The following is a 144,179-nucleotide window of genomic DNA, read 5'->3' on the forward strand; positions in this document are numbered from 1 at the left end:
ACCAGATTACACATTCAGAAAATTCTTGTTGAAGTACAGTTTTTCTTTAAAATGCTCATGATGTTCACCATAAATGATCACTTTTCCTAGCATTACCAGATCTAATAATATTTTAATACATATCATTAATGGTCTTAAAATGTTGATGTTCACATAACCACATGTCCATACTTTAAGTTCTTAAATAGCAAATTTCTCTTTTTCCTTTTTTAAATATATAAATATATAAATAGCTATATATAATATATTATATATAATATATATATATAAATAGCTATGAATAAGTGTATATGTATATTGGAAGCTCCTTTCTTTACCTTTATTATGAAATCTATATTTACAAGGACACATAATATGGTTCCCCAGTTACAATCTCATGGACCTATCTCTGCCCTTCATAGAAATAATTATAATCTGCTCTTTCATTGTTTACTGTTTAATGTCTGCTCCCTTTTCATAAGAAAACATGCTCTCTGTGTGCAAGACCCATGCTGGTTTTATTCAGTTTTCACCACAGCAGAGTGTCACATAATAGGAATTCCAAAAATATTTTCCACAACTTTGACTGAATGAGTAACTTGAAGAAACTTTGAACACTTTGGAACTTACCAACATTCAAAAGAAACCACAATATTTTTTGGACAATATAAAGAATATAATTAAATAGAAATGCTGAGTTTTTAATGATCTTTGAAATGCTAATGATATATAACACTACATGTATAATATATATAAAGGAAAACAAATATAATAACATTGTTAATGCTGTTGGATTACAACTATATTTTCAAAATTATTTTTAAAGGCCTGAATGCATGTGCCAAAATGGTAGGAGTGGTTTATTTTAATCTGTGGAGTAATGGGGGATTATTTTCCTATGTGTTAATACTTGTGTAAGTTCCAATAGTATTAGCATATATTATTACTCAACAGAGGAAAAATAACAGAATATAAACGCTAAATTTTATTTTGTCATTTACAGTTATTTATAAAATTGAATAGCTTCTTGCTCAGAGTTCAGGTTTAACTCAGTATAAATGCCCGGAATGGCCAGCAATCCCTGTACTGATGGATGAAAGATGACTCCAGACTTTGCTGTGAAGGAGAGAAGGCAAGGGGGTCAACACTCAGAGACAAACACCCTTTGCGCTTCTTGGTTCTCACCTTTATTCCTGCTTCAGGATAATCATAGATCTTTATTACTCTGTTTCTCAAGCAAGTGATGTGTGGCAAAGGGTCTTACAGAAAATAGAAGAGTCTGATTACGGGAAAGATACAATGTGCTGCTTAGCTTGTTCTGCTAAACACAGCTTTCGGGGACAATGCATACATCTCTCAGATCACAAGGCAGCTGTTTGGGCTAAGAAAGCTTCAGGGAAGGCCTCCCCGCGGCATTCCTAAGGCAGAGTGGTCGCCAGGCCTCCGCATTCCAAAGGCCTAGGCCCTTCTCTGAAACCTTCCATTTCCCCCAGAGGCCTCCTTGTTACATTTTAGCAAGCCAGGTATATGGATGATTTCATGCTCTACATTAACCCCAACATTAAATATGTATTTTATGGCCACTACACATAAATACATATACCCCTCAAAGGGTTAAAAATCCCTCTTACTATAAACTTTTGATGAGGGAGCAGAAGGCTCGCTGAGGACAAAGCAGAAGCTGGTACCCTACACCACCCCACCCCACCCCCAAGCTCGTTGATATGTGTGACATTCCTCAGGCACTCCTGGCTGCCCTAAAGGAAGAGCAAATGGCTAAGTGACAGAGAGCACAGTCCTGTAGGACAGGAGTCTCCCTCAGTTTGCAAATGTCCTAGAGATTTACAAGGAAAAAGCTTTCTTACCAAGAGCCTAACTTCCAGAGACCCTTGAGTTTCCTGGAGCCCTAACATCACCCTCCCCTCCAAGAAATTGAAGGAGGCTGAGGCAGAAGGAAATGTAAATAAAATCGAATTTCTTTTGGGAAACTGCAGCCCATTGACAAGGACACGTGATAGGAGGAATGTAACATTCCTCAGGGAAACTCCCAACTGTCTTCACGTTAGTGCCTCATTAGAGGGGAAAACAGCCTTGGCTTGACAGTAACCAGGCCTCCAGTATCCTGAGAGTCTTCTGTAGCGTATGACAGTCCTTCTGGACACCCCCTTTGTCCCCACCTCCCTAACTCCCAAGTATATAATCAGCCACCCCTCACAAACCCAGAGCAACAGCTCTTTCTGCCTACGGATCCTGTCCCTGGGTGGTAATAAAACCACCATTTTGCACCAAAGACATCTCAAGAATTCTTTCTTGGTCTTTGCTCCAGACCTTACCCCACCGAACCTCACCTATATTCCAAAACCTCATCACTTTGATATTCTTAGATATAATTATATATTTCCTTAGGTCATATTTGGGATACAGTTATGACAGTTTCTTTTATAATAAAACATTTGAATATTTCTATCTTAAATCAGTCATTAATTCATGCTTATTGTTATTTGACTACTATTAATTGTGTTTTACCGTTTGCTAGAGAACATCCTGGTTTCTGGGATTACCACAATGGGAAAAAACAAAGACAAAAATGTCTTACCTTCTGGAACCTATGATCTAATTGAGGGTATATATTAAACAAATGAATGGGTATGTCCATGTGTTGTATGGTGATAGGTATTGTGAAGAAAAAGCACAGTGGGGAAGATGGATAGGGTGTGTATGTATTTGTGTGTTGGAGGCAGGGTTTGAAAACTTAGTGGAAAAAAAAAACTCATCAAAAGGTGACAGAGAAATCAAAGAGGTTTTATATCATACCTCCAATTTGTTCTTCATAGAAATCCCATAGTAAACTTCCTGAAAATTACTTTTATTAATCCAACAACCCTTTAAGAGTAAAAATATAGCTTTACCTCCAATGCTTACATAATTTTGTCTATGTTATTTATTCAAGTGTGTTTCTCACATAGCCTGTCCTTTGGGTCCAGCCAAGCTTGACTCTCATGTCTTATGTTCATTCTAAATGTAGATTCTGCTCAGAAATTTCTTTATCTAACTGCATCATTATAGATTGTTTCCAATGATTGCGACACATTATTTTTATAGGAATGACATCAGGAAAACATTAAAATTCTGTCATTTCTCATAAGAATTTTGAAAATAAAATTTAAAAAATTACTCAACCATATTTTAAAAATTATGAAAGTGTTGTATGGAGTTGTGATAGGCACAATGTATGGAAACATCAAATGATGCAGAAAAGGCCATGAGAATCATAAAAGATATGAAGAAAGTTTTATGTGAGGACCAATTGAGAATATTAGGAAGTTTGGAGATAAAAAATTTTATATAGATTACAGCTTATGGGCAGAGTGATTTCAGGTCTCTTAAAATGCTAATCATTAATATATGCTCTTTATGTTGTGTGGAGTCTAAATAGACAAAAATGATATTTATGTACATAATCATGCATATAACTAATTTCAAGAAATGGAGCAAAGATTTATGTCATAGGGAATGAGTTACTTTTCATAAAATATATCTCGTGACCGTGCTGTATCATGGTCGGAGAATCCCCTTTAGTCTGACTGATAGATAGTGATACATGTCTACATAAGAATAAAATAATGTAGAGATTCATCTTCAGTATCGTTTTTTTAAAGATTACATCTTTAATAGTTCATGGGTCACAGATGGACTAAAGAACCTGCTGAAAGGCAGGGTTTCCCTAAAAGCCTAGTTGCCTTTTTTACCACTTCAAATAGCAGTAAGAAAAAAACATCTCGTTCAAGTACCTTCTATTCTTCATGGATCGGCTAGTCATTATTATATTTTAATTGCATCTAGCACACAAAATAAGACATTTGTGATTTTTAAAAAAGGACAATTATTGGGAAAACATATGAAAAATCTAGTAATTAGCAATTTATTGGATTACGGTGTGATAATTTTATTCCTAATTACAATTAGTGTTAGGTTAAAGGCTTGTGCACTTGTCAGTGCCAAGATTATATTTGTGTCATTCTTTTCATACTAAGTGAGAATCATGCAACTATTATATTTGCTAAAGTCATAAGGGCAGGAAACTAACACCTCTGCACTCTAGAGGTTTCGATGAACAAGCTTGTTCTGGCCTCTTTCTGGTAACTAAAACAGAAACCCTCAGATGGTTGGAAGGGCCGAAATCTCACTGGAAGCACCATCATTTGCTCACATCCTTGTTCAGACTCCGCAATCTATAAAATCTCAGCTGTCTTTGCTGGATCTTTGAACTAGATAGCTGATGTTACCTGAATAAGTGACAGGATTTGGAATGTTTCACTTTCAAAGAATAATAAGATTTTTGCCAAGGATGATATTTTGATAACATTTTCTAAAATCAGAGGACTAAATTCATTTTTCTAAACAGAAATTTATCAAAACCTAACACTTTCCTAAAGTTATGTGAGCAATTCATAGGTTAATTACAAAAAGTCTAGTGCTCAGACTGTAACTTGTATCTATAAAATGTGACTTTTTTAGAAATGAAAGAATTAGTCAATTTGGCTAATTCAGGGTTACAAATAGAATGACTGTTAAATATTTGATCTTATTCTGTTCTTATGATGAAAGTGGGAAGTCTGATCTAACTGCATTTACTAATAGAATTTTCTTTTCTCTTTTTGGATCATTTCTAGGTCTGACAATCTCCAACCTTTTTCACACATGTCATATACACCAGTTCAGGAGGTATATTCAGGGATGGTAACACAGGACTATTGAGAGAGCGTGACATGTTGAGACAGTTGGAGACATAATGGTGGCCAAATGACTGGCAGAAGATGTCAACTCAATGGACTGGAGAATTAGAGCAGTTGTGTGTGTCCATTGTTACTTCAAGACACTAACACGTGCTCCTTCTTGAAGAGCTTCAGTTGTTGAGACATTACCACCTGCAGAACCATCTGCGGGCTTATTGAATCTTATTTAAGATTCATATATAGATTTATTTTAAAAATCTCCTTTGGTCCCCAAATTTGGCTTGCTTGCAAACATATTATACCAACACAGCTGATATTTGTAAAACCACTCAAGAGAAACAACTTATTTTAAAAAACAGAATGCCTTCAAATGACATTTGCATATTGACCTGGAAATATTTTTTTTCTAAATAGGGAATTTTTTTTCTTATAGTTGGCCAAGGCCAACTGACACTAACTTCCTGTTTCTTGTAACCATTGTTCTCTTTATAATTTCTTAGGAACCTAAAATATGTGAGTGTGTGTGTGCACGTGTAAATGTATGTATACACATAATCTTTAAGACTAGGAACCATACAAAGAAAATATATGAAAAAGTAGGGGAGAGAGTAGGATTTGCCATCTTTGTTCACTTGGCATCAGATACCAAAACTTGACAAAAGCTACTTCTATATATAGTTTTAAGTATCCACTTATTACAATAAAATATTTTTAGAACTAAGTTTAGATGGAATACTAATGGGATAAATACTTGTATTATTTGTCTTCAATCTTAATTATAAATATTACTGAACAGAATTTTTTTATAAGAGTGACCAATGATTTACACTTAAAATTCATATAGATTTTGCATTTTGTCCTTGTAGAACAAAGATAAAAGAAATATACTGGATTTAATTTTCTTAACTCTATTACTTTAATAAGAAATTGGTGAGCATGCAACAACTGAATTTTTGTTTTTAAAAATTGGTTTCAGAGTTCTGAGATTAATTTTAAGTTTTCTAAATGCAATGACGTCAAAACACTCAGTTTTTCATTTTCCCTTTTGATCACACAGGAACTCATTTAATTAGAGTTTTCTAATATTTGAAGTTTAACCAAGGAATGAATATTGATTTTAAGATTTGCTTTCTCTTTTACACAAGCTAAACAGCCTCTAGCTTATAAGTGGGTACTCACATGGAGAATATAGAATTATTCTAATTTTCCATGAAAGTTCTTTAGTATCAGGGGCACAAATACTTTAGAAAAGATGATTTATGTGACAAAAAAATTCATATGATTTAATTTTTTAAAAAATATTTTATTTATTTATTTGAGAGAAAGTGTGAGCTAGCTGGTGGGGGTGGGGGAAGGGGCAGAGGGGGAGGGAGAGGAAGAAGGAGAGAGAATCTTGAGCTGACTCCATCAAGTGTAGAGCCGATGCAGGGCTCAGTCTCACGACTCTGAGATCATGACCTGAGCCAAAACCAAGAGTCCCATGCTTAACCCACTGAGCTATCCAGGTGCCCCAAAGATTTATTTATTTATCTGAAAGAGAGAGAGGGAAAGAGAGAGGGAGAGGGAAGTGGGGGGAGGGGCCATAAGATTTAATTTTTTTTAGAAAAAGTAAACTCTTAGAGGCACATTTTCAATAGGGATCCAGCATGCATTGCTTTAGGTTTGACAGCAATAAAATGAGTATGTTAAGGGCACCATTTGTTTTTTAATCATAACCAGGTTTTATTTATTTATTTATTTATTTATTTATTTATTTATTTATTTAATTTATAGAGAGAGATAGAACTGGTGGGGGTGCGGGGGGCAGGGGCTGAGGGAGAGAGAGAATCCCAAGCAGCTCCATGCCCAGCATGGAGCCCCACAGGGGCTTAATCCTAGGACCCTGTGATCATGACCTGAGCCGAAATCAAGAGTCAGATGCTTAACCGACTGAGCCACCCAGGTGCCCCAATCATAGCCAGGTTTTAAAGCCATAGGATATGGAGGGTCATAAAGAGGCTGAACCTTGTATTAGGTTTGAGGCCTGCAAGTTGAAGCAGCAAAAGATGAGGTAGGCAGGTTGAAGGCAGATGAGAGCCTTATAGGGGCTTACAATAAATCTTGACTATTCTTTTTTATTTTTTTTAAAGATTTTATTTATTTATTTGACACAGAGAGAGAGAGCACAAGCAGAGGGAGAAGTAGGCTCCCTGTTGAGCAGGGAGCCTGATGTGGGGCTTGATCCCAGGACCCTGGGATCATGACCTGAGCCAAAGGCAGATGTTTAACTGACCAATCCAGGAGTCTCTTATTTTTATTTTAATATGAGAACAAGAAATTTAGGTTCTCCTGAATCTAATGGCCCACTAAAAATGTAAAACAAGCAACCAAACAAACAAAAAAACCCCAGAGAATTACTTTGTGAATGACCTCATACAAAGCACCCAGTTAGATATTTTCCTGAGATGAATAGAGAAGAAAAAAATATATCCAGGAATGGATGAGTGCCACTATACTAATTTCAAGGGCCTCCTTTCATATCCCTGTTCCACCTGCACCACTGAGAAGACACAAATCAATATTATATCTATTCTGAGTTGTCAATCTGCCAAACCCATGTGATGAAAGCACTTGAGGAAATTTAGAATGAGGCTGGGTCTACATGACCGTGGTGATTGAAATGACTGCAACGTTTGCTCTTCCCAGATTGGATTGGGGAACTCATTTATATGGCTTGAACCTCAAAGTCCATACCTAGGCACTTTTATTTGGATCTCACAGTGTAAACAGACCTATTAGAACTGTGCTCTGGTCAATTCAGCGGCCAGTAATTTCACGAAAGGAAATTTATAATGAAAGGGAATTTTTAATATTTGAGAACAGGTGAAATTCGTTAGAAGGACATTTGAATTGTCAAAGGACAACTTTGAATGGCATGATCTGAAGGGACAAAAAGTTTAATAAATATGTACTTTTCTTCAGTATTTGCTAAAGGTAAACTGTCCTTTTCTCAGGAAGATTAAGCAATTAGTGCCCCACTCCCCTCTTCTCTAAATAAATTCATTCTTGGCTCAGTGTGGTCTTTTGTAGAACTTTACAGTTTGGGATTTTTTTCAATTTGTTACATTACTAAGTTGAAGTCTGAGTGTTTTAAAACTCACTAAATGAGTACACATTTCTAATTTTCTCAGCTGCTATTGAATATGCAGTTGGAACCAAAACGAATGTTTTCATTTGTGATGGTGTATTAAGAGGGAGAATGTAAATCCCAGTTGTATAGACAAGGAAAGATGTGACAGGATTTCTAAGTATGAAGTAATTAGGAAAAGTTGAGAGGCATAAAAAAAAAAAAACCCTCAAGATTCTTTAGAAGTATGTACATGCATCTTGGGATATTTTTGTTTTTGTTTTTCAGTTTTATATTTCATGTCAATTAAAAGGTGAAATGGAACTGAAAGGTTCATGGTAATGAAAATTTTTAGATTTCCTGAAGTACACATAAATATTACATTTTAAAACAAAGGAGCTAATATTAAAAGAGAAAAAGAATTGTCACATGTTCTCTGAAAGGTATAATGGCCTTATGCAATATGGGCATCTATGTTTTGTATGTGCACATATAATTTTCTGTCACTATTCATTATTTGTGCCTTTTTACTTTCAAATTTACACATCATAAGCTTTATCCAGAGGAGTTAAGCTTAATATAAAACTTTTTTTTTTTTAAAGGTTTTATTTATTTATTTGACAGAGAGAGAGAATAGCGAGAGCAGGAACACAAGCAGGGGGAGTGGGAGAGGGAGAAGCAGGTTTCCTGCCGAGCAGGGAGCCCGATGTGGGACTCGATCCCAGGACTCTGGGATCACGACCTGGCCGAAGGCAGACGCTTAACGACTGAGCCACCCAGGCGCCCTTAATATAAAACTTTTTAACAAGGAAATTACTATATAAAATCTGAAGAAGTTAATTCCACAAATTATCTTTATGAAAAGGAAAAGAATACTGAAGTAGTCTTGGAAATAAGTACTGATCCATATGCCTAAGAACCAACAAGATATCAGTGTGTGGTGAATGAAATTGGGTTGGAACATGAATGAGACTTAGCTTATAGATTTAATGAAAAATGTTCTATTCACTACCATTCATTTACATTATTATTATTTGATAATTAATGGATCTCTGGTAGAAGTTTATGAATATTTTTATATGATTTAGGCTAAATGGAAAACTCAAGGTCATTGGGATATATGTGTTGCCAATTAAAATTTTAAAGATTCCATAAAGTTAGAGATATCAGAGTCTAAAAATAGAGATAAGAAACACAAATACATGCTTATATTTCCTTCAACTGTATTTCCCTTTAAAAAAGTAAAGTAGTCATATCTCATAGTAAGAATAATATGAGTATTGCTCCTGAAGCTCAAGGCTGCCTCAGCACATAATGGTGAGTGGCCATGACAGTGGTTTGGGCTCCATGAACGCTTGTGCTGCCGCAGATACTGAGAACTTTATCCGTATTGCCAATGTGCTTATGGTGGAGGAAGATGTCAAGGAAGCAAAGTATAGCCAAAGTGAGGAACTCGAACTAACGTGGAGTTTTTAAAATAATAAATATAGGGGCGCCTGGGTGGCTCAGTCGGTTAAGCGTCTTGACTCTTGATTTCGGCTCAGGACATGATCTCAGAGTCGTGAGGTCAAGCTCCATGCAGGGCTCTGTGCTCAGTGTGGAGTCGGCTTGAGTTTCTCTCTCCCTCTCCCCCAGCCCCTGCCCCCGCTCACGCTCACTCTCTCTGAAATAAATAAATAAATATTTAAGGAAAAAAATACAGGTAAAGGAAGAAATTAAAGATTCTTTTTGTAATGGGACCAAGACTAGATAGGAAACGTGACATCACGGGGTCTGGGGAAGAGAGTATTTGGGTAAGAGTTGAGACTTGAAAGCTAGTCACGACTCTGCTAATTACCAGTGTGACCTCGAACAAATTATCAAATATTTTTGAGGCTCCTATTTTTCATTGATAAGAAAATGGGGATAACTGGATTTATCAACCTAACTTCATGGGTTTATAATATCATAATGAGGAAGATTAAATATATTTTTTTGTGACAGAGTGGTGTGATAGAAATGAACTTAGACTTTAATGCCCGGCTTCTCTATTTTATTAATTATGCAACCATGCACAAGTTGTTTTTTCACTATGATGATCAGCTTTGTTATCTGTAAAGTAGGTAAACTATAACAACTATCGTTAAGGATTGTCAACATCTTTGAAGCAGTGAATCCACAAACTCAGAAGCGCACCCTACATCATGATTTAAGTATATGTTACTTGGTATGTTTCCTTCTTGATTTGGTTTGAATTGGAGATGTTTTAATTGATCATAAATGATCTAATACTCCTCATCTAAAACTTTCCTTGCCTCAAATTTCTGTCCTGGTACATCTTTCCTTCTTAAACTGAAATATCTTTCTGAGGAATTTTATTCAGTCCCATCCATAGTATTAAATACAAGTATTTATGGATACAGATATATAACATTGGTTTCTTCAGTGCAGATCTCTCTTCAGAAATCCATCCTGTTTCTAATATACATCTACTTTTTTTGACATCTTATTTTGGATATTAAATGGCTATCTCAAAATCAATATGTTGAAAATGGAGCTCTTGATATTCCTCCAAAAATTCAGCCTCCAACCCATTTCCTCACCATTACTTAGCTACTTGCTCGATTTTAAGACCTATGGATTGATTATTCCCAATATCCCCTTTTCCCTTATTAACCACATTCAATCCATTAATATTTTTAATTTCCAATCCATCCACTTGCTTGCATGCCATACTTCAGCTTTAGTCAAAGATACCATAATATTTGATCTGAACCATTGTTCCAAGCATCCAGCAGGGCTCAGTCAATTCACTCACAGTAGCCAGCCAGATTTCTCAGCAATGTAAATTAGATTACATCAATCCTTTGAATAAAAATATTCAGTGCTTTTTTCCCATTGTTTTTGGAACAAATTCTAAATCCCTTCCCATGACTCATGAACCTGCTCTCTCCATCTCTCTGATCTTTTCTTCTAGAATTCTTCACCTTCTCACTATCATCTAGCTACCTTGTCCCCAAGCACCCTTCCCAAGCCTTTCCACTGTTTATCTCCTTTGGAGTGTATTTCTTGGCCTTTCTCATGGCCACCTCATTCTCACCTTTCCAGTCAGAGCTGCAATGCCACTCTCTCAGAAAAAGCATTTCTTGGCTGCTCTATCCAAGTTGGATTTTTTCATTACTTTTTATTTCAAAATTATTTTGCATTTTTTCTTCATAGCACTAATCTCCAGCTGCTTATTTTGCTATTGTATTTCTCCACTGATTTATTGTTTTTACTCTGCCTCTCTCACTAGAAGGTAATTTCCACAAAGGAAATGTCTCAATGTGACTTTTGTGCAGCCGTATTCCCATTGCCAAGAACAGAGGCTAGCACATAGTAGCTCCTCAATAACTATTTGTTTAATGAAGAGATGAGAAGGAGTAGACAACTATCTATGACACAGGCAAAATTCTAAAACAAGGCAAAATGTGACTGAGGAGAGAGGTGTATGTACAAGTTAGAGTGTGACACACGTGGGATGAAAACACTGGTGTGTGTGAAATAACATGGAAAAAGAGCAGAAGGAGCAGATAATTTGGGCTGGGAATGATTTGACAAAGAGGATAAGTTTACCTGAGACTTAAAAGAATAGAGAGAACTTCTCCAGGATAGCAAGGTGGAGTAAGAATATCAGAGTAATAGAAAATAGAGTTTTCATTATTTGTAAAGGTGGGCAAGCATCTGGTGGGTTGTGGGAAGTCCAAAGTGGCTAGCATCACAGGACATGGTGACAAGATGAGGAAGTTGCTTCTCAAGAACTAAAAATATTCTCAAGTATAATAATAGTCTCTTTTGATGTATCTAAACATATTTGACCAGGATTTTAAAAAAATTTCCTGATTGCCTAAGAGTTGAACTTGAGCTATAATAGATTTTATAGGAAGCATGAGAAGGGTAAGTAAAAGAGCATCTCTTCAAATAGGTATTTAAAACTTTTTTTCTTGGTACTCAAATCAGCAAATGATGACTTTGCTTTCATCATGTAAATGAGTGAAACTCACAAAAACTTTTCATAATTTTAGATAAAATGTGTTCATCAGCTGAATACATTTTGTGTGTGTGTGTTTGTTTTTGTTTTTTTTTTGGGGGGGAAGTGCAAAGGGAGAGGGAGAGTCTTAAGGAGACTCTGCACTGAGCACAGAGCCCAACACAGGGCTCAAAATCACCACCCTGAAATCATGACCTGAGCCAAAACCAAGTGGAGGACACTTAACTGACTGAGCCACCCAGGCACCCCTTGGGTGGGTGTGCTTTAATCATGTAATAAATCCGGAGGTAGATATTCCAGGGTGGGTACTGTGGCTCAGTAAGAAGTTCCGATCTTTTGCTCTACTGTTCTCAGCAAGCTGGCTCTTGTACTTAAACTTGTGTTTGTCAGGAACTGTGAAGGGTCTGATACTTTACCCACTTGCAAAATAAGTACAGTTGGCCTTTGAACATTTAAACTGGGTGGGTCCACTTACATATGGATTTTTTTCAGTTAATACAATACAGTACTGTACATGTATTTTCTGTTCCTTATGATTTTTTAATAACCTTCTTTTCTCTAGCTTGATTGTGAGAATAGAATATATAATACATATCACATACAAAATATGGGTTAATTCTGTTTATGTTATCAGTAAGGCTTTTGGTCAACAGCAGGCTCTTTGTAGTACAGTTTTGGGGTAGAGTCTAAGTTATATGTGGATTTCTGACTGCGTGGGAGTCAGCGCCCCAACCCCCTGCATTGTTCAAGGGTTAATGTAGTTACTCTGCCTCAGCCTCACAGTGCTGGCAGAAGACATTGAACTCCTGGGTTACAGACAGAGGACTTTATTAGTCTTAGCATAGGAGGTGGCGTGAACTTCATGCTCCCACCAGTTCTCTTTGTCCTGCAAACCCTCAGGGCCTCTCTGGAGCAGCTCTGATGGATGCTCCGCACACATTCAGGCTGCGTCACAGCCGAATAACCCCAAGGTAGGAAATCCCAAATCTTATAAGTAGACTGCTAGCAAACATGCCCAACCTTTGTACTGGAGGAGGGCCTTGGCTTTATTATCCTAGTCAGAAAACAAATATGCCCTCTTGTCCAAGGGAAATATTGTTTCTAAGTTTCAAAACTGTTTGCCACGCAAACATTCTTGAAAAAATAATCCAGAACAAAAGCTGTCACAGTAGGAATAGAAACACCATGGAGAAGTGCCTCCTATTGGTCTGGTGTTGCAAGGGGCTACCGTAGCTCCCAAATCCTTGTCTTCACACAGTTCTGTTCAAGACAGAAAGGATGGAGCAATGTAAAAAGAGACTTTTCTCCTGTAACTTTTTTTTTTTTTCCTATTAGTGATGCAAGTCTTTCCTGGAGAGATGGCAGGGGACTTTTTATTAAGGCTCCTTGGCCAGAACTGGATCACATATTTACTTCTAGACCAAAAACTGTCAAGTAGGAAGGGGATTCCTATGTTGGATTTAGCTCAATTGAGATGTAACCTTTAAAACTGGGTATAAGGTCTTCTTCCATTGAGAAGGTTGCTGCTGCTAAGTACATCAACTGTTTTCTTTTGGTAAGGAAGGAGCAGGAAGAAGGAGGAAGAAGGGAAGATACCTCTTAGGCAATGATAATAATAAATGGAACACAGTTATATTTACCATGAGCCAGACATCAGTCTGAGGACTTACATTACTGTAAATAATGTTATACCCATAGCATATGTTATGTTATACCCATAACAGTCTCATAAGGTAGGTTTTATTTTTATTCTCATTCTACATGTGAGGAAATTGAGACATAGTAACTTACAAAGTCATGCAGGTAGTAAGTGGTGAGGCTTGGATTTAAACCTTAGTAATCTGGCTCCAGAATCCATGGTTTTAAATATGACACTATGCAATTATCTTCTCAACTGCAATAAAATTAAATTTATAGAGAAAGCCAACATCTGTACATTGCATAAATATACACTAGTTTTGTAGATAGTCAAAAAAGCTGGTAAAAATCCTAAAGTGGAAATCAGCATAACACATTTCAGAAATGGATATAGAAGCAGTTAATGGCATGAGGTTGGAGAACTAGACAGGAGCCAAAATACACTAGGGCTTGAAAGCCTAGATAAGGAAATTTAGGTTTACTATTTTGAAGATGAGCATCTATTTGGGGAACTTTTTTGATGATAGAATGATATGATTTTTATTTATTTATTTTATTTATTTTTTTGGTACTTTATTTTAATTTTTTATTGTTATGTTAATCACCATACATTACATCATTAGTTTTTGATGTAGTGTTCCATGATTCATTGTTTGTGCATAACACCCAGTGCTCCATGCAGAACGTGCCTCTTTAATACCCATCACCAGGCTAACCCATCCTCCCACCCCTCTCCCCTCTAGAACCCTCAGTTTGTTTTTCAGAGTCCATCGTCTCTCATGGTTCTTCTCCCCCTCCGATTCCCCTCCCTTCATTCTTCCCCTCCTGCTATCTTCTTCTTCTTCTTTTTTTTTTTCTTAACATATATTGCATTATTTGTTTCAGAGGTACAGATCTCTGATTCAACAGTCTTGCACAATTCACAGCACTCACCATAGCACATACCCTCCCCAATGTCTATCACCCAGCCACCCCATCCCTCCCACCCCACTGCCAACTCCAGCAACCCTCAGTTTGTTTCCTGAGATTAAGAATTCCTCATATCAGTGAGGTCATATGATACATGTCTTTCTCTGATTGACTTATTTTGCTCAGCATAACACCCTCCAGTTCCATCCACGTCATTGCAAATGGCAAGATCTCATTCCTTTTGATGGCTGCATAATATTCCATTGTGTATATATACCACCTCTTCTTTATCCATTCATCTATTGATGGACATTTTGCCTCTTTCCGCAGTTTGGCTATTGTGGACATTGCTGCTATAAACATCGGGGTGCACGTACCCCTTCGGATCCCTACATTTGTATCTTCGGGGTAAATACCCAGTAGTGCAATTGCTGGATCGTATGGTAGCTCTATTTTCAACTTTTGAGGAATCTCCATACTGTTTTCCAGAGTGGCTGCACCAGCTTGCATTCCCACCAACAGCGTAGGAGGGTTCCCCTTTCTCCGCATCCCCGCCAACATCTGTCGTTTCCTGACTTGTTAATTTTAGCCATTCTGACTGGTGTGAGGTGGTATCTCAGTGAGGTTTTGATTTGGATTTCCCTGATGCCGAGCGATGTTGAGCACTTTTTCATGTGTCTGTTGGCCATTTGGATGTCTTCTTTGGAAAAATGTCTGTTCATGTTTTCTGCCCATTTCTTGATTGGATCATTTGTTCTTTGGGTGTTGCGTTTGATAAGTTCTTTATAGATTTTGGATACTAGCCCTTTATCTGATATGTCATTTGCAAATATCTTCTCCCATTCTGTCGGTTGTCTTTTGGTTTTGTTGACTGTTTCTTTTGCTGTGCAAAAGCTTTTTATCTTGATGAAGTCCCAATAGTTCATTTTTGCCCTTGCTTCCCTTGCCTTTGGCGATGTTTCTAGGAAGAAGTTGCTGCGGCTGAGGTCGAAGAGGTTGCTGCCCGTGTTCTCCTTTAGGATTTTGATGGACTCGTGTCTCCCATTTAGGTCTTTCAACCATTTGGAGTCTATTTTTGTGTGTGGTGTAAGGAAATGGCCCAGTTTCATTCTTCTGCATGTGGCTGTTCAATTTTCCCAACACCATTTGTTGAAGAGACTGTCTTTTTGCCATTGGACATTCTTCATGCTTTGTCAAAGATGGATTGACCATAGGGTTGAGGGTCCATTTCTGGGCTCTCTATTCTGTTCCATTGATCTATGTGTCTGTTTTTGTACCAGTACCATACTGTCTTGATGATGACAGCTTTGTAATAGAGCTGGAAGTCCGGAATTGTGATGCCGCCAGCTTTGCTTTTCTTTTCCAACATTCCTCTGGCTATTTGGGGTCTTTTCTGGTTCCATACAAATTTTAGGATTATTTGTTCCATTTCTTTGAAAAAAGTGGATGGTATTTTGATGGGGATTGCACTGAATGTGTAGATTGCTCTAGGTAGCATTGACATTTTCACAATATTTGTTCTTCCAATCCATGAGCATGGAACATTTCTCCATTTCTTTGTGTCTTCCTCAATTTCTTTCATGAGTATTTTATAGTTTTCTGAGTACAGATCCTTTGCCTCTTTGGTTAGATTTATTCCTAGGTATCTTATGGTTTTGGGTGCAATTGTAAATGGGATCGATTCCTTAATTTCTCTTTCTTCTGTCTTGTTGTTGGTGTATAGGAATGCCACTGATTTCTGTGCATTGATTTTATATCCTGTCACTTGACTGAATTCCTGGATGAGTTCTAGGAATTTGGGGTGGAGTCTTTTGGATTTTCCACATAAAGTATCATATCATCTGCAAACAGTGAGAGTTTGACTTCTTCTTTGCTGATTCAGATGCCTTTTATTCCTTTTTGTTGATTGCTGTGGCTAGGACTTCTAATACTATGTTGAATAGCAGTGGTGATACTGGACATCCCTGCTGCGTTCCTGACCTTAGGGGGAAAGCTCTCAGTTTTTCCACATTGAGAATGATATTCGCTGTAGGTTTTTCATAGATGGCTTTTATGATATTGAGGTATGTACCCTCTATGCCTATACTCTGAAGAGTTTTGATCAAGAAAGGATGCTGTACTTTGTCGAATGCTTTTTCTGCATCTATTGAGAGGATCATATGGTTCTTGTTCTTTCTTTTGTTAATGTATTGTACCACATTGATTGATTTGTGGATGTTGAACCAACCTTGCAGCCGAGGATCAATCCCACTTGGTCGTGGTGAATAATCCTTTTAATGTACTGTTGGATCCTATTGGCTAGTATTTTGGTGAGAATTTTTGCATCCATGTTCATCAAGGATATTGGTTTGTAATTCTCCTTTTGGATGGGGTCTTTGTCTGGTTTGGGGGTCAAGGTAATGGTGGCCTCATAAAACGAGTTTGGAAGTTTTCCTTCCATTTCTATTTTTTGAACACTTTCAGAAGAATAGGTATTAATTCTTCTTTAAATATTTGGTAGAATTCCCCTGGGAAGCCATCTGGCCCTGGGCTTTTGTTTTTGGGAGATTTTTGATGACTGCTTCAATTTCCTTAGTGGCTATAGGTCTGTTCAGGTTTTCTATTTCTTCCTGGTTCAGTTTTGGTAGTTGATACATCTCTAGGAATGCATCCATTTCTTCCAGATTATCTAATTTGCTGGCATAGAGTTGCTCATAATATGTTCTCATAATTGCTGGTATTTCTTTGGTGTTAGTCGTGATCTCTCCTCTTTCATTCATGATTTTGTTGATTTGGGTCATTTCTCTTTCCTTTTTGATAAGTCTGGCCAGGGGTTTATCAATCTTGTTAATTGTTTCAAAGAACCAGCTCCTAGTTTCATTGATCTGTTCTACTGGTTTTTGGTTTCTGTTTCATTGATTTCTGCTCTGATCTTTATTATATCTCTTCTCTTGCTGGGTTTAGGCTTTATTTGCTGTTCTTTCTCCAGCTCCTTTAGGTGTAGGGTTAGGTTGTGTACTTGAGACCTTTCTTGTTTCTTGAGAAAGGCTTGTAATGCTATATACTTTCCTCTTAGGACTGCCTTTGCTGTATCCCAAAGATTTTGAACAGTTGTGTTTTCATTTTCATTGGTCTCCATGAATTTTTTTAATTCTTCTTTAATTTCCTGGTTGACCCATTCATTCTTTAGTAGGATGCTCTTTAGCCTCCATGTATTTGAGTTCTCTCCGACTTTCCTCTTGTGATTGAGTTCTAGTTTCAAAGCATTGTGGTCTGAAAATAGGCAGGGAATGACCCCAATCTTTTGGTACAGGTTGAGACCTGATTTGTGACCTAGGATGTGATCTATTCTGGAGAATGTTCCATGGGCACTAGAGAAGATTGTGTATTCCGTTGCTTTGGGATGGAATGTTCTAAATATGTCTGTGAAGTCCATTTGGTCCAGTGTGTCATTTAAAGTCTTTATTTCCTTGTTGATCTTTTGCTTCGATGATCTGCCCATTTCAGTGAGGGGGGTGTTAAAGTCCCCCACTATTATTGTATTGTCTTCAATGTGTTTCTTTGCTTTCATTATTAATTGGCTTATATAATTGGCTGCTCCCATGTGAGGGGCATAGATATTTACAATTGTTAGATCTTCTTGTTGGATAGACCCTTTAAGTAGGATATAGTGTCCTTCCTCATCTCTTATTACAGTCTTTGGTTTAAAATCTATTTTGTCTGATCTAAGGATTGCCACCCCAGCTTTCTTTGGGTGTCCGTTAGCATGGTAAATGGTTTTCCACCCACTCACTTTCAATCTGGGGTGTCTTTGGGTCTAAAATGAGTCTCCTGCAGACAGCTTATCGATGGGTCTTGTTTTTTATCCAATCTGATACCCTGTGTCTTTTGATTGGGGCATTTAGCCCATTTACATTCAGGGTAACTGCTGAAAGATATGAATTTAGTGCCATTGTATTGCCTGTAAGGTGACTGTTACTGTATATTGTCTGTATTCCTTTCTGGTCTATGTTGCTTTTAGGTTCTCTCTTTGCTTAGAGGACCCCTTTCAATATTTCTGGTAGGGCTGGTTTTGTGTTTACAAATTCCTTTAGTTTGTTTGTCCTGGAAGCTTTTTATCTCTCCTTCATTTTCAGTGACAACGTAGCTGGATATAGTATTCTTGGCTGCATATTTTTCTCATTTAGTGCTCTGAATATATCATGCCAGTCCTTTCTGGCCTGCCAGGTCTCTGTTTATAGGTCTGTTGCCGATCTCATGTCTCTACCATTGTAGGTTACAGATCTCTTCTCCCGAGCTGCTTTCAGGACTTTCTCTTTGTCTCTGAGATTCTTAAGTTTTACTATTAGATGTTGGGGTGTTGACCTATTTTTATTGATTTTGAGAGGGGTTCTCTGTGCCTCCTGGATTTTGATGCCTGTTTCCTTCCCCAAATTAGGGAAGTTGTCTGCTATAATTTGTTCCAATATACTTTCTGCCCCTCTCTCTCTTTCTTCTTCTTCTGGGATCCCAATTATTCTAATGTTGTTTCGTCTTACGGTATCGCTTATCTCTCGAATTCTGCCCTTGCGATCCAGTAGTTGTTTATCTTTTTCTCAGCTTCTTTATTTTCCATCATTTGGTCTTCTATATCACTGATTCTCTCTTCTGCCTCTTTTATCCTAGCAGTTAGCACCCCCATTTTTGATTGCACCTCATTAATAGCCTTTTTGATTTCAACTTGGTTAGATTTTAGTTCTTTTATTTCTCCAGAAAGGGTTTCTCTAATAACTTCCATGCTTTTTTCAAGCCCAGCTAGTATCTTTAAAATCATGATTCTGAAGTCTAGTTTCGACATCATACTAATGTCCATATTGAGTAGGTCCCTGGCAGTCGGTACTACCTCCTGTTCTTTTTGTTGAGGTGATTTTTTCCGTCTTGTCATTTTGTCCAGAGGAGAATAGATGAATGAGAGAACAAAACGCTAACTGGGTAACAATGTCCCCAGAAAATATACTCTAAACAAATCGAAAAGGCCTGAAGCCGGGGGAAAAGAAAGGGTAAGAAAGAAAAGAGAAAAAGAAAAAAAAAGAAAAAGATAAAAACAAACAAAAACAGAACAAAACAAAACAGATTATGATTAAATATGATCAGGCTGGTGCATAGATCAGTGCCACACACTAGATTTTGGGTGTATTTTGTTCTGTTAGAGGAAAGCGCCATCCAAAATTTTAAAGAAAGAAAAACTTATATATGTACAAAAATAAGGGTTGATACAATGAAGGGATGGCATATGACTGTAAAGATGAAAATTATAACAAATTTTATAAAAGGAATTTATAAGATAAGAAGTTGTTTGAAAAAAGAAAGAAAAGGATTTTAAAAAAAAAAGAGAGAAAAAAGGGAGAGAATGTGATCAGGCAGGAGACTAGAACGAAGCCATACACTAGAGATTTAGGTTATATTTTGATCTGTTAGAAGAAAATGTATCTCAAAATTTTAAAGAGAGAACAACTTATATATATATATATATATATATATATTTTTATATATATATATATATATATATGCCAAAAATAAAGGATAACTACTATGAAGGGATAGAATATGACTCTAAAAGTGAAAAATAAAAATGTTTTTTAAAAAAGGGATTCATAAGATGTTGGTTGAAAAATGGAAAAAGAAAAATTCAAAAAAAAAAGTTAAAAAAAAATTAACTTTGAAAAACTAAAGAAGCATGGTAAAAAAGCCATGAATTCTATGTGGAGTATTCCCGTCGCACTGGAGTTCTGTCGTTCTCATTGATTGGTAAGCTTGGTCTTGGCTGGCTGTTCTCGCTGATCTTCTGGGGGAGGGGCCTGTTGCCGTGGTTCCCAAATGTCTTTGCCGGAGGTGGAATTGCCCCGCCCTTGCCTGTCCGGGCTAAGTAATCTGCTCGGGTTTGCTCTCGGGAGCTTTTGTTCCCTGCAAGCTTTCTGTACAGCTTTGGAGGCCGAGAGTGAAAATGGCGGCCTCCCAGTCTCCGCCTCGGAGGATCCGAGAACTCAGGGCCCCGCTCCTCAGTGCGCCCCCAGAGAAAAGCAGTCAGTCACTCCCGTCTCCCCGGTCTCCGGCCGCACTCCGTGCTCACCCGGCCTGTGACCGAGTGTTTCTATCTCTGGCACCCGACTCGGTGTGGAGTCTCCAAACCCAGCAGATCCCTGCGGTGCGCTCCCGCACCTCTCCTCCCAGGGGAGGAAGGGGAGTCTCCCCGGATCTGCCGCTTGTTGGGTCCCTGCTGGAGGAGCAGTGGCCCGACTGTGCCGCGGATCACGGTTTATGGCAACCCCGAGCTGAGAGCCCATGCCTCGGCTCCTTCTCTGCAGCCGGCTTCCCCGCTCCGATACCTGGGAGCTCTGCTGCACTCAGGCACCCCTGGTCTTTCTGTGACCCCGAGGGTCTTGAGACCACATTGTCCCACGAGGGTTCCAGCCCCCACTTCGCCACCAGAGTGACGTCCCTCAGCGGAGCAGACTTCTAAAAGTTCCGATTTTGTGCTCCGCGGCTCTATCACTTACCAGAAGCGGCTGACGGAGGCCCCTCCCCCGCCGTCTATCCTCCCGAATATCGCCTCGGATTCACTTCTCCGCACGTCCTACCTTCCAGAAAGTGGTCGCTTTTCTGTTCAGAGAGTTGTTGCTATTCTTTTCTTCGATCTCCTGTTGAGTTCGTAGGTGTTCAGAATGGTTTGATCCCTATCCAGCCGAATTCCTGGGACCAGACGAAATCCAGGTCTCCTATTCCTCCGCCATCTTGCTCCACGCCCCCTAGAATGATATGTTTTTTAAAAATATACTTTGAGGTTTTGTTGTCAGTTTTCTCTTTTTATAATTATGATAAAAAACACATGTGCATAACAAAAATTGTCATTTTAACAATGTTTAAGTATAAAATTCAGTGGCATTAATTAGATTCACAATGCTGTGCAAGCATTACTACTACTATAGGTCTTGCAAATTTTTATGAACCCAAACAGAAACTCTGCACCCGTTAAGTAATAACTCTCAGTTCCACCCTCCTCCCAGAATCTGGTAACCTCTAATATACTTCCTATCTCTATGAATTTGCTTTTTGTTTTTAGATATTTCATATATATATATTTTCTTATATGAATCACACTTTTTGTCTTTTTGTGTCTGGCTTAGTTCACTTAACATAATGTTTTTAAATTCATCCATGTTGTAGCATGTATCAGAACTTCATTCCTTTTTATGACAGGATAATATTCACTATCTGTATATATATTTTGTTTATCAGTTCATCTATTGATGGACACTTGGATTGTTGCCACCTTTTGACTAGAGTGAATGATGCTACAATAAATACTGGTATATAATCATCTGCTTGAGTCCCTGCTTCCAATTCTTTTAGGTATAGACCTAGGAGTTGAATTGCTGAGTCATTTGGTAATACTATGTATCCAGTTTTGAGGAACTGTCAAACTTCTTTCCACAGGACCTGCATCATTTTACATACCCATCAGCAATGAACAAGAGTTCCAATTTTTCTGAGGCACCTGGGTGGCTCAGTCAGTTGAGCGCTCGACCCTTGATTTTGGTTCAGGTCATGATCTTGGGGTCTTGGGATCCAGCCCAGTGCCAGGTGCACTTAAGGAGGAGTCTGCTTGTCCCTCTCCCTCTGCTCCTCCCCACTTCCCCTCAAATAAAATTTAAAAAAAGAGTTTCAATTTTTCCACGTTTGCCAACACTTGTTTCTTTCTCTCTTTCTCACTCCCTTTTCTCCCTTCCTTTTAAAAAATTCTAACTATTCTAGCCATCATTAGTTTTTGATATACGTTGGCTAATTGAATTAAAATAAAAAATAAAAATAAATAAAAATTCTAACCATTCTAGCAAGCACGAAGTAGTATTGAATTGTGGTTTTGATTTGCATTTTCCGAATGAGCAATGCTGTTTTTGTTGAGTATCTTTCATATGCTTATTGGCCATTTGTGCATCTTCTTTGGAGAAGTGTCTATTCATGTCCTTGGCTCATTTTTAAAATTGTGTTGTTGTTGTTGAGTTGTAGGAATTTTAATATTTTTGAATATTAAAACCTTTTCAGTAATACAATTTGTAAATAACATTTTCCCATTTTGTGGTTTGTTTTTTCACTCTTGTGTCCTTTGAGGTACAAATGTTTTTAATTTTAATGAAGTCCAATTACCTATTTGTTGTTGTTGTTTTCCCTGTACTTTAGAGTCATATTTAAGAAACTATTGCTATATCCCAGGTCATGCAGATTTGCCCCTAAGTTTTCTTCTAAGATTTTATAGTGTTCTAAAATTTAGACCTTGGATACATTTTGAGTTAATGTAAGGTAAGGGTGCAATCTCACTCTTTTGCATATGGATATACAATTTTCCAAGATTATTTGTTGAAAATAATGTTCTTTCTCCATTTAATGGTCCTGGAACCTCTGTGGAAAATCAATTGACCATAGTTGTCAGAGTTTATTTCTAGGCTCTCAATTTTATTCCATTGGTCTACTTGACTCTGCCATGCCAGTACCATACTCTTTTAATTATTGTAGCTTTATAATTCATTTTTAAATCAGGAAGTGAGAGACTTCCAACTTTGTTATTCCTTTTTAAGATTGTTTCAGCTGTTCAACTCCCTGGAGATTGCATATGAGTTTTAGGATTAGTTTTTACATTTCTGAGAACATGCTGTTGGGAATTTGGTAGGTATACATTGAATCTGTGTATTGCTGTGGGTAGTATTGTCATTTTAACAATATTAAATCTTCTAATCCAGAAACACGAGGTGTCTTTCCATTTCTTTAGGTCTTCTTTAATTTCTTTCAGCAATTTTTATACTTTTCAGCGTACAAGTCTTATGCCACCTCAGTTAAAGTAATTTCTAAGTATTTTATACTCTTTGATTTTATTGTAAATGGAATTGTTTTCTTAATATTATTTTTGGGTTGTTCATTGTCAGTGTATAGAAATACAACTGATTTTTATGTGTTGATTTTCAGTCTTGTACTTTGCTGTATTTCTTTATTAGCTTTAACAGTTTGTGTGTGTCTCTGTATTCATTAGGCTTTTTTTCCATGTAAGATCATTTCACCTACAAATAGACATAGTTTTACTTCTTCTTTTCCAGTTAGAATGCCATTTATTTCTTTTTCAGGCCTAAGTGCTCTGGCTAGAACTTCCAGTACTATTTGAAATAGAAGTGGTGAATGCAGGAGTCCTTGTCTTGTTCCCAAACTTAGGGAAAAGCTTTCAATCTTTCACCATTGAGTATTATGTTGAGTTTTTTAAATACTTACTTTTATTGCTATCTGGAAAACGGACTGCTGGGAATAGAAGCAGGTGTACTAATTAGAAAGAAATTGCAATGTTTGTTGCTATGGTGGCTTAACTGATGAAAAAAAGTGGGCCGATTAGGGATATGTTTGGATGCAGGATGACAGGACTTATATCATTACAGGGTGGTGGTGTGGCAAAGACATTAGACGTGCACTGTCCAATATATCATTAGTCACACGTAGCTACTGAAAATTATAATTAATTAAAATTAAATGAAAATCTAGTTATCTACTTGTATTAATCACTGTTTTCATTTATACCAAAAATTTAACACTTTTTTCCAGCTTTACTGAGATATGATTGATAAATAACATTGTATATGTTTAAGGTTTGCAGCTCCATGATTTGATGTACATATATATTATAAGTAATTACCACAATAAGGTTAATTAACACATGCACCACCTCACATAGTTTTTTTTTCTTTTTCTTTCTTTTTGTGTGTGTATGTGTGTGTGTGTGTGGTGAGAATATTTAAGATCTATTGTCTTAGCAACTTTCAAGTATATAGTACAGCATAGTTAACAGTCACCAGGCTGTAAATTATATCCCCAGAACTTATTCATCTTATAACTGGAGGTTTACACCCTTTGACCATTCTCACCCATTCTTCCATGTGGCTAGTGGCTATCATATCAGAGATTGGAGACAGAACAAATCTATAATTGCAGAAAATTCTACTGGCAGCACTCCCCTAAATCCTGCCTGTGTGTTGGTCTCTGCCTTTCTTCCTTTTTCATGGCTAAGAAAGAGAAAATAGAAAAGGAAATAGAAACATTAGCATTTAGAGAGAGAAAAGTATTTTTCTAATGTAACATACTTAAATCAATTAGCATTGATGCAAATTAGATGCATTTGTTTACGTCAGAAGTTCAACAAAATACATTTGTTATAAATGAATATTCATGACAGTATTTTGGGGCAGACATTATGGTCTAATGTTTAAGAAATTATGCTATCATGTCAGACTTCTTATTTGTACTCTACCTCAAAGTAGATTAAGGATTATTTGTAATCATCTGTTTCTTCATAGATATTATAGGGATATGATATTTTTAGCTACTTGTAGTTATGAGAATAAGGAAATAAAGCTTATAACACAATTTCTAGCACATCTAAAATGCTTACTGAATCAGAGAGATATTTATGACCCCAGGTTATAAGTAGATGAGCAGATAGATGATAACATGATTTCATTATACAGCTCTAATTTCGTTATGCCTGCTTCAAATTCTGAGTAGTATTCAGATTTAATAGGAATTTATTAAAGGTGCATTTCTTTGAATATTCTGAACATTCTATATTTGATGCTATTTCTACATTTCATTTAATCAAAACAACTACTGAATGAAAAAGCTGTGGAACACCCAAAGGTAAGCAGTTACTTAGCCAGTGTAGGTCTTGTTTCTCAGGGAGCTGCTAGTATATGAAAAGAAGTCATGTTCATCAAGTATTACACATATTAAACACTGCAGGGATAAGATTTGTAATCCTCTATTTCTTCACAGGTACAATGGGGTTATGATTTTTTTTAGTATTTGGATTGTTATGAAATATGAATAAAAAATTGTGTGGTTATACTTTATGGCTTGGAAAGTTTTGACTTCCTTAATATTTAAAGATGCCCACAGTCATCAGAAGGGTGTGTTTTTGGTTAAATTACAAAGATATTTTTGTCATCAAAAAAATCTATAAAAGACATCCTGCCTGAAGAAACTCTTGTTTTTATTATAATGAAGAGCACATTTTACTTAAAACTAAGAAGGCCATGAAGGGGAATTAAAATTTCTCATTAGATAAAATGAAAAAAAAAATCACTAACATACTTATTTACTTCTATGTCCTCAAAATGGCAATATTTTCAGATATCAAACACTTCAGAATCATTCTGTGATCATTGTGGAAATGAAAGTTGAGAGGATGTTTAAAGTGAGTTTTTCATACATGTATATGAACAAAAATAAATAGGTTAGCAAAAAGGTTTGTTTCTTCAGAATCCAGCTATATAAGTAATGAACTTATTGCTCAATATATATAATTGCCTATACATATGTTTTGCACATTTTCTATTGAATTGAACTTTTCCTTATTGATATATAGAGCTTTTTATAAATTAGGTATGTTAGCTTTTTCATATGTACTGTGAATTCTAATTTTGTGCAGTTTGTTATGCCTTTTGCCTTTGGTTACCACGATTGGGGAGGGGGGTGGTTAAGCACACATTCTTATTTATAGCAAGTAAAAATAAATATTTTATTTTTTGACTTTTTGATTTTGAAGTAAAAACAGTCTTTTCTTCTACACTTTTGTTGGAGATATATATATAAATCATATGTGTGAATGTATATATCTTTAACTGATTTGGATTTATTTTAGTGTGTAATGAAGTATCAACTGAACCCCATTAGTTTTCAAATAACTACCCAGTTTGTCACAACACTGTTGATTTTAAAATTCCAAGACTCCCTGATTTATTTGAAATGCTACCTCTAGGATATGGTAAATTTCTTAAAAAAAAAATATTTATTTAAGAGAGAGAGAGAGAGAGAACATGAACAGGTGGGGCAGAGGGAGAGGAAGAGAGAGAATTTCAAGCAGATCCCACACTAAGCACAGACCCTGAAGCTGGGCTCAATCTCGGGACCCAGAGATCGCCACCCCAGCCAAAACCAAGCATTGGACACTTAACCAACTGTGTCACCCAGGAGCCCCTAGGGTATAGTAAATTTCTGTACATATGTGGGTCTATTTCTGAAACTTTATTTTGTTGGTCTGTTTATCCCGAAGTCACTAACTTAATTTTTAATTTTAGTTTTGTTTTGTAATAGGCCTAATCTTATCACTCATGTCATCCTTGTCACTCTTCTTTCCAAAGTTTTCTTGGATATTTATGCCTATTTGTTTTTCCATATAGCCTGTCCATGACACCTTTATGAAGTTGAGCCTTTCTATGGTATATATTTCCATGTATTTCATTTTATGTTTGTGATTAAGAATGCTGAAAATTTTTTCTCAGGTAGATTTTTCTCAACTTTTGTGTTTTTTTCTAAGCTTTTAATTTTATTTTTGTTTAAAATATAAATAAGGTCTTTTTTTTTACCTTATATCTTCAATTGGTCATTGTGTGTATTGATGAAGGCTATTGATTTATGTATTTTAATTTCACACCCACCACCTAACTGAATTATTTTGTTGTCTGCAGAATCTTTTCACTTAAGTCTAGTGGAATTGCTGGGTTTAAATCATATCAACTGCAAATATTGATATTTTTAGTGCTCTCTTTTCCGTGTTTATACTTCTAATTTCTCTTTTTTGACCAGTTACATCAGTGAGAATATCTAGTGCTGTGTTAGACAGTAAAGCTGATTATAGTACTTTCATCTTCTTGACTTAGCAATAAAGCTTTCAGTATTAGCCCATATATACGATGCTTACTTTTCACATATATATGATACACACAGATATATAAAATATATCTAGGTGTACATATATATATGTACATATGTATTTCATATTTCTATATGTATTTTACATATGTGTTTGTAATGCACACCCATACACACACACACACTCAATTCTCTTTCTTCTTGCTAATAATGTCTAGAAAGTCACCACAAACCCTAAATTAACAAATACTGAACCATTGCTCCTAGGGGTAACATGTGTACATGTATGTTTTTTGTGTGTAGAGACATATCTCACATATATTCTTAATTCCTAAAGCAATTCATCCTGGTAGATTATATTTGCTTTACTTTACAAAAGAAAAAACCAGGTTTAGAAGTGTTAGGTGACCATTCCCACTACCAGTACTAGACTTGACCTTCAAACCCTACAGGAACCGGCCATAGAGCCAACGTCTTGTACTGCACTGTGCTGCCCCCTGCTGTCTCCATCCCATGGTCGTCTCTGTAGAACTGCTGAAAGGACAAGACAGAGCAGCACCTTGTTGGACCTCAGCAGGGAATGTGCACATTTGGACAACTCCGATTTTTCACTGCTCTGTGTGTGTACATGTCCTGGAATGATGGTGAAAAAGCCCCAGGTATTAGTATTAACTAATACTTAATATAATTAAGTATTATATTAGTACTTATATACTAAGTATATTTCTCTTATATACTAATTAACTAATTAGTTAATTAGTATTAGTTTTGGGTTACAAATAGATTTTAGCCAGTAGGTGAAATTGCAGATACAGAATTGGCAAATAATAAGGATCATGGGTGTAAGCATTTATAAGTTATGTTAGGGAATTCCTCATCAATTTCTATTTTGTTCAATGTTTTTTTAACCAGTAATTAGTGTTGAGTTTTGACAAATTTCTTTTCAGTGACCAAGAAGGAGATCATTTGAATTTTCTTCTCAGATATATTGATATCGTGAGTTATTTTAATAAACTTCTTAATATTTTATGTATCTCTCTGACTTCTTAGAATACTCCTCTTGCTCATAATAAAATATTCTTTAAGTGAGGTCCTAAAACTTATTTTCTAGTTTTTTATTTAGATTTTTAATTGATATTAAAACAGAGATTGGTCTGTGAAATCTTTGTATGGTTTTTGTGCAATACATTTTTTTGGGGTTTTTTTCTATTGAGTAATACTTGCTTCATATAAAAATATTTGAATGGAATTATATTCTCTGGAGTAGTTTAAATGGCATGTAGAATTATCTGCTCTTTACAACAGTTTGTTTGAGGGTAATTCATGTTTTAGAAACTGAAATTACCTCATAAGCAATGAGTAAATAGGGGGATTATGACAGTAAAATGCAGTAGTCACGTTAGTTCCCGCACAATCTTTTTTGTGGATCTAGAGTATACAACACTAAATAACAACAGCTGAAGGGAAATTACATTAACGCAGATGCTCTCATTCACCTCTTGTTCCAGAGACACTTACTTGTTCGCCTTCCAGCTGCTACAGATCTTGATCCTGTGACGGCCAGACCATTCCTGAACTCTGTGGGTCTGTGGCTTGAACATCACAACGCTGCCCCCTCTGTTTCTAACCAGCCCGCTGGTGTGCGCTATTCCAGTCAGGGAGCAGCCTGGGAGAGTAAGGCAGGGCTTTCTGTCAGAGAGGCTCTTGCAGAATGCAGTGGCCTTTCCCACAGCGAAAAGGCCCTCCCCTGAACAGAGGGAATGTGGGCGGAGTGCGAGACACCTGGCTGAAATGGTGTCCGACTCTCTTCATCCTCTCACGTTCAGGGATTTCTGAATGTCCTCTGGGTCTGGACTCCTGGGGTGTCCTGTCTCAGCCCCCCAGGACTGAAGTCATTCATCTCTCCCCTCTGTGCCTCAGACAAGTGCTTCTGTCACTCCAGGCTGTTCTTAACTACATTCCTGGTCACAGACCTGGGAAGAACCAGCAGTGACGGGAACAGTGGCCACATCTCCGGTCTGTGACACTTCACCCCTCTGGATGGGGACTTGAGGAAAGTAAGGGGCTGAAGTTTAAGTTGCTGCAGATCCCTGATGTGGGGAACAGGCGCACATGGCCATTATTCCAAGGTGGTGATGCTTGAGTGGCACATAACCTCTGGAAGCCTTGAGGACCTGGGCCCTGACGTCCAATCCCCCAACCCCCCCATCCCCCCACCCCCACCCTGTGCTTGATTGCTGCTCTCAAGGTCAGTGCAGCTGGGCAGGTCAGTGGCTGGTCCTGCTCGGTGCCAGAGACAGAGGCCTCACCCACTAGAGCCCCGCCCTGGCTCTGCCACGCCAGCTTTCTCACTGCCCCCCGCATCCTCTAACCTATTTCCCCATAAGCCCAGGTATTTTTAAACACAAATTTGCTTTGTGAGAGCTTTATAAAAGCACAAATGTAGAAAAGATCTGTATTTAATATTTTCCTCTGAATCCACTGTCATGTGTTTCAGAGTTATTCTCCTTCACTCCCAAATGCTCTGCTTTCTTTTTGGTTTGTTTAGAATTGTATCTCTCTCTAGAGTCAGTTTTGGTAAATTAGATTTTTCTAGAAAATTATCCATTTTATTTAGGTTTTTAAATTTATTTGTACAGAGTTGTTTAAAGGGGTCTCTTATAATTAGAAAAAAATCTGCATTTATGATTATTTCCTTCTTGCTTATGCTTTCTGTTTCTTGATTAGATTGATGGTTTATTTTCAAAGAATCACCTTAGCCAAGTGTGTGTGTGTGTGTGTGTGCGTGTGTGTGTGTGTGTGTGTGTGTGTATGTTAGTTACACTATTGTGAAAATGCTGAAGGGATGGGAACAGCTTGGAATCATTCTTGCAGTATCTCCCTTTCTTTACGACTTACTCTGTTCCAATCTATTAACCAAGATGGTCAAAGGCATGCCATGCATATTGGCAGGGTGAGGAGGATAACAGTAGAAATTAAGTAAGCCAAGGAATCTTTGGCCTTAAACTCTGGAGAGAGTTAAAAATATTTAATGAATCAGATTATTCACAAAGTTCCAAATGTCTATTTACTCAGGTTCCTTTTTAGTGACAATTAGTGAGTCAATTATGAATTCAAACACTGTCATAAAAGCATAACAAATTTAATAATGTGAAGCATTACAGTGAAAATTAGATCAGAAAATTTTTCAAATATTCAGGTAAGTTCATAATTCATGTAAAACTTGTCTTGGACTAAACTTTCAAGGAGGCTAGTTACAGAAGGTGTTAAATGCCTTTCAAAATCACAAGCACATACTTCACAAAAAATCTATGCAAGCTAATGTGGCTGATTTAAAAGCATTTTAGAAAACAAGTTGTCTTTTTATTGGGGTGTTTTTGTCAGGCAGTCAGAGAATGTATATTTAACATTAATTTGGAAAACTTAGATAATCTAAAAAATTTTAACATTGTCTTACAAAATACTTTCTGTGATCATCTTTAAAGCTTGATATTAATTCTGGTTTTCAAAAATGAAAATTTGAGCATTAATTAGACTTACTTTAAATGATGTGCTGTTGAAGGGCACCTGGGTGGCTCAGTCGGTTAAGTGTCTGCCTTTGGCTCAGGTAATGATCTCAGGATCCTGGGATCGAGTCCTGCATCGGGCTCCCTGCTCCATGGGGAAGCCTGCTTCTCCCTCTCCCTGCTGCTCCCCTTGCTTGTGCTGTCTTTGTGTGTGTCAAATAAATAAATAAAATCTTTAAAAAAAAAAGGATGTGCTGTTTTATAGTTGATAAAAACTATTCTTTCACAAATCTTTAGAGATTACCCTGTGATACTGAACTATTACCTTAGAGTTCCCAGTGCAGTAACATAACAACAAAATATATTTCAATCTCAGTATATTCAACATTTAAATGCATATTTCTTGGGCTGCCTGGCTGGCTCTGTCAGTGAAGTGTGCGACTCGATCTCTGGGTTGTAGGTTCAAGCTCCACATCGGGTGTAGAGATTACTTAAAAATAAAATCTTAAAAAATGTGTATTTCTTATTTATCAATAATATGAATATTTCTGTAAATGAGAAAGTTGACTTGGGACAAAGTACCAAGTAACAAAAAGTGTCGAATTATTTTATCTTGTCTTTTCTCATCATACCCACAGATTCTATGACAAGCTATTTTAGTGCGTAGAGTTTGCAAGATACACTGGCCATGAGCCTTCATGTGTCTTTCATTGGATAACATTTTATCCTTTTTTTTTCCTAGTTGTTTTCCTTCTGTTCTTCATAGGTCAAACCAAATTTCTTCAAAGAAACTTTCCTTCATCTCTCAAGTTTTGAATTTCTTCCCATTTCTTTCTCTTTCATAGTCCTCTTTGTGGCATGTATGATATTTTTACTAGAAATGTTAATTTTATAGTATTTGTTTAATATCCATATCCCCTGATAAAATGTAAGTTTCACGAGGGCAGGGATTCTGTCTGGTTAGTTCACCATGTATCCTCAGCACCGAGCAAAGTAAAGGCATAGAAGGCAAGCAATTAATGCATACATGAATGGACATGTAAACGAATAGGTGGATGGATGAGCACAAAGCCTTTTTCACACAATTACTCACACTTCATTCAGAGTGGTCGTGTCTGATTTTATGGGATGGGGCAGCCTCAGGTTCTGTTGTGGAGCTACTTCGTCCTCAGGAGTCAGGCAGGACTCTGGTTTGAGACTTTGTTAAAAATTAATATTCACCTAAGTTGATAATCAGCCAAATCAGAAATGATTGGATTTTGTGATTAGAATCTCCTGGTGATTTAATGTCTCATTGGGCAGCTTTGATTTTGGTGAAGTAAACAACCCATTCTCCCATGTCACCTGATTTTAACTGAAGTGAAAGTGCTTGTGGCCAAACTGATTCCAGGTCATATTCGAGTGTTATCAGCCCATAGTGCCTTCAGCCAGTTCTTTTTGGGGGATTCTATTCACCGGCAAATTAATTTTCTAGATAGTCATTCCTTCATTTCTCTCTTCTTTCAATTCTTTTTTTAACTTGGCTGGATCGGGAGCCCAATTCTAGCTTTTAAAAGTTTACTATAAAGGATATTTGCAAAGGCAGTTTTTCAAGCATTATTCAAATGATAATTTTTGTATAAATATTATATATGTATTTTTAAAGATTTTATTTATTTATTTGAGAGAAATAGAGTGAGAGAGAGAGAGAGAGAGGGAGCCTGATGTGGGACTCAACCCCAGGACCCTGGGATCATGACCTGAGCTGAAGGCAGATGCTTAACTGACTGAGCCACGCAGGCGCCCCTAAATATGGTATATTTAATATATGTTATAATTTACCATTTAACTGTTACAAAATACAATAGTTACATTTTGATCTGTGTTTTCACACAGCAAGGTTCTCATGTTTTTCTGGTTCTCAGCTTTTTGACTGTCCCATTTCTGTCTCCTTCCTGGGCCCCACTAGCTCTATCTCATCATCTGATCTTCTCCACAGTATGGAGACTGATAGAACTAACTTCTTACCAGCCAGATCATTGTCTAAAATAAAATTTTCAAAATATTGGGATAGGACCATATATGCAAGTATTATTTTAATCTTGATACAAGGGCTGATTCCTGAAACAGGCAAGTTAAGATTTATGCTTGTGCGAGACATCTAAAGGGGAGGCTGGGTGGGTTGGGGGGTGGAAGGGGGAGAGTCATAGAATATCCATACAAAATTAAAACAGGAAAAAAACACTTGGATCATTAGACTCTTTGATTGACAACTGAGTGGGAGGGGGATTCATTTCCCAGAATCAGTCTGAATACCATTAAAAGTTTATCTTGAAATTGCTTGAACATTTTATCAGAAATGCTAATTTCTTCCAAGAAGGTTATGAATTACATTTCAAGCAAAAAGGAACAACAGATTTGGGACATCACTTATTCTTCACATTTTCTTCTGTAGACACCCCAAATACAGTATTTTAAAATTTAATTCATCCTTTTGTCCCATTCACCAAGTCAAATCTACACCTCCCCCTGTGTTTCCATTAAAGGTTGTAGCTCACCATTCACCTGGACACACATAGTAGACATCTCAGAATCATTCTAGACATTTTTTTGTTCCTTTATCTTCGACATCCGTATAATTCCCATGCCTGTCATTTCACCTGTTAATTTTGTTTAATGCATTCACTTCACTCTGACCACTCTGGCTCTCCCCAGGCTCTCCTCACATATTTGCCAGGTGAGAGCTGCCTTGTACATGGGAGTGGTAACTCCCACATATCTATCCTCTAAACTGCAGTCAGAGCAACCTCGCACGAATGAAATCTGGCCCCCCACACCCTTGCTTGTAATCACTCAGAGATATCTCCACTATCCACATAAGGAAGTCCAAGTCTCCTTAAAGAGCTTCAGAAGATTCACGAAATCCTATCTACCTCTCCTATATCTAGCTTCTTTTAGTTTCATATTTTATGGTTTCTAGGAATGTAGTAGCTTCTATTGCTACCTAACAAGTTACCAAAGTCAGTTCTTTAAAACAGCGGAGACTGACTTTCTATGCGTCAGGAATCTGGGTGCTCTGCTCAACTTGTCACAAGACCGGAAATCGAGGTGTTGGTTGGGCTACGCATTTTTTCTGCAGGTCAGTGTCCTCTTTCAAGCTCACAGAGTTGCTGCCAATATTCGGTTTCTTGCAGTGGTAGGACTGAGGTCTCCATTCTCTTGCTGGCTCTTGGGCCAGGGACGGCTCTAAGCTCTTTCAGGCTCTTCTCAGCTCCCTTCCCTGGGACCTCCTCCCCAGGCCCTCTCACACTTCAATCTCTCTTTCTTCAGGAAGGCCTGGATCCTGCTAAGGGCTTCTCTGGTTAGTCAGATATGCCCAGATGAACTCAAAGTCAATTGAGTAATAACCTAATCATAGCAGTGATATCTCATCATATTTACATTTCTTTCTGGAACCAAGAGAATAAAGTAAAAATCTTAGAGAGGTCATCTTAGAATTCTGCCCATCACAAGTACCAACCAGTGTGGATTTGCTGTGAGTATTCCTGCTTATGCTATTTCTTCTGGTGAAATATTCCTTCCTAACTTTTGCTCCTGGTTGATTCTTATTCACCATTTGAGATTTTGCTTAGGTATAATATTCTACAGAACATGTACTTTCTCTGAATTCAGGACATCAGCTAAGTTTTCCTCTGATATGCTGTGATAGTAAGCTAGTTGTGTATGTCTCCTAGCATGAGTCCTATTCACTTAAGACTGTGTTTACTGGTTTGTTTCCCAAGGGTAGATTATTAGTCACTGATGCCACCATCATAGACAGTGGCTTCAACAACAGGCACTTATGTTTCAGTATTCTAGAAACCGGAAGTTTAGGTCAGGATGTCAGCATGGTCAGTTTCTGAAAAGAGGTCTCTTCCTGGCTGGTCTAGGTTACCTCCATCCTGTTGTGTGCGCATGACCTCTTCTGTGTGAGCGGCGGGCGGGGGGGGGGGGGGCGCGGAGAGGGAGAGGGAGAGAGAGAGAGAGAGCTCTTGGTGCCTCTTCTGAACAAGGGCACTGATCCCATCATGAGGACACCGACCTTCATGATCTCATCTAATCTCATCTAACCCTAATTACCTTTGTAAAGGACCTGTCCCCAAATACAGTCACATTAGAGGTTAGGGCTTCAATATATGACTTTGGGGGACACAAACATCCAGTCGATAACAGGTAGGGATGGTGACTTCTTCCCTTTTGTAATACAAATGCCTAATAGCCTTTCAATAATATTTTTAAGTGAACTAGTCTTGTAGGGCCAAACTCATCATATTTGATGTCCTTTGTCTTGATGACCTCTATTATCAAATTAGTTACCACTTCTTATGCTCTAATATTGCTTTATACCTTCTAAATAATTTAATTCCTCAACTTCCAGCTTTGACTATACCACTCCATTAACTAATTAGTATACAAAAATAAATTCAATATTCCTTAACCTGATATGGTTCCTGAGGTCCAGAGAGATATAAAAATACTGAGATAAATGTCCTTCTTTTAATTGCAACATTATAGCCTAAATCCAAAATAGAAAGACATAAATGTTCTATATAGGGGACTGGTCATGCTAATTATATGTTAACAACCGTAAATAATGTATTCACTGAAATGATATTATAGAAAATAATAGCATCAGATAATAATCATGCTGGAATATTAAGTACAAAATCAATTTAAAGAAATAATATATTTTTCTTATATTATTTGTTTTCCTATCTAATTCCCTGACCCTTCACATATACTGTATGCTCCTTGAGGAAAAGGACTGTGTTTTATTCATCATTATGTCCCTGGAACCAGATTGTTGACAGACAGTAAACACTGAAAAATGTTTATTGCTTTGACTGAGTTGTCTGAAACAAAGTGGGAGAGATATAAAATGTGAAAATATTCTTAGTAACACAAAGATACACATACTGTCTTATATTAGTGTGTAATACTAAGTGTCAAGTATGTTACATACATTTTGAAGCAAAATTAAAACTATCAATGTAATTATAAAAATAAATCCACCTTTGGAAATGGAAGGAATTAAACTATTTCCTGTGCTCCTTCTAAGGACAGGCAGCACTTTTCTCATTTTAAAACATTTCTTTACCTGGTGTGCTTATAATATTGTTCCAGTTTATTAAATGGGCTAAATGTACTGCTTTTCAAAATTCTTTGAATGTTTTCCTTACTCTATATAGTTTATACAGAACCTAAATGTATTCTGATAGACCTCTATGAGCATCTGCAGGTGAACAATTCTTTAAAGCCTGCAGCTCTAAGTCAGAAGTAGCCAGAAAAACAGTTCAGTTAGTCAGAATGAACCATTCCAGTCCTGAAATTGTCAATCATTTAGTTATGGATTATATTGCCTGTATATTTTTCCTTTTCCTAAGTAAAGGGGCTAGTTATTTTCTTGCTGTGGGCCCCCTGGATTTCCCTAAACAGCTATCTTTTGGCATGAAGAATAATTTCGTAAATTATCTCAGCAGGACCTGCAACAAGAACAAAAAAATAAGTGATTGTATGTGACTTATTTTTTCCCAAAGTTCAGGGTGTGTGTGTGTGTGTGTGTGTGTGTGTGTTTAGGATTATATAAGTGTGCATGTTTGTATTTAGTAGACAATAGTAATTTTTATAAACAGAACAAACAAGGAATAGCATATCGCTTTATTTTGAGATCAAAACAGAACTATCAGGCATAAATGTTCATTTATCTATTTAACAAACATTTGTTGAATATTCACTATTCACTATCATATTGTGTCAGGAAGTAACTTTAAAATAGTGAGTGAGAAAGACATATACCGTCTCCTCCAAAGCTTATTCTTTTTGTTTTTTGTGCTCTTCTTTGGCTGGGGGTCAGTGGTGAGAACAGGTAAATTCTACTTTCTTGGCAAATTTCAGTTACACAATATAGTGTTACCCATTATAATCACCTTGTTATCCATTAGATTTTCCAACTGTATTTATCCTATAACTGAAAGTTTGTATCCTCTGACCAAACTCTCCCTATTTCTCTCATCCCCCAGCTCCTGGCAATCACCCACACAGGCTCCCTGCCATTTACCCATGGCCCACTCTGTGCTTCTGGAAGAAGAATCTGTTTTTCTCTTTTATTTTTTTAAAGATTTTATTTATTTATTTGAGAGAGAGAGTGAGAGAGAGAGCATGAGAGGGGAGAGGGTCAGAGGGAGAAACAGACTCCCCACTGAGCGGGGAGCCCGATGTGGGACTCGATCCTGGGACTCCAGGATCACGACCTGAGCTGAAGGCAGTTGCTTAACCAACTGAGCCACCCAGGCGCCCCCTGTTTTTCTCTTTTAATCTTTACCCATAAGCTTTGGAAGTTGTCCTTTCCCACCCCCTTCCCCAGTGTCACCTAAGTCTTCCCCCAAAGGCCCAGCGGACAGGCACATACCTGTTCCCCACCAAGGCGATGGCACAGAGGTCCCCGTTCTGTACCCGCGGCAGACCAGCAGGGGGCACCACCAGGCCCGGCAGCATCAGATCTGCGGCAGACAAGACAAAAGCATCACAACGCACATTCTGCCTCTAAGCAATTCCAAGTTTTACTTCATCATTTATGCATTCACTCAACCAACAAACACTTATGAAGTATCAACTAGGTTATTTATAATGAAAATTAAGAAATGCAACCTAAGCATCAGACCTTTTCCCTTTGGGGGGGGCTAGTGGTCAAACTGAAGCACCAAGCTGACAGTCAGGTTTCATGATCTCTTATTCTGCTTTCCAAAATTTAGCTTATTGATTTAAAGTATAGCATATGGTTCACAAAGCATTTTCCGATTTAAGTGCAAAGTACGAAGCTTATTGAGGCCTTTCAACAGGGTCCTAGCGGCCCAGGGACCTTATGGAAGCAGCCAAGTGAGGGAGGAAACACACATGGGGGAAAAATTCATTTTCCAATTGTATGAATACAGGAAATGGGTGCATTTATTAAAGTAGTTGGCCCTTACTAAGTAGGTTTTGGCCAATAGCCAGAATATAGGAAAATCCTCTTACCTGCTCCCCCGACCAGTTTTTCGAGCACCAGAGGCCATGTTGTGAACGTTGGGAGAAGGTCAGGATAGGACCACAAGGTGTATACTGCCCAAAAAGAGACACAGAAAGACTTATTGCCAAAAGGTCAATCCCCTAGGGAACTGGCAAGCCAAACACTAAGGTCACTTAAATTAAGAAATAGAAAAGAAACTCAACTCAAAGCTAGAGGGGAGGCTGTGAGGCCCAAAGAGGTTTCCTTCTTAAAGCAGGCAGATACTTAAAAAACTGGATGTCACTCGAGACTGGGAGGCCCCTATGGTTCCACCTGGATGCGGCAGCAGCAATGGGCACGGTAGATAAAAGCGGGGACAGAGACCCAACGAGGATTCCATCTGTGACCTCAGAAGCAAGTAAGCGAAGAACAGGGCGCCAGCCTGTAGGAAATGTTGAAACTTCCCCATGTTTATTATTTTTATTCCCTCTGTGTTCACAGTGATTAGCAGTAAAACCTTAGATCAAAAAGGGCCTATGTTCGTAGAGCCGCCAAGTGGAGTGGGGGCACAGGGACCCAAAGGCGACCGCGTTGCGCCGCTGCAGCCAAGCTTGGGGGAGAAGAGCCCCAAGTGACAAAGTAGGCGTCAGCAGCTACGGAAAAGAGAAAAGGACACTGAATGTCTGAGATCTGTGACAAAGAGAGAAAGCAAAGGATCCTGAGAGCCGGGCAGAGCCTCAGAAAGAATCCTGTGAGGTATCTCGATTGAAGTACATCAGTAAGACAGCTGGGTATGTAGTTTAATTAACCTAGCTTCCTTCCTATCACCGTATCTCTTCAGTTTCTTAAGAAAATCCTGCTAATGAAGTTTTAAGAATATTTTTTACATGTCCTGAAATCCCACCCTTTTCAAGACCTCTGCTCCATCCCTACTTAACCCACTATGAATTATTATTCCTTCATCTCAGAACGTCCCTTGCCAACTTATCCTCTTCTTGTGTTAGCCCTGTTATTCTCCCTCCTGTAGCAGTTTTTGATCTTGAAAGACCCAATTCTAGGGACACTGGGTCCAAAAAGATCCTTAGGGATGATATTGGGAGATTTTGCACTTCACGTTTTAAGTAAGGCAGTTTAGTGAAAGAAAGAAGGAGAAACAGATGTTAGGCAAGGATAATAGTAATGGCCATCTCCATCCTATTGACATACCTGTTGGATACAGGTTTTTCTCCAGTTCAAATAGGATGGGGTTACCACCACACACGTACACAGTCACTGCATCCCCTCTGTGAGCATACAACTTCACAACGTTGAGCTCTTCCTTTCCAGGTACTAAGGCAGAGACCTGATCTGTTCCAAGAGTGGGGAAAGCAGTGGTCACATCAGCCCGAAGCTTTCTCCTGCAGAAAGCAAACCAATACCTGGCGTGAGTCCTGCCTGGACGGATTTTAATAAATAGGAAGGACTCCGAAGGACTTCCTATAAAATCACAAGGGCCAAGGAAAAGCTGGTTTATGATGCCCTATTCTCATACACTCTTCCAAAACATCCTATTCTCTTTCTCATCCAATGTCTCATCTATTTTCACATATTCCTGGGGCCAAGTCTTTCCGTTTTACAAAGAAAGAGGAAAACTGAGAACCAGTGAGTAACCAGGTTAGCCTGACTAGAAACCCAGCCCTACCTTCCAGACTCCATGCCTAGCCCTTGGACCCACCCCTTTCCTCACATCTGCCTGGCGAATCTGTCAGTTTATGGTTAAAAAGCTCTACGAGGGCACCAAGAGTGACTAGAGAACACTGGTTCCAAAATTCGCAACGTGGTATCAGCATCTGCAACACTGTGTAACAGACCCAGTTCTTAAAACATGGCCCTTAATTCTCTCCCACTTCACCCTCCATCTGTCTCTCCTGCCAGAAGTAACCACTACATCCTTTTTCTCCCGTAGTTGTAGTTCTCGGTGCCCCTCTGATTTTTCCTAAGGGACTCGAGGCTCTTTGGAGGGCGGGGAACCTGTAATCCTTCGTGTTTGAACCCTCAACACCTGATGTAGACCGCAGTCAGTAAGCGCTGGCTGAATTACGGTTTCCTTTAAACTAACTAGAATATCCAAAAGATAGCGGGGGAGACAAACCAGGCCTGCTCTCCATCTCCGCCCTCAAAATGAGTCGAACCCACCCCCGCTCCCCGGCTGGACATTCCCTCGGCCTCCACCCCAGGTCGGCTGAGCTAGCTCAGAGAGGCAGTGGGCCAGCCTCTGCACTGAGAAATGTCTGGGTGCCCCGGCGGGCGGAGCAGGCCCCTCCTCTCCCTCACCTGTCCGGCCCCTTCTCTCCCTCACCTGTCCGACCCCTTGATGGCCGTGTTGGACTTGACCCGAAAGGCCTTGGCAAACATGTCTGCTCGAGTGGCCTGGGGAGGGGAAGGAGAGCACAGGAGCCGGGACCGTCAGGGAAACGAGAACGCGGAGGCTTCCCGACCCGCAGCCCTGGGGGCAGCCATGCTGGGGCCCCGCTGGAAAAGGGGCCCGGCTGGAAACCTGGTCCGCTCGGCTTCGCGGCTACAGGCGCTGCGGGGACCGCGGCCGCCCCCTAGTGGCAATGCCGGGAACTGAAGCAGGGCGGGCGGGGCCTGGGGAAGGCGGGGCGGATTCCCTCTCGGTCGCCCTCCCTCGGCCCGGCTCTGCGCCTGCGCGAGCTGCTGGCGTTGCAGGTGTTGCCGTAGTGGCAACCTTGACTCGGTTAGTTTCCACTCGGTCGGTGTTAGGTTGTGTTCGGTCGGTACTGCGTCAGCCTCTGTGCCATTCAGTTTAGTTCAGCTCCACAAAATTAATTGAACTCTTGTGTTTTATTAGTTTTGCAGGCCTCTCGAATTATTTGAAGGGCTTTTGTTTATGAAAGTCTTTACATTTTATTGTACGCTAGAGGTCTCAGGCTTTTCTCCTTGTTTTTAAATTTACGTGAAATGATAATAACAATAACAGAGAATCCACCCTTGTCCCAGGTTTGCCCCGCATGTTATGAGGAGAAAACTACAAATGATCGTCAAAGCTACTTACGAATATTTTTGGCCACTTTTAGGTAAATTTTTCAAAGCGTTATTGATTTTTGAGTTCAGGCTTTATTTGAAGAGGGGAGGTTGTTTCCAAAACGAAAGGAATAACCTTGCTTATAAAAAAATATCTGTGAGGCAGATTAGGTTCAAATTATGGTTTGGCTTTTCCCTAGCAATGTGATCATGGGCCAACGGCTTATTTCTGAAACTCCTGCATTCTCTGAAAGATACGGATGTAACACCTACCTCATAGGGTTTCCATTAGAAAGGATTGAGGTAATGTATGTGATAACGTTACACAGTGCTTTGCAGATTTCCAGTAATATATTTAAAAAGTCTCCGACAGGGGTGAGAGATGGGTTTCCCTGAGAGGGGCTGCTGTGCGCACCTGGGGTTCGGGCACCTACTAAATTAAATTTTGCATATGAAAAGTTAAGGGCAGAGTGTCCATCCACCAAGAAAAAAAATCCTAATTGTTTGATTGGATGACACAGTTACACAAAGAAAAATTCCACACTGACTGTCCAAAGATGAGGCCTTCCACAGTGTCTGCCCACCACCACTATTCTTGGAGGGGGTCCTAATCCCACCTAGCCTCCCACCCCCTGCCCCCAGTTTGGGTTCCTCCTACACTTCTGACCCACTAGACTTTTATTCTGAAGCATCCCAGCCACCAGGCCAAAGTCAGAGGAGCCCAGAGCAGGACAATGCCACAGAACCTTCTCTCTTTGGGCCCCAGCCCCAGCAACACTTCGCGGGTGTGTGTGTGTGTGTGTTGGGGGTGGGGTGATGCCAGACTGTGTTGTTGACTAGGTCGATTGCAGCACAGCTACTGAGGTTGCTGAGGAAGGTTATTCATGGGAATATTGGAAATAGATACTAAAATTAAATAAATAAATACAAAAACACATTATAGATAAATGTGTAAAATAATCTCCCTTCTCTATAAAAAAAGGAGATTAATGAACACTGGAAGGATGTCAGAAACTAATAAAAATATAACTTTATTAAATGAGGGAACAGATTTGATGGAAGTAAGACTACTCGGCATACTTCTCATATTACTTTGACTTTTGAAGCCTGTAGGTGTTTGAACCACCTGGGTGCCTCAGTTGGTTGTGTCTGGCTCTTGGTTTTCGGCTCAGGTGATGATCTCAGGGTGGTGAGATTGAGTCCCACACTGGGATCATGCTCCGCTGGGGAGTCTGCTTGAGTTTTTCTTTCTCTCCCTCTGCTCATCCCCCCTTTCTCTCTCTCCCTGAAATAAATAAATAAATAAAATCTTTTTAAAAATGTAGGTGCTTTTCATATTTTTAAGTTTAGCTTAAAAGAGAAAAGCAAAATCTAAAATTGAAAAAAAATACTAATGCAAATAAGTGTAAAGCTCTATTAATCAGAGTTAAGAATTATTTCAAGTCATTTTTGAAGAGAGTAATTACACTCACAGTCAAACATCCTGGGACAAAATAAATGCAAAGACATTTTAACCTTCATTCAGCAGTTTAACTGCTAATAGTAATGTTTGCATTATACTCTTAATATTATTTTTAAAAATTCTGAAATATAAGAAATATAAGAATATATGAATAAAGAGAAAAGACAGAAAGTGTATTTAAAAGTTTCTTAGCCCTGTATTATTTATAACTCTGAATTGTAAGATCCAAAAGGAGCCAATGAATTTTAAATTTCATTTCTATTTCAGATTTCTGACAAGCAAAAAGACACTTAATGACATTCCCATCTAGTACCAATAACACAGTTCTTGTATTCTAAACACTATTTCCCAATAAAAAGAATCAGACCTCTTTGGAAAGCTGTATGATTATGGGTGTTGGTCAGGGAAGTATACAGCGAGCCTGGAACATTGTGTTGTGCTAAAAAGAAATGAAAACACTCAAAGACTAGTGGGTATAACAAAGCAATCAGGAGCCAGTTTCAAGAGGCACTCACTAGCCAAATTTGGGATAATTTGAGCTTCAAAGAATAATGACTATAATTGTTTGTGACAAATTGAATAAATAAAAATTCATGAATCCATGCTGATTGAACGTTAAAAAAAAAAAAAAGAAAAAATCTTTAAAGCCATCACAGGTCACTATCATCAAGTCCTTATTCCAAAAATGGAAATTAAAGAGCAAAAATAAAGATTTACTAAATCTTTTTAGGTAAAAGTTTAAGGAGTTGGCAAATTAACACTCACCTTTACATAAGACAATTAATAAGTGCAGAAAAAGAATAGAATTTGTCTTAAAAATCACTATTTTGCAGCCAACAATGAAAATGATTAGTTATAGGCTATACTGATTACAGGTTAAGTGTCCTAAATAGATTCCACAAGTATTAGGTGAAAGGTTTTGGAGAAATAGTATATACACCAATATTAACAGCAAAGATAACTTGCCAATTGTAACAATGTCCTTTAAACATGAGAAACCTGGCTGTCACTTGTGATTCAGATTTAGATAAACTGGCTCCATTATAGACAGCCAGGTTACTCATTCTAAGAATGCCACTTGATTTGATGCAAAATGAAGTAACAAGATATCACCTTAAAATATATTTACCTTAATTATATCTTTATTTTCATCTTAAAGTTTTCATGTTTTTGAGAAGTTAAAAATGTTTACAGTCAAGTGATTTTAACTAATTATGTTGTTTGAAATGTATGAACATAAAAATCATATTTCAGACTCTTGTGGTTGAATGTTTCCAAAACCAAATCATGAAGATGTCATTAGATTTGAAGATCATTACCAAAGAGGTCCCCATAATTCTCAACATATATTGCCTTACTTTTAATATATCTTTATTTTATTTTATTTTTAAAAAGATTTATTTACATATTTAAGTAATCTCTCCACCCAACGTGGGGCTCGTACTCACGACCCTGAGATCATGAGCACACTCCACTGGATAAGCCTGCCAGGCACCCCATTAAAATAACCACCTTTACTGTGGTTCAAAGCTGGTACATATTAAAGATAGAAAACATGGAAAATACAGGTGAGCCTTAAGGACTTAACCACCAACTCTTACCCCTAGCATCTCTAAATTCAACTGTAGTTATTATAAATATTTTATTGTACTTCCTGACAATCTTTGTTCTATACACATTTATGTGTGTTCAAAGCATACTATGTATTTGTGTGTGTGTGTGTGTGCATGTGTGTGTTTATACTTGATATCAGATTTTTTTGGTCACTTTTCATGTTATATTATGACAGTTAGGTATGTACCCAATTAGATTCTAATTTCTCTTTATGATTTGTTTGAATTTTTATGTGTGCTAGATAGCCATCTTGTAGAAGATCTTGCATTTCATCATTTGGTAGATAAGCAAAAGTAGATAATAACTGCTTATATCTGGTAGATAAGCAAAAGCTAATAATTACTTACATTTTATTACTCACATAGGTATGACATAGTTATGTTTTTATGTATTTTTGAAGTAAAATTATATTAAAGATGGAGAAAAGCATTTTCAACCATTTCCTCTGAAATGGAGAGTCTCAGGCAGCCCCAGAAGTTATGGAAGAAGGTATGAGAAAGAGGGAAAGATGGATGGAAGTAGGCACTGGAGTGATTGAATCTAATTTCTTGCCATAGATATTTTATGAGTAGGACACAAAGAATTTTGGTTTGCCAAGTTTTAATGAGGCGCTTTTAAGAAGTGATTTATTCATCTCTCTGATTATAATTACATCATCCACATAATATTTAATACAACTTCTGATTTATGAATATAAATGAGTTACACAATACTTGACAAAATAAACTGAGAATTGGATTGATAATGAAAAATTCTGAGTAAATGTACATATTTTAATTTTAGGACTGCATCTTCACCACTGTATTACCGAACATTCAGGATACGTCAGTTTCCCTTCCCGACAGGTGGCTCGGAATGTATGCAGCGGGGTCTTCATACGATATCCAGGGATACATTCAAATTCAATAATATCGCTCATTTTAGAATAAATTTTTTTCTTAGAAGACCATCGAAATCGTATATTATGTGTTCTCATTATGTCTTCTGATGCTGTACAGGCCTCTGAAGATAAAAAAAAAAGATAAAACATTGAAAACAGAATTTCAGACGTTTTTTTAAAGATTTTTTTTGAATTTTTTTATTGAAAAAAATTTTTTAAATTTTATTATGTTATGTTAATCACCATACATTACATCATTAGTTTTTGATGTAGTGTTCCATGATTCATTGTTTGCATATAACACCCAGTGCTCCATTCAATATGTGCCCTCTTTAATACCCATCACCAGGCTAATCCATCTCCCCACCCTCCTCCCCTCTAGAACCCTCAGTTTGTTTCTCAGAGTCCATAGTCTCTCATGGTTCATCTCCCCCTCTGATTCCCCCCCTTCATTTTTCCCTTCCTACTATCTTCTTCTTTTTTTTTTTAACATATAATGTATTATTTGTTTCAGAGGTACGGGTCTGTGATTCAACAGTCTTACACAATTCACAGTACTCACCATAGCACATACCCTCTGCAATGTCTATCAACCAGCCATCCCATCCTTTCCACCCCCCACCACTCCAGCAACCCTCAGTTGGTTTCCTGAGATTAAGAATTCCTCAGATCAGTGAGATCATATGATACATGTCTTTCTCTGATTGACTTATTTTGCTCAGCATAATACCCTCCAGTTCCATCCACGTCGTTGCAAATGGCAAGATTTCATTCCTTTTTATGGCTGCATAATATTCCATTGTATATATATATACCACCTCTTCTTTATCCATTCATCTGTCGATGGACATCTTGGCTCTTTCCATAGTTTGGCTATTGTGGACATTGCTGCTATAAACATTGGAGTACACGTACCCCTTCGGATCCCTACATTTGTATCTTTGGGGTAAATACCCAGTAGTGCAATTGCTGGATCACATGGTAGCTCTATTTTCAACTTTTTGAGGAACCCACCTACTGTTTTCCAGAGTGGCTGAACCAGCTTGCATTCCCACCAACAGTGTAGGAGGGTTCCCCTTTCTCTGCATCCTTGCCAACATCTGTCGTTTCCTGACTTGTTAATTTTAGCCATTCTGACTGGTGTGAGGTGGTATCTCAGTGAGGTTTTGATGTGGATTTCCCTGATGCCGAGCAATGTTGAGCACTTTTTCATGTGTCTGTTGGCCATTTGGATGTCTTCTTTGGAAAAATGTCTGTTCGTGTCTTCTGCCCATTTCTTGATTGGATCATTTGTTCTTTGGGTGTTGAGTTTGATAAGTTCTTTATAGATTTTGGATACTAGCCCTTTATCTGATATGTCATTTGCAAATGTCTTCTCCCATTCTGTCGGTTGTCTTTTGGTTTTGTTGACTGTTTCTTTTGCTGTGCAAAAGCTTTTTATCCTGATGAGGTCCCAATAGTTCATTTTTGCCCTTGCTTCCCTTGCCCTTGGCCATGTTTCTAGGAAGAAGTTGCTGAGGCTGAAGTCGAAGAGATTGCTGCCTGTGTTCTCCTTTAGGATTTTGATGGACTCCTGTCTCACATTGAGGTCTTTCAACCATTTGGAGTCTATTTTTGTGTGTGTGTAAGGAAATGGTCCAGTTTCATTCTTCTGCATGTGGCTGTCCAATTTTCCCAACACCATTTGTTGAAGAGACTGTCTTTTTGCCATTGGACATTCTTCCATGCTTTGTAAAAGATTAGTTGACCATAGAGTTGAGGGTCCATTTCTGGGCTCTCTATTCTGTTCCATTGATCTATGTGTCTGTTTTTGTGCCAGAACCATACTGTCTTGATGATGACAGCTTTGTAATAGAGTTTGAAGTCCGGAATTGTGAGGCCGCCAGCTTTGCTTTTCTTTTTCAACATTCCTCTGGCTATTTGAGGTCTTTTCTGGTTCCATACAAATTTTAGGATTATTTGTTCCATTTCTTTGAAAAAAGTGAATGGTATTTTGATGGGGATTGCATTGAATGTGTAGATTGCTCTAGGTAGCATTGACATCTTCACAATATTTGTTCTTCCAATCCATGCGCTTGGAACGTTTTTCCATTTCTTTGTGTCTTCCTCAATTTCTTTCATGAGTATTTTATAGTTCTCTGAGTACAGATCCTTTGCCAATTTGGTTAGATTTATGCCTAGGTATCTTATGGTTTTGGGTGCAATTGTAAATGGGATCGACTCCTTAATTTCTCTTTCTTCTGTCTTGTTGTTGGTGTATAGGAATGCCACTGATTTCTGTGCATTGATTTTATATCCTGCCACTTGACTGAATTCCTGTATGAGTTCTAGCGGTTTTGGGGTGGAGTCTTTTGGGTTTTCCACATAAAGTATCATATCATCTGCAAAGAGTGAGAGTTTGACTTCTTCTTTGCCGATTTGGATGCCTTTGATTTCTTTTTGTTTTCTGATTGCTGTGGCTAGGACTTCTAGTACTATGTTGAATAGCAGTGGTGATAGTGGACATCCCTGCCGCGTTCCTGACCTTAGGGGGAAAGCTCTCAGTTTTTCCACATTGAGAATGATATTCACTGTAGGTTTTTCATAGGTGGCTTTTATGATATTGAGGTATGTACCCTCTATGCCTATACTCTGAAGAGTTTTGATCAAGAAAGGATGCTGTACTTTGTCAAATGCTTTTTCTGCATCTATTGAGAGGATCATATGATTCTTGTTCTTTCTTTTATTAATGTATTGTATCACATTGATTGATTTGCAGATGTTGAACCAACCTTGCAGCCCAGGGATCAATCCCACTTGGTTGTGGTGAGTAATCCTTTTAATGTACTGTTGGATCCTATTGGCTAGTATTTTGGTGAGAATTTTTGCATCCATGTTCCTCAGGGATATTGGTCTGTAATTCTCCTTTTTGATGGGGTCTTTGTCTGGTTTGGGAGTCAAGGTCATGGTGGCCTCCTAAAATGAGTTTGGAAGTTTTCCTTCCATTTCTATTTTTTGGCACAGTTTCAGAAGAATAGGTATTAATTCTTCTTTAAATGTTTGGTAGAATTCCACTGGGAAGCCATCTGGCCCTGGGCTTTTGTTTGTTGGGAGATTTTTGATGACTGCTTCAATTTCCTTAGTGGTTATAGGTCTGTTCAGGTTTTCTATTTCTTCCTGGTTCAGTTTTGGTAGTTGATACATCTCTAGGAATGCATCCATTTCTTCCAGATTATCTAATTTGCTGGCATAGAGTTGCTCATAATATGTTCTTATAATTGTTTGTATTTCTTTGGTGTTGGTTGTGATATCTCCTCTTTCATTCAAGATTTTGTTGATTTGGGTCATTTCTCTTTTCTTTTTGATAAGTCTGGCCAGGAGTTTATCAATGTTATTCTTTCAAAGAACCAGCTCCTAGTTTCATTGATCTATTCTACTGTTCTTGTGGTTTCTATTTCATTGATTTCTGCTCTGATCTTTATTATTTCTCTTCTCCTGCTGGGTTTAGACTTTATTTGCTGTTCTTTCTCCAGCTCCTTTAGGTGTAGGGTGGGGTTGTGTGTTTGAGACTTTTCTTGTTTCTTGAGAAAGGCTTGTATTGCTATATACTTTCCTCGTAGGACCACCTTTGCTGCATCCCAGAGATTCTGAACAGTTGTATTTTCATTTTCATTTGTTTCCATGATTTAAAAAAAAATTCTTTAATATCCTGGTTGACCCATCCATTCTTTATTAGAATGCTCTTTAGCCTCCATGTATTTGAGTTCTTTCCAACTTTCCTCTTGTGATTCAGTTCTAGTTTCAAAGCATTGTGGTCCGAAAATACGCAGGGAATGATCCCAATCTTTTGGTACTGGTTAAGACCTGATTTGTGACCTAGGATGTGATCTATTCTGGAGAATGTTCCATGGGCACTAGAGAAGAATGTGTATTCTGTTGCTTTGGGATGGAATGTTCTGACTATATCTGTGAAGTCCATTTGGTCCAGTGTGTCATATAAAGTCTTCATTTCCTTGTTGATCTTTTGCTTAGATGATCTGTCCATTTCAGTGAGGGGGGGTGTTAAAGTCCCCCACTCTTATTGTATTGTTCTCAATGTGTTTCTTTACTTTTGTTATTAATTGGCTTACATAATTGGCTGCTCCCATGTTAGGGGCATAGATATTTACCATTGTTAGATCTTCTTGTTGGATAGACCCTTTAAGTAGGATATAGTGTCCTTCCTCATCTCTTATTACAGTCTTTGCTTTAAAATCTAATTTGTCTGATCTAAGGATTGCCACGCCAGCTTTCTTTGGGTGTCCATTAGCATCGTAAATGGTTATCCACCCCCTCACTTTCAATCTGGGGGTGTCTTTGGGTCTAAAATGAGTCTCTGGCAGACAGCATATCGATGGGTCTTGTTTTTTAATCCAATCTGATAGCCTGTGTCTTTTGATTGGGGCATTTAGCCCATTTACATTCAGGGTAACTATTGAAAGATATGAATTTAGTGCCATTGTATTGCCTGTAAGGTGACTGTTACTGTATATTGTCTGTGTTCCTTTCTGGTCTATGTTGCTTTTAGGCTCTCTCTTTGCTTAGAGGACCCCTTTCAAGATTTCTTGTAGGGCTGGTTTCGTGTTTGCAAATTCCTTTAGTTTTTGTTTGTCCTGGAAGCTTTTTATCTCTCCTTCTATTTTCAATGACAGCCTAGCTGGATATAGTATTCTTGGCTGCATGTTTTTCTCATTTAGTGCTCTGAATATATCATGCCAGTCCTTTCTGGCCTGCCAGTCTCTGTGGATAGGTCTGTTGCCAATCTAATGTTTCTACCATTGTATCTTACAGGTCTCTTGTCCTGAGCTGCTTTCAGGATTTTCTCTTTGTGTCTGAGACTCGTAAGTTTTACTATTAGATGTTGGGCTGTTGACCTATTCTTATTGATTTTGAGGGGGGTTCTCTGTGCCTCCTGGATTTTGATGCCTGTTTCCTTCCCCAAATTAGGGAAGTTCTCTGCTATAATTTGCTCCAATATACCTTCTGCCCCTCTCTCTCTTCCTTCTTCTTCTGGGATCCCAATTATTCTAATATTGTTTCGTCTTATGGTATCACTTATCTCTGGAATTCTGCCCTCGTGATCCAGTAGTTGTTTATCTCTCTTTTTCTCAGCTTCTTGATTTTCCATCATTTGGTCTTCTATATCACTAATTCTCTCTTCTGCCTCTTTTATGCTAGCAATTAGAGCCTCCATTTTTTATTGCACCTCATTAATAGCCTTTTTGATTTCAACTTGGTTAGATTTTAGTTCTTTTATTTCTCCAGAAAGGGTTTCTCTAATATCTTCCATACTTTTTCCAAGCCCAGCTAGTATCTTTATAATTGTCATTCTGAACTCTAGTTCCAACATCTTACTAATGTCCGAATCGATTAGGTCCCCGGCAGTCGGTACTGACTCTTGTTTTTTTTTTTTTTGGTGAGGTGATTTTTCCCATCTTGTCATTTTGTCCAGAGGCGAACAGATGAATGAGAGGACAACATGCTAACAGGGTAAGAACGACACCAGAAAAATATACACTAAACAAAAGAGACCTGAAACAGGCGGAAAAGGAAGGGAAAGAAAGAAAAAAGGAAAAAAAAAAAGGAAAAGAAAAAGATAAAAAAAAAAAGAATATGATCAAACATGATCAGGCTGGTGAATAGATCAGTGCCAAACACTAGATTTTGGGCATATTTTGGTCTCTTAGAAGAAACTGCCTCCCAAAATTTTAAAGAAAGAAAAGCTTATATATGTACAAAAATAAGGGTAAATACGATGAAGAGATGGAATATGACTGTAAAGATGAAAATTATAAAAGATTTTATAAAAGGAATTGATAAGGTAAGAAGTTGGTTGAAAAAAGAAAGAAGGAAATTTAAAAAAAAAAGGGGGGGGAGAGAATGTGATCGGGCAGGAGACTAGAACAAAGGCATACAGTAGAGATTTAGGGTATATTTTGGTCTGTTAGAGGAAACTGTATCCCAAAATTTTATTTTATTTTATTTTATTTTATTTTTTAAAAAGATTTTATTTATTTATTTGACATAGTGAGAGCGAGAGCACAAGCAGGAAGAGCAGCAGAGGGAGAAGCAGGCTCCCTGCTGAGCAAGGAGCCTGATACGGGACTCGATCCCAGGATGCTGGGATCATGACCTGAGCTGAAGGCAGATGTTTAACCAACTGAGCCACCCAGGCATCCCCTGTATCCCAAAATTTTAAAGAGAAAACAACTTATATGTATAGCAAAAATAAGGTTAACTACTATGAAGGGATAAAATATGACTCTAAAAATGAAAAATAAAAAAGATTCTTAAAAAAGGGACTGATAAGATGTTGGTTGAAAAAGGGAAAAAGAAAAATTAAAAAAAAAAAAGAAAAAGAAAATTAAAAAAATTTGAAAGACTAAAGAATCATGGGAAAAAAGCCATTAATTCTATGCGCAGTATTCCCCTAGCGCTGGAGTTCTGCCGTTCTCATTGATCGGTAAACTTGGTCTTGGCTGGCTGTTCTTGCTGATCTTCTGGGGGAGGGGCCTGTTGCCGTGGTTCCCAAATGTCTTTGCCGGAGGTGGAATTTCCCTGCCCTTGCCGGGTCCGGGCTAAGTAATCAGCTCGGGTTTGCTCTCGGGAGCTTTTGTTCCCTGCAAGCTTTCCATACAGCTTTGGAGGCCAAGAGTGAAAATGGCGGCCTCCAAATCTCCACCCCAGAGGAGCCGAGAACTCAGGGCCCCTCTCCTCAGTGAGCTCCCAGAGCCGCACTCCGTGCTGATCCGGCCTTGACCAGGTGTTTCTATCTCTGGTACCTGACCCCGTGTGGAGTCTCCAAACCCAGCAGATCCCTGCGGTGCACTCCTGTGCCGCTTCTTCTGGGGGAGGAAGGGGAGTCTCCCCAGATCTGCCACTTGTTGGGTCCCTGCTGGAGGAGCAGTGGCCCGGCTGTGCCTTGGAACACAGTTTATGGCAACCCCGAGCTGAGAGCCCGTGCCTCTGCTCTGTTTCTGCAGCCAGCTTCCCTGCTCCAATACCTGGGAGCTCTGCCGCACTCAGGCACCCCTGGTCTTTCTGTGACCCCGAGGGTCCTGAGACCACACTGTCCCAGTGAGGGTTCCACCCCCCGCTTAGCCACTGGAGCAACGTCCCTCAGCGGAGCAGACTTCTACAAGTTCCGATTTTGTGCTCCGCTGTGCTATCACTTGCCAGAAGCGGCTGATGGAGGCCCTCTCCCCCGCCATCTATCCTCCTGAATATCGCCTCGGATTCACTTCTCTGCACGTCCTACCTTCCAGAAAGTGGTCACTTTTCTGTTCAGAGAGTTGCTGCTATTCTTTTCTTTGATCTCCTGTTGAGTTCATAGGAGTTCAGAATGGTTTGATCCCTATCTAGCTGAACTCCTGGGACCAGACCAAATTTAGGTCTCCTACTCCTCCGTCATCTTGCTCCTCCCCCCGAAACTTTTTAAAAGATTTTATTTATTTATTTGACACTTACAGAGAGAGAGAATGAGCACACAAGCACGGGGAGAAGCAGAGGGAGAGAAGCAGACTCTCTGCTGAGCAGGGAGCCTGCTGTGCTGCTCCATCCCAGGACCCTGGGATCATGAACTGAGCTGAAAGCACACGCTTAACCACCCAGGCGCCCCAGAATTTCAGACTTTCAAGTAGAATCTTCTACACTGGCCCAGGGCTTCATTTTCAAAACCTTTTCCAAACCAATTCACTGAAAACCCATCATGTTGATTTAAATCACTTTAAATGATTAATGATGTAAAATGAGGTACTATGTTTAAGGTGTGATAATTAAATGTTATAATCAAAGATTCACAATGTCAATTTTAACATGAAGAAATCGAGTCCTTTCACTTAAGGATATTTTGCTAGAACAAGAGTTTTTTTTTCCAACTTTTTCTTCTTCACACATTAGTATTTGGTAGTCAGCATTCAACAAATGTTTGTTAATCCATGAACATTATATTAATAACAGCAAAACATCTATTATACTGATTTTCCCAGGACCCATGAGAATATTGAAATATTTACCTAAGCATTTTGGTGGTGGTGACCACTGTCCATTTCTACATCTTATGGTCCTGTGTCCCTGAAGTACATAGAAGGCCTGGCATCTGTACTCTACTGATGATCCTGGAGCATATGTTGATGATGGGAATGAGGTAATGTCTCCATTGTCAATAGGTGGAGGAGGCCCACATTTTCCTTTAGAATCTAAAAAAAAAAATATTTATTTGATTTATTGAAAAACCAAAGAAAAACAGGTTAAAATAAATCAAATAAAAATATAGCACAATATTCAATATCAAGACTTGTGATTTCTGTTGACAGAAAGGATTCACTGAAGAAATTTTATTTTATTTTATTTTTTAAAGATTTTATTTGGGACGCCTGGGTGGCTTAGTCGGTTAAGCATCTGCTTTCAGCTTGGGTCATGATCCCGGGGTCCTGGGATCGAGTCCCACATTGTGCTCCTTGCTCAGCAGGGAGCCTGCTTCTCCCTCTGCCTGATGCTTCCCCTGCTTGTGCTCTCCCTCTCTCTCTCTGACAAATAAATAAATATTTATTTATTTGAGAGAGAGTCAGCGAGAGAGAGAGAGAGCACAAGCCCAGAGGGAGAGGCAAAGGGAGAAGCAGATTCCCCGCTGAGCAGAGAGCCCTGGGATCATGACCTGAGCCAAAGGCAGACGCTTAACCAACTGAGCCACCCACGCGCCCCCATTGAAGAAATTTTAATCACTTAAACTGAGAATTACAATTCTAAGGCTTTCCTTTTATCCCACATGAAAGCACACATGAAGCATTAACAAATATATCTGCTTTACGTATTCTGGTGTTAAAAAATGTTTTTCTTACTGAATAAATACTGGACAGATGGATAGCTAATGGAAACAAAGAAACTTTCTTGTTACATACAACATACTGCAGTGTCTATTGGATCTCTAGTAATTGTTTATTGATTTTCATTTATTTTACAAAAGGAACATCAACTTCTTTAATTAAAGTCAAAGAATTACACATTTGTATAATGGGAAAGAGAATTGCTGGCTTCCTGTTCTGGACATGATGAGGTAGAGACCTTTCAGCTTATTCCTTCTGCTCAGTATCACTAAAAATCCTGAACATATTATAAAAACCAACAAAAGAGATGGTGAAGGATGTAGAGAAGACGTCGATCTGATCAAAGGCCTTGGTATCCAAGGAATTATACTGCAGTGAGTTGTTTGGGTTTTCATGTTGCCTCCTATGGATCCTTGACTGGGCACTGAAGAAGACTGGAACCCAGAAATGATATCAAGTTCAGGGAAAAAAAACAGTTCCAAGAATTGTCTGCTCTCTTTAGCCAAAGGCTCAGGAAAGGAATATTCTAGCAAGATAGAAATATTTTTTTTTACAATACTTGAATTACTCCTGAAAAACGTAGAAGAAACCTTGATCAACTCTCTCCTCATGTTGATCAGAGACCAACAGTGATCAACAGAGGTCAAGGGTGGAACCTAGACTTCTATCCACAGTCAGGGAACAAGACACCTCTCCCCTTTCCATGGTGTCAGTGGAGGCCAAGTGGGAAGCCTGGACTTGCACTCTGCAGTAGTGGAGGCCTGGTAAATAAGAGATTTCAATAAAATCCAGAATCTTAAAACACAACACCCGAAATGTCTAGAATACAATTGAAAATCACTCATCATACCAAAGACCAGGAAAGTCTCAAAAGAGAAAAGATAATCAACAGATGACAACACTGCAATGACACAGATATTGGAATTATTTGACGATGGTTTTTAAAATTCCAGTGGGAATTATGGAACTGAAAAATATAATAATGGAATTTAAAAAAACCCAACCTTACTGGATGGGCTCAATCATTGATTACAGATGACAGAAGGATAAATAAATCTGAATATAGAATACAAATTATTCACTTTGAAAATAGACTGAAAACAAAACCAAAAAATCTTCCAGAAATACTGACTGAAAATTTCCCAAATTGGGCACAAGGCATAAACATTCATATTGAAAAAGCCAAACAGGACAAACCCAAAGAAATTCATGCCAAGATACATCACAGTCAAACTGAGGAAAACTAAAGAAAAAGAAAAAAAAATCTCAAAAGCAGCTACATATAAATTATGCAAACCTATAAGGAAAAAAGGATTCAAATGTCAGTGGGGTTCTCATCTGTGACCATCAAGCCAGAAAGAAGTGACAACATTTTTCAAGTGCTAGAAGAAAAGAACTGTCAGCCCTGAATGCTACATCCCATGATTCTATCCTTTAGGGTTTAAGGGAGAAAAGAAGATATTTTGGGACAAAGGAAAACAGAACATTTATCTCCAGCAGATCTATCTTTAAAGAATTGCTAAAGGAATTCTTCAAATATCAAGGAAAAGATAATAGAGAGAGGATTGAGACTTCATGAAGGAAGAAAAACAATGGACTGAAAAACTAAGGGTAAATATAATGGACTCTTTTTCCTAAGGAGTTTGTTAGGTTTGATGTTTGTGAAACATTATATCATTTGATATGGTGTTCAGTATATGTAGAAGAAATACTTAAGAAACATATGTTTGAAATGTGGGGAAAGTAGGGGTGCCTGGGGGGCTCAGTCAGTTGGTTAAGCATCCACTCTTGACTTTAGCTCAGATCATGATCTCAGGGTTGTGAGATTGAGCCCTGTGTCAGGCTCCGAGCTGGGTGTGGAGTCTGCTTAAGATTTTCTCTCTTCCTCTCCTTCTGCCACTCCACTCATTCACTCTCTCTCTCTTTCTCTCTCTACCAATAAATAAATAATAAATAAAATAAAATGTGGGGAGGGTGAATGGACCTAAGTGGAAGTAAGGTTTCCTCATTTCATTTGAAGTGGTAACATGTCAAAACCAGGGGGAGGGAGTGACAAGCATTATGTGCATCTTAATACCTTGAGCAACCACGGATAAAGCTATACAAAGAGATATGCTCCAAAACAACAAAGACATATCAAAATAAAATTATTTTAAAATGTTCCAAAAGTCCGCAGGCACGGCCAAAAAAGGAATGGGAGTGAGAAACAGAGGAAAGAAACGGAAGACAAATAATAAAATGGCTGACACAGCCCCTAATCTATCAATAATTATTTTAAGTGTAAATGGCTTAAATATTTCAGTTAAAAGACTGAAAATGGCAGAATGGATACATAAACAAGAGCCGACTATATGGCAACTGAAAGAAACTAACTTCAACATGAAAACATAGGTGGGCTCAAAGTAAAAGATTGGAAAATATATATGCCAGGCAAAAGCTGATTTGAAAAACAAGCAGCTATAATATCTCCTTTGTTGGGTCCTCTTATTTCCTAAACTCTAATTACTGGAGTGTCCTATGACCAAGTTCTCAGACTTTTTTTCTATATACACTAATTCTCTGGTTGAGCTCAGCTAGTAACCTACCTTTATATAATCCACATGCTGAAGAAGCCCAAATTTATATCAGATTCTATGAACATGCCCCAGTTGTTGATTGTGTGTCTCAAAGTGAAATTTCATAGAGCTGTCAAATGTCCTCAGCATATCATTTTTTAAAAAAGATTTTATTTATTTGTCAGAGAGAAAGAGAGAGAGCACAAGCAGGGGGAGCAGCAGACAGAGAGGGAAGCAGGTTCTGCTCTGACTGAGCCACTCAGTGCCCCCTCCCATATCTTTAATACATTTATTCCTCAGGAAATAACTAAGTATCTTAATGCTTAAGATAGAGAATTTTCTGGGTGCCTGGTGGCTCAGTTGATTAAATGTCTGACTCTTGATTTCTGCTCAGGTCATGATCTCAGGGTTGTGAGATCGAGCCCCACATCCGGCTCCGTGCTCAGTGTGGTGTCTGCTAAAGATTCTCTCTCTCCTTCCCCTCTGCCCCTCCCCCCACTGCTCGCACTCATGCTCACACTCTCTGTCTCTAAAAATAAAAATTAAAAAAAAAGAATTTTCCATGATTCCAACTGTCCTAATCTGGCCAAATCTTTCATAAAATAAATAGATAATATGACTATGCAGTCCACAAAAAGAAAAAATTGGATTTTAAGCACCATCATTTTATTTGAGATAAAAAAAGATTCCATAAGAACTATGTCATTATATATTTATATTGACATATCCAGTCCTTAATATATTCTCTAAAATTTGAGGGGAAATAAGATACTTTACCTGCACACTGAGGGGGTTGTGTCCAGGTCCCATTTAAACATATCACTTCTACTTCCCCAAACAGGTCAAAAGGTTTAATGCATTCATAACGGACGCTCTGACCAGGTAGATAACTAGGCTTCTCATTTAGTATAATAGCATTTTTCACTTTGGGTGGATTCTCACAGGAAATATCTGAATAGAAAGAAAAAAGTAGCATCTCTAACGTAATGATCATTTTGAGTAGCAAATCAATGAACAGGATTTCAAATATATCTGAAGGAGGATTTAAAATCAACAGTTTATCTGTCATGAAAGAGAGCCAATTTTAAGAAATTTACATATAAGATTGAAGAAAAAGAGATAAAGCAGTATCTTTTGATAAGATTTAAGCTTCTATGAAAATGAGAGTTTTTCTGGACATTTCCCATTTTTAGTAAAATCAATATTACAAATTACATAAATTCAATATAAACTTATAAACCACAAGACAATAATAATAAAAAGATTATTTGATGTCAGATTTTGGCTTACAATCATCCTGTTTATGAACGTAATTTTAGGACCTTAGAAAAATAAACACAGTAGGCACTTTCTTAGAGAATAAATGAAGAATTAACATACTTTGAAGAATACTATAGTTGAAGGAAAGATGATTAACTGAGGATCCAAACAGGAGATGTGGAAAAATAACAGAAAAATAAATGTATAATTTATAAGAACACTCTAATAATTTTTTTTTGCAAATTCTTTTTTTTAAAGATTTTATTTATTTATTTAATTGACAGAGAGAGAGAGAGAGAGAGAGACAGCGAGAGAGGGAACACAAGCAGGGGGAGCGGGAGAGGGAGAAGCAGGCTTCCCACTGAGCAGGGAGCCCGATGTGGGGCTCGATCCCAGGACCCTGGGATCATGACCTGAGCCGAAGGCAGTCGCTTAACCAACTGAGCCACCCAGGTGCCCCTTTTTTTCGCAAATTCTTAAAGACATTTCAATGAGTAATGTATAATTCACCAGTGAGATTCAGGTGGATGTAAAGGTAATAGCCTCTGGCTATGGTTCCTAAACTGGAGTATACATCGAATCCCTTGGAAATTGTTAAGACACTTCCAGGGTCGCAGTCTCAGAGTTTTTGACTCAACAGGTCTGAGTGAGCCGGTGAATTACATTTGCATTTCCAACAATCTCCCAGAAGATGCTGATGCTGCTATTCCAGAGACCATAGTTTGAGAACCGTTGGGCTTTAAGATTAACGACTGAGTACACAATTTCATCCCTTTATGTTAAAGTATAAACCTTCTTTGACCTGGCCTAAAAAATAATCTATGTCCATTGTTTAAATGATGTTAGAGGGAATTCTATATTCTATTACTTAAGGCATTTTGATAAATAGATTCTAAAATTTTATTGGAGTACCTTTGCATGTTGGCTTTCCTATCCATTGGCTCTTAATACACTGTACAAAATTGGGTCCATCCAATTGGTAATATTTTGGACATTCATAAGTCACTTTTTCTTTTTTTTTTTTAAAGATTTTATTTATTTATTTATTTATTTCACAGAGAGAGACAGTGAGAGAGGGAACACAAGCAGGGGGAGTGGGAGAGGGAGAAGCAGGCCCCCCGCCGAGCAGGGAGCCCGATGCGGGGCTCGATCCCAGGACCCTGGGATCATGACCTGAGCCGAAGGCAGACGCTTAACGACTGAGCCACCCAGGGGCCCCATAAGTCACTTTTTCTCCTGACTTATATGATTCCTTCATTAGGCCTATGGGTATGGCATTACCAAAATCGGGTAAGCCAAAACAGTCTGTTTCTGAAAGAAAAGAATATGTACTTGTTCAGTAAATCTTTTAAAATACATAATGACCAATAACTATAATGTAGAGTAATAGGTACACATCAAACCAATGAACACTGTTATAAGTTGAAAAAATGTGTTAGAAGTCTTCTGATTTAATTATATTGAGTAGTCCTATGTTTATCAAAAGTAAAACATGGGGATGATGATGTTGGAAGCCTGAAAAGATAGGGATACATGTAATGCTTGATATCACACTTCTTCCATTCAAATTCTTTTTTGCCCATACAAGCCACCTACATTATGTATGTATTTGTATTTTTTGTTTCTTCAAAATCTGTTACTTTTAATTATGTCAAATCTTAGAAAATTATATACTTATAAAGAGATAACTGATAAACTAACAGTAAATTGAATAATGATGAGATCACTGAGCAGGGACCAGCTGTGGTCCAGGAACGGAGATGAGGAGTCTGAGGACGTTTATCAGAGGATGTTGAATGTGCACACAAAGCAACGTGAAAGTGAAATAATTTGGGCTCATGCTGTCACACTTTTATTATTCCTAGGGTTATTAGTTCTCTACCAGACTCCACAACTTTCCAGAGATACCTTGTTAAATTCTAGAACTACTGCCTGGTTTCATATTTGTACCATTTATGTTCTGAATTAAGAATATTGATCAACCTTAGAGTAAAATTAAATGCACTATACTTATGCATTTTGGTGGATGGGACCATTTTCCTCCTAAACATTTTATAGATGCAGATCCATTAGTTCCAAAACCTTCGACACATTCATACACTATTTCTTCTCCATACTGGTAAGTGTCTGATTTGTGAAGTGGAATACTATGTAGAACCACATATTCTGGTGGTGCACAAGGAAGCCCTAAAAAAAAAAAGAAAGAAAGAAAGAAAGAAAGAAAGAAAGAAAGAAAGAAAGAAAGAATGACTCCATGTTTTATTAACTCTGAAATTTATTTTTATGTACTGGTTGCCATATTTGGCAATATTATTTGAAAAGGAATGATAACACAGGAGCTACAGTCATAACACAAAGAAGGTGCACAAATGCTTCCTAATAGCACCATTCTTATGTGTCCAGCTGGCAACCAGAGCAAGAGCTTGAAACTAAAAATGTCAATATATTATCAGCTGTAGCAAATTCTCTCTAGATATGTCTCCGGAGGCAAGGGAAATAAAAGCAAAAATAAACTACTGGGACTACATCAAAATAAAAAGCTTCTGAACAGGAGCAAGATGGCAGAGGAGTAGGAGACCTGGATTTCCTCTGGTCTCAGGAATTCAGCTGGATAGGGATCAAACCATTCTGAACACCTACGAACTCAATAGGAGATCGAAGAAAGGAATAGCAACAACTCTCTGAACAGAAAAGTGACCACTTTCTGGAAGGTAGGACGTGCAGAGAAGTGAATCCGAGGCGATATTCGGGAGGATAGACGGCGGGGGAGGGGGCCTCCGTCAGCCTTTTCTGGCAAGTGATAGAGCAGCGGAGCACAAAATCGGAACTTTTAGAAGTCTGCTCCGCTGAGGGACGTCGCTCCAGTGGCTAAGCGGGGGGTGGAACCCTCGTGGGACAGTGTGGTCTCAGGACCCTCGGGGTCACAGAAAGACCAGGGGTCCCTGAGTGCGGCAGAGCTCCCAGGTATTGGAGAGGGGAAGCTGGCTGCAGGGACGGAGCTGAGGAGCGGGCTCTCACCTCGGGGTTGCCATAAACCATGATCTGGGGTATAATCAGGCCACTGCTCCTCCAGCAGGGACCCAACAAGTGGCAGATCCGGGGAGACTCCCCTTCCTCCCCCAGGAGGAGTGGTGCAAGAGCACACTACAGGGATCTGCTGGGTTTGGAGACTCCCACAGGGTCGGGTGCCAGAGATAGAAATGCTCAGTCACAGGCCAGGTGAGCACGGAGTGCAGCCGGGTACCAGGGAGACGGGAGTGACTGACTGCTTTTCTCTGACGGGTCACTGAGGAGCGGGGCCCCGAGTTCTCGGCTCCTCTGGGGTGGAGATTGGGAGGCCACCATTTTCACTCTCGGCCTCCAAAGCTGTACGGAAAGCTTGCAGGGAACAAAAGCTCCCGAGAGCAAACCCGAGCAGATTACTTAGCCAGACTGGGCAAGGGCAGGGCAATTCCACCTCCAGCAAAGACATTTGGGAACCATGGCAACAGGCCCCTCCTCCAGAAGATCAGCAAGGACAGCCAGCCAAGACCAAGTTTACCAATCAATGAGAACAGCAGAACTCGAGAGCTAGGGGAATACTGCACATAGAATTCATGGCTTTTTTACCATGATTCTTTAGTCTTTCAAAGTTAATTTTTTTTAACTGTCTTTTTTTTTAAAATTTTTCTTTTTCCCTTTTTTGGCCAACATCTTATCAATCCCTTTTTTAAAAAATTTTTATTTTTCATTTTTAGAGTCATATTCTATCCCTTCATAGTAGTTACCCTTATTTTTGGCATATATATATGTTGCTCTCTCTTTTAAACTTTTGAGATATAGTTTCTTCTAACAGATCAAAATATACCCTAAATCTTTAGTGTATGGCTTTGTTCTTGTATCCTGCCTGATGACATTCTCTCCCCCAGCTTTTTTTTAAATGCTCTTCTTTCTTTTTTCAAAGAACTTCTTATCTTATCAATTCCTTCTATAAAATTTTTTATAACTTTCATCTTTACAGTCATATTCCATCCCTTCATCATATCAACCCTTATTTTTGTACATATATAAGTTTTTCTTTCTTTAAAATTTTGGGAGGCACTTTCATCTAACAGACCAAAATACACCCAAAATCTAGTGTGTGGCGCTGATCTATGCACCAGGCTGATCATATTTTATCATATTCTGTTTTTTTTGTTTTGTTCTGTTTTTGTTTGTTTTTATCTTCTTCTTTTTCTTTTTTTTTCTTTTCTTTTCTCTTTCTTTCCCTTTCTTTTCCCTTGGTTTCAGGTCTTTTCTGATTTGTTTAGAGTATATTTTCCAGGGACATTGTTACCTGTTAGCATTTTGTTCTCTCACTCGTCTATTCTCCTCTGGACAAAATGACAAGATGGAAAAAAATCCAGGAGGCACAGAGAACCCCTCTCAAAATCAATAAAAATAGGTCAACACCCCGACATCTAATAGTAAAACTTACGAGTCTCAGACACAAAGAGAAAATCCTGAAAGCAGCTCGGGAGAAGAGATCTGTAACCTACAATGGTAGAAACATTAGATTGGCAACAGACCTATCCACAGAGACCTGGCAGGCCAGAAAGGACTGGCATGATATATTCAGAGCACTAAATGAGAAAAACATGCAGCCAAGAATACTATATCCAGCTAGGCTGTCATTGAAAATAGAAGGAGAGATAAAAAGCTTCCAGGACAAACAAAAACTAAAGGAATTTGCAAACACGAAACCAGCCCTACAAGAAATCTTGAAAGGGGTCCTCTAAGCAAAGAGAGAGCCTAAAAGCAACATAGACCAGAAAGGAACACAGACAATATACAGTAACAGTCACCTTACAGGCAATACAATGGCACTAAATTCCTATCTTTCAATAGTTACCCTGAATGTAAATGGGCTAAATGCCCCAATCAAAAGACACAGGCTATCAGATTGGATTAAAAAACAAGACCCATCGATTTGCTGTCTGCCAGAGACTCATTTTAGACCCAAAGACACTCCCAGATTGAAAGTGAGTGGGTGGAAAACCATTTACCATGCTAATGGACACCCAAAGAAAGCTGGGGTGGCAATCCTTAGATCAGACAAATTAGATTTTAAACCAAAGACTGTAATAAGAGATGAGGAAGGACACTATATCCTACTTAAAGGGTCTATCCAACAAGAAGATCTAACAATTGTAAATATCTATGCCCCTAACATGGGAGCAGCCAATTATATAAGCCAATTAATAACAAAAAGGAACACACTGACAACAGTACAATAATAGTGGGGGACTTTAACACCCCCGTCACTGAAATGGACAGATCATCTATGCAAAAGATCAACAAGGAAATAAAGACTTTAAGTGACACACTGGACCAAATGGACTTCACAGACATATTCAGAACATTCCATCCCAAAGCAACGGAATACACATTCTTCTCTAGTGCCCATGGAACATTCTCCAGAACAGATCACATCCTAGGTCACAAATCAGGTCTCAACCAGTACCAAAAGATTGGGATCATTCCCTGCCTATTTTTGGACCACAATGCTTTGAAACTAGAACTCAATCACAAGAGGAAAGTCAGAAAGAACTCAAATACATGGAGATTAAAGAGCATCCTACTGAAGAATGAATGGGTCAACTAGGAAATTAAAGAAGAATTAAAAAAATTCATGGAAACCAATGAAAATGAAAACACAACTATTCAAAATCTTTGGGATGCAGCAAAGGCAGTCCTAAGAGGAAAATATATAGCATACAAGCCTTTCTCAAGAAACAAGAAAGGTCTCAAATACACAAGGTAACCCTACCCCTAAAGGAGCTAGAGAAAAAACAGCAAATAAAGCCTAAACCAAGCAGGAGAAGAGAAATAATAAAGGTCAGAGGAGAAATCAATGAAATAGAAACCAAAAGAACAGTAGAACTGATCAATGAAACTAGGAGCTGGTTCTTTGAAAGAATTAACAAGATTGATAAACCCCTGGCCAGACTTATCAAAAAGAATATAGAAATGACCCAATCAACAAAATCATGAATGAAAGAGGAGAGATCACAACGAACACCAAAGAAATACAAACAATTATAAGAACATATTATGAGCAACTCTATGCCAGCAAATTAGGTAACCTGGAAGAAATGGATGCATTCCTAGAGATGTATCAACTACCAAAGCTTAAGCAGGAAGAAACAGAAAACCTGAACAGACCTATAACCACTAAGGAAATTGAAGCAGTCATCAAAAATCTCCCAACAAACAAAGGCCCAGGTCCAGATGGCTTCCCAGGGGAATTCTACCAAACATTTAAAGAAGAATTAATATCTATTCTTCTGAAACTGTTCCAAAAACTAGAAATGGAAGGAAAACTTCCAAACTCGTTTTATGAGGCCACCATTACCTTGATCCCCAAACCAGACAAAGACCCCATCCAAAAGGAGAATTACAGACCAATATCCTTGATGAACATGGATGCAAAAATTCTCACCAAAATACTAGCCAATAGGATCCAACAGTACATTAAAAGGATTATTCACCACGACCAAGTGGGATTGATCCCTGGGCTGCAAGGTTGGTTCAACATCCACAAATCAATCAATGTGATACAATACATTAACAAAAGAAAGAACAAGAATCATATGATCCTCTTAATAGATGCAGAAAAAGCATTTGACAAAGTACAGCATCCTTTCTTGATCAAAACTCTTCAGAGTATAGGCATAGAGGGTACATACCTTAATATCATAAAAGCCATCTATGAAAAACCCACAGCCAATGTCATTCTCAATGGGGAAAAACAGAGCTTTCCCCCTAAGGTCAGGAATGTGGCAGGGATGTCCACTATCACCACTGCTATTCAACATAGTATTAGAAGTCCTAGCCACAGCAATCAGAAAACAAAAAGAAATAAAAAGCAACCAAATGGCAAAGAATAAGTCAAACTCTCACTGTTTGCAGATGATATGATACTTTATGTGGAAAACCCAAAAGACTCCACCCCAAATTGCTAGAACTCATCCAGGAATTCAGTAAAGTGGCAGGATATAAAATCAATGCACAGAAATCAGTGGCATTCCTATACACCAACAACAAGACAGAAGAAAGAGAAATGAAGGAGTCGATCCCATTTACAATTGCACCCAAAACCCTAAGATACCTAGGAATAAATCTAACCAAAGAGGCAAAGGATCTATACTCAGAAAACTATAAAATACTCATGAAAGAAATTGAGGAGGACACAAAGAAATGGAAAAACGTTCCATGCTCATGGATTGGAAGAACAAATATTGTGAAGATGTCAATGCTACCTAGAGCAATCTACACATTCAATGCAATCCCCATCAAAATACCATTCACTTTTTTCAAAGAAATGGAACAAATAATCCTAAAATTTGTATGGAACCAGAAAAGACCCCGCATAGCCAGAGGAATGTTCAAAAAGAAAAGCAAAGCTGGCGGCATCACAATTCCGGACTTCCAGCTCTATTACAAAGCTGTCATCATCAAGACTGTATGGTACTGGCACAAAAACAGACACATAGATCAATGGAACAGAATAGAGAGCCCAGAAATGGACCCTCAACTCTATGGTCAACCCATCTTTGACAAAGCAGGAAAGAATGTCCAATGGAAAAAAGAGAGTCTCTTCAACAAATGGTGTTGGGAAAGTTGACAGCCACATGCAGAAGAATGAAACTGGGCCATTTCCTTACACCACACACAAAAATAGACTCCAAATGGTTGAAAGACCTAAATGTGAGACACGAGTCCATCAAAATCCTAACGGAGAACACAGGCAGCAACCTCTTTGACCTCAGCCGCAGCAACTTCTTCCTAGAAACATCGCCAAAGGCAAGGGAAGCAAGGGCAAAAATGAACTATTGGGACTTCATCAAGATAAAAAGCTTTTGCACAGCAAAAGAAAAAGTCAACAAAACCAAAAGACAACTGATAGAATGGGAGAAGATATTTGCAAATGACATATCAGATAAAGGGCTAGTATCCAAAATCTATAAAGAACTTATCAAACTCAACACCCAAAGAACAAAGAATCCAATCAAGAAATGGGCAGAAGACATGAACAGACATTTTTCCAAAGAAGACATCCAAATGGCCAACAGACACATGAAAAAGTGTTCAATATCGCTCGGCATCAAGGAAATCCAAATCAAAACCTCAATGAGATACCACCTCACACCAGTCAGAATGGCTAAAATTAACAAGTCAGGAAATGACAGATGTTGGCGGGGATGCGGAGAAAGGGGAACCCTCCTCCACTGTTGGTGGGAATGCAAGCTGGTGCAGCCACTCTGGAAAACAGTATGGAGGTTCCTCAAAAAGTTGAAAATAGAGCTACCATATGATCCAGCAATTGCACTACTGGGTATTTACCCCAAAGATACAAAAGTAGGGACCCGAAAGGGTACGTGCACCCCGATGTTTATAGCAGCAATGTCCACAATAGCCAAACTGTGGAAAGAGCCAAGATGTCCATCGACAGATGAATGGATAAAGAAGAGGTGGTATATATATACAATGGAATATTATGCAGCTATCAAAAGGAATAAGATCTTGCCATTTGCAACGACGTGGATGGAACTGGAGGGTATTATGCTGAGCGAAATAAGTCAAACAGAGAAAGACATGTATCCTATGACCTCACTGATATGAGGAATTCTTAATCTCAGGAAACAAACTGAGGGTTGCTGGAGTGGGGGGTGGGGTGGGAGGGATGGGGTGACTGGGTGATGGACACTGGGGAGGGTATGTGTTCTGGTAAGCGCTGTGAATTGTGCAAGACTGTTGAATCTCAGATCTGTACCTCTGAAACAAATAATGCAATATATGTTAAGAAAGAAAAAAAGAAGAAGAAGAATGTAGCAGGAGGGGAAGAATGAAGGGGGGGAAATCGGAGGGGGAGAAGAACCATGAGAGACGATGGACTCTGAAAAACAAACTGAGGGTTCTAGAGGGGAGGGGGTTGGGAGGATGGGTTAGCCTGGTGATGGGTATTGAGGAGGGCACGTTCTGCATGGAGCACTGGGTGTTATGCACAAACAATGAATCATGGAACACTAAATCTAAAACTAATGATGTAATGTATGGGGATTAACATAACAATAAAAAAATTAAAAAAAAAAGAAGAAAATAATGTACTGAAATAAAAAAAAAGTCTCAATTTTTGCTAACACTATACTAGAATGATGTTAATAAAGGTTTAAATAATTCATCTCAAATGTTATACTGTGTTATGTAGCCAGCTACCTTAAAGCTTTAAAAAAGAAAACAAAACTAACTAGTGAAAAAAGAGACAGACATGTTCTCTTCTATAATAAGAGTGTTTTAATGGGTAACTGATTACAATTTAGTATAAAATGAGTTCGATATGGGAACAACTTTTATCATTTTTTTCCTGTGGCTGGTGCCCATAGTAAGCATGGAAATTGAAAAAAATAAGGAAGTGAAAACGGTAGAAATGGATATTCAAATATCCACTTTACTTAAAGTGATGCTAAATATCAGTTCAAAATATCAGTGTGTAGCTTTGGAGTATAAGATAAACTGAGCAAACTGTTCTTAGAAAATCTTCATAAATACCTAGGGACAGGGAAATCTTTCAACACAGCTGCATTTGGTACCGCCTAGAAGCATTTCTGTCTCCATTAATTAGATGTTTATGAAGATTTCCTAAGGCAGAGGATTTGTTAGAAGTGGACCTACCCTGGATTATCAAACATGTAAATTCTACAGGTTAAATTAAAATTATGCGCTATGGACCCAGATCTTGACTTAAAAACATAACTTTTATGTCTAGGAAAAAAGGCTGACATAAAAGTTTAATCACCTAAAAACAGGTACATAGGCACAAAGATGTCAGCCAAAAATAAATGAGTTTATAGGAGAATACACATAAGTCTCCCTATCTAGTTTCCAAATCACAAAATGTTTTATTTTATTTAATTAATTAATTAAATCACAGGATGTTTTAAAGTGGAAGAAAACTTGAACTGAAAGATAGACTGATATTCCACCCTACAAGTGATTAATCTTAAGAGTAAAAAAAATTATATATTTTTTCATTTATCTTTTCAAATGGGAACCACCTCAGCCCCTCCCCCCAGAAAAGATTTAAGTTAAAATAAACTTTTGCACAACGATCATGAGGAAAATGAATATGAACATAAAATTACTCACTAATACATGAGGGTTGAGGTGACCATCCACTTTGCAGACATGTAATTGATCCTGAAGTTTTACCATCTGGTGTTACATATCCTGGTTTACACTGATATTGTGTTTCTTTATTCAAGGGATATGCAAATTCAGATTCAGAAAAAAATCCATTTTCGATTGTTATATCTGATTTTAAACATCTTTCTGAAAGGGAGACAGTATAAGGAAAAGATAAGCGTGTAAATAAGCATTTTTATAAAGACTCAAATAATATAACAATATAAAAAATAAGGAGTCATTTATAAATGAAAACCCAGAAAATCCAAGTCACCCAAATTCTTGTGACAGAGAAAATAAGCTATGAGTTTCCAAAGATATTAAGTCAGGATAGTTCATTAAAATTTTTTTTTTGGAATGAAGAAGCAAAATTTAGAATGCTCAGAATCCCTTCTAGGAAATTATTAGAAATTTGTTTGTCTAATGGATCTGGAATCCTACAGCATGCCAGAACGATACTGGCAATGGATCCTTTCCAGGCACTTGTTTTAAATATTGGGTACTCAGGATCTCTTTAGCAACCCCAGCATTCAGTTAACTAATTGGGTTATCTCAGATCAGGTGATGATGTCAGAGAGTTTGCTACCATAGCTACCACAGCTCTGAGAATTTGACATGTCTGTCATCATAACTGGGTGTTTAAAACCATATGGATACATGGAGTTCGATGGATCTGACACAGATCAACACATTACATTCATTTATCTTCTAAGACCAAAATGATGATCCTCAAATTATGTATAACTTAACTTGAAACAATAAAGAAGACTCTGTCAGTTACCAGGTCTCTTCACAAAATTCAGCTTTATTTATTGACTAGCCCATGGATAAAGAAGAAATCAAAGGAGAAAACATGAAATATATATTTTTTCATAATTGGTAATTTTATTCCTTCACTTGGGGCACCTAGTAGACTGCACATGGGATACTTGGAGTATTAAACACTCAGGATATGGAATTAAAGTATATAATCTTTAAAAGAAAAAAAAGACATTAAAGCAGCGCCTGGGTGGCTCAGTCGGTTGAGCATCTGACTTTTGTTCTCAGCTCAGGTCTCGATCTCAGGGCTGCGAGTTCAAGCCTGGTGTTGGGCTCCACACTGGGTATGGAGCTTACTTAAAAAATAAAAAAAAAAATAAATAAAAAGATATTAAGTCTTTTGAATTAAATGATAAAAAACATTTTAAATAAAATTTTGTGAGATGATACTAAAGTAGTGCTGAGAGGGAAATTTTACCATTATATAGATATAATAGAAAAGAATACGGGCGCCTGGGTGGCTCAGTCGTTAAGTGTCTGCCTTTAGCTCAGGTCATGATCCCGGGGTCCTGGGATCGAGCCCCGCATCGGGCTCCCTGCTCCACGGGAAGCCTGCTTCTCCCTCTCCCATTCTCCCTGCTTGTGTTCCTGCTCTCGATGTCTCTCTCTCTCAAATAAATAAATAAAACCTTAAAAAAAAAAAAAAGAAAGAATAGACTATATATCACCTCACTGTTTTGCTTTAAGAAATTAGAAAAAGAAAACCCAACATGGGCATAAACTTGAAAAATAGACTGTTGTTAGTGAGATGGTGGAATAGGATGTTTTATTATTCTCTATTTGATTTATTTCTGTTCTAATCTTTATTATTTCCTCCCTTCTAACTTCGGGCTTGGTCTGTTTTTCTAGTTCCTTGAGGTAAAAAGTTAGGTTGTTTATATAAGATCTTCTATTTTAATGTAGGCATTTGTCACTGAAAACTTCCCTCTTCCCACTGCTTTTGCAGCTTCTATAAATTTTGTTACATTGTGTTTTTGTTTTCATTTGTCTCAAGATATTTTTAAAAATTCTCTTGCGCTTTCTTCTTTGACCCAATTGTTTGAGAGTGTGCTGTTCTCTTTCCATGTATTTGTGAATTTTCCCATTCTTTTTGCTGTTACTGATTTCTAGTTTTACTCCATTGTGGTTGAGAAAGATACTGTATAGAATCTTTCATGTGCAGTCGAGGAGAATGTACACTGTTGGGTGGAAAATTCTGTATATATCTATTAGGTCCATTTTGTTTATATTGTTGTTCAAATCTAGAGCTTCTTTCCTGAATTTCTGTCTGGGTGTTCTATCCATTATTCAAAGTGGGGTAATGAAGTCTCCTAATATTATTGTATTGCTGTCAATTTCTCCTCTTTAGATCTGTCAATATTTGCTTTATATATTTAGGAGTTCCAATGTTGGATCCACGTATGTTGAAAATTGCTACATCTTCCTGTTGAATTGACTCTTTTATTATTATATAATGACCTTCTTTGTCTCCAGAGACAGTTTTAGACATAAAGTCCATTTCTTTTTCTGATAGAAGTATAGCCACTCCAACATTCTTTGGTTGCCATTCACATGGAATATCTTTTTCCATTCCTTCACTTTTAGCCTATTGTGTCTTTAAACCTAAAGTGAGTTCTTGTTTTTTACCTATTCAGGTACTGTATTCCTTTTAATAGACTTAATCCATCTACATTTAAAGGGATTATTGATAGGTGAACACTCACTATTCACATTTGGCTAATTGTCTTCTGTTTTGCAATTGTTTTTCAATCTCTTCCACTTTTGATGACTTTCTTTGCTATTTGATTATGTTTTACAGTTACTTATTTTGATTTTTATCTCATCTTTTGTATGTCTATTATAGGTTTTCCTTCCTACTTTATTGAAGTATAATTGATAAAATTGTATATATAAAGTGTACAATGAGATGACTTGGTACACATATACATTTGGAAATGATTTTCAAAATCGCATTAATCACCTCACATACTTTTTTTTTTTGTAGCTGGAATGCTTATGATCCACTCTCTCCGCAAACTTGAGCTATACAATACATTATTACTAACTGCAGTCATCATGCTGTACATTAGATCTTCAGAATTATTCATCTTATAGCCTTGGACCAGCATCTCCTCATTCCCCCCATCTGCAAGCCCCTGATAATTACCATTCTACTCTCTGCTTCTATGAATTTGACCTTTTCTTTTTTTCTTTTTTGACTTTATATACAAGTTTAATCATGAAGTGTTTGTCTAACTCTGGCTTATTATGTTTAACATAATGTCCTCTAGGTTCGACAATGTTGTAAATAGCAAGATTTTCTTTTTTCTCATGGTTGGATAATATTCCATTATATATAGATATAATCTCACATCTTCCTTATCCATTAATGGACACTTAGGTTGTTTCTATATGTTGGTTATTGGGAATAAAGCTACAATGAACAGGAGGGTGCAGATATTTCTTCAAGATACTGATTTCATTTCCTTCAGATATATACCCAGAAATGGGATTGCTGTATAATATGGTAGTTCTATTAAATTTTTGAGGAACTTGCATATTGTTTTCCATAGGCCTATAACAAATTACATTCCCACCCTAAGCATACAAGAGTTTCCTTTTTCCACATTCTCACCAACACTTGTTATCTCTTGTCTTTTTGATAAAGGCCATTTTAACAGGTATGAGGTGATAGTTCATTGTGGTTTTGATTTGCATATGCCTGATGATTAGTGATTTTGAGTACCAATTGGCCATTTGCATGTATTCTTCAGAAAAATGTCTATTCAGATCTTTGCCCATTTTTAATTGGATTGGATTTTTTTTGCTATTGAGTTGTATAAGTTGTGATATATATCACAACTTATAGTGCATCAGATCTATGGTTTGCAAATATTTTCTCCCATTCCATAGGTTGCCTTTTCATTTTGTTGATTTGAGTAGAAGCTTTTTCATTTGATATAGTTTTGTTTACTTCAGCTTTTGCTGTCTGTGTTTTGATGTCATATCCAAAAAATATCATCGCCAAGACCAATGTCAAGAAGATATTTTCCTATGTATCTTCTAGGACTTCTAGAGTTTAAAGTCATATTTAAGTCATCTAGAGTTAATTTTCATCAGTGGTTTAATATTGTGGTTTCATTTTTTTTGCTTGTGCTGAAGACGCTACTTTCTTCATGTGTATACTTGGCACCATTATCTAATTTTAATTAAGGATATATGTGTGACTTTATTTCTGGCTCCCAATTTTATTCCATTGATCTGCCAATATGATATTATTTTCATTTTAATCACTTTATAATATAGTTTGAAATCAGAAAGCATGATGCCTTCAGCTTTGCTCTTCTTTCTCAAGATTGCTTTGGCTCTTTGGGAGTCTTTGTGGTTCCATGTAAATTTTAGGATTGTTTATTCTACTTCTGTGAAAAATGCCAGTGCTATCTTGACAGGAATTGTATCTATTGATCGCTTTGGGTAGTATGCACATTTTAACAATATTAATTCTTCCAATCCATGTATATACATTATCTTTCCATTTATTTATATCTTCTTCAATTTATTTTATCATTGTCTTACTGTTTTTAGGATACAAGCCTTTCATCTCCTTAGATAGATTTATTCCTAGGTATCTTATTATTTTTGATGCTATTGTAAATGGTATTGTTTTTTAAATTTCTCTTTCTGATAGTTCATTATTCATTACACAACAGATTTTTGTGTATTGATATTGTATCCTGCAACTTTACTGACCTCATTTATTAATTCTAACAGGTTTGTGTGTGTGTGTGTGTGTGTGTGTGTGGAGTCTTAGGGTTTTCTCTATATATGTCATCTACAAACAGAGATAATTTTACTTCTTCATTTGGGTACCTTTTATTTCCTTTTGTTCAACAGTGGTGAAAGTGTGTATCCTTGTCTTTTTCCTGACCTTGAGGAAAAGCTTTCAGCTTTTCACAATTATATATGATGTTAGTTATAGGCTTCTTATTTATGGCCTTTATTATGTTGAGGTATATTTCTTCAACACCTAACTGTTGAGAGTTTTTATCATAAATGGATTGTGAATTGTGTCAAATGCTTTTTCTCTATCTATTGGGATGATTATATGATTTTTAACCTTTGTATTGCTAATGGAGTTTATCACATTACTGATTTGCATCTGTTGAACCATCCTTGAGGCCCATGGATAAACCCAACTTCATTATGGTGTATGAATCTTTTAATATGCTGTTGAATTCAGTTTGCTAATATTTTGTTAAGCATTTCTGATCTATCATTTATCAGTGATACTGGCCTATAAATTTTTTTTTCTTGTAGTGTCCTTGTCTAGCTTTGATCTAATCATGCTGATCTTGTAAAGTGGTATTGGAAGTGTCCCCTGCCCTCAAATTTTTGGAATGGTTTGAGAAGAATTGGTATTAATTCTTCTTTAAATTACAATGAAAACTTCTGGTCCCAGGCTTTTCTTTGTAGAGATATTTTAAATTAATGATTCAGTCTTGTTGCTTGTTATTGATTTGTTCAGATTTTCTAGTTCTTAATGATTTTGTTTTGGCAAGTTTTGTATTTCTAGGAATTTATCCATTTCTTCTAGGTTATCCAATTTGTTGGTGTGTAATTGTTTATGCTTGTCTCTTATGAACATTTGTATTTCTGTGGCATCAGTTGAAAGTCTCCACTTTCATTTCTCATTTTGTTTATTTTATCTTCTCTTTTTTCTTAGTTTGTAAGCATTAGGTTTGTCAATTTTGTTTATCTTTCCAAAAAGGTAGGTATTAATTTTGTTGATTTTTTTTGGGTCTTTATTTCACATATTTCTTCTCTGATTTCTGTTATTTCCTTGCTTCTGCTAATTTTAGGCTTAGTTTATTCTTCTTTTTCTAGTTTTTTTGATGTCTAAAGTTGGTTGTATATTTGAAATCATTTCTTTTTCTTAGTGTAGGCATTTATCACTATAAACATCTCTCATAGAACTGCTTTTGTATGTGAGGCATTTTTTTTCTCTCTTGCTGTTTTCAAAATTCTCTCTTTGTCTTTGGTTTTAGCTAGTTTTATTGTAAGGTGTCTTAGAGAAGATTTCTTTGGGTTGAATCTGTTTGGGGACTTATGAGCTTCTTGATTTTGATAGTCCATATTTCTTCCTAGTTTGATAAATTCTCAGCCATTATTTCTTTAAGTAACTTTCTGCCCCTTTCTCCATCTCCTCTCCTTTTGGGACTTACACAATGCCTAAAATGTTTCCTCTGATAGTCTATAATTCATATGGGCTCTCTCTACTCCTTAAGTCTTATCCTTTGTTCTCCTCTGACTAGAAAATTTCAAATGACCTCTCTACTTCACAGATTCTTTCTTCTGTTTCATAAATCTGCTGTTGATGCTCTTTGTTGTATTTTTCGTTTCATCCATTGTATTCTTCAGTTCCAGAATTTCTGTTTGGTTCCTTTTATGATTTCTATCTCATTGTTTTCCTGATTTCTTTGAATTCTCTTTCTGTGTTTTCTTATAGCTCACGGAGCTTCCTTAAAACTACTGTTTGAATTCTTTATCAGGAAAATCATAGATCTTCATTATTTGGGGGTAAGTTACTGGAATAATATTGTGTTCTTTCGGTGGTGTCATGTTTCCTTGATTTTTCATGTCCCTTAAAGTCTTGCATTGCTGCCTTCGCCTTTGAAGAAGCTCTCACTTCCTCTAGTCTTTTCTGACTGCTTTGGGAGAGAAATACTTTCTGTCACACCTGTTAGGGATTTTGAGGCTTTTTAAAAGAACTTTTTAATGGATATATCTGCTCCCTATGTTTTGCTACCACTTGGGATGGAATTCTTAGATTGTGTGCCTTCTTTCAATCCTGCAAAGATAGTCAGGGTCCTGACAGCTTCCTGTTTGCTGGACACAATGCTGAATGCTCAGGTATGTGCTTTCTACCATTCCTATGGAGTCAGTTTGGCTTTCTAGGTATGCTCATTAGCCATTTAAAAATTGCTGCATTCACCACCTTTGGGGCATACACAAGGAGCTGACCAATGGATAGCAGGTGTGCGGAATGTTGGGGATGCCATTAGGTGAGGAGGATCTGCAGGCAAGTCATCCCCAGTGGTTAGCGGGTACATCAGGGTACTCCCTGATGTAGTCTGCAAAGTGGTTAATAGGATCTTTGTCCCTTGATGAATTGAGCCCTGATTGCTGTGCTCCAAGCTTTCCTCAATCCCTTCAGTCATGAAGATCACCTCAGAATTCTGGATGTGGTGAGAAAGAAATGGGCCTTTTGGTCAGAGACCCACACAGCTGAGGAAGCCAGATGCTAACTCACACCCTCTTTCCCCCAGTGGAGAAGTTGCAGGCTGAATGGGTCTCTCTTGGCACTGAACTGTGCCACTTTGTGGAAGGAGTGACTCAGATAATTGAAACTGTTCCTCTCACCCACTTCAATGCACCCACTGTTGGATCTTTTTGCTCTAATGGTGTGCTGAAACTTCTGCTAGATTCCCAGACTCCCAGAAAGATGCTCTTGTCTGTGGGTGATTGTCAAAATTGGTGTTCTTTGACAGGAAGAATAGAAACTTGTATTCTGCCATCTTGCTGGTGTCACTATTTTTTTCTTAGATTGAATGTATGTATGTATGTGTGCATTTAAGTTTTTATTTTAATACCAGTTGGTTAACATACTCATCATGACAAGTGCAATCCTTAATCCCCATCACCTATTTCACCCAACCCCTTTGCCCCCTGCCACCTTTCTCCCCTCTGATAACTATCACATTGTTCTTTACAGTTAGAGTCATTTTTTGCTTCTTGTTTTTTGTTTTTGGTTTGTATCTCTCTCTCTCACTTTCCCCCCTTTACTCATTTGTTTTGTTTCTTAAATTCCACATATGAGTGAGATCTTATGGTATTTGTCTTTCTCTGACTTATTTCACTTAACATTATACTCTCTAGCTTCACCCATGTTGTTACAAATGGTAAGATTTCATTCTTTTTTATGGCTGAGTAATATTCCATTTTATACATATACCACCTCTTCTTTATCCATTTGTCAATCAATAGACAGACTGCTTCCGTATCTTGGCTATTCTATATAATGCTTCTATAAACATAGGGGTGCATGGATCCCTTTGAATTAGTGTTTTTGTTCTTTGAGTAAATACCCAGTAGTGTGATTGATGGGTCATACAGAAATTCTATTTTTAACTTTTTGAGGAACCTCCATACTATTCTCCAGAGTGGTTGCACCAGTTTGCATTCCCACCAACAGTGCAAGAGGGTTCTCCTTTCTCCACATCCTTGTCAACGCCTGTTGTTTCCTGTGTTGTTGATTTTAGCCATTCTGACAGGTGTGAGGTGATATCGCACTGTAGTTTTGATTTGCATTTCCCTGATGATAAGTGATAATGAGTATCTTTTCTTATGTCTGTGGGCCATCTGTCTGTCTTCTTTGGAGAAATGTCTGTTCATGTCTTCTGCCCATTTTTAAACTGGATACTTTGGTTTTTGAGTGTTGAGTTTTATAAGTTCTTTATATATTTTGGATACTAACCCCTTACCAGGCATGTCATTTGCAAATGTCTTCTCCCATTCCAAAAGTTGCCTTTTAGTTTTGTTGATTGTTTCCTTTGCTGCCCAGAAGCGTTTTATTTTGATGTAGTCCCAATAGTTTTTGTTTTGTTTTGTTTTTGCTTTTGTTTCCTTTGTCTCAGGGATCTATCTAGAAAGTTGCTGTGGCTGATGTCAGAGAAGTTACTGCTTGTGCTCTCTTCTAGGATTTTTATGGTTTCAGGTCTCACATTTAGGTCTTTCATCCATTTTGAATATTTTTTGTATATGGTATAAGAACGTGGTCCAGTGTCATTCTTTTGCATGTTGCTGTCCAGTTTCCCCAACACCATTTGTTGAAGAGACTGTCTTTTTCCTAATGGATTTTCTTTCCTGCTTTGCCAAAGATTATTTGACCATATAATTGTGGGTTTATTTCTGGGTTTTCTATTCTGTTCTATCAATCTATGTGTCTATTTTTGTGCCAGTATCATATTGCCTTGATCACTATAGCTTTGTAATATAAGTTGAAGTCTGGAATTGTGATGCCTCCAGCTTTGTTTTTCTTTTTCAAGCTTGCTTTGGCTATTCAGGGTCTTTTTGTGGATCCATATAAATTTTAGGATTGCTTATTGTAGTTCTGTGAAAAATGCTCTTGGTATTTTGATAGGGATTTCATTGAATGTGTAGATTGCTTTGAGTGGTGTAGACATTTTAACAATATTTGTTCTTCCAATCCATGAGCATGGAATGTCTTCCATTTCTTTGTGTCATCTTTAATTTCTTTCATCAGTATTTTATAGTTTTCAGAGTACAGATCCTTTACTTCTTTGGTTAGGTTTATTCTTAGGTATTTTATTATTTTTGGTGCAATTGTAAACGGGACAGTTTTCTTAATTTTTCTTTCTGCTGCTTCATTATTGCTGTATAGAAAGGCAATAGATTTCTGTACTGTGATTTTGTAACCTACAACTTTACTGAATTCGTTGATCAGTTCTAGCAGGTTTTTTTTTTTTTTTTATTTAATTTTTTTTATTGTTATGTTAATCCCCATACATTACATCATTAGTTTTAGATATAGTGTTCCATGATTCATTGTTTGTGCATAACACCCAGTGCTCCATGCAGAACGTGCCCTCCTCAATACCCATCACCAGGCTAACCCATCCTCCCAACCCCCTCCCCTCTAGAACCCCCAGTTTGTTTTTCAGAGTCCATCGTCTCTCATGGTTCTTCTCTAGCAGGTTTTGATGGAGTCTTTTGGATTTTCTATATAGAATATAATGTCATCTCAAATAGTGACAATTTTACTTCTTCTTTACTGATTTGAATGCATTTTATTCCTTTTTGTTGTCTATATGCTGTGGCTAGGACTTCCAGTACTATGTTGAATAAAAGTGGTGAGACATCCTTGTCTTGTTCCTGACCTTAGGGGAAAAGCACTGTTTTTCCCCATAATGGATGATGTCAGTTGTGGCTTTTTCATATGTGGCCTTTATTATGTTGAGGTATGTTCCCTCTAAACCTACTTTGTTGAGGGCTTTTATCATGAATGATTGTTGTACTTTGTCAAATGCTTTTTTGGCATCTGTTGAAATGATCATATAGTTCTTATCCTTTCTTTTACTGATGTGATGTATCATGTTGATTGATCTGTGAATATTGAACCACTCTTGAAACCCAGGAATAAATTCCACTTGATTGTGGTGAATATTTTTTTTAAACGTATTGTTGAATTCAGTTTGTTAGTATTTTATTATGGATTTTTGTGTCATCAGAAATATTGACCTGTAGTTCTCTTTTTTGTGGTGTCTTTATTTGGTTTTGGTATCAGGGTAGTGCCGGGCCTCATGAAATGGATTTGGAAGCTTTCCTTCCTTTTCTATCTTTTGGAATAGTTTGAGAATAGGTATTAAATCTTCCTTAAGTGTTTGGTAGAGGGGTGCCTGGGTGGCTAGGTCAGTTAAGAATCCGACTCTTGATTTCAGCTCAGGTTGTGATCTCAGGGTCATGAGATCCAGCCCTATGTCAGGCTCTGCGCTCAGCAGGGAGTCTGCTTGGATTCTCCCTCTGTCCCTCCCTCTGCCCCTCCATCCCCACTCTCTCTCAAAATAAATAAATAAATCTTAAAAAAATGTTTGGTAGAGTTCATCTATGAAGCCATCTGATCTTGGACTTTGATTATTTGGTTTTTTTGATTACTGATTCTTTTTTTTTTTTTTTTTTTTTTTTGCTTGTAATTGGTCTGTTCAAATTTTCTGTTTTTTCCTGTTTCGGTTTTGGTAGGTTTATGTTTCTAGGAATTTAACCTTTCTTCTGGTTGTCCAATTTGTGGGCATGCAGTTTTTCATGTTTGTGAACATATAATTGTTTACAATTATATGATGGTCAATTAAGTTTGAACCCATTCTTATTCCTCTCTTCCCCAGGTATATGGTGTCAAATTTTACATCCTTTTATTTTGTGAATTCCTTGACTGAATTTTTTTACAGAAATATTCATTTTTACTGTTTTGTGTTTCCTACATTCATACTGTCACTTTTGGTCTCTTCTTTTCACTCAGAGTCCCCTTTAATATTTCTTGCAGGGCTGGTTTAGTGGTCATGAACTCCATTAATTTTTGTTTGTCTGGGGAACTCTTTATCATTTCTTCTATTTTGAATAATAGGCTTTCTGGATAGAATATTCTTGGCTGCAGATTTTTCCCATTCAGCACTTTGAAGTTATCATGCCACTTCCTTCTGACTTGGATAATTTCTGCTGAAAATTCCCTGGTAGCCTTATGGGTTTTCCCTTATATTTTACTGTCTTTTTGTTTGCTTTATTTTGTTTTTGTCTTGCTTCTTTAAAAATTTTTTTCTATATCACTATGTTTTGCCAATTTAATTATAATATGTCTTGGTTTGGGTCTGCTTTTGTTGATTTTGGGGGGTTCTCTATGCTTCCTGGATCTGGATATCTGTTTCCTCCCCCAGATTAGGGAAGTTTTCTGCTATTATTTCTTCAAATAAATTTTCTGCCCCCTCTTTTTTTCTTTTTCTTCTGGGACTCCTATAATAGGAATGTTGTTATGTTTGATGGAGTCACTGAGTTCCTTATGTCTATTCTCATTTTGCATAATTCTTTTTTCTCTCTTTTGTTCAGCATGATTACTGTTACTTTGTCTTCTAGGTCATTAATTCCCATTCCTCTGCTTCTTCCAGCCTGCTGTTCACTCCATCAGGTGTGTTTCTCATTTTGTTTATTGAGCCCTTGATCTCTGCTATGTTATTCTTTATCTCTGTGTTAAAGGTCTCACTCATGTCTTTGACTTTTTTTCTCAAGTCCAGTGAGTATCTTTGTAATATTATCTATCAGGCATATTGCTAATATATATTTTACTTACATCTCTGGCTGTGGCCCTGTATTCTTTCATTTGGGACAAATTCTTCTGTTTTCTCATTTTATCTAAATTTCTATGCCTGCATCTTTGTTCAGAAAGTCAGCTACTTCTCCTGTTCTTGAGGGTAATGGCCTTATGAAGAAGAGGTTCTATAGTGCTCTGCAGTGTTGTAACCACTGTCCCCCAGGGCCTGACACTTCAGGGAGTGTCTCCAATGTGTGCTGTATGCACACTGCTGTTGTGTCCTGACTGCTTTATCCTTCAGGCCAGTCATCTGCAGAGGCCCTCTTTGACTGTTGTGGTCAGTATTTGGTCCCTGGCCTGACTGTGTTGAGTTTTAACTTTAGGTGTGCTATGGTCCGCTTGTGAAATGAGACCTCTTCTCACCACTGCTGGAATCAAGGCTTCCCAAAACTCCCAGGTTGGGAGATGTGGTGGGGGCAGGGGTTTGGCTTGGTCTTCTGGGGGAGGAGGCTGGCTGTTCAGGGACTGAGGCAAGCATGACCAGGAAGGGTGGTTCCACTGGAGCACAGGGAGGTGGGACTTGGTGCAAGCAAGTTAGGTGGTGAGTGTTGGCCCTGTGCTGGTTCTCACAGGTGGCTCTGTGTTTATGCTGAAGGGTGGGGGAGGGAAATGGCACCTGCCAGTTCCTTTGTTTCCAAAACTGCCTTTCTGCAACACGCTCCTCACTGTGTGCCCTGTGTGCTCTTCAGATTGCTCTTTCCGGCTGTATGTTGACAGGCTGCTTGGTTGCCTTTTCTCCAAGCCCCAATGTTGTTTGAGCTGTCCCAGAGCCAAGCACACTGACACTTGAAAACCCCAGGCTTTAAACACCACTGGTTATAAGAATTATGAAGAATTATGAAATTTGGCCTCTCTCACTTTCTAAGACAATTGTTATGGTAATTCATTTTTCCCATGTGTTCCCTTGTGTGTTAATCTGTCCCTTGCCTTTCTCTGTGACCATGGCTCTCTCCCCGCCTCAGTGGCCACAGTCCGTTTCTCTCAAACTGTGTACATCTTACTTCTTCAATGTGGCCTCTTCCTGACCTTTAGTTGTGGAATTTGTTCTGCCGGTCTTCAGGTTGATTTCTGGGGTATTTAGGATGATTTGATGGTTATGTAGGTGTATTCATGGGGCAAGGCAAGCCTAGGTTCCTCCTACTCCACTGCCATCTTCTTCCCTCCACTGCTGGTATCACTCTATTATTACAGGTTTCTTCTTTGTGTTTCTTTTACTGTTTCTTGACTAATACCTATCAGTAGACATTTATTTTGCTGCATATGTATCAAGAAATGTGTATATCCACTCATACATACTTGGAAAAAATAAAGCTAAGTATATCCATTGGCAGAAATAAGAAAGTTGATATAAAATTTTGCTACAGTTAATAAAGATGTGGGTTAGAAAACTATAAATATACTGGGATCTCAGACCATTTACTTACTGAGAGGAATGCATTCTGGAGGAGGGAACCAGTCACTCTCTGTACATGTCATTATAGTCTGCTCATTTGGAAGACTGTAACCAGAATTACATTTAACTCTCACAGATTCATCTTGGAGAAATGCTTGTCCATACGTTGGATAATCTCCATTTTTCAAATAATTGAAAATACATCGTCCTAAAAATCATAAAAATGAACAAAAATTTTTAAAAACCCATAAATTCAGTCAAAATAGTAAGTTAAAAACTGTTTGTACACTATTAAAACTATAATGCATAAGTATCCAAAAACTTAAGAAAAACTAAAGCTACTACCAAATGTGTAGGAAGAAAAAAATCAATATTCAATATTATTTATCTTCAGTTTTTATAATTAAAATATGTATGAATGATATAGGTGTTTTTGAGAAGCTTCTATCTTTATCTGTTATGTGATTTTTATGAAAAGCTCCTCATTAAAGGAAAAACCTATATTGGTCTTTGCTCATAAAACTTATCCCTTGGCCTCATTTTTGTCATACAAGGCTTAATTGTACTCACTTATGTGTTTTTCCCCCTCTACTATTTGAAATATGTACACATATACAATTATAAAAAGGTTTACTTACTGCGGCATGGTACTGCTGGTTCCCATCCTTTGTGTGTGCAAGTAATGTATTCCCACGCATTTTGTGAAGGAGTCACAAAATTGGAATCACAGGAATAGTAAAAAGATTTTCCTATAGCTGCTGGAAATTGTGATCTATATCTATTTTCCTGGTATAAACTTCCATGTTTTATTTCTGGAAAATCACAGGGCTTCACTTGCAATACAAACAAAAGAAACAAAAACAGTATAAATAATGTTTTACCTTAATAAAAAAATCAAATTAGAAATGAATTGTTTCATTGGTGAATTACATCCTTTTATTATCATAATTTCGCTCATTGCAACAGGGTTTCTAGGACAAGAAAAGTTATAAAATTCAGATGAAGTGTGATGAAGTTATTGCTAATGAAGTTAAAATTATATCTTGTGGGTCATATGATATATATGATATATATGTATGAAAACTCTTGTGGAATAAGACTGTACAGACCTAGGGGCGCCTGGGTGGCTCAGTTGGTTAAGCGACTGCCTTCGGCTCAGGTCATGATCCTGGAGTCCTGGGATCGAGTCCCGCATCGGGCTCCTTGCTCAGCGAGGAGTCTGCTTCTCCTTCTGACCCTCCCCCCCTCATGCTCTCTCTCTCTCTCTCATTCTCTCTCTCTCAAATAAATAAATAAAATCTTTAAAAAAAAAAAAGACTGTACAGACCTACTTGAGTATGTATATCCTAGCCCTGGATGATTAAATGAGCATCTTGGTTGGGAGATGAAAGTACTGATTTTATTGCTCAGATCATCTATCTTCTTTTCCTTTCTTTACTGTTCTCAACAGAAATCAGAGCCCTGCCTTTTCTTCTCAAACCAACTCAATGTAGGGAGATAGTGGGATTTTTCTGTAGATTAACATTCATTAATTTATTTTTCTACTTACCGTAAATAGTGTAAGAAATATAGAGAAACACAAAAATTTTCCATCTGCCACATTATACAGAAAAATAATATTCTTATTAATGCCTGAAACCAATCATTGAGGCAAGTTTTCCTCTTTTTATTTAATCAAAGAAATGGACTAAGAATATTTCTTAATATCTAAATAGTTAATTAAGATTATGGCAAACATTTGATTGTTATTACTAATTTTAATTGGAGAATGAGGTATTTTAAAATATGTCATACATACATAATAATATATATGACATATATTTCATACATAATATGTCATACTATATATGGTATATTTGACACATATATAACATATATATCACATACAATGTGACATATGTCATAATATGTATATATCATGTACATGAGGTGTTTAAAAATATGTCACATTTACATAATATGTCATATATACCATATATAGGAGATGCTTTCAAATATGTCATATAAGTCATAATATGTATATTTTAGAATAAAAGTGAATATTTGGTGCCATTATAGTTTGATTCTTTTTAAACACTAAAATGTCTTATTTTTATTGAGGTATAATATAATTGTATTTTATTGAGTTATTCTTATAAATTGAATTTTTTTGACATATATGTTCAAGTGTTCTGTTGTTTATAACACATTTATATATAGTATTTTCTAGAAAAAGTTTCCCTTTTTGTTGGATGATTTAGAGATAATCTAGTACTTTTAATGCCAGACTGTTAGTTTTATTTCCATTAAATGATTCGATTGCAAGGAATCTTGTGCAACACATGAACAACAGTTCCAGCACACACATACACACACACATACACACACACAAGTATTCATTATCATCTTCATCTTACTTAAGTTCACTGATCCATTTTCTTTTTTGTTTGATTAGAGAAATTTTCTAGTAGTTTTGCAGACGTGTTATGTGGATTATACACTTTGAATCCTTGCATATACTGTTTTTCTTTAATAAAGATTTTTTAAAAGATTTTACTTATTTATTTGAGAGAGAGAGAGAGTGTGTGCACCAGGGGTGGGGAGGGACAGAGAGAGAAGCAGACTCCCCACTGAGCAGGACCCAGGGATCATGACCTGAGCCAAAGGCAGAGGCTTAACCAACTGAGCCATCCAGGTGCTCTCTCCCCACCTCAGTGGCCACAATCAGTTTCTCTCAAACTGTGTGCATCTTAATTCTTCAATGTGGGCTCTTCTTGACCTTTAGTTGTGGAATTTGTTCTGCCGGTCTTCAGGTTGATTTCTGGGGTACTTAGGATGATTTGATGGTTATCTAGGTGTATTCATGGGATGAGGCAAGCCTAGGTTCCTCCTACTCCACTGCCATCTTCTTCCCTCTACTGCTGGTATCACTCTATTATTACAGGTTTCTTCTTTGTGTTTCTTTTACTGTTTTCTTGACTAATACCTATCAGTAGACATTTATTTTGCTATATATGTATCAAGAAATGTGTATATCCACTCATACATACTTGGAAAAAATAAAGCTAAGTATATCCATTGGCAGATATAAGAAAGTTGATATAAACATTTTGCTACAGTTAATAAAGATGTGGGTTAGAAAACCATAAATAGGGGCACGTGGGTGGCTCTGTCCATTAAGCGTCTGCCTTCAGCTCAGGTCATGGTCCCAGGGTCCTGGGATCAAGCCCCACATCTGGCTTCCTGCTCAGCAGAGAGCCTGCTTCTCCCTATCCCTCTGCCTGCTGCTCTGCCTACTTGTGCTCTCTATCTCTCTGTCAAATAAAGAAATATCTTTAAAAAAATAAAATAATAAAAGAAAACCATAAATATACTGGGATCTCAGACCATTTACTTACTGAGAGGAATGCATTCTGGAGGAGGGAACCAGTCATTCTCTGTACATGTCATTATAGTCTGCTCATTTGGAAGACTGTAACCAGAATTACATTTAACTCTCACAGATTCATCTTGGAGAAATGCTTGTCCAGACGTTGGATAATCTCCATTTTTCAAATAATTGAAAATACATCGTCCTAAAAATCATAAAAATGATGAACAAAAATTTTTAAAAACCCATGAATTCAATCACAATAGTAAGGTAAAAACTGTTTGTACAATATTAAAACTATAATGCGTAAGTATCCAAAAGCTTAAGAAAAACTAAAGCTACTACCAAATGTGTAGAAAGAAAAAATCAATATTCAGTGATATTTATCTTCAGTTTTTATAATTAAAATATGTATGAATGATATAGGTGTTTTTGCAAAAGCCTCTATCTTTATCTGTAATGTGATTTTTATGAAGAGCTCCTCATTAAAGGAAAAACCTATATTGGTCTTTGCTCATAAAACTTATCCCTTGGCCTCATTTTTGTCATACAAGGCTTAATTGTACTCACTTATGTGTTTTTCCCCCTCTACTATTTGAAATATGTACACATATACAATTATAAAAAGGTTTACTTACTGCGGCATGGTACTGCTGGTTCCCATCCTTTGTGTGTGCAAGTAATGTATTCCCACGCATTTTGTGAAGGAGTCACAAAATTGGAATCACAGGAATAGTAAAAAGATTTTCCTATAGCTGCTGGAAATTGTGATCTATATCTATTTTCCTGGTATAAACTTCCATGTTTTATTTCTGGAAAATCACAGGGCTTCACTTGCACTACAAACAAAAGAAACAAAAACAGTATAAATAATGTTTTACCTTAATAAAAAAATCAAATTAGAAATGAATTGTTTCATTGGTGAATTATATCCTCTTACTAGCATAATTTTGCTCATTGCAACAGGGTTTCTAGGACAAGAAAAGTTATAAAATTCAGATGAAGTGTGATGAAGTTATTGCTAATGAAGTTAAAATTATATCTTGTGGGTAATATGATATATATGATATATATGTATGAAAACTCTTGTGGAATAAGACTGTACAGACCTACTTAATGACTTCTCCTTGAGTATGTATATCCTAGCCCTGGCTGATTAAATGAGCATCTTGGTTGAGAGATGAAAGTACGGATTTTATTGCTCAGATCATCTGTCTTCTTTTCCTTTCTTTACTGTTCTCAACAGAAATCAGAGCCCTGCCTTTTCTTCCCAAACCAACTCAATGTAGGGAGATAGTGGGATTTTTTTTGTAGATTAACATTCATTAATTTATTTTTCTACTTATTATAAATAGTGTAAGAAATATAGAGAAACACAAAAATTTTTAGATGGCTAGTGAGCATACCTAGAGAGCCAAACTGACTCCATAGGAGTGATAGAAAGCACATACCTGAGCATTCAACATTGTACCCAGCAAACAAGAAGCTATCAGGACCCTGACTGTCTTTGCAGGGTTGAAAGAAGGCATACAAGCTAAGAATTCCATCCCAAGTGGTAGCAAAACAAAAGGAGCAGATATATCCATTAAAAAGTTTTTTAAAAAGCCTCAGAATCCCTAACAGGTGTGACAGAAAGTATTTCTCTCCCAAAGTTAGTCAGAAAAGACTAGAGAAAGTGAGACCTTCTTCAAAGGTGAAGACAGCAATGCAAGACTTTAAGGGACATGAGAAATCAAGGAAACATGACACCACTGAAGGAACACAATAATATTCCAGTAACTTACCCCAAATTATGATCTATGATTTTCCTGATAAAGAATTCAAAACAGTAGTTTTAGGGAAGCTCTGTGAGCTATAAGAAATCACAGAAAGAGAATTCAAAGAAATCAGGAAAACAATGAGATAGAAATCATAAAAGGAACCAAACAGAAATTCTGGAACTGAAGAATACAGTGGATGAAATGAAAAATAAAGAGCATCAACAGCAGACTTTATGAAGCAGAAGAAAGAATCTGTGAAGTAGAAGTATTTAATTTTCTAGTCAGAGGAGAACAAAGGAAGACTTAGAGTAGGGAGAGCCCATATGAATTACAGAAGACTATCAGAGGAACTATTTTAGGCATTGCGTGAGTCCCAAAAGGAGAAGAGATGGAGAAAGGGGCAGAAAGTTACTTAAAGAAATAATGGCTGAGAATTTATCAATCTAGGAAGACTTTTGGACTATCAAAATCAAGAGGCTCATAAGTCCCCAAACAGATTCAACCCAGAGAAATCATCTCTAAGACACCTTACAATAAAACTAGCTAAAACCAAAGACAAAGAGAATTTTCAAAGCAACAAGAGAGGAAAAAATGCCTCACATACAAAGGCAGTTCTATGAGAGGTGTTTATAGTGATAAATGCCTACACTAAGAAAAAGAAATGATTTCAAATATACAATCAACTTTATACATCAAAAAAACTAGATAAGGAAGAACGAAGCCTAAAACTAGCAGAAGCAAGGAAATAACAGAAATCAGAGAAGAAATATGTGAAATAAAGACCAAAAAAATCAACAAAATTAATACCTACCTTTTTTTTTTTAAATTTTATCTTGTTTATTTATTTGACAGAGAGACAGCGAGAGAGGGAACACAAGCAGGGGGAGTGGGAGAGGGAGAAGCAGGCTTCCCGCCGAGCAGGGAGCCAGATGCGGGGCTCGATCCCAGGACCCTGGGATCATGACCTGAGCTGAAGGCAGACGCTTAACGACTGAGCCACCCAGGCGCCCCAATACCTACCTTTTTGAAAAGATAAACAAAATTGACAGACCTAACACTGATAAACTAAGAAAAAAGAGAGAAGATAAAATAAACAAAATGAGAAATGAAAGTGGAGACATTCGACTGATGCCACAGAAATACAAATGTTCATAAGAGACAAGCATAAACAATTACACACCAACAAATTGGATAACCTAGAAGCAATGGATAAATTCCTGGAAATACAAAACTTGCCAAAACAAAATCATTAAGAACTAGAAAATCTGAACAAATCAATAACAAGCAACAAGACTGAATCATTAATTTAAAATATCTCTACAAAGAAAAGCCTGGGACCAGAAGTTTTCATTGTAATTTAAAGAAGAATTAATACCAATTCTTCTCAAACCATTCCAAAAATTTGAGGGCAGGGGACACTTCCAATACCACTTTACAAAATCAGCATGATTAGATCAAAGGTAGACAAGGACAATATAAGAAAAAAAAATTTATAGGCCAGTATCACTGATAAACATAGATCAGAAATGCTTAGCAAAATATTGGGGCGCCTGGGTGGCTCAGTCGTTAAGCGTCTGCCTTCGGCTCAGGTCATGATCCCAGGGTCCTGGGATCGAGCCCCACATTGGGCTCCCTGCTCGGCGGGAAGCCTGCTTCTCCCTCTCCCACTCCCCCTGCTTGTGTTCTCTCGCTGTGTCTCTCTCTGTCAAATAAATAAATAAAATCTTTAAAAAAAATATTAGCAAACTGAATTCAACAACATATTAAAAGATTCATACACCATAATGAAGTTGGGTTTATCCATGGGCCTCAAGGATGGTTCAACAGGTGCAAATCAGTAATGTGATAAACCCCATTAGCAATACAAAGGTTAAAAATCATATAATCATCCCAATAGATAGAGAAAAAGCATTTGACACAATTCACCATGCATTTATGATAAAAACTCTCAACAGTTAGGTGTTGAAGAAATATACCTCAACATAATAAAGGCCATAAATAAGAAGCCTATAACTAGCATCATATAAAAAAGCTTTCAGCTTTTCCTCAAGGTCAGGAAAAAGACAAGGATACACAATTTCACCACTGTTGAACAAAGGGAAATAAAAGGTACCCAAATAAAAAATAAAGAAGTAAAATTATCTCTGTTTGTAGATGACATATATAGAAAAAACCCTAAGACTCCACAAAAAACAAAACAAAACAAAACAAAAAAACTGTTAGAATTAATAAATGAAGTCAGTAAAGTTGCAGGATACAATATCAATACACAAAAATCTGTTGTGTAATGAATAATGAACTATCAGAAAGAGAAATTTAAAAAACAATACCATTTACAATAGCATCAAAAATAATAAGATACCTAGGAATAAATCTATCCAAGGAGATGAAAGGCTTGTATCCTAAAAACAGTAAGACAATGATAAAATAAATTGAAGAAGATATAAATAAATGGAAAGATAATGTATATACATGGATTGGAAGAATTAATATTGTTAAAATGTGCATACTACCCAAAGCGATCAATAGATACAATTCCTGTCAAGATAGCACTGGCATTTTTCACAGAAGTAGAATAAACAATCCTAAAATTTACATGGAACCACAAAGACTCCCAAAGAGCCAAAGCAATCTTGAGAAAGAAGAGCAAAGCTGAAGGCATCATGCTTTCTGATTTCAAACTATATTATAAAGTGATTAAAATGAAAATAATATCATATTGGCAGATCAATGGAATAAAATTGGGAGCCAGAAATAAAGTCACACATATATCCTTAATTAAAATTAGATAATGGTGCCAAGTATACACATGAAGAAAGTAGCGTCTTCAGCACAAGCAAAAAAAATGAAACCACAATATTAAACCACTGATGAAAATTAACTCTAGATGACTTAAATATGACTTTAAACTCTAGAAGTCCTAGAAGATACATAGGAAAATATCTTCTTGACATTGGTCTTGGCGATGATATTTTTTGGATATGACATCAAAACACAGACAGCAAAAGCTGAAGTAAACAAAACTATATCAAATGAAAAAGCTTCTACTCAACAAATCAACAAAATGAAAAGGCAACCTATGGAATGGGAGAAAATATTTGCAAACCATAGATCTGATGCACTATAAGTTGTGATATATATCACAACTTATACAACTCAATAGCAAAAAAAATCCAATCCAATTAAAAATGGGCAAAGATCTGAATAGACATTTTTCTGAAGAATACATGCAAATGGCCAATTGGTACTCAAAATCACTAATCATCAGGTATATGCAAATCAAAACCATAATGAACTATCACCTCATACCTGTTAAAATGGCTTTTATCAAAAAGACAAGAGATAACAAGTGTTGGTGAGAATGTGGAAAAAGGAAACTCTTGTATACTTTGGGTGGGAATGTAATTTGTTATAGGCATACAGAAAACAGTATGCAAGTTCCTCAAAATGTTAATAGAACTGTATGATACAGCAATCCCATTTCTGGGTATATATCTGAAGGAAATGAAATCAGTATCTTGAAGAAATATCTGCACCCTCATGTTCATTATAGCTTTATTCATACAGAAACAACCTAAGTGTCCATTGATGGATAAGGAAGATGTGAGATATATATATATAATGGAATATTATTCAACCATGAGAAAAAAGGAAATCTTGCTATTTACAACAACATTGCTGAACCTAGAGGACATTATGTTAAATGTAATAAGCCAGAGTTAGACAAACACTTCATGATTAATCTTGTATATAAAATGAAAAGAGAAAAAAAGAAAAGGTCAAATTCATAGAAGCAGAGAGTAGAATGGTAATTATCAGGGGCTTGCAGACAGAGGTGGGGGGAATGAGGAGATGCTGGTCCAAGACTGTAAGCCTTCAGTTACAAGATGAATAATTCTGAAGGTCTAATGTACATGTAGTTAGTAATATTATGTAGTTAGTAATAATGTATTGTATAGCTCAAGTGTGCTAAGAGAGTAAATCTTAAGCATTCCAGCTACAAAAAAAAAAAAAAAGTATGTGAGGTGATTAATGCGATTTTTTTTTCATTTCCAAATGTATATGTGTACCAAGTCATCCCATTGTATACTTTATATATACAATTTTATCAATTATACTTCAATAAAGTAGGAAGGAAAACCTATAATAGACATACAAAAGATAAGGAGATAAAAATCAAAGTAAATAACTGTAAAACATAATCAAATAGCAAAGGAAGTCATCAAAAGTGGAAGAGAATGAAAAAACAATTGCAAAACAGAAGACAATTAGGCAAATGTGAATAGTGAGTGTTCACTTATCAATAATTCTTTGAAATGTAAATGGATTAAACTTATTATTAAAAAGAATACAGTACCTGAATAAGTAAAAAACAAGAACTCACTTTAGGTTTAAAGACACAATAGGCTAAAAGTGAAGGAATGGAAAAAGATATTTCATGTGAATGGCAACCAAGTGGGATTTATTCCTGGGCTACAAGGATGGTTCAATATTCACAAACCAATCAACATGATACACCACATTGATAAAAGAAAGAATAAGAACCATATTATTCTCTCAACTGATGCAGAATAAGCATTTGACAAAGTACAGTAGCCATTCTTGATAAAAACCCTCAACAAAGTAGGGACAGAGGGAAAGTATCTCAACATCATAAAGGCCATATACAAAACACCAACAGCTATTATAATTCTCAATGGGGAAAAACGGAGAGCTTTTCCTCTACCATCAGGAACAAGACAGGGATGTCCACTCTCACCATTGTTATTCAACATAGTACTAGAAGTCCTAGCCTCAGCAATCAGACAACAAAAAGTAATAAAAGGCATCCAAATTGGGAAGGAAGAAGTCAACTTTCACTATTTGCTGATGACATGATACTCTATGTAGAAAACCCTTAAAACTCCACTAAAAAATTGCTAGAACTGATACACAATTCAGCAAAGTTGCAGGATACAAAATCAACATACAGAAATCTGTTGCATTTCTATACACCAATAATGAAGTAGCAGAAAGAGAAATCAAAGAATCAATTCCATCTATAACTGCACCAAAACCCATCTGATACCTAAGAATAAACCTAACCAAAGAGGTAAAAGATCTGTACTCTGAAAACTATAGAATGCTGATGAAAGAAACTGAAGATGACACAAAGAAATGAGAAAACATTCCATGCTCATGGATTGGAAAAACAAATATTGTTAAGATGTCTATACTACCCAAAGCAATCTACACACTTAATGCAATCCCTATCAAAATATCACCAGCATTTTTCACAGAGCTAGAACAAACTATTCTAAAATTTGTATAAAACCACAAAAGACCCCAAAAAGCCAAAGGAATGTTGAAAAAGAAAAGCAAAGCTAGAGGCATCATGATTCTGGACTTCAAGCTATATTACAAACCTGTAGTCATCCATACAGTTTAGTACTGGTACAAAAACAGATACATAGATCAATCAATGGAACAAAATAGAAAACCCAGAAATGGACCCACAACTATATGGCCAACTAATCTTTGACAAAGCAGGAAAGAATATCCAATGGAAAAATGTCTCTTCAACAAATGATGTTTGGAAAACTGGACAGCCACAAGCAAAAGAATAAAACTGGACCACTTTATTACACCATACACAAAAATAAATTCAAAATGGATGGAAGACCTAAATGTGAGACAGGAAACCACCAAAATCCTAGAGGAGAACACAGGCAGCAACCTCTTTGACCTCTTTGACCTAGGAACTTCTTACTAGACACATCTCTGGAGACAAGGGAAACAAAAGAAAAAATGAACCATTGGGACTTCATCAAGATAAAAAGCTTCTGCTCATTGAAGGAAACGATCAACAGAACTAAAAGGCAACCTTCAGAATGGGAAAAGATATTTGCAAATAACGTATCTGATAAAGAGTTAACATCCAAAAAATATAAAGAACTTACCAAATTCAATACCCAAAAAATGAATAATCTAGTTAAGAAATGGGCAGAAGACATGAATAGACATTATTCCTTAGAAGATGTACAGATGGCTACCAGACACCGAAAAAGATGCTCAACATCACTCATCATCAGGGAAATACAAATCAAAACTACAATGAGATATCACCTCAAACCTGTCAGAATGGCTAAAATTAACAACATGGGAAACAATAGGTGTTGGTGAAGATGTGGAGAAAGGGGAACCCTTTTGCACTGTTGGTGGGAATGCAAACTGGTGCAGCCACTGTGGAAAACAGTATTGAGTTTCCTCAAAAAATTAAAAATAGAACTACCCTACAATCCGGCATTGCACTACTAGGTATTTACCCAAAGGATATAAAAATACTGATTTGAAGGGACACATGCACCCCAATACTTATAGCAGCATTATCAACAGTAGTCAAATTATGGAAAAAGCCCAAATATCCATGGACAGATGAATGCATAAAGAAAAGTGGCATATATGTGTGTGTATATAGTTAAAAATAGAGCTACCCTACGACCCAGCAATTGCACTACTGGGCATTTACCCCCAAAATACAGATGTAGTGAAATGAAGGGGCACATGCACCCCAATGTTCATAGCAACAATGTCCACAATGGCCAAACTGTGGAAGGAGCCAAGAGCCAACATGTCCTGGATGAATGGATAAAGAAGATGTGGTTCACATAAACAATGGAATATTACCCAACCATCAGAAAGGATGAATACCTAACATTTACATAGACCTGGATGGAACTGGAGGGTATTACACTAAGTGAAACGTCAATCAGAGAAAGACAATTATCATATGGTTTCACTCATATGTGGAATATAAGAAATAGTGCAGAGGATCATAGGGGAAGGCTGGAAAACTGAATGGGAAGGAATCAGAGAGGGAGACAAACCATGAGAGACTCTGGGAAACAAACTGAAGGTTGCGGAAGGGGACGTCGGTGGGGGGATGGGGCAACGGGGTGATGTGCATTAAGGAGGGCATGTGATGTGATGAGCACTGGGTGTTATACACAACTGATGAATCACTGAACACTACATCTGAAACTAATGATGTACTATATGTTGGCTAACTGAATTTAAATAAAAAAATAAAAATGACAAGTTCAAAGATACTTATCACTATACATATTTATTAGTTTTACTTTCATTGCTAAACTCTTTTCTTTACTTGGTTTTATGACAATGGTTTAACATTCCATTCTAGAATTTCTTTTTAAAAGGCAAGGGGCGAATAATCACCTGAGCTGAATCCCATCATGGAACATACCCATCATGAAAATGTTTTACATTTCTTAGAAGCTCCATATAAAACTATATTTTTGTGTGGTATATAATACCTGTGTGGGATTTCATATGCAGTAATTTTTCTTTGAAGTTTTAGCAAATTTTTATCACATCTATGTTAGGGAACTTTTTTTTTTTTTTTTTAAAGATTTTTTATTTATTTATCTGAGAGAGAGAATGGGAGACAGCATGAGAGGGGGAGGATCAGAGGGAGAAGCAGACTCCCCGCTGAGCAGGGAGTCCGATGCGGGACTCGGTCCTGGGACTCCAGGATCATGACCTGAGCTGAAGGCAGTCGCTTAACCAACTGAGCCACCCAGGCGCCCCTATGTTAGGGAACTTTTAATAAATGATTCCACTGTAGAGTTTTGATTTTTAGAGTTTAAGTAAACATACTTTTTCTCCACTAGATGGGGCTGATGCCCTATCATAAAACAACACAAAGCCCATCTCCCCACATTTCTGCTCCCCCTCCAAAAGCCAGATTTTTTTTGTAGTTGTTAGTTTTTAAATTTAGTGTTCGTGTTTTCATATGAAAAATTTATGCTTAATTACAGGCTAATATGTGTGTTTTTCAGTTTAGAAATTCAGATCCACTTCATGGCATTCAGATTCCTGGAAAAATAAATTAGTTAAATTTCAACCAATGAGAGACTATGGACTCTGAGAAACAAACTGAGAGTTCCAGAGGGGAGGGGGGTGGGAGGATGGGTTAGCCTGGTGATGGGTATTAAAGAGGGCACGTACTGCATGGAGCACTGGGTGTTATATGCAAACAATGAATCATGGAACACTACATCAAAAACTAATGATGTAATGTATGGTGATTAACATAACATAATAAAAAAAAAGAAAAGAAAAAAATTCCAAACATAGATGCCATATTGTGAATACAGAACTGTTTTTCACTAGTGTATTAACATTTTGATAGAATTAGTTCTTATCCTATTAAGTTAATGCAAGGGAAGAGTAATAAAGTATTTTTTATCAATTAATTTACTCAATTTAAATTATTATTATTTTTTAAAGGATTTATTTATTTGAGAGAAAGAGCACAGGAGCGCAACCTTGCATGGGGGAGGAGGGGAGAGATGGGGGGGCAGAGGAAGAGAGAGTTTTAAGCTGACTCTGTGCTGAGCTCTGAACCCCACACAGGGCTTGATCTCAGGACCCTGGGATCATGATCTGAGCCAAAACCAAGACTAAGGTGCTTAACCAGCTGGGCCTCCCAGATGCCCCTAAATTATTTTTTAAAAAGTAATGAATCTACCAAAGGAGTAATCCATCCACAAAACATTAAAGTAATCAATACACACACACATACACACACGTTCAGTCCATTAGCTAGCCTGAGGCAAATGCATTTCTTTTAGGTTATATTTCAAGATAATACATTTATACCATTAATTCTTGATTTTTCAAATTTAGTTAATTGCTTTTAACAACCAGATACAAAAGACAAGGATCTATCTTTTTGACATCATCTTCCTACCACCTTCTCACAATATTTACTGTGTATATATGTTTACTATAGAATGAGTTCTCATATCGATTACCCTTTTTACATCAAGTAATTCTTAAGATTCTGGTACTTTTTCCATGAACTTTAAACAGCATCTGTTGACGATAAGAAAACGGTATCACCACCCCCTACTTCATTTGTGCATCTTTCTACTGCCATCTCCGAAATCTTAGTTCTGTTGTTACCATTTGCCACCTTGACTATGAAACAGCCTGTTAACTAGTCTCCAAGACTCCATCCTCCACAGGGCTACACAGGAGTTTTTGTAAAATTGGTCATGCCACTCCTGTGTTTAAAATTCTTCGATGACTTTCCCTTTCACTTGTAAGACATTGCAAACTCCTTACCTTGCCCTTGGAACCCCTATCTGGCTCTTGCCATTCTCTCTGATATCATCTTGTCTCCTCTACCATGTACTCATTGCGCCAAAGCCACCCTGGTTTGTTCATGTTTTGTTGAGCATCTCAAATGTATTTTTTTCCTTTAGGTCTTTTGGTTGTTTTCTCTCCTGGAACACTTGCACCAGAGACTTTTCGTGGTTGCCTTTGTCTCATCTTTCAGGCTCTGCTCAAATATTATTTCCTCAAAGTGACCACTTAAGACCAGCCCAGCTAAAGGCTCTGTACCCCACTACCCCATCTCTGTTATTTTCCCTCAGCCCCTACTTTACTTCCTTCCCAACACAGTTCATGATTCATGATTACTTTTATGTTTACTAAGATTTCATCTATCCTGCCATCAGAATGTAAACTCCCTGAGAATAACGACCATCTCCGTCCTGTTTTACAGAATGGACCGATTTTCACTAATACTCAGATCCTCTAACCTCAAATTTACCTCCTGTCTACTTTGGTTCTAATCTTCAATATGCTGAGCATTATCAGCTCATGTCATAACAAAATATTTAAATGATAACAGGATTTAGGCGAATCTTACAACATGACTTTTGTCTGAATTGACAAAAAAGTGTTCAAGTTCAGTTAAACCACATTCTCAGAAAAGAAGTTCTTGTTTCTACAGATTGTCTCTGTAAATTTCTGTTCTATATCACTCTTGGGGTCTTTCTCCTTTTACCCCTTAATATTTCTTGCAGGGTCAGCTTAGTGGTCACATATTCTTTCAGTTTCTGCTGGTCCTGGAAGCTCTTTATCTCTCCATCCATTCTGGATAAAGTATTCTTAGATGCGTGTTCTTCTCATTTAGTACTCTGAATATGTCTTGCAATGAAGTTTTTATTTTATTTTTTATTTTAATTTTTTAAGATTTTATTTATTATTTATTTATTTATTTTTAAAGATTTTATTTATTTTTTTGAAAGAGAGAGAGAGGGCTTGAGAGAGAGAGAGAGAGAGAGAGAGATCACAAGCAGGGGGAACGGCAGAGGGAGAAGCAGACTCCCTGGGGGCAGAGAGCCTGATGCGGGACTCGATCCCAGGTCTCCGGGATCATGGCCCGAGCCAAAGGCAGATGCTTAACTGACTGAGCCACCCAGGCACCCTATTTATTTATTTTGAAAGAGAGAGAGAGAGAGCAAGCCAGCGTGTGAGCACACACACAAGTAGGGGAAGGGGCAGAGGGTGGAGAGAATCTCAAGCAGACTCTGTGCTAATTGAGGAGTCCTATGCAGGCTTGATCCCATGACCATGAGATCATGACTTCAGCTGAAATCAAGAGGTGGTTGCTTAACTGACTGAGCCATCCAGGTGCCCTGAAATGAAGTTTTAAGAAAATAACTCTAGAAAAAACAGATAGAGATTATATTGCATTACTAAAGCATTTCAAGAAATAAAATTATATTTTTAAAATTTTAAAGTATGATTATGCAATTTTTTCTTGAAATTTTAACAGTGTAAAGACAATGAAGATAATTCCAGGATTATAAAAAGCAAATGAGAGAACAGGAAATAGATGTAAGAAACCAGGCAGAATACAAGTATGTCATAATTAGGGTTGAAACAAGTTACTCTCAGGATACAGCTTGAATACATCACTGAAATCAAGTTTCTTGGAATGTGTAGTGTTTGGATCGCTAATACCTAATGCCAATTATTGTTCAAGTCAAAATGGTAGCTTCTGAAAATAAATTGTTAGTATATGTATCTTTAGGTTCAAAATGAGTCCCTTGTAGGCAGCATATGGATGGGTCCTGTCTTTTAATCCAAACTGCTACCCTGTGTCGTTTTACGGGAGCATTTAGGCCCTTCATGTTGAGAGTGATTATTGAAAGATATGAATTAATTGTCATCATGTTGCCTGTGAAGACGTTGTCTTTATAGATTGTCCCTGTAAATTTCTGTTGTAGATCACTCTTGGGGTCTTTCTCCTTTTATAGTAACCCCCTTAATATTTCTTGCAGGGCCAGCTTAGTGGTCACATATTCTTTCAGTTTCTGCCGGTGGTGGAAGTTCTGCATCTCTCCATCCGTTCTAAATGAAAGCCTTGCCGGATAAAGTATTCTTGGCTGCATGTTCTTCTCATTTAGTACCCTGAATATGTCTTGCCAGGCCTTTCTGGCTTGCCAGGTCTCTGTGGATAGGTCTGACGTTATTCTGATGTTCCTCCCTCTGTACGTAAGGAATCTCTTCCCCCTAACTGCCCTTAAGATGGTTTCCTTAGTTCTAAGATTTTTGAGTTTTACTGTTACGTGCTGGGGCATTGGTCTGTTCTCCTTGATCTTGGGAGGGATCCTTTCTGCCTCTAGGACATGAATGCTTGTTTCATTCCCCACGTTAAGGAAGTTCTCAGCTACAATTTGTTCAAATATATCTTCTAGTCCTCTCTCTCTATCTCCACCCCCACAGGGATCCCAACAATTCTGACATTGGAAAGTTTCATGGCATCACTTATTTCTTTAATTCTGTTTTTATGGATTTTAAGCTGTTTGTTCCAGGCTCCTCCTGTTCCTTCCTTTCTATCAATTTGTCTTCTAGATCACTAATTCGTTCTGCCTCGTTTACCCTAGCTGTTAGAGTATCTAGTTTAGATTGCATCTCATTGATAGCATTTTTAAGTTTGGCCTGATGAGCTCTCATTTCTGCCCTTAGAGAATCTATGCTGCCATTAATAGTTTTCTCCAGCCTAGCTATTGTCTTCATAACTGTTACCCTGAAGTCTATTTCCGACATCTTGCTTATATCCATATCCATTAGGTCTGTGGTAGAGGCCATTGTCTCTGGTTCTTTTCTTTGTTGGGAGTTCCTCCTCCTAGACGTTCTGTTGAGGAGTGGTTAAGGGAATGTACAGTTGAAAATATCAACCACAATCCAGGCAAAATGCACCCTGGGGAAATTCGGAGTGATTGGAAGCCACCACCAAGAAAACACAGCCAAAACCCATGAATAAGATTTATAAAGTTAAATTAAAAAAACTGGGGGGGAGGAGGGGGGAGTTATAATCTCTTAATGTGGGCAGGGTAGGGTATTTCAGTTCTTCCTGGGTGTATTTTGTTCTCTTTGTTAGAGAACACTACTTCCCAGAATTACAGGGAAATTGAAACTACAGGTAGTATTGAATAGAGAAAAAAGGACTACATTGAAGCTTATATCTATATATATAGAAAGAAGAAAAAGAGAAAAAAGTATAGGTGTGAAACAGGAGTTAAAAAGTTATGGAATATGTTGTATTAAACATCTAGTTGAAATGATAAGTAGGAAAAGGAAGAAACAGAAAAAACATGAGAAAGAATAAAAAAGTTGTATCTAAGAAATACACAAGCCATGAGGCAACACCAGGAGCTTAATATACTAACTTTCCCCTGGTGTTGGGGTTTCACAGTTTTATGGGGACCCTAGGGTTGTTGTCCTCTTGTTCCTCCAGCTTGTCTTCTGGGCGAGGGGCCTGCAGTGTTGTTTTTCAGTCAGTCCTGCTTGGGTGGAGTTGCCCTGCCCCCTATGAAGGGGCTGGGTTCCATGGAAACCAGTTTTTTTGAGCTTTTGTTCTCTGGAGGTTTTGTTCTCTGGCTCCTTTTCACACCTTCTTGGAGGGTCAGGGCAAAGGAAAATGTCCGCACCCAGACCTCCGCCCCGGAGGAGAGAAGCCACAGTCTGCTCCTCTCTGAACCCTACAGAACACACAGTCTCCCCCTCCGTAAGCCCTGCTTTCACTGCAGCCTCCCACAGGAGGTGCACGTCCCCAGGGATCCTCTCAGCGGTTGACCCAGGCCCTGCTTGACTCTGCCCTCTGTGCCTCCAAAACCACAAGCGATCCGGTCTGGGCGGGTGCGGGTGGCGGCTACTGTGGCAGCCACAGCTGCGTGAGGGCCAGCCCCCCAGGTCCGCAGGCACAGGTCCGCACAAGGGGCTGCCCTGGTCTCAGGGTTTGCCCTTTAAGCTCCTGGATTCTGTTCAGGCGCTGTTATCAGGCCCTTCCCGTCCCACCACCACCGCTCTGCAAGCTATGGCTGGTCCCTAGGTGCAGGATGTTTTTGCACTGGGGTATTACTTTCCAGGGGCTAACTTCTGATGGCCCCCTCCCCCTTCTGTTTATCCTCTGATAATCTGTCCCCGCAATCACAACTCCATCCTTTGTACTTCTCCACTGAAGATCCTCTGCTCCCTAGAGATCCAGGACCTATACTCTTACATGTCAGGCTGATTTCGTGGGTGTTCAGACTGGCTTGGTAGATATCCAGCTAAATTCAGGGGACCGGTTGAAACAGAGTCCCCCACTCCTCTGCCATCTTGCCCTCTTCTCCCTAAATTGTTAGGATAGACTGACTGGTTGCTATAAAAAGGAGCTGAGTCAGAGGATGACTTTAATTGAGGACCTTCAAAAACTCTGTAGCAGGAATGATTTAGCATCTGAATAATTCTCATGACAATCTTGAGGATAAGAATTAAACAAGAAAAAGAAGAAAAACAACACACACTGTACCCAATTTCACCTCTAGCACTTGTGGAAATGCCATTGATGGAAGATTGAGAAATGTGGGGGCCGATTTCAAACCTCCATTTTTATCGATCTACTGAGAGTCTTTTGTATACCAATTGATGTTTCCTCAGTCTTAAATGTCCTCCTCCCTGTCATCCTTATCTGGTTAACTTCTATTCAACCTTCAAAGCCTATCCAAGATGCCATCGTGACCCCGACCTATTTCTCTGTCTTCATTCCAGCTCTTACAAATCAACTCCTCAACCCTATCCCACTCCATCCTCTCCTTCCTATTTGGGTTTCTTGCCTCCTCTAAATGATCCTATAGTCTCTCTTTTGCTTATCTTCATCACAGTACTTTATATGATAAAATTCAATATGTTCATAAAATATAGTAATCATTCCTTTTTTTTCCCCACTAAATGGCCTTTTGGAAAATGCTAGTCATAGGGCCTGGCACTTAACAGTCACTCAAAAAATTATCATTGGATGAACAAAGAAATGAATGAAAAAAATGAATGGATGACTAGGGAACTCTCCTGGAGTCTTTCCATTATATCTGCAGATTATAGGCAACCTCTGGAAAGAGCATAGTGGATGGTAGCAAATATAAAAGATAAGACTTGGGAACAAATGTTCCATGATCTTAAAGCTCTATTGCATGAACCCAAGAAACTGATATCTGTAATTCCATTGTACATCTAGTATGTTTCGTGATCTTAAAGCTCTATTGCACGAACCCAAGAAACTCTGCTATCTGTAATTCCATTGTACATCTAGTCCACGTATCTGAAGTTTGAATTTATATTATAATTTTGAAGTCAGGAATCATTTTAGTTTAGTTCAAAATATAAAAACTTTTGGAAGTCTATGAAGTGAATGTTTCAGTAACCACTATTCTGTCTATTACATTTTTGGTCAACAAGGTTTGAGAAACTTGGTGCTCTCAGTTAAAATGTCAAAAGAAGAGTGCTCTGTCAAATCTTTTTACCCCTTTCCTTCTGTTATTTTTGTGATTTTTTTCTGTTCTATTACTTTAATTTCTCTGAGTCATTTTTATAATGTTTCCTTATAATTTTAAGCTGAAATGTAGCTGAAATGTTAACACTCCCCCCTCCCAATTACTTCATGTCCCTTTTATGCACCATATTCTGAAACTAGTTAAAGTTAAATGGGTGAAGTGAGCACAGGAGAGATTGGTTGGCAAGAATCTCACAGGCTTGGGCAGGTGGGGGATGGTGTGTGGGGTGAGGAGGGGGGAGGCATTGCTGGGAAGAAGGAAAAGTGCAAAGGCTGTCGAACAATCAGGGGTTGAACAAAGAAAAGTGGACCGATTTAGACTTTGGCTCAAGCCCTAGCAATCAAAGGCCAAAAATGAAGACTCTACTAATTTGTGGGTCATTGGGAACTTACTTCTAGCTAAGAATAATTTCAGCAATACTTAATAATTCAGTTCTAGGCGAACATTACATGCAGGCAGAGAGTAGCATGTTCATTCTCCGGATACGCCTACACTTAAAATAAACAAGGCTTGCTTTGGCAGACCTCTCCCTCTCATGACATTCCGGGGGCATCTGCTCTGACCCTTCTCACGGGGCTCACCGGCGTGCTTCCCCATCGGACCTCTCCTCCCCAGGAATACCCCACGTCCCAGACTTGCTTAGTCCAGTTCTTCACCCTCATCATCCCATTCTACCTTTCCTGACTAAAATGGCTACAGAGAAGCTATCAACTTAAAATAATTCACAGCGAATTGCAGTGAACAATACTCGCTTTAACTCTTCTAAAGTATTTATTCAGAGTATTTGTCATTCCACATTAACCTCAGGTTTGTTGAATCTGGTGATATCGACATGTAAAACATTTTTGAAGAAGAGAAGATATTGAAGGCGGTTGGGTCATTGCACAACTTTAAATCGCAACGTATAGGCAAACACCACAGAACTATCTCTGAAAATGTGGGGTTTGGGTGAAGGGAGAAGGAGAATTCTTATTTATGATATTGGAATTGAAACATAGAATTTTGGATTAAAAACCACTACCTCAAGTTTTCTGGATTAGGTAACTATGTATTACATTCACATATATCCTCATAAAAGAATATATTTTATAATTAATTCTTATGATTTATAATATCAATTATTGTTTCCATTTTAGGGTTAACTCAAATCTGGAACCATCTTGTACTTGAAACAATATATAAATTTTTTTTCCTCCACTTTCTGATAGAAGAAAATCTCTCTAGCTTTGATATATATTTTAAGTCCTGAAAGAACTTTTTTGCCCTTAAACATCCAGAATTAGATAACATATATATCTCTCCACACAAAATAGTTAGTGTGTACTTGGACATGTTTCAGTAGGTTTTAATTTATTCACATTTAGCCAGGAATTTCTGGGCTGTCGCTAATTTCAAAGAGCATGTGGTATGTTTGAGGGACTGTTACTCTCAACTTTTTCCTCTAAATCTGACCAGATTCTTAGTAGCCTATGGGGACTCCTGCAAACACCATGTTTTATAAGGAAGCAACTCATGTTTCTATACAAATGGAATGGGAATGCAGAGAACCTATCGCATTAAAAAGGTACTAGTTGGTCTCCGAGAAACTTGGGCCAATAAATTCTTCCTATCGGCTGTTACTCCTCTTTAGTGGTGAGTAACATTTTTTGAGGAATGTTCACTTTAAACAGAGCAGAGACCATTTATGAAATGCTACAACGTCAAGCCTGGTTGAATAAAGCGGATTGTGAAAATATACAAACCAGTATTCAACCAGCAGAAACTGATATTACGTTTAAACACATTTTGATGAAATATAAAATACAGATGAAATGAGTCAGCTGGAATCAATTACATAAGGAGTTTAAATCGCTATGATTTAATTTTTATTACATACTTTGTAGCACCCAATTTTAATTCAAATTCCACTTCGTAATCACTTAAACAGTTTAATTAAACTTAGCCTCAATTCTTGAGTTTTAAACATGATCTAGAAATAAAACAAATCTTCCTTACATGACAAATGATATCTACATAAAGCCTCAGCAAACAATATGTAAATTTTGAGACACTGGAAGTATTTCTCTTAAAGAAAAGACAAAAAACACTTATGTAAAGAAAAAGATGTTTGCAGGGCACCTGGGAGGCTCAGTTGGTTAAGCGTCTGCCTTTGGCTCAGGTCATGATCCCAAGGTCCTGGGACTAAGTCCCACATTGGGCTCCCTGCTTAGCAGGGAGTCTGCTTCTCCCTCTCCCTCTGCCGGTCCCCCTGCTTGTGCTCTCTCTCTCTCTGTTTGTCAAATAAATAAATAAAATCTAAAAAAAGAAAGAAAGAAAGAAAGAAAAAGATGTTTGCTATGATTGGTAACATTAACAGGGTTCTGGAACTCTTTGCCAATACACTAATATTTTACTTTTGAATATGAACTGTAATATTTATGTGTGCAAGGAAATGATGGAATACCTAGTTTAAAAGGTGGCTGGATATGAAGTTTCCAAGCTAAAATACAAGCAGTAGCATATTAGAAGCAAAACTGAAAAAAGGCTCTGTCCCAGAAAAAAATTAAATGCATTTGAATAAACCTTAAAGGATATAGTTAAAGAGATATCTACCTTTATTTTGTAGCTTGAGAGACACTCAAGGAGAGAGATTTTATGTTATTTGCTAACATTTCTCAGTGCTTAGAGGCTGACATGAAGTAAGCATTCAATCAAAACTTGCTGACTTAGTGAAAAGATTTGGAAATTTAAGAATGATAGGTAACTAACTGATTTGGTTTAAAAATGTCAGTCAGATATTATCACATAACTAGTTACCTATCATGAATTAGAAACCACATTTCCTCCAAAGAAACTTTTTAATTTATTGAGAAGTAGGGTTAGAATTAAATTTAATATAAATCTAGTCATTGTCTTACTGATACCAGAAAGAAAACTTATACATGCATATTTGCTACTCCTAAAGACTGCTCTTCTAGAATAACTTAGATGTTACAAACATTGCATGTTCAATTTTTTCAAATTTATGTGATATTTTCATTCTAATGATACAAGTAATGTTTGCTTCTCTACAAGACTTCTAAGGCTGTGGCAATATCATTTGTAAACGATAAATGGAATTTTCTTTAGAGAGAGTTAACATCTATATCTAAAATAAATTCAATCATTAGATGATTTGAAGGCTTTTATTCTGTAATTTCTGTTCTGGTTCCATATATGTTCATATGCTTCTTAATACTTTCACACAAAACATTTTGGTGAAAATTCTAAGCAAAAAAATATAAATGATGATAATTTCAAGGGAAATTATTATGATATATTACAGTCTTCAAAATGTTTATTAAAACATTTTTTGAGGGGCACCTGGGTGGTTCAGATGGTTAAGTGTCTGCCTTTGGTTTAGGTCATGAGATCCAGGTCCTGGGATGGAGCCCCAGGAGGTGAGGTGGGGGGGGGGTGCTCCAGCTCAGCAGGGAGTCTGCTTCTCCCTCTCCCTCTTCTGCTGCTTGTCCTCTCTCTGTCTCTCTGTTTCTCTCTATCTCAAATGAATAAATAAAATCTTTAAAAAAAACAGTTTTTGAATTTTTTCATTAAATAAAATCATGATAAATAATCACGATTTAAATAAGCTACTTACATTTTTTAAACTTAACAATGTCTAAAGCCACTCACACACGAAGCTACAGAACAGTAATTAAATCACATTTTCTAGACCAAATTCCTGTGAAAAGCATATTAGCAAATGTTTTATAATATAGAAAAAAGGCTTCCTTTTTTTACTCTTACCTTCAGCCACACAAACAGGCCACAATATAAGCCAAACGATCTCCCCTGGAAATCTCATTTTGAGGATCTTTTAGGAGTACATTTAATAGCTGACGGTGCTCACACTATGTCAAATTCTCTACCTCTAAAAAATGTGATTAGTGCAGGACAGCACTTGCTCAAAAGGAAATTGAAACACAGCTCGGGAATTAAAGGGATTACTAGATGCTCCGCCCATCAGAAACTTTTGCAAGGTAAAAGAGAAAAATCAACCTCAAGCCCCAGCATTGCCAAAGTTTGGATCTGATTGTCCCTGCGTTTCCACTGAATGTTAATGCTGTGACCTGCTTTTGATTTGTTTTTATAAACTCAGGCATGTCCTCCGCTGGAGCACGTTCAGGTTCTCGGAATGTGCAAAGCAGTAACTGGTGATATCCTCTGGATTTCATAAACCCTCAAAAGAGAAAATAATAGAAGCTCTTTTAAAAATCATTTACAGAACCTGAAGTGAGTCAGTGCTTTCACAAACAAGACCCAGACAATGTGAGTAAACCTTGCCAAGAAGGTAGTGCTGGCCTGCTTTTCCCACAGTCCAGGAAATTATTCCTTTAAGGGATTGTTACATACGTGTGTGAAGCAACAGGATCACTCTCCTTGGTCATAAATGCGTTTAGTAATTCAAAAATCAAGAAATTTGAACCCTGAGTTTTTAAACTTTATATTGATTTATAATATGCATAAAGAGCATATAAGCAAATGGGTTGGTGAATATTGAGAATGTGGAGACATATGCAACCGGCGCCAAGCTGAGGACGTTGAACAGCACTAGTTCTCCCGGAAGCCCCAGTTGTCCCGTTCGGTCAGCCCCTCCCAACCTCTCCCTCACCACACAGAGGGGGACCACTGTCCTGATCTCTAAGAACATGGAATCCATTTGTCTGTTTTGTACTTTACATAAATTGAAACATACTTATTTTTTAGTGTGTAGAGTTTTTCACTAAAAATTATGTTTGTTATTCAACCACACTGTTGGGTTTAATTTCAGATTACTAATTCATATTGCTGTGTAATATTCAATTATTTGAATATACCACATTTTTATTGTGTGCCTGTTAGTGGGCATCTGAATAGATTCTAGTTAGGAGGCAATAGAAATAGGGCTGCTGTTATGAGGTTTTTGACAAAGACATGTCCTCACTTCTGAGGAGTACATCCCTAGGGGTGGAACGGTAGGACAGAATGGATGAATATGTTTAGGTGTAACAGGTAGCATCAGAGAGTTTTCTGCAAGGATTATGCTAATTGGTGTTCCCATCAGCAGTGTAGAAATGGCTCCAAATCCTCAACACACTTGATGTTTTCAATCTGTGTAATTTTACCATTCTATTGAACACAGAGCAGTAATTCTCTGGGGTTTTAATATGCATTTTCCTGAGGACAAATGAAGTTGAGTGACTTTCACGTAGCGATTGGTCATTTAGATATCCTCTTTGGTGAATTGTCCATTCAAGTCTTTTGCGTGTATATATATTTTCTATGGAGTTATCTGTCTTCTACTTACCTCACTGTAGGAATTCTTTTTATATTCTTTAGACATTCTTGGACATATTTATTATAAATATCTTCTCTCAGTCCATGGGTTGTCATTTTGCTTAGTGTTTTTTAATGGGCAGAATTTCTGCATTTTAAATTGAACAATTAAATGTTTTATTTACCTAATTATGCTTGACTCTCATTTTTTCAAACATATTCTTGAAGAGTCCAACTGACAAAGGTAGCCTGCTTTTGAAGCTGGACACTTTTCCAGAGGGTTCAAATCACAAATTCATGCTAAATTCATTGACATGTTTAAGCAGAAAAGAATTCTGGGTCACTAAATCTCCTTGCATGTTTATTGCTCTAGCTACAACAGAATCCATCCTTGTAAATGTCACAGGATATAACAATTGCAGTGGAAAAAAAGAAAATGTTTGGAGCTTAAGAAGAAAAGACATTTTTAAAATTTTAAAATAGAACAAATTTTCAATTTTTTTCTACTTGGGTTAGCGCATTTTTGTCCTATTTAAGGATTCTTTGCCTACTCCTAGGACACAATGATGCTTTCCTCTAAAAGTATTATTTTCTCTTTGACATTTAAGACTGCATTTGACTTGGAGGGGGGAAAGATGGCGGAGGAGTAGGGGACCCTATTTCAACTGGTCCCCGGAATTGAGCTGGATATCTACCAGACCACTCTGAGCACCCACGAAACCAGCCTGAGATGTAAGAAGATCTGGATCTCTACAAACAGAATATCGCAGGTGGTTGGTTTTGAGGTAGGAAGCGGGAAGCCCTGATTCCGCGGGCAGATATCGGAGGATAAAGGGCGGTGGGAGGGTGCCTGGACGTGGGGATCCTACACCGCCGGTGAGTGACAGCCTCGCGCGCTGCAGACGGGCCCAGCCTCGCAGGCCGGTAGCATCGGGAAAGGACTTTAGGGCAGCCCCTGGGGTGGAGGACCAGACCGGTGGGGTCGCGCGCACACGAACCGCAGCCCCCCTGGACAGAAACCGGAGCGACGGTCGCGCGCACGCGAACTGCAGCCTCCGAGACGGAAACCTGGTGTGCCGGGTCGCGCCGGTGAACTGCAACCCCCGGGGTGGAAACCCCAAGCAGCGGAGTAGCGCGTGCGGGAATTGGGAGTGGCTGGCAGTTTTAGAAGCACAAAGGGCAGAGACGTGCCCGACCTGGAGGCAGGACTGGGAGCACTGCGGAGGGGCGCACAACCCAGGCCGCTGCAGTTTCTAGCAGCACGGACAGAAACAGAGACGGTGTGGCCTGGAGAGCTCACTGAAGAACAGACTGCGGTCTCTCTGCTCTGAGGCAGAGGGTTGGAAACGGTCTCTTCTGCTCTGACTCGTGGAAGAGACGTGGAAAGCCGCCAGGGAAAGGCGCCAGAGAACAAAAGCCCCAAAGACTGGTTCCCGCTGAGCCCATCCCCCACCACAGGGGCGCAGGGCAACTCCGCCCAAACAGGGCTGCCTGAGTAACAGTGCGGCAGGCCCCTCCCACAGAAGACAGGCTGGGAAAAAAAGAGGCCAGCAACCCTAAGGTCCCAAGAAAACAGGTGCATCTCGCTTGGGTTCCGGTCAATAATTTGGACTTTATACATTCCCTCAAACACCCATCAACAGAATGACTAGGAGGAGGAGCCCCCAAAACAGAAAAGACTCAGAGATTATGACTTATGCTGCAGATTTACAAATGGATGCAGATATAACCAAGATGTCGGAGATGGAATTCAGGCTAGCAATTGTGAAGACAATGGCTAGAATGGAGAAATCAATTAATGGCAACATAGAGTCTCTAAGGGCAGAAATAAAAGGGGAATTGGCAGAACTTAAAAATGCTATCAATGAGATCCAATCCAATCTAGATAATCTAACAGCTAGGGTAACTGAGGCAGAAGAGAGAATAAGCGACCTGGAAGACAATATAATAGATAAAAAGGGAAAAGAGGAGGCCAGGGAAAAACAACTCAGAATCCATGAAAATAGAATCAGAGAAATAAGTGACACCATGAGGCATTCCAATGTCAGAATAATTGGAATCCCGGAGGGAGTGGAGAGAGAGAGAGGACTAGAAGATGTATTTGAGCAAATCGTAGCTGAGAACTTCCCTAATCTGGGGAATGAAACAAACATTCGAGTCCTAGAGGCAGAGAGGACCCCTCCTAAGATCAAGGAAAACAGGCCAACACCCCGGCATGTAATAGTAAAACTTGCAAATCTTAGAACCAAGGAAACCATCTTCAGGGCAGTTAGGGGGAAGAGATTCCTTACGGACAGAGGGAGGAACATCAGAATAACGTCAGACCTATCCACAGAGACCTGGCAAGCCAGAAAGGGCTGGCAAGACATATTCAGGGTACTAAATGAGAAGAACATGCAGCCAAGAATACTTTATCCGGCAAGGCTTTCATTTAGAATGGATGGAGAGATGCAGAACTTCCACGACCGGCAGAAACTGAAAGAATATGTGACCACTAAGCCGGCCCTGCAAGAAATATTAAGGGGGTTACTATAAAAGGAGAAAGACCCCAAGAGTGATCTACAACAGAAATTTACAGGGACAATCTATAAAGACAACGTCTTCACAGGCAACATGATGACAATTAATTCATATCTTTCAATAATCACTCTCAACGTGAATGGCCTAAATGTTCCCATAAAACGGCACAGGGTTGCAGATTCGATAAAAAGACAGGACCCATCCATATGCTGTCTACAAGAGACTCATTCTGAACCTAAAGATACATCCAGACTGAAAGTGAAGGGATGGAGATCTATCTTCCATGCTAATGGACCTCAAAAGAAAGCTGGGGTAGCAATTCTTAGATCAGACAAATTAGATTTTAAACTAAAGTCTGTAATAAGAGACACAGAAGGACACTATATCATTCTTAAAGGGTCTATCCAACAGAAGATCTAACAATTGTAAATATCTATGCCCCCAACATGGGAGCAGCCATCTACATAAGCCAACTGTTAACCAAAATAAAGAGTCATATTGATAACAATACGTTAATTGTAGGAGACCTCAATACTCCACTCTCAGCAATGGACAGATCATCTAAGCAGAAAATCAACAAGGAAATAAGAGCTTTGAATGATACAGTGGACCAGATGGACCTCATAGATATTTACAGAACATTCCACCCTAAAACAACAGAATACTCATTCTTCTCGAGCGCACATGGAACTTTCTCCAGAATAGACCATATACTGGGTCACAAATCAGGTCTCAACCGATACCAAAAGATTGAGATTATTCCCTGCATATTCTCAGACCACAATGCTCTAAAACTGGAACTCAATCACAAGAAAAAATTTGGCAGAAATTCAAACACTTGGAAGCTAAAGACCACTCTGCTCAAGAATGTTTGGGTCAACCAAGAAATCAAAGAAGAACTTAAACAATTCATGGAAATCAATGAGAATGAAAACACATCGGTCCAAAACCTATGGGATACTGCAAAGGCAGTCCTAAGGGGGAAATACATAGCCATCCAAGCCTCACTCAAAAAAATAGAAAAATCCCGAATTCACCAACTAACTCTACACCTTAAAGAACTAGAGAAAAAGCAACAAACGATGCCTAAGCCACACATTAGAAGAGAAATAATTAAAATTAGAGCAGAAATCAATGAATTAGAAACCAGAAACACAGTAGATCAGATCAATGAAACTAGAAGTTGGTTCTTTGAAAGAATTAATAAGATTGATAAACCACTGGCCAGACTTATCCAAAAGAAAAGAGAAAGGACCCAAATTAATAAAATTATGAGTGAAAGGGGAGAGATCACGACTAACACCAAGGAAATAGAAACAATTATTAGAAATTATTATCAACAACTATATGCCAATAAACTGAGCAATCTGGATGAAATGGAGGCCTTCCTGGAAACCTATAAGCTGCCAAGACTGAAACAGGAAGAAATTGACAACCCGAATAGGCCAATAACCAGTAACGAGATTGAAGCAGTGATCAAAAACCTCCCAAAAAACAAGAGTCCAGGGCCTGATGGATTCCCTGGGAAATTCTACCAAACATTCAAAGAAGAAATAATACCTATTCTACTGAAGCTGTTTCAAAAAATAGAAACAGAAGGAAAACTTCCAAGCTCATTCTATGAGGCCAGCATTACCTTAATCCCTGAACCAGGCAAAGACCCGATCAAAAAGGAGAATTTCAGACCGATATCCCTGATGAATATGGATTCCAAAATCCTCAACAAAATCCTAGCTAATAGGATCCAACAATACATTAAAAGGATCATCCACCACGACCAAGTGGGATTTATCCCCGGGATGCAAGGGTGGTTCAACATTTGCAAATCAATCAATGTGATAGAACACATTAATAAGAGGAGGGAGAAGAACCATATGGTCCTCTCAATTGATGCAGAAAAAGCATTTGACAAAATACAACATCCTTTCCTGATTAAAACTCTCCAGAGTATAGGGATAGAGGGAACATTCCTCAAGCTCATAAAATCCATCTATGAAAAACCCACAGCGAATATCATCCTCAATGAGGAAAAGCTGAGAGCCTTTCCCTTTAGATCAGGAACACGTCAAGGGTGCCCACTCTCACCACTGTTGTTCAACATAGTACTAGAAGTCCTAGCAACAGCAATCAGACAACAAAAAGAAATAAAAGGTATTCAAATTGGCAAAGAAGAAGTCAAACTCTCTCTTGTCGCAGACGACATGATACTTTATGTGGAAAACCCAAAAGACTCCACCCCCAAATTACTAGAACTCATCCAGCAATTCAGTAATGTGGCAGGATACAAAATCAATGCACAGAAATCAGTTGCTTTCTTATACACTAACAACGCAACTGTAGAAAGAGAAATTAAAGAAACGATTCCATTTACAATAGCACCAAAAACCATAAGATACCTCGGAATAAACCTAAGCAAAGAGGTAAAAGATCTATACTCTAGGAACTACAAAACACTCATGAAAGAAATTGAAGAAGACACAAAAAGATGGAAAAATATTCCACGCTCGTGGATCGGAAGAATAAACATTGTTAAAATGCCTATGCTACCCAGAGCAATCTATACCTTCAATGCCATCCCGATCAAAATTCCAATGACATTTTTCAAAGTGCTGGAACAAACAATCCCAAAATTTGTATGGAATCAGAAAAGACCCCGAATCGCCAAGGAGATGTTGAAAAAGAAAAACAAAGCTGGGGGCATCACGTTGCCCGATTTCAAGCTATATTACAAAGCTGTGATCACCAAAACAGCATGGTACTGGCACAAAAACAGATATACAGACCAATGGAACAGAATAGAGAACCCAGATATGGACCCTCAACTCTATGGTCAAATAATCTTTGACAAAGCAGGAAAAAACATGCAATGGAAAAAAGACAGTCTCTTCAATAAATGGTGCTGGGAAAATTGGACAGTCACAATCAGAAGACTGAAACTTGACCATTCTCTAACACCATTTACAAAGATAAACTCAAAGTGGATGAAAGACCTCAATGTGAGACAGGAATCCATCAAAATCCTAGAGGGGAACATAGGCAGTAACCTCTTTGACATCAGCCACAGCAACTTCTTTCAAGATACATCTCCAAAAGCTAGTGAAACAAAAGCAAAAACGAACTTTTGGGACTTCATCAAGATAAAAAGCTTCTGCATAGCAAAGGAAACAGTCAACAAAATAAAGTGGCAACCCACAGAATGGGAGAAGATATTTGCAAATGACACTACAGATAAAGGGCTGGTGTCCAAAATCTATAAAGAACTTCTCAAACTCAACACCCAAAAAACAAATAATCAAGTCAAAAAGTGGGCAGAGGAGATGAACAGACACTTCTCTGAAGAAGACATACAAATGGCTAACAGACACATGAAAAAATGTTCATCATCATTAGCCATCAGGGAAATCCAAATCAAAACCACACTGAGATACCACCTTACACCAGTTAGAATGGCAAAAATGGACAGGGAAAGAAACAACAAATGTTGGAGACATTGTGGAGAAAGGGGAACCCTCTTACACTGTTGGTGGGAATGCAAGTTGGTACAGCCACTTTGGAAAACAGTGTGGAGGTTCCTCAAAAATTTAAAAATAGAGCTACCCTATGACCCAGTAATTGCACTCCTGGGTATTTACCCCAAAGACACAGATGTAGTGAAAAGAAGGGCCATATGCACCCCAATGTTCATAGCAGCAATGTCCGCGATAGCCAAACTGTGGAAAGAGCCGAGATGCCCTTCAACAGATGAATGGATAAAGAAGATGTGGTCCATATATACAATGGAATATTACTCAGCCATCAGAAAGGATGAATACCCAACTTTTACATCAGCATGGATGGGACTGGAGGAGATTATGCTAAGTGAAATAAGTCAAGCAGAGAAAATCAATTATCATATGGTTTCACTTATTTGTGGAACATAAGGAATAACATGGAGGACATTAGGAGAAGGAAGGGAAAAATGGGCGGGGGGAATTGGAGGGAGAGATGAACCATGAGAGACTATGGACCTGAGAAACAAACAGGGTTTTAGAGGGGAGGGGGGAGGGGGGATTGGTTAGCCCGTTGATGGGTATTAAGGAGGGCACGTACTGCATGGAGCACTGGGTGTTATACGAAAACAATGGATCGTGGATCACCACATCAAAAACTAATGATGTATTGTATGGTGACTAACATAACATAATAAAATTAAAAAAAAAAAAGACTGCATTTGACTTTTGTGTATGGTATAATAAAGGGCAACAGATACATTTTTAAAATATGGCAATCCAACTGTTCTGGCACTGTTTACTGAAAATACCATCTCTTCCCTACCGTACTGCTTTACTCTGACTTTTGTCAGAAATCAGGCAACTGGATATGTGTGAGTCCATCTCCTAATCTCTTCTACTAAGCTTAGTGAATTCACACTGAAATAGCTACAAGTCCCACGTTAATTTTTAAAATAAAATATCTGAGGAAGTGTCGATTTCTGGGAACTTGGGGTTTTTCTAGCTATCTTTTAAATTGATTTCTTATAAAGACAAATACCATATGATTTCACTTATATGAGGAATTTAAGAAATGTAACAGATGAACTTAGGGGGAGAAAAGAGAGAGGAAAACTATAAAACAGACTCGTAACTATAGAGAACAAACTGAGAGGGGCTGGAGGGGTGGTGGGCAGGTGGATGGGTTAAATGGGTGACGGGTATGAAGGAGGGCACTTGTCGTGATGAGCACTGGTTGTTGTATGTAAGTGATGAACCACTAAATCCTACACCTGAAACTAATATTACACGGTATGTTAACTAGCATTTAAAAAAGAACTTGGAAGAAAAAATTTTCAAAAAGTTGTTTTCTTGTTTAATTTTGTTGTGATCTAAAGATGTACTCTCAATAATTTTATGCTTTGAAAATTTGATGAGATTAGTATCCAAAATATATAAAGAACTTATCAAACTCAACACCCCAAAAAGGAATAATTCAATTTAAAAATAGGCAGAAGGCATGAATAGACATTTTTCTGAGGAAGACATGTAGATGGCCAACAGACACATGAAAAGATGCTTAACATCATCATCAGGGAAATACAAATCAAAACTACAATGGGATATCACCTCACACCTGTCAGAATGGCTAAAACCAACAACACAAGAAACAACTGGTGTTGACATGGATGCAGAGAAAGGGGAACCCTCTTGCTCTGGTGGTGGGAATGTAAAGTGGTATAGCCACTCTGGAAAACAGTATGGAGGTTCCTCAAAAAGTTAAAAATAGAACTACCCTATGATCCAGCAACTGTACTAGTAGGTATTTACCTGAAGAATGCAAAAATACTAATTCAAAGGGTTACATATGCCCCAATATTTATAGCAGCATTATCAACAATAGCCAAATTATGGAAACAGCCGAAATGTCCATTGATTGATGAATGGATAAAGGTGGGGTATATATACAATGGAATATTACTCAGCTATTGGCTGAGTTGGCTGAGAATGAAATCTTGCCAACTGCAATGACATGGATGGAGCTAGAGAATAATGCTAAGTGAAATAAATCAGTCAGAGAAAGACAAATACCATATGATTTCACTCATATGTGGAATTTAAGAAACAAAACAAACAAGCAAAGGGAAAAAAAAGAGGGAGAGAAGCAAACCAGAAACAGACTCTTAACTATAGAGAACAAACTGATGATTACCAAGGGAGAGGTGGGTGGAGGGATGGGTTAAATAGGTGAGGGGGATTAAGAAGTGCACTTGTTGATGAGCACCGGGTGTTGTATGGAAGTGTTGATCACTATATTCCACACTTGAAACTAATATTACACTGTATGTTCACTAACTGGTATGTAAATAAAAATTTACAAAAATAATGAAAAAAAATGTGATGAGATTTTCTTTATGGCCCATTATATGGTCAATATTCTACCCATGTCAGCAGGTCAAATTTGTGATTCTATTGTTCAAATCTTTTATATTTTTACTATGTCTTAATCTGTTTATTCTATGAGATATTGGAAGGATGTGTTAAATATTCTATTGTGATTGTGGTTTTGTCTATTTTTTGGTTTATATCAATCTTTTAAAATATATTTTAAAGCTATGATGATGCTTACATATGTACTTAGAATTGTTATATCCTTCTTTTGCATTGATCATTTTATCATAAAATGTCCCTCCCTACCTTTAATTTTGCTTCCAGTATGGTTTTCTATCTGTTTTATTTCTTTTCTTTTTGTTTGTGTTTCCAAAAAATTTGATACACAAAACCAAACTTGTCTTTTGTTTTGAGAAAAATAAGAAATAAAAGTATATGTGAAAAATCAAGCAAATACGAATTTTCAGCTATCATTCTGAAGCTGAATTTTAACTGGTGGCACACAAATTAACAGCATAGGTACCTCTTTATTTTTTCCTTGGTTTTATCTCTCTGACTATGAATCTAAATATCTTGCTTTATTTAGAATTCTAAGAGTAGTTCTTGTCTAATAACAATACTAACTTAACACTTAGGGAGTACTCTAGAGTGTTATCATGATTAATACTAGTGAATTCCAACTGTATACCAAACACAGATCTATGCACATTTGGCAACACTATACTTATTACAATATAATTAAATAGGAGACTATTACTATCTCCAATGTATAGATGAGTGAACTGAACTGCAGAACATTAAAGCAACTTTGTCAAAGTCACAAGATTTCAATAGGACCAGGTATCAAACCCTGAGATGATCTCCTGAATCTCACTTTTTAACTTATACAGATCTGCCTCTCAAATGATTTGCTTCTGATGCTACTAAGTTTACATAAATTTAGCTGTCAATAAATAACTCCTTATATAATTAAAAGTACTATAAAATATTTACATATGTATTCTAGTATATGCTTCATAGTTACCTATGTATTTTATAATTATACATGCATATTACTATAAAGATTTTTAATATATACACACATTTATGAAGAATTTAAAGTATGCTTAGGGGTGAATTTAGTATATAATTTTTATTTTACCTACAATTGTTGAATGTCAGATGCCACTCCATTATTGAAGTGAAAATAATGGAATTAATTTCAACAATATCTTTCAGAAGCATCATTTTTACTGTTTTTTTTCCTTCTCTTTGATGTGATTTCAAAGATCAATAGATAAGGCATTAATTGGGGTGCCTGGGTGGTGCAGTTGGTTAAGTGTCTGACTTGGTTTTGGTTCAGGTTGTGATCTCAGGTTGAGATGGAGCCCAGCGTCAGGCTCTGATCTCAGAGTGGAGTCTGCTTAAGATTCTCTCCCTCTCCTTCTGCCTCCTACCCCTGTGCTCTGTATCTAAAGTAAATAAGTAAATCTTTTTTAAAAAAGATAAGGCTTTAGTTGAATGCTATTGTTGCATTTTTATTCTTCATCAATACTTTAAAAAACCAAATGTTTATTTAAAAGAGATTTAGAATGAAAGATAAGTACCAACATGTTATTATTTAATAACATAAAGTTGTTATGTAGTATTAGATTACCATTAGCAATCACAAACAACAAATAGTTAACTATTAATACTAAGAGAGTTATAAACTTGTGTTAGAGAAAAATCTCATATTGTTCAAACTGTAAGTAACATCTATGCTTAGTGAAAAATGACTGGTGTGGTCAATACATACAATAAGAGTTAGGAGGAAGGAGAAATTACTTTCCTAAAAGGCTTGATTTGGGATGGTCTCCAGAATATTGGGTTATTAAATTGTAGTTTAAGGGACAAGTACACCTGAGCAAAGATTCTATGGTAAAGGAAAGCAAAGAGAGTGTTCTAGGATTAATGAGAAGACTAACACTGGAGCAGTGGTTTTCCACAAGGAAGTTGTGGAAGAAGGAAGAGGAGCTTTGAACGAGAAGAGGTTTGAATTTCACACAAAAGATTTATAAATTATTTTATAAGCAATATGTAATCTTTAACAGATCTAATCAAGGAAAAGGAATGCAGAATATGCAGTATTGTAACGTTGCTTCAGCAGTTGTATTAGAATGGGTGGAGGGAAAAAGACTTAGAAGATGTATACAAATTAAACAGTTGACTGAATGAATTCATCATGCAACAATTATATGGAAGCCCATTGAGAAGAACAGGGCAAAAAACTGAAGAATACTGTCAGAGCTTGATTTCCTTTGAGGCCAATAAAGTTTGAGCTTCAGGCCTTTTCATTCGAACAACACCATCAAGGACATGAGAGAGACCGTAGTGATGCTTTTTTGTGGTCATTTTTTTTTTAATTGAAAAGATATCTTAATTGCAAGGAATAAACTATTGTCTTCTTCTATTCTGATTTCCCCTTCATCATACTTCCACTGAGTTAGTGACATTAGAAAATCACAGGCATTTGGAGGACTCAACCAAGAAGTCAAGGAGAGAATACCTTTAGTTTGATATCAGTGAGATATATTCTGCAGTCACAACTGCATATAATTCGGTCACTGATGGCCATCTAAGTGTAAGAGTGGCATCGAGAAGTACTGCTATCACCCCTGTGCCAAATCGATTGGCATCATGACACAAAGAAGCAGGATGGAAGACACAGCACATATGGATGTCTATGTGGCATAATGCCTGGCACCAGAAGGATATGGGTAATGAGGGAGAAACGTTTTTAAACGTGTTTTAAAAGTGTGGAGACAATCATCGGATGTGTAAATAGATGATTCAGTTCTTACTATACAATTTTTATTTTACCAAAATTGTTGGTAATGAGAATGGAAGTTTGATTCTGCCACACACGATATTTTAACCTCACTAGAGATACCATAACACTTATGTCTCTACAATGAGGACATTGAGAGCAAACTAATTTACAATACCTCACTCAATTCAAGTAGTATTTAATATTAATTACAGCACAAAAACCCATTTAATGCCCTGAAATCTTGTAGTTCATTATATCAAGGAATCTTGACAGAGGTTTTCCAAAATTTGACAACAATCCTAAAAATTTATGGAACAGTACAAATCATGAGTTGTGAACCTGAAAGAACTTTTCTAATATTTCAATAACAAGTGACAAATTTAAATCAAACACACTAAAGGAAAGACTGAATTATTTTTCTACTTTCTCTATATTGAAAATATTAGAAAATTGTGGTATTCTGGGAAAATAAAATTCCATTCACAGAATATTTCTCAAAAGATAATTTTAAAGTAATCATCTCCAAAATTTAATTTTATAGAAATACTATAATTTAAAAATCAACCCATAGCAGTTTCAATAAACAATAAGATGGAACATACTTTCAATTCCTCGGGATCCTCCTGAATGGTATCCCAGTTTTTAATTTTCTCTGTCAAGAAATGATTAGAAATAAATTCAAATGATTAGAAATAAATTTGAATGGTAAGGTTATGAAGATCCCTTTAGACTGCACATAAAAATCTAGTTTTTAATTGTTCACAGATTAAAACTGTCATTTCTTGAAGGGTGCGACTCTGGGGTCTTACATATCAAAAATAATTGAACTGCTGAATAAAATAGTCAACTGTACTTGTCTCATTTGTTATCTTTAGTCCTGTTATCTTCAGTCGTGGTGTAAACTGAGGCTTACTGCAATGATCTATTTCATGTGCCATGGGGGGTAAGAGGGTAAGAGGGTAAGAATCAGGGTAAGAATGACTATTCTGATACTGACATCTTGAAATGGTTACAGCATTTAATTTTAAAAAGGCATTAATAGTGGGGGTAATGGCTATACCCAGGCAGCCTTATGATAAGATTTGCTGGAGCGGAGGTGGGTGGGGGATGGGTTAATTGGGTGATGGGCATTAAGAAGGGCACTTTTTGTGATAAGCACTGGGTATTATACGTAAGTGATGAATCACTAATTTTTATTCTTGAAACCAATACTACACTATATGTTATCTAACTTGAATTTAAATATAAACTTGGGAAAAAAAGATTAAGTAATCAAGAACTTTCTTTTGTTTCTAAAAACAATGGTCAAATTTAGTTGAAGTTGGGGAGGGGGGAGGAGCAAGATGGCAGAGGAGTAGGAGACCTCAATTTATTCTGGTCCCAGGAATTCAGCTAGGTAGTTACCAAACCATTCAGAACACCTACAAACTCAAAAGAAGATTGAAGAAAAGAATAGCAGCAACTCTCTGAACAGAAAAGCGACCACTTTCTGGAAGGTAGGACATGCGGAGAAGTGAGTCCAAGGTGATTTACGGACAGAAAGATAGACTGCGGGGGGAGGGAGCCTCTGTCAGTCACTACCGGCAAGTGATAGAGCCTCAGACCACAAAATTGGAAATTTTAGAAGTCTGCTCCGCTGAGGGATGTTGCTCCAGTGGCTAAGCAGGGGGTGGAACCCGCACTGGGACAGTGTGGTCTCAGAACCCTCGGGGTCACAGAAAGACCGGGGGTGCTTGAGTGTGGCAGAGCTCCCAGGTATCAGAGCGGGGAAGCTGGCTGCAAAGACGGAGCGGAGGAGTGGGCTCTCAGCTTGGGGTTGCCATAAACCATGATCTGCGGCACAGTCTGGCCACTGCTCTTCCAGCAGGGACCCAACAAGAGGCAGATCCGGGGAGACTCCCTTTCCTCCCCCGGGGTGGAGAGGTGCAGGATCTCACCGCAGGAATCTGCTGGGTTTGGAGACTCCACACGGGGTCGTGTGCCAGAGATAGAAACGCTCGGTCACAGGCCGGAGACTGGGGGGACAGGAGTGATTGACTGCTTTTCTCCGGGGGTGCACTGAGGAGTGGGACACCGAGGTCTCAGCTCCTCCAGGACCAGAGATTCGGAGGCCACCATTTTCACTCTCAGCCTCCAAAGCTGTAAGGAAAGGTTGCAGGGAACAAAAGCTCCTGAGAGCAAACCCAAGCAGATTGCTCAATCCGCCCCCGGCAAGGGCGGGATAATTCCGCCTCTGGCAAAGACATTTGAGAATCACAGCAACAGGCCCCGCCCCCAGAAGATCAGTAAGAACATCCAGCCAAGACCAAGTTTACCGATCAATGAGAACTGAAAAACCCCAGTGCTAGGGGAATACAGCACATAGAATTCATGGCTTTTTTTCCCATGATGCTTTAGTCTTTCAAAGTTAATTTTTAAAAATTTCTTTATTTTTTTCTTTTTCTATTTTTTCATTGAATTTTTCTTTTCCTTTTTCAACCAACATCTTATCAATTCCTTTTTTAAAAATCTTTTTTAATTTTTCATTTTTACAGTCATATTCTATCTCTTCATTGTATATAACCTTATTTTTTGTATATATATAAGTTTTTCTTTCTTTAGAATTTTGGGATACAGTTTCTTCTAACAGACCAAAATATACCCTAAATCTAGTGTATGACGTCTTAGTCTCCCACCTGATCACATTCTCTCTTTTTAAAATTTTTTTTCATTCTTGTTTCAACCAACTTCTTATCTTATCAATTCCTTTTTTAAAATCTTTAATTTCCATTTTTACAGTCATAGTCCATCTCTTCATTGTATTTACCCTTATTTTTGTGTATGTGTATATATATACACATACACAATACACGTAAGTTTTTCTTTCTTTAAAATTTAGGGAGACAATTTCTTCTAACAGACCAAAATATACCCAAAATCTAGTATGTGGCTCTGTTATATTCACCAGCCTGATCATATTCTTTTTTTTTTTTTCCCCTTTCTTTTCCCCCCTGTTTCAGGACTCTTCTGATTTGTTTAGTACATATTTTTCTGGGATCATTGTTACACTTTTAGCATTTTAGTATTTTGTTCTCTCATTCATCTATTCTCCTCTGGAAAAAATGACAAGATGGAAAACTCACATCAAAAAAAAGACAAGAGGCAGTACCAACTGCCAGGGATCTAATCAATACAGACATTAGTAACTAGAGTTCAGAATGATGATTATAGAGATACTAGTTGGGCTTGAAAAAAGCATGGAAGATACTAGAGAATCCCTTTCTGGAGAAATAAAAGAACTAAAATCTAACAAAGTCAAAATCAAAAAAGCTATTAATGAGGTGCAATCAAAAATGGAGGCTCTAACTGCTAGGATAAATGAGGCAGAAGAGAGAATTAGTGATGTAGAAGAAGAAATGATGGAGAATAAAGAAGCTGAGAAAAAGAGAGATAAACAACTACTGGATCACGTGGGGAGAATTCAAGAGATAAGTGACACCATAATGAAACAATATTAGAATAATTGGGATCCCAGAAGAAGAAGGAAGAGAGAGAGGGGCAGAAGGTATACTGGAGCAAATTATAGCAGAGAACTTCCCTAATTTGGGGAAGGAAACAGGCATCAAAATCCAGGAGACACAGAGAACCCCTCTCAAAATCAATAAAAATAGGTCAACACCCCAACATCTAATAGTAAAACTTACAAGTCTCAGAGACAAAGAGAAAATCCTGAAAACAGCTTGGGACAAGAGGTCTGCAACTGACAATGGTAGAAACATTAGATTGGCAGCAGAACTCTCCACAGAGACCTGGCAGGGTGGAAAGGACTGGCATGATATATTCAGAGCACTAAATGAGAAAAATAAGCAGCCAAGAATACTATACCCAGCTAGGCTGTCATTGAAAATAGAAGGAGAGATAAAAAGCTTTCAGGACAAACAAAAACTACAAGAATTTGTGAACACCAAACCAGCCCTACAAGAAATATTGAAAGGGGTCCTCTAAGCAAAGAAAGAACCTAACTAAAAGTAACATAGACCAGAAAGGAACAGAGACATTATACAGTAACAGTCACCTTACAGGCAATACAATGGCACTAAATTCATATCTTTCAATAGTTACTCGGAATGTAAATGGGCTAAATGCCCCAATCAAAAGACACAGGCTATCAGATTGGATTTAACAAGACCCATCGATATGCTGTCTGCAAGAGACTCATTTTAGACCAAAGACACCTCCAGATTTAAGGTGGGGGGTGGAAAACCATTTATGATGCTGATGCTAATGGACATCAAAAGAAAGCTGGGGTGGCAATCCTTAGATCAGACAAATTAGATTTTAAACCAAAGAGTATAATAAGAGATGAGGAAGGACATTATATCGTATTTAAAGGGTCTATCCAACAAGAAGATCTAGCAATTTTAAATATCTATGCCCCTAACATGGGAGCAGCCAATTATACAAGGAAATTAATAACAAAATCAAAGAAACACATTGACAATAATACAATAATTGTAGGGGATTTTAATGTGAAATGGACACATATATGTCCATATATGAAATGGGCAGATCATCTAAGCAAAAGATCAACAAGGAAATAAAGGCTTTAAATGACACACTGGACCAGATGGACTTCAGAGATATAGTTAGAAAGCAACAGAATACACATTCTTCTCTAGTGCCCATGGAACATTCTCCAGAATAGATCACATCCTGGGTCACAAATTAGGTCTCAACCAGTACCAAAAGATTGGGATCATTCTCTGAATATTTTGGACCACAATGCTTTGAAACGAGAACTCAATCACAAGAGGAAAGTTGGAAAGAACTCAAATACATGGAGGCTAAAGAGCATTCTAATAAAGAACGCATGGGTCAACCAAGAAATTAAAGAAGATAATGGAAACAAATGAAAATGAAGACACAACAGTTCAAAATCTTTGGGATGCATCAAAGGCAGTCCTAAGAGGAAAGTATATAGCAATACAAGCCTTTTTCAAGTAACAAGAAAGGTTTCAAATACACAACCTAACCCTACACCTAAAGGAGCTGGAGAAAGAACAGCAAATAAAGCCTAAACCCAGCAAGAGAAGAGAAATAATAAAGATCAGAGCAGAAATCAATGAAATAGAAACCAAAAGAACAGTAGAACAGATCAACGAAACTAAGAGCTGGTTTGTTGAAAGAATAAGATTGATAAACCTCTGGCCAGACTTATCAAACGAAAAGAGAAAGGACCCAAAGAAATAAAATCATGAATGAAAGAGGAGAGATCACAAACAACACCAAAGAAATACAATTATAAGAACATATTATGAGCAACTATATGCCAGCAAATTAGATAACCTGGAAGGAATGGATGCATTCCTAGAGATGTATCAACTACCAAAACTGAACCAGGAAGAAATAGAAAACCTGAACAGACCTATAACAACGAAGGAAATTGAAGCAGTCATCAAAAATCTCCCAACAAACAAAAGCCCAGGTCCAGATGGCTTCCCAGTGGAATTCTACCAAACATTTAAAGAAGAATTAATACCTATTCTTCTGAAAGTGTTCCAAAAAATAGAAATGGAAGGAAAACTTCCAAACTCGTTTTATGAGACCAGCATTACCTTGATCCCCAAACCAGACAAAGACCCCATGAAAAAGGAGAACTACAGACCAATATCCTTGATGAACATGGATGCAAAAATTTTCACCAAAATACTAGCCAGTAGGATCCAACAGTACATTAAAAGGAGTATTCACCATGACCAAGTGGGATTTATTCCTGGGCTGCAAGGTTGGTTTAAAATCCACAAATCAATCAATGTGATACAATACATTAATAAAAGAAAGAACAAGAACCATATGATCCTCTCAATAGATGCGGAAAAAGCATTTGACAAAGTACAGCATCCTTTCTTGATTAAAACTCTTCACAGTGTAGTGATAGAGGGTACATATCTCAATATCATAAAAGCCATCTATAAAAAATCCACAGTGAATATCATTCCAATGGGGAAAAACTGAGATCTTTTCCCCTAAGGTCAGGAACATGGCAGGGATGTCCACTATTACCACTGCTATTCAACATAGTATTAGAAGTCCTATCCAGAGCAATCAGACAAAAAAAAAAAAAAGAAAAGAAAAGAAAAGAAAAAGAAAAAGAAATAAAAGGCATCCAAATTGGCAAAGAAGATGTCAAACTCTCACTCTTTGCAGATGATATGATACTTTATGTGGAAAACCCAAAAGACTCCACCCCAAAACTTCTAGAACTCATACAGGAATTCAGTCAAGTGGCAGGATATAAAATCCATGCACAGAAATCAGTGGCATTCCTATACACCAACAACAAGACAGAAGAAAGAGAAATTAAGGAGTCGATCCCATTTACAATTGCACCCCAAACCGTAAGATACCTAGGAATAAATCTAACCAAAGAGGAAAGGATCCATACTCACAAAACTATAGAATACTCATGAAAGAAATTGAGGAAGACACAAAGAAATGGAAAAACGTTCCATGCTCATGGATTGGAAGAACAAATATTGTGAAGATGTCAATGCTACCTAGAGCAATCTACACATTTAATGTAATCCCTGTCAAAATACCATACACTTTTTTCAAAGAAATGGAACAAATAATCCTAAAATTTGTATGGAACCAGAAAAGACCCCAAATAGCCAGAGGAATGTTGAAAAAGAAAAGCAAAGCTGGTGGCATCACAATTCCGGACTTCCAGCTCTATTACAAAGCTGTCATCATCAAGACAGTATGGTACTGGTACAAAAACAGACACATAGATCAATGGAACAGAATAGAAAGCCCAGAAATGGACCCTCAACTCTATGGTCAACCCATCTTTGACAAAGCATAAAGAATGTCCAATGACAAAAAGACAGTCTCTTCAACAAATGGTGTTGGGAAAATTGGACAGCCACATGCAGAAGAATGAAACTGGACCATTTCCTTACATCATACACAAAATAGACAAAAATGGATGAAAGACCTCAATGTGAGACAGGAATCCATCAAAATCCTAGAGAACAGAGGCAGCAACCTCTTCGACCTCCGCTGCAGCAACTTCTTCCTAGAAACATGGCCAAGGGCAAGGGAAGCAAGGGCAAAAATGAACTATTGGGACTTCATCAAGATAAAAAGCTTTTGCACAGCAAAGGAAACAGTCAACAGAACCAAAAGACAACCAACAGAATGGGAGAAGATATTTGCAAATGACACATCAGATAAAGGGCTAGTATCCAAAATCTATAAAGAACTTATCAAACTCAACACCCAAAGAACAAATGATCCAATCAAGAAATGGGCAGAAGACATGAACAGACATTTTTCCAAAGAAGACATCCAAATGGCCAACAGACACATGAAAAAGTGCTCAACATCACTCAGCATCAGGGAAATCCAAATCAAAACCTCACTGAGATACCACCTCACACCAGTCAGAATGGCTAAAATTAACAAGTCAGGAAATGGCAGATGTTGGCAAGGATGCGTAGAAAGGGGAACCCTCCTACACTGTTGGTGGGAATGCAAGCTGGTGCAGCCACTCTGGAAAACAGTATGGAGGTTCCTCAAAAAGTTGAAAATAGAGCTACCCTACAACCCAACAATTGCACCACTGTGTATTTACCCCAAAGATACAAATGTAGTGATCCGAAGGGGCACATGCACCCTAATGTTTATAGCAGCAATGTCCACAATAGCCAAACTGTGGAAAGAGCCTAGATGTCCATCAACAGATGAGTGGATAAAGAAGATGTGGTATATATATATATATATATATATATATATACACAATGGAATATTATGCAGCCATCAAAAAAATGAAATCTTGCCATTTGCAACAATTTGGATAGAACTAGAGGGTATTATGCTAAGCGAAATAAGTCAATCAGAGAAAGACAAGTGTCATATGATCTCACTGATAGGAGGAATTTGAGAAACAAGACAGAGGATCATAGGGGAAGGGAGGGAAAAATGAAACAAGAAGAAAACAGAGGTAGACAAACCATAGAGACTCTTAATCTCAGGAAACAAACTGAGGGTTGCTGGAGTGGAGGGGGGTGGGAGGGATGGGGTGGCTGGGTGATGGACCTTGGGAAGAGTATGTACTATGGTGAGTGCTGTGAATTGTGTAAGACTGATGAATCACAGACCTGTACCGCTGAAACAAATAATATATGTTAATTAAAAAATTAAAAAAATATTTTAAAAAAGTTCATTGAAATCTATCCTTAATGAAAAAATGGCTGCTGCTAGTTTTTGATATAATCTCTCCACTAGCAGTACCTATCTGATGGCAAACACAGTACAGGATTCAGCGCTCTAATTAGAGGAGCCAAATAGAAGTATTTTTTTTATTCCTTATGTTATTTTGAGATTGTTATTTTGAGATTGTTATTTTGAGATACATATTGACCTTAGTAACAAGAAATGAAATGGTATCCTGATTCTTTGCACATAGAGCTGGCTCCAAAGAAAAGCTGAATCCGATTACACAGCAGGGAAAGAAAAGAAAGAGAGATAAAGAAAGAGGTACCTCTTACTTCATTATGAACTTAACTGTGAAATTCGATTATGTAGTATTGGCTAAAATAAATTCAGGAAGGAAATTTCTAAAATGAAAATAAACTTGTGTAGTTACAGATACTATGAATTTTTATGTTTAAACCATTTCAAATTGTTGTCCAAGAATGTCATCCTAATTCCCAACCCCCCCAATAGCACATAAAAACATGCTGTTAGGGATTTTGCTAACCTTGCAAAATTGCTTAATATAAAAAACTTTAAATAATTATTATAAGTGAAAAAGCATAATTTATTTTTGTTTTGATGACTTTGAAAATTTTGAAATGATGGTTTTTGATTATGAAATTAATTTCTTCACCACTCATGCACTTCCCAGCTATTCGTAATTTTGATTTTTGCCTCCCATCTAAAACAGTTCTCTTGGAATGCTCCCAGTGAGCTTCCCAATCATATATTTAGTCCTTTTCAATATATTGGTTTCTTAGGGCTACTGCAATAAATTACCACAAACTGGGTGGTTTAGAACAGAAATTTGTTTCCTCACAGTTCTGGAGGTCAGAAGTCTGAAGTGAAGGTGTTGGCAGGGCCACACCATCTCCAGAGATACTAGGGAGTATCTTTCTAGGCTCTTGCTAGCTTCTGGTGGTGGTTGTCATCCTTGTAGTTCCTTGCTGTGGGGTGGCATCACTCCAGTCTCTGCCTCCATTGTCACATGGCCTTCCTCCTCCTGTGCTGTCTCATGTTTCTGTGTCTAAATCTCCCTCTTTCTTTTATAAGAACACCAATCACTGATTATGGACCTTGATCTAGTATGACCTAATCATACCTCGACTATATCTGCAAAGGTCTTATTTCCAAATAAAGTCACATTTCCAGTTATGGAAGGTAGGACTTGAACATACTATTTTGGGGGACATAATTCAACCAACAACACTCAATCTTATTAAAAATTCCCCATACCCTCTTTGATGCCTTTGACATTATTGATCTTTTTTCTTTGAAACTTCCCCTTCTTGTCTTTCATGATACTGAATTTTTCTTGTTCTTAATCTTCTCTAACTTTGTTCAGTTATGTCTTCTTGATTGTTTCATTTTCTGGTTGTTGTTTCCATATGGCATTCCTGTATCTTTGTCTTTAGTTCTTTCTCTTCCATAGTCTCAATCTCCATGCACTTAATAAGCACATTCTGGTAACTACATGTACTTATGTTTTCTGGACTCTGACCATGAAGAGAAAAATAATCATAGCTCCTACTTGGGAACTTATGGTAAAACAGAGGGACACAAATAAACATACCAATAAGTGTAACACTGAATATAACAGGAATATAAATCATGCAATAAGAAAGCCTTCAAAATAAAGAGGATACTCTACCTGAATTTTGAAAAAATGAGTAAGTGTTCAACAGGCTAGTATTCATGAATTTTTACTCCACTTTTCTATTCTTGGTGGAAAGGTTTTAATTATGAAGTACATTTTTAAAATAGATATAAGAATATACATATTGCTATTTCTTCTTGTGCTAACATTTAATAGACTTTTTTAAGAATAATTTTCAATTTAAAGAAATGTTGCAAATATAGTGCATAGAATCCCTGGATACTTCTATTCAGTTTCTCCTGTGGTTACATTTTTCATTAATATGGTACATTTGTCACGGCTAATGAACCAATAGTGATACATTGTAATTAACTAAACTCCATGCTTTACTCAGATTTCCTTAGTTTTTATCTAATGTCCCTTTTCTTTATCAAAATCCCATCCAGAATATCACATCACATTACATTTAGTCATTATGTCTTCTTCCTTGTTTCCTTGACAATTTGTTCAGCGATGTTGAAGAGTGTCGCTCAGTTGGAGGTTGTCTGAAGTTTTTTTCTTCATTTTATTGAAGTTATGCGTTTTTGGAGGAGGATCACAGGAAGGAAGTGTCATTCTCATTACATCATATCAAAGTTACATATTATCAACATAACATCATTGATGATGTTAACCTGAATTACCTAGATGAAGTGGTGTTTGTCCGGAATTAAGAATTAAGCTCCACCACCTTATGGGGAGTATTTACATAAATTATTTAGAATTCTTCAGTATGGAAATACGTTTCTTTACTCCCATTTATTTATTCAATCATTTATGAGCAACGGTATGGATTTCTGGATGTTTAGTTTATTCTTCAAGTGATAATCCTATATGCCAACCTAAAAACAAGAAACCAGTTCAAGAAGAAAAGCTTTTATTTGGGATCAAAGAATTGCAATTTGGGGTACATAGATTTAGGGAGAAACTCAAATAGTGTACTGATTACAGAAGGTGGACTTAGGAATTTTACGGGAAAAAAGGGGAAGATTAGGTAAGTTGTTTTGAAAGGAGTTCATTGGTGCTGAGAAGCAGGGCTATATTTGTACTTCCCTGATTGGTCAGGCGAAGTGGTCACTAGGCAAAAGTTCAATTTTATCGATCTTCTCAAACAGGGTATTTGCTTTCCTGCTGACTTCTTGGAATGCTGGTAATTTAGCCCAGTTCAAAGGTTCAGAAAATTGGACATGCAAGGCATTTCCTCTGAAATGGCCTCTCTGGCTCATTTTAAAATGGCTCTACTTAATGTCTTATGTTCATGAATACTACATTATTTATTTTGTTTCTCAAATCCAACTTTGGCCATTTTGAGCTTTTCAGGCGACTCCTGTGTACTTTTGGCACATCCCTATAATTCTGATTTTTTTTTAGCACTTCCTTATTTTCTAACCCTACAAGATGACTCAGGATCATCTTGTACATTTCTTGCCCCAGACCTAGAATCAGCCATTTCTCCAGGTACTCTGGGTCCTTTTATTAGAGAACAATATTAGAAACCAAGATCCAGATGCTGATGGGTTTGTTGTTACTGGGGTTCCTGCTTCTAGGCTCTCTCCACCAGCAGAGCTAAGAAATATATGCATATACACTAGTCTTTGTATATACACATATTTCCATATCTATCTGTATCTACATGTTCAGACCAATGGCTCTGACTCTAACCCAATACTAGATAGTTCATTCTTTTTTTTTAAGATTTTATTTATTTATTTGACAGAGAGAGACACAGAGAGAGAGGGAACACAAGCAGGGGAAGTAGAAGAGGGGGAAGCAGGCTTCCTGCAGAGCAGGGAGCCTGATGCGGGGCTCGATCCCAAGATCCTGGGATCATGACCTGAGCCAAAGGCAGACGCTTAACGACTGAGCCACCCAGGTGCCCCTAGATAGTTCATTCTAGTCTTCTTCCTTGCTTATCTGTAAGCTCCCTTTCTAACACTAAGAAGCTTGGCTCCTACCATTTGACATTGATTTATTTTTGTTTAATTCCAGTATACATGTATAGTATTTTCAGATTTATCAATCCACACCTACATGAGAAATAACTTCCCCAACTACAGTACTCCTTATGTACAGTTCCTTTGTCTTTAGTCTTACAGTTCCAATAATTTCTAAAGTTATGTAGATCAGTACCCTTTTCCCCTCCCCCTTCAGTGACGTTGTTTCATGCATTTATAATACAGTTAATTCTTTTGTTACATTTTGCATTCCATCCTGAGATCCTTCAACCTCCTAATTGATTTTTAAAATTTTGAATATATGAATTTTTACTTTTTGTGCTGTGAAGTTTTATGAGTTTTGATTAATGCATAATGTCATGTATCCACCACTCTAGTACCATACAAATGTTTTATTGCCCTAGAAAAAATCTTCTGTACTTCACCTAATCAAATTGTGAATTTCTAACTCATTAATTTTTGTTACCTGTCTCCCTTATTCTCCAGTAAATCTCTTACTGTCTTGGCTAATGCCCTGAATTACCTCTCTTCTGGATTGTTATAATGGAGGCTGGAAGAAGAGGGGACTATAACAGGGAAAAATTCACTTCATTATCATATAAGGAATCCTAGCTCTGCAAAATTACTTTTTTCAGGTTCTATTTCTTAATGCCTCAATGGGCTTTTTCAATGAAACAAATCTGTCTAGAGCTTAACACACGTATAATAAACTTGCTACTGTATCCCCATGTTATACGCATTATTTATTTATCTTAAATAATTTTGTTTGTCACAACATTGATGTAATTGTGGCTAAAGTGTCATATCCTGACATCAACAGAAATACTTTCAATGTTTCATCATTAAAGATCAAATTTTCATCAAATTCCACATAAGAGTGAGATCATTCTTTCTCTGATTGACTTGTTTCACTTAGCATAATGCCCTCTAGTTCCATCCACATCATTGTAAATGGCAAGATTTCATTTTTTGATGGCTGCGTAATATACCACATCTTCTTTATCCATTCATCTGTTGATGGACATCTGGGCTCTTTCCATAGTTTGGCTATTGTGGACATTGCTGCTATAAACATTGGGGTCAGGTGCCCCTTCAGATAACTACGTTTGTATCTTTGGGGTAAATACCCAGTAGTGCCATTGCTGGGTCATAGGGTAGTTCTATTTTCAACTTTTTGAGGAACCTCCATACTGTTTTCCAGAGTGGCTGCACCAGCTTGCATTCCCTCCAACAGTGTAGGAGGGTTCCCCCTTCTCCTCATCCTTAACAACATCAGTTGTTTCCCATTTTGTTAATTTTAGCCATTCTGACTGGTGTGAGGTGGTATCTCATTGTGGTTTTGATTTGTACTTCCCTGATGCCGAGTGATGTTGATCACTTTTTCATGTGTCTGTTAGCCATTTGGATTTCTTCTTTGCAGAAATGTCTGTTCATGTCTTCTGCCCATTTCTTGATTGGATTATATGTTAAAAAAAAAAAGAAGATAGTAGGAAGTGAAAAATGAAGGGGGGGACTCGGAGGGGGAGACGAACCATGAGAGACTATGGACTCTGAGAAACAAACTGAGGGTTCTAGAGGGGAGGGGGATGGAGGGATGGGTTAGCCTGGTGATGGGTATTAAAGAAGGTATGTACTGCATGGAGCACTGGGTGTTATATGCAAACAATGAAGCATGGAACACTACATCAAAAAACTAATGATGTTATGTATGGTGATTAACGTAACATAATAAAATAAAAAAAATAAAAAACCATGAAAAAAAAAAGAATCTGCTAAATTGTTTTCCAAAATGGCTGTACAGTTATGAAAGTACTAGTTGCCGTACATCCTCACCAGTTATTGATACTATCAGTGAGGGTATAAGTTCAAGTTTTAAATAGGTCTGTCAGAGTAAGCCTCACTGAAAAAATTACATTTGAGCATGGCTTGAAGGAGGGAGAAAAATTCATGTATATGTCTGGGCAGAAAAAAACAGGGTGTACCCTGAAGCAGGAATGTGGAGGAAGACAGTAGTAAGACATACATTCAGAGAGGGAACAATATCCTCTGGGGCCTCTAAGACCTTAATAATAACATTGACTTTTACTCTGAGTAAATGGGGATTTATTGTATCATGTTAAGCAGTGGAAAAGAATGGCATTATCTTACTTATATTTTGAAGGATTTCTCTGGCTGTTGTGTTGAAAACAGGCTATGGCAGATCAAGGAAAGAAGCAGAGAAAACATTAAACTGAACGCTAATGGTAGATCAGACCAGAATGCTAGCACTAGAAGTCATGAGAAATGTTATGATTCTTTTCTTTTTTCTTTTTTTAGATTATTTATTTATTTTTGTGAGAGAGAGAGAGAGAGTGCGTGAGCAGGGGGAGGGGCAGAGGGAGAAGCTGACTTCCCACTGAGCAGGGAGCCTGATGGGGGACTCAAACTCAGGACCCTGGATTGTGACCTGAGTCCAAGGCAGATGCTTAACCAACTGAGCCACCCAGGCACCTGAGATGTAGTAGGATTCTTGATACAATTTTAAGGTAAGCCTACCTCAAATTCCTAGTAAAACTGATATAGTGGGTAATTGGAAAATAGGACTCAAAATGCTCTGTAGTTTTTTTGGCCTAAGCAACTGAAAAGTTGGATTTATCCTTTAAAAAAAAAAAACAACCATTGGATTTAGCAGCATTAGAATCATTGATGACCTTGACCAAAACAATTTTTGGTAGTACGGAAAGAGTAAAATCTTCCTGGAGTGGGGTTAAAAAATGAAGTGATGACATTGAATATTGTCCATGACTTTTGCTATAAATAGGACATAAATAACTAGGTAAAACTTGAGGTAAGGAGACATGAAGTTAAAATTTTGATTTTGTTTCTTCTTTTCATAAGATTGAGGAGATAAAATACGTGCTTGTAGGGATGACCCAGTATATCGTAGAACGTAGTCAAATAAAAGTGATGTTCTTGAAGGAAAGACCAGATGGAATTGACTCCACAAGGAGAAGGATTGCCTCTAGGTAGGAGCAGAGGCAGTTTATAGTCAAAGGAGAGAAAGAAGAGAGCAGGAATTAGGGGTGCTAATGGCTGGATAAGGTAGATGTAATGGTGGGAATGTGGATATTTTTGTTTGTTGCTTCAATTTTTTCAATGAAATGGAAGCATGGTCCCTAACTCAGATTAAAGATAAGGCAGAAGGAATTGGACATTTGAAAGAGAAAGTGGAACTTTGAAATAGTTGTCTCAAAGTGTGGAAATATACATGTACTATGGAAACATGATTTCAGGGCAGCATTAAGGACTCAGTTGAAGTTTGTAGTTGTGAATTCAAAGTTAGACCAGTCACTGCCATGGACTGTCTGTGTGTGCGTGTGTCTTTCAGCTTCATGGGGTGAAATCTCAGTTGATTATCTTCCTTAAGGATAAAGGGACCAGCACTATTTATAGAAAGGCAGCTTCTTGTAACATAGTGTACTTTCTCATATCCACCAGTTTACAATCATGTATAGGTCTCTCTTTAAGCTGTTATTTCTGTTCCATGGCCAATTTATTCATGTCCATGTGAATAAATAATAAAATAACAAAAATAAATAAAATGATACAACCACACTGCCTTAGTTATTATATCCTGGAACTCAATAAAGTCCTGGGAATGTACTCTTTCATAGGTCTTACCGATTTGGCTTGTCAAGGTTCATTTTTGATGAGAAACTAGTCTGGCTGATCCTAAAGGTTCATCTGCTTCCCCATTGAGATCACAAGGCAGAGAGCTGACTTGGCTGGACCAAGCCATTCTGTGGAGAAAGAAAGCTTTTGACTTGGTTTTTCAAGCCGTTCTAGGGCTTTTGGTATGCAGACTATGGTCCTCTAGGTACACTCAATTAGTGTTTCTCCTGGGTTCTGAGATTCTTTGACACATTTCGTTTATTTAGAGAAAGAAGATGTTCTTTAGCTCCTCTTAGGCTAACCTACAAATACGGAATATGCAGTGGGAGTAGGGCTTGTTCTTTCTCAAGGAATTTCAACTGAGCAGTCCTCTCTCTTTTGGAGTCTATACTCGACTTACGTTGTGGAGCAATTGAAATTCAGGAGACTGCTTGTGACCCACTACTTCTCTGCTTGCAAATCTACTCCCAACCCCCAATAAATCCCATGCAATATACATACTGTAAGGACTAATGGTATTTATCTGTGGCTCCCTTGTCTGATAGTTGCCTCTTAACATGGGGCATGCTCCACTTGTCCTGGGGCCATGTGCTTTTGGAAGCAGGACTTTAATTGGACTAAACTGAAGTTTTCCCACCTCGAGGCAATGACAGGTCACCAGGAAGACCAGTTAGTTACAAGGTAGCCAGTAATCAAGATTGGGCAGGGTGTTCACCAACCCTGGTCTTTCAGAGAAATTGCTGAGAATTCTACTCAGAGCTTAGGAGGAGGCAGGATAGTCATGGGGTTCACTAACTCAGTACCTAGCAAAACCTCAGAACTGCCTGATGCAGGCCCCAGGGAGAATGGTAAAGAGCAGAAGAGTTTGTTAGCCTCTAAAATCCCCAAAGCAAACAGGTCATTTGAAAAAGAGCTGGATTTGTACAAAAAGAAAACCCCAGCTCTAAGATGGCTGGCAGCCACAGAAGATGAATCCAGGTCATTTGGGATCTGGAGAAAAACTGTAGAAAGGTAAATGCTCTATGGCTGAAGGCCAAGAAATTGATGAAATAAGAGACAAGTGGATCTATAGCAGCCAAACAAATAGGTTGATGCCAAAACCTAGATTGACACTCAAAAAATTAAAGAGGGGATAAGTGGGGATAAGAACCAGTTATAGGACCTGATCCCCTACTTGCCTCCCAGGGGAAGACTCCAAACATTCTTGAATTTGCAGATACCAGATTTGATGTGGTTATTATATTGGATTTTGTGTCTCAACTGTACTTCCTGTTTTTTTGCCAGCCTGTATAGTTAATTAACTAAAAATAAGAAAAACAGATTTTATTTAAATTCATTTCTTATTCTGACTTTTTTTTCTTTATTTATGTAGATTCTAGCTTCTGATCTATATTTTTTTTCTTTTGCCTAAGGAAAATCTTTTAGCATTCCTTGTAAGGCAGGTCTATCAGTGATGAAAGCCCTCAATTTTTGTTTGAGAAAATTATTTCCTTTTCATTCTTGAAAGTCAATTTTGCTGGTTATAGAATTCTAGGTCAGTAGATTGTTGTTCAATATTTTATTTCATTTTACTCTCTTCTTGCTTTTGTATTTTCTGATGAAAAGTTTTCCATAATTCTTATCCTTGTTCTTCCAATAGATAAGGTGATTTTCTCTATATATTCTTTAAGATTTTGTGTTTGTTGTGTTTTTGGTTTTCTGAAGTTTGAATGTGATATGCTTAGGAATGCTTTTTTTTGGAATTTATTCTGCTTGGTGTTATCTATAAACTTCCTGGATCTGTGGTTTGGAGTCTATCATTAATTTTTGAAAATTCTTGGCCATTATTATTTCAAGTATTTCTTCTGTTCCTTTCTATGTTTCTTCTCCTTCTAATATTCTAATTACACATACTGACTCCTTTTGGAAATTTTCCTAGAGTTCCTAGAGGTTCTGTTCTGTTTTATTGTTATTATTATTTTCTCTTTGAATTTTAGTTTGGAAAGTTTCTGTTGACCTATTCACTACTCACTGGTTCTTTCCTTAGCCATGTTCAGTCTAGTGATGAGACCACCAAAGGCAGTTTTTCATTTCAGTTACTGTGTTTCTGATTTCTAACATTTCCTTTAGATTCTTTCTCAGAATCTTTATCTCCTTGCTCCTATCTGTTTTTGCATGCTGCCTATTTTTTCCTATTGAAGCTCTTAAATGTTTGGAGGTACAGTTGACAAAACTTTCACATATTAATCATAGTTATTTTAAATCTTCTGTCTGATAATTCCAACCACTGTGTCATAGCTGATGTTTGCTCTGGCTCTTCAGACTGTGGTTTTTGTTGTCTTTTCGTATATCTGGTAATATAACACAGGTTCTATGAGATGATAGGAACTGAGGTAAGTAGGTGTCTACTGTGAAGATGTATGTGATCCTAAGCTGGGCTCCGTTTCATGTTTGCTGAAGCTATAGGAGCCAGAGAATTCAAATTTCTCTAGTGTCCTTACTTTCGTCTCCTTTCTGGACTTTCAGCTTCCCTACATACTCTTCCTCAGAAAAAGTCTGTGTCTTGCAGCTTTTTCACCTGTAAACAGCAGGAGCCCTGTTGGTATGGTGGTAAGGTATGGAGGAGAGAGGGGGCATTCTATAGTCCACCAATTAAATTTCATTCTTACAGTGGGCCTGGATCTTGGGCCTGTGACCTGCACAGGAGGGTTTTTTGCTTTGTTTTGTTTTGTTTTTGTTTTTTTCAAATCTTCCCTATTAAGGTGAGACAGGAAGGGTAGATGGGCCTGGAGTGAGAGGAATGTCCTTTCTCCCAGGACTCTGGGACAAGGTTCTGGTAGTCTTTGCTCTGGACAGTGGGCCTTTGTTATAGAAAAGGCTCTGGGCATATTTCAGAAGGATTGCTCTCCCTCTTCTTCTGTAAATCCAGGAGGGAAATCTTTCTTGGCTCTTCATTGTGAGAATCTGGTGTTCCTCAAAGTAGAGCCCGTAAAAATGCAGGGGTTCCCTACAGGACTGTAGCCACAGGAGTTTCTCATTCTCACTCTAGGCCACAGTCTCCAGCAATTTGTCAAAATTATCATTTAAATCTAACCAGTTATGGCTCTGGTGACTTCTGGTCTGGATGAACAGATCTGGGCCATGCCTGTTTAGATTTACCCCTCACCAGATGTCAGGGAGGTGGTTTGTCTGCAAACCCAGTTCTCTGCTGGGTTCAAGAAGTCATTGATTTTCAATCACTTTTTCTTCTTGTAAGGGTAGAAGTTAGGACTCCTTGAAGCTGAGAGTTCTCTATATTGCTGATATGAACATTTCAACTGCTCAAATGTACGGGCATTTTATTTGGATGTAATCATTGGTGACCTCTGTCCCTGGCTTATAATTTTTGTATAAATATTATATATGTATTTTTAAAGATTTTATTTATTTATTTGAGAGAAATAGAGTGAGAGAGAGAGAGGGAGCCTGATGTGGGACTCAACCCCAGGACCCTGGGATCATGACCTGAGCTGAAGGTAGATGCTTAACCAACTGAGCCACCCAGGAGTCCCTCAACTGATATTTTCATGATATGTGAGAATACTGATGGTTTATTGGTTTTTTTTTTTTTATAAGAGAGAGAATATTTTTATTTAATTCTGCCAAGTTCCAGAAGTCAATATTACATTTCTGGTAAAACATCCTTTTAACAATTATTGCTATATTCCAAAGTCTTAATTTGCTTTGAGTGCATAATATTATTTTATTTAACTAAGAAAACTTTAGGGCCTTTAATGTTGTCTATATAAACAATATTTACTTTAAGATATGTTTTGTCTTGTCCCTGAGGAATATCATAAGTTGATGCAGGAGAGGATAGAAAATTAACTTAGGAGTCTATAGCATATATGTGTAAATTGATTTTAAACATAGTTATTCCAGTATTATTAGTGTACATTCCTATTTATAATATTTAGGGTAATTAATTCTCTTACTTTATAATTTTAAATAATTATTTCCTTTTATAATCTAGATTAAAAGTATTTTTTCCTATAGTTAATAATCTCAATTATTTAATTATATGTATTAATGTGTTAGGTAAAAGCACGAACTGCTACATTAGTTCAATTACCGTTCTTCCTAGACCTCATTTAGAATTCATCAAAAAGAAATAGTTAGACTGGACAATGTTTGTGGATTTTTCTGACCTGAATATTTGGTTTAAGCGTTAAAGGAAAGCTGCTGAAGAGATACAATTTGCATCAGAAAGAGAATATGATTATATTTCAAACCTCTTTTAAAAATATTTGCATGACGATTTTAATCAATCAATAATATCCTATGACTCTATACAAAATTTACAATAATTTCTCAATTAAATTTTAATTTTTGATATCATTATTTTGCTTTTTATTCTCCCCTTACTGGATTATGAAAGTCATCACTTTTTAACTGTAGTAAACTTCAGCTTCAAACTTCCCTTCCTCTGTAGTGCAGTGCAGGCAGGTGACCTAGGTCGCACAATTCAGACCCAATTTGAGATTCAATTTTTAAAGTTACAAATTAGGGGCGCCTGGGTGGCTCAGTCGTCAAGCGTCTGCCTTCGGCTCAGGTCATGATCCCAGGGTCCCGGTCCTGGGATCGAGCCCCGCATCAGGCTCCCTGCTCAGCGGGAAGCCTGCTTCTCCCTCTCCCACTCCCCCTGCTTGTGTTCCCTCTCTCGCTATGACTCTCTCTGTCAAATGACTAAATAAAATCTTAAAAAAAAAAAATAAAGTTACAAATTAAAGAAACAGATATTTGGTTGAATCAATATTCTGAGAGGAATGGGTGTGGAGACATCTAGCTTTTGCAGGCAGAATTTGTCCTGAGTCAAATAGTTAGCCCTGCTCTGATGCATTAGACAGCATACTGGAAAGTGTCATAGAGAAGACCAAGAACAAATATTTACACTAAAAGAAAAGCACACTCTTACATGTAGATGGATTCAAACTCATCACTCCATGTTTCTCTTTCTTAAAAAAGTTTTAGAAGTGTCCATTTTTGGTCTAAAGCAATGAGGTTAAATCTGGCTATTTTAATTTAGGAGCTGTTTGCTATTTCTTCCCCTAAGGAGAAAACAATGTCAATTACAGTGCTGAGTGTTTTGTTTTTTATTGTTTTCAGTCTCAACTGGCTATATGGTATAAAACCAAGGTGCTTTCTGTTTGCAAGAGCTAACCATTAAATAAAATGAATTTTATAAACTTCCCTTTGAGAACCAGATCTCAGAGGACTCATCACAGAATTTTTTTACTCTAGTAGAAAATTTTTAATCTAGAGAATTTTTACTCTAATGTTTAGAGCACTAGATACAAGGGCAGTTCTCTTACTTACAGAAAGTTAACAAAAGTCCTCTTGGCCAGGGCAGAGAAGAAGAGGAAAGGGAGAGCAAGATAGAGGATGTATGAATAGAGATAATTAGAAGTCTCAGAGAGATTTCTGCTTCACTTTTCTCCAAAAATTTTGGAAGAAAACAACTTTCGGTGGGTGCTTTACAGTACAATAAAGATCACATTGTGGCGTTTTAGAAAGAAAAGGAATCTCAAGTAGTACCACCTTGTTTCTCATGTGTGTGACGGAGAATATCCAAGTTTTCAAGAGGGAGATTGTTCTGAATAGTTGTTTTTGGACCAATGAGCCCTGGGAGTAGGATCAGATAAGTATAAAATGGGAATTCCTCTCCATATGATGGCCTAAGAAGGAGCATAACTGGAAATTTCTGCAAAGAGGCCAATTTGACTGGAGGAGAGTGATTACAGATATAGCAGTAACAGACTAGGGGATAAAAGGAGGATTAAAAGTTTCAGGATCTTGGGAGCCATGGTAATGATTTTGGTGTTTGTTCTAGATAAATAGGAATCCATTGCACATTTTTAGCAGAAGACTTATATGAGAAAAATTTTTAAAGATTTTATTTATTTTAGAGAGGGAGAGAGAGCTCGCGTGGAGGAGTGGGGGGCAGAGAGAGAATCTCAAGCAGACTCTGAGCTGAGCACAGAGCCTGATATGGGGCTCAATCCCATGACCCTGGCTGAGATCATGACCTGAGCCGAAACCAAGAGTCCGATGCCCAACCAACTGAGCCACCCAGGCGCTCCGAGAAATTTTTACTTTAACAGGATTATAATATTTGCTGTGTTAAACACAGAAAAAAAATGGAAATGGGGAAGTCAGAACAGAGTAAAGAAGATATTATTACAGTAAACTGGCTTAGAGATTATGGTGGTTTAGCTTGGAATGTTAGCATAAAAAGATGCATAGTCAGATGCTGGTTGTATTTTGAAGATAAGGTCAAGATGATTTGTTGATTATGTGTATATTACCTCTGAGAAAAAGAGAAAAATTAAAGATTCTTTTAGTTTTTTTCCTGACTATATTCAAGGATGGAGTGTTGTTAATTGAGTTGGGGAAGAATGTAGGTGGAACAGGTTTGAGAAGCACTGGGGTACAGCAGATGAATTTTGAACATGTTAAAATTAGAATGGTTATTACACTTCCAAGTGAAATTGTTAAATAGTAATTTCTATAGACTGGAAAGTGTACAAGGAATTATCACCCTGAAAATATGAATTTGGGAGTAATCAGTAGACAGATGATATTGGATACCATAGAAATGAAAGAGTTCTCCAAGAGATTGAGTGTAGATATAAAGAAGTTCAAGGACAGGACCTTAGTGAATATCAACTTCTGGGATTTCTTCTATTACCTAGCAACACGCCACCCATCAAACTCCTTCCTCTAATTCCTTCCCACAAGCAAAGTTAAAGTCTCTGTCCTGGACTGAATGTACAACCAAAGAATGCTTTGGTTTGAGAATATCAGTGCAGCCGATTGCTATTTATGTTCTTTTCTTCTTTGTAGACCTGAAACTTGATTTCATTTTATTGCTTCCTTTGCAGTTAGATGTGGTCATAAGAATGTGTTCGGGTCAATGGAACAGGAATGGAGATGATATGGGCCACTCATAGATCTGGCCCATAAAATCTCCTAAGTAACCCTCCCTCCATATTTTGTCTTTCCCACACTTCCCAAATGAATAGACAACATCTAAGGACCTAGTGGAACAACAGGTCATGAGATGGAAGGTGCCTGGGTTCTTGAATTGCTGTGTATCAGATGACCACACCACCCTACTGATTAAACTGAACTGTGCATTAGCACAAAATTAAAATTGTGGTTGAGCTAAAGACATTGGAGTTATTAAACTTGAACTTATACTGAAGAAAAAAAATTCACCCTGCTGAAACTGTTGCCTCTTAAACTCTAAGCAAACTCCTCTTGCCACCAAGTGCAGGCAATAGGTAAAAACACATGCTTTCAGAAGCTAGTATGCAATGTCAGTAAGTGAAGCATGATATACATATTGCTGAAGAGATCTTATGCCTAAGCTAAAGACACCAGCAATTATTCAAATCTACGTTTATTATTTTCTTTGTGTTGTTGTTAGGATTGTGTCAATATTTGTAAGATACTTGATGTCCATGACTTTGGTTATCTTATTCAAATAGCATATTATCCTAAGAAGTGCTTGGCCCACAGATGACAATAAATTTATTTTTCTTTCTAATAAAAGGATGATTGATTATGTGAATAGAATGTGGGATAGAGTCAAAAGTACCTTTATATTTATCAGTATACTCCCCTTATCCTCCTAATAGTATACAAAGACTGTAACTTATTTATTTTTATGTCCTTATAACATTTAGAACCTTGCTTCTTATATATAATACTATCAATAAATGTTTGTTGAATAAATGATCAATAAATATTTGTTGAATTGACTTTTAGGCTTGGGCTTCTTCCATAAATATGAAGCGAATTCATTTTATATAGTCTTTTAAAATTGCTTTTGTCTGTAAATTCATATTTTCTCCTCAGAGGCAAAACTCCATGATCAATGTGAAGGATTGTTTTTCTTCCTCCTACAAGGTATGTATTTCTTCAGAATAGGAAGTACACGCATTACAGAGATTGAGAGACACCAAGAGAATTAGCAATCAAGTAGATTAGGTTCTTTTATTTCTACAAGGGGTGAAAGGCCTTAGGAGTTCATGAGACACTAAAATTAATGATGCATCCTAATTAAGTAAACGTTTGGGTTCTTTTCCTGATTGCAGGACTGTACAAAACACAAGGAGAAAATGATCACATTGCTTCATATCCATCTTTCCATGAAAATAAAAATCCTCCCACTCTCTGTCAGTCAGTCTCTTGTGGTCTTATTTGTTCTCACATTTCTTTTAATATTTTGCTAGTTTTCACCAGCTTCTGCACTTACTGTTATTGTGCTTAGTATCTTTTCTTCATACCATCTCATTGTCATACAATCTTCAAATGTAATGATCATTATTTACTTTCTTACACCTATATCAATATTTGTTTCAACCAAATCAGCATGAATTGGATGCTAATATGTGTAAGACTCTATGCTAAATAGTATATACCAAATGAATAAAGCCATGCAATAAGTTCTTAAATTGTTTATTTCTGGAGACTAGTACTATTGTCTGGTTGTCCCCACCCTTGTTCCTATTCACTCTCTATGTGAAAAAGAAGTGATTTCTAATTCTGAAACTTCTACTTAGTTTGTGACTTTGGGCAAATTAATGAAGCTCTTTGAGACTGTTACTTCATATATGGAACGTTTGTAACCAAATTGCTTGGATCCAAGCTCAGAGAGTGAACCCATGGGGAGGGAAGGATCTTCTCTACGGAGGGTACCGAGGGCGGCGAGGGGAGAATCATTTCACAGGCAAAATATAAATCATCTACAAAGAGAATTACCAGCCCCTCAGTCACACAAGCAATTCCCTGAGAGAGAGAGCAAGAGCGAGAGCGAGAGAGAGAGCGAGAGAGAACCTAGGATTTGAGTTTCTGGTTTGGGCTCGGAGAAGGGATGGGACCCTGGAGAGGAAAAGAGAGAAGGAGTAAAGCTAATCTTACCCGATCGATCAGGCGGCCCTGTGTGCGGTATCGGGATACGAAGATGGCAAGAGCATGCATTCGGCAGCAAAGCCATTTCTAGCATACCTCCCTCGGTAACTGTGCAGGAATCAGAGGGGACGCGAGAGCCTCACAGCCTGTCACCCGCTCCCCCAGGAACGGTCCTCAGAACCTCCAAAGTTCTAGCTTCTAAAACAAGGCATTCGGAGCTGAGGTTGCGGATGGAAGTGAATTGCCTTGAGTCGCGGGCTGCAGAATTCTCCGAGAAAACAGGACCTGGGAGGGCTCCTCCTGCCACCGCTGCAGCTTGTAACCACGGTTCCGGGCCCCCTTGCCTAAGCCTCCGGCACAGAGCCCCCGAAAGCGCCCGGCGACTCGGCCTCATCCCCATCTTCAGCCCTTAGATTCCCCCCCACCAATGCAAATCGCTGATGATTTGGTCATCCTAAAGTGACCACAGTGGTTTATTTGGGGGGGGGGGGGGTTGGTTGTGTTGGGCTTCCTTACTACGCCTCCCTCAGTTGCTGCGAGTGAGAGAGTTCAAGGGAAATCCTAGTGAAATACACTGATGGAATACCATTAATCCTAATAATAATGTTTCCAAAGCAGGTAACTCTTAAAGAACTGAGAGTGGAAGATCAGAGCAGAATTTCTGAAGCAGTGCCCTCTGGAATTCTCATTGGATCCTTCCAGCAGCCTAAATCATTCTTGCTGCTGTATCTATCAGGATGACTACAGCCTTGCTCACTAGTACTCTCTTTATCTCTTGTCTTCAACACATCCTTTTACTTCTCTCTGCAGATTTATCTGTATTTCACCTCCTGTTCTCTGGGGTTACACAGCTTCTATTTCCCCCCACTGTATGGGCATGTACAGTCAGTAAATTTTCACTTTGTCTGCCTAAGGATCCTTACAAAGAAGTACCCCCCACCCCCATAAAAGGCACCTCTTTCACATTTTCTTTCTTTTCCTTGGGGTTCATGGCTTTCTGTGTAACTGGTTTGTAGTTGGTTACATGCTACCAGGAACTTGCTGATTTTCTCAAAGTTCCACCACCCTGCAGCTCATCACTACCTTGATTTGGAAGATCATGGAATATCTGTTTGAATCCTGGATATATTTTTTCTCACAGTCACCTTGCTTCCTGAAATGTCCTCTGGTAAGTTATTCTCCTTATATTTTATTAGAAACTTATTGCTAGTGTTATTTTTAATAAGCTTTGTTTCAGCAATATCTCGTTTTTAAGATATTTTTGTTACTTTCAGAACTCAAAGATCTATGTGACTGTTCATTAATTAGTATATTAGTTGCAACTGTGCTACTAAGATATAGTCCACGTAATGAATTATCCCATCACCTTTTACATTATTTATTTCTGTCCTCATTTATATTACAGGTTATAGGAAACATTAACCATCCCTCCCCCTCCCATTAATGCTTCCTGGCACACATTCTTGTGCCATTTGAAAGGTCAGATTTTATATGTTTACCTAAGAGTAAGCTTAAAAGAAACCTTCTGACAATTTCAGGGTCCGAGAAAGTTCACTAGTCTCTGATCTTCAGAAGGTTGTTCGGGTCAGCATTTGTTCATTGCAATTACAAGACTGAAGGAAGACTTTCGTAAATGTATTTTTATGGGTTTAGCAAGACACTCTATGATAGGAAGAAGAGTGGGAGTTTTAAGTGCACCATTTTTTTTTTTCTTACAATATCCCAAATCACACATGAACACGTTATTTTGGGCACTGTATTTCAATTCAAGCATAATATTTAGTACATTTCTGGTTTTGTGAATTTAGTTGGTGAACAGCTAATTGGACACAGAGTGCTCATTTCAGAGGAATAGAGCTATTGGAAGAGAGCACCGATTATCTTGGTTCTAATAAGTTGAAAATCAGGGACAGACTTTATATGAAAAATTTAATTGCCTCACTCTTCATACTTGTTCAACCCCTACACTCAATTTTAAATAAGTATGTTAATATGTCAGTGTTTTTTACTTTTATGAACATTTTTTATGGACTTACCTGACAGTTATGATGATCACTTACCCTTTAAGTATAGGTATGTTGAGGAACATTTAAATCTTAGCTTTTACTTCACATATTGACAAGGACATGGTATTAATTAAATGTCAAGCCTGCGTGTATTGCAATCTCTAATGCATACTAGGGTTTTAGGGTTTTCTCTCTGACACCGCCCCACCCTGCCCAGCCCCATCAGAACAAGTTCCTGGTTTCTACATTTCTCTTTATTGGCAGGGATGGAGATGAGAACCTATTGTTTAAGCTTTTCTTCTTTCTTTCTTTCTTTCTTTCTTTCTTTCTTTCTTTCTTTCTTTCTTCTTTCTTTCTTTCTTTCTTTCTTTCTTTCTTCTTTCTTTCTTTCTTTCTTTCTTCTTTCCTTATGCCTTTTCTTCCTTCATTTTCTTTTCTTTTTTCTTTTCTCTCTCTCTCTTTTTAATTTCTCAGAAAGAACTATCTCTGTCCTCATTGATGGCTGATGAGACGACCTAAGTAATGCTTTTTTATTTTTTTAAAGATTTTATTTATTTATTTGAGAGAGAGAGAGCACATGAGAGGAGGGAGGGTCAGAGGGAGAAGCCGACTCCCCGCTGAGCAGGGAGCCCGATGCGGGACTGGATCCCAAGACCCTGGGATCATGACCTGAGCCGAAGGCAGTCACGCAACCAACTGAGCCACCCAGGCGCCCAGTAATACTTTTTTAAATTCAAAAGCCCTTTTAGCTTCCAGACATAAAAGTACTCCAGCTGCAGCGTCACCCCATCCCCCAGTCTCAGGATTCAAGGGCTTTCCCCCCTTGGCTCCCACCACCAGCCCCTCAGAACAGGGCTGAGACTGTGGTCCGCGCTACCTGGCGCCCCTCACCCGTCACTAGTTTCTACCTGGGCTCCTTCCTAGTCTGGTCGTCCTGCCTGACAAGTGCCATCAGCCGCCGCCACTCTAGTTGAAGAAA

General features: G+C 37.7%; 2 protein-coding genes and 1 long non-coding RNA gene across 7 annotated transcripts; 1 reads left to right on the top strand and 2 right to left on the bottom strand.

Moving 5' to 3' along the window:
• Window positions 1-478: 478 nt before the first annotated feature.
• Window positions 479-40,159, bottom strand: LOC118530836 (eukaryotic translation initiation factor 2D-like). Of its 3 annotated transcripts, XM_078078323.1 has the most exons (6): window positions 39,924-40,159; window positions 38,792-38,982; window positions 37,615-37,698; window positions 37,010-37,100; window positions 20,974-21,141; window positions 479-1,095 (listed from the first exon to the last, which is right to left on the bottom strand). In XM_078078323.1, the coding sequence occupies exons 1-5, from the start codon at window positions 39,977-39,979 to the stop codon at window positions 21,000-21,002; spliced, it is 564 nt and encodes a 187-aa protein (XP_077934449.1). In that variant the 5' UTR covers window positions 39,980-40,159; the 3' UTR covers window positions 479-1,095; window positions 20,974-20,999. The 3 variants fall into 3 exon arrangements, with proteins under 3 accessions (XP_077934449.1, XP_077934450.1, XP_077934452.1); XM_078078324.1 differs by lacking the exons at window positions 479-1,095; window positions 20,974-21,141 and adding an exon at window positions 28,685-28,742 and having other exon boundaries at window positions 39,924-40,156; XM_078078326.1 differs by lacking the exons at window positions 479-1,095; window positions 20,974-21,141 and adding an exon at window positions 35,418-36,083 and having other exon boundaries at window positions 39,924-40,152.
• Window positions 40,160-40,300: 141 nt separating this feature from the next.
• Window positions 40,301-41,000, top strand: LOC144382622 (uncharacterized). The gene is made up of 3 exons (XR_013449945.1): window positions 40,301-40,322; window positions 40,586-40,662; window positions 40,810-41,000. It is a non-coding gene; the product is annotated as an uncharacterized LOC144382622 (long non-coding RNA).
• A 3,268-nt stretch (window positions 41,001-44,268) lies between these two features.
• Window positions 44,269-104,253, bottom strand: LOC144382623 (complement factor H-related protein 3-like). Of its 3 annotated transcripts, none has more exons than XM_078078338.1 (8): window positions 104,100-104,253; window positions 84,541-84,735; window positions 83,931-84,107; window positions 67,391-67,573; window positions 59,234-59,410; window positions 56,741-56,914; window positions 52,599-52,781; window positions 44,269-44,687 (listed from the first exon to the last, which is right to left on the bottom strand). In XM_078078338.1, the coding sequence occupies exons 1-8, from the start codon at window positions 104,155-104,157 to the stop codon at window positions 44,479-44,481; spliced, it is 1,356 nt and encodes a 451-aa protein (XP_077934464.1). In that variant the 5' UTR covers window positions 104,158-104,253; the 3' UTR covers window positions 44,269-44,478. The 3 variants fall into 3 exon arrangements, with proteins under 3 accessions (XP_077934464.1, XP_077934463.1, XP_077934465.1); XM_078078337.1 differs by having other exon boundaries at window positions 84,541-84,741; window positions 104,100-104,243; XM_078078339.1 differs by lacking the exon at window positions 84,541-84,735 and having other exon boundaries at window positions 104,100-104,222.
• Between the last annotated feature and the right edge of the window lie 39,926 nt (window positions 104,254-144,179).

The sequence above is a fragment of the Halichoerus grypus genome, chromosome 7 (assembly GCF_964656455.1).
Source record: "Halichoerus grypus chromosome 7, mHalGry1.hap1.1, whole genome shotgun sequence".
Lineage (NCBI taxonomy): Eukaryota > Metazoa > Chordata > Mammalia > Carnivora > Phocidae > Halichoerus > Halichoerus grypus.

Coding starts and splice junctions, on each gene's coding strand:
- LOC118530836 (XM_078078323.1), bottom strand. CDS start 39,979: ATGTTTGCCAAGGCCTTTCGGGTCAAGTCCAACACGGCCATCAAGGGG. Junction 38,983..39,923: donor GCCATCAAGGGGTCGGACAG/GTGAGGGAGAGA, acceptor TGCTTTCTGCAG/GAGAAAGCTTCGGGCTGATG. Junction 37,101..37,614: donor AAAACTGGTCGGGGGAGCAG/GTAAGAGGATTT, acceptor TGTCTGCCGCAG/ATCTGATGCTGCCGGGCCTG.
- LOC144382623 (XM_078078337.1), bottom strand. CDS start 104,157: ATGAGATTTCCAGGGGAGATCGTTTGGCTTATATTGTGGCCTGTTTGT. Junction 84,742..104,099: donor GCCTGTTTGTGTGGCTGAAG/GTAAGAGTAAAA, acceptor TTTTGTTTGTAG/TGCAAGTGAAGCCCTGTGAT. Junction 56,915..59,233: donor CCATCCACCAAAATGCATAA/GTATAGTGCATT, acceptor CTTTCTATTCAG/ATATTTCCTGTGAGAATCCA.